General features: G+C 37.6%; 1 protein-coding gene across 1 annotated transcript; it reads right to left on the bottom strand.

Annotated features, from left to right (window-relative positions):
• Positions 1 to 38,327: 38,327 nt before the first annotated feature.
• Positions 38,328 to 139,730, bottom strand: VPS13C (vacuolar protein sorting 13 homolog C). Its single transcript, XM_059824112.1, has 85 exons — positions 139,631 to 139,730; positions 137,873 to 137,916; positions 134,789 to 134,831; positions 133,897 to 133,992; positions 133,022 to 133,123; positions 130,500 to 130,562; positions 128,312 to 128,377; positions 126,047 to 126,156; positions 125,137 to 125,196; positions 121,764 to 121,823; positions 120,974 to 121,054; positions 116,710 to 116,767; positions 116,253 to 116,380; positions 115,281 to 115,387; positions 114,428 to 114,599; positions 113,912 to 113,974; positions 112,591 to 112,726; positions 111,909 to 112,003; positions 109,897 to 110,039; positions 108,288 to 108,480; positions 108,027 to 108,141; positions 107,559 to 107,695; positions 106,717 to 106,843; positions 105,971 to 106,088; positions 105,487 to 105,616; positions 105,029 to 105,107; positions 103,897 to 104,036; positions 103,140 to 103,293; positions 102,635 to 102,711; positions 102,430 to 102,489; positions 100,573 to 100,736; positions 99,172 to 99,281; positions 97,712 to 97,815; positions 97,217 to 97,384; positions 96,339 to 96,643; positions 95,874 to 96,021; positions 94,956 to 95,064; positions 94,382 to 94,515; positions 92,182 to 92,338; positions 91,348 to 91,427; positions 90,400 to 90,459; positions 89,068 to 89,233; positions 87,951 to 88,067; positions 87,305 to 87,408; positions 86,680 to 86,847; positions 85,943 to 86,247; positions 85,411 to 85,555; positions 84,078 to 84,234; positions 83,088 to 83,179; positions 81,877 to 82,046; positions 81,053 to 81,291; positions 79,299 to 79,528; positions 78,424 to 78,516; positions 77,034 to 77,399; positions 75,670 to 75,759; positions 75,092 to 75,247; positions 73,773 to 74,037; positions 72,772 to 72,932; positions 72,136 to 72,257; positions 71,597 to 71,891; positions 69,254 to 69,643; positions 68,548 to 68,652; positions 67,616 to 67,780; positions 67,136 to 67,264; positions 65,608 to 65,741; positions 65,092 to 65,218; positions 63,407 to 63,642; positions 62,927 to 63,077; positions 61,764 to 61,904; positions 60,606 to 60,687; positions 60,435 to 60,504; positions 59,478 to 59,589; positions 58,377 to 58,490; positions 56,688 to 56,824; positions 56,354 to 56,435; positions 55,807 to 55,920; positions 55,479 to 55,554; positions 54,667 to 54,830; positions 53,362 to 53,407; positions 52,240 to 52,363; positions 51,411 to 51,525; positions 44,243 to 44,334; positions 42,791 to 42,914; positions 42,448 to 42,531; positions 38,328 to 40,013 (listed from the first exon to the last, which is right to left on the bottom strand). The coding sequence occupies exons 1-85, from the start codon at positions 139,728 to 139,730 to the stop codon at positions 39,912 to 39,914; spliced, it is 11,253 nt and encodes a 3,750-aa protein (XP_059680095.1). The 3' UTR covers positions 38,328 to 39,911.
• Positions 139,731 to 144,179: the final 4,449 nt, after the last annotated feature.

Below are 144,179 nucleotides of genomic sequence, written 5' to 3'. Positions count from 1 at the left end.
ACAGGGGTGCACTTTCATATGGACAAAACATTATAAATGCCCTAACATCTACCTGTGTAAGAAAGAGTATGTTATGCACATGAGCAGAAAACAGAATCCAGACACTATATATAGTAAAATCATGTTATCCAACTAGAAACATGGGGAATCAGTATTGTTAATTGTTTTACAGGAGAGTTCAAAGGCATCAGTGCTAATGAGCAGCTCTAGCAGTTCTAGACACTACACAAAAAATATTAATAGCTTCTGACCCCCAAAACTCACCACAAGTGCTAGTGAATAGATAAAGTGCGTAAATGTGGAAAGTGAGTTTTTCCAGAGCCAGGAAAATATTTGTGATGCAGCCTGGAAAAGGAACTTGTATCACCTGGAATATAGTCTAGGGCTGTAACCTTGGTTTATCATCAGCGATCTGTAACAATTGCTAACATCTCTCAAAAGCAAGCAAGATCTAAAATAATGCGATTTCTCTGACCATAAAGGCTTGTGTATCGACATGCATACATCTAGATGTATAAATATGCATTGTGCAGTGAAAGTTTTCTTCCTTGTTTTAAATAAAAGCTGAGGTTACTTTAACAGTAGCTGAAGGTTGACACCTTTATGGATTATTCCGTTTACCTCGCTTCTCAGTTTAAACAACATATCAGATAGAAAATAACTTGGAAGTTCACGTAGAACATTGTGCTGGGATGTCAGATGTTACAATGTGAGGGAAGTTTAATTGCTCCGCTTTTAAACCTAGCTCTGATAAAGGCCTAGCCAGCCTCTAAGTGTCCCATTCAGAAATGCTTTTGGATTGTTTATGTCTTCTTTCAACAAATTTGTATGAAGGACAATCTTGAGCCATCTGGTGCCTATTTAATTTTTAACCACCTCTCACTTGGAATATTTCTTTCTTTATACTTATTTTGTCTTAACAAATTGGCCATAAGCTAAACTGCACCATCTGTGACTTCCAGTAAATACAACTGTTGCTAATGAAATTACCCAGCTTCATCATTTTGATTTAAATGCATTGCCTGCTTTTTCTATGACCTTTCATTGCTTGCCATCAAATCACAGCTTTCACACATTTAGATACACACTCATGTAGGTCAGGCTTCAGGAATAAATCTTATCTGTGAATCTCAAGAAGCCTGGCCAAGCTTGCTCAGCAGGCTGGCATGAGCTACCACAGCCAGGGCCATGCTAAGAAATCATTACGGCATTTGTGACCATCCAGCTTAGGGGCTGAACTCAGCGTGTTTCATGCTCCAGGGCAGATCCCCCGCCATGTGACCAATTGGTCACTGTTTCTTGTTCTCTTGCCTCCCATTTGTTTGACTGACTGAATTAATGATTCTGGATGCACCAGCCCTGTCTTTTGGCTACCCTGTCTCTCATTCAATCACAAGACAAAGCTGACCAGATTGAACTGGAGGAAGAGACTGGGACTCTTACCTTAAAGAAAAATAGCAGGAAACCAAGGGAACTGATGGAAGATTAGTGGTGGAGGTGGGGTATATCATCACACCAATTATTTCTGTAGTATTTTAGGTATAAAAGTAACCTGGTGTGATTAATTTGAATCTAGAGGAATCCTTCCCTTGCCCTCATGTTAAACTGGTAGGTGCCAGGCATTTAGTAGCATGCAAAAGAACTGCACCTCAATTTGCATCAGAAGGAAAAGATAGAGGTGAAATTTCTTTAGTCAGAGTGTGATTTATTCAAGTAGGTATCCATCCAGTAGACATAGGTGATTTCAGTGGCCATTTACATGGCCCCTGCAGTATTTTTATTAGGAGCACAGTATGTCTGATACCAACAAAACCTCAATCCCTCAAGCAGAGAGATCTAGCCCTAGTGCGCTGGAAAAATGAGAAGCATCTATTTCACAGGTATAAGCATCTGTTTCGGAGGTCCCTTCGGTGCTCTGCTAAGGCTGTGGTTCAATACAGATTCCAAAGTACCATCCTGAAATTGCTGTCCTGGTGAGACATGGGTAAAGACAGACTTTCCAACCTCACATCCAGAGATACCAACAGTATTATGAAATCTGTTACTGAAAACACCAGCGGGTCAAGTGTAAGAACAGATCTGAGTACAGCATACACCTACCAGACCCTTCCCCAACCTTTTCTTTATAAAAACAATAACACATATCATAAAAATAATGTTCCATTATTTGGCAGTGTGGCAAGACCACAAAGAGGTAAAACATGAATGCTGGAAGGAGCGAGGATGAGCAGCCAGGTTCCTAGGTCACACAAAGTGGCCTGCTGTCAAGCCACGTATTTGCACCAGTTTGTGATCCCTCCACTATGGATGAGGAACTTGTAACCCAGGGGCATTCCACATTCTAAAATGAACCCTTATTTCCAGTTACCCGGAACTGTGGTGAATAACAAAGCAAATCAATTTAACATTTAAAATCAAAATATCAGACTGAATAGCTCAGACTAACTTCCCTTAAACAAGAAAGAGCAAAAGCCAACAGAAACATGCAAAGCTCAAAACAGAGTTTATATTTAATCATTTCTCAGAAATCTAACAACTAGTCAGCATTAGAAACACAATGTGATAAAGACACCAATCTCCTCTGTATATTGATGCTCCCCATAGCAGATGCTCGTCAGGATTATCACAATAGGCCAACGCAGGCATCGAGACAGCTTCGGATATGTAAACCCCTTTCCCCAAACCATCTATTCCACCCTTTCTAAATGGACTTCCTTCTGTTTGACTTCCACTCAATGCCTACTCAGCATGTCCTTCTAGCTGGAGTCATTAATTTAGCGAGGTCACAATCCAGTCTTGATCAAGCTGATGACAGGTTACATCATGTAAGTGCCACAATTCATGAGGCAGGCTAGAGGACTGATGAGTTAGTAGGTGGGTTATGTTTACACAGGGATATGTTGGTATCCAGATGGAAAAGGCAAACAGAATAAGAGCAGATGGCAATTACACTGGCATTTTTGATAAAATTTCAAAAGGTGGTACATTTTGTCAGAAAAAGACAGGGCTTTTGTAAATATGCTTGATACTTTCTTCCTGTCAAGGAAGGGGAATCACCTTTGCAAATCAGCTTACTAGTTTTATTTAAACTTCCAAGAAGCTTGGCAGCTTTAGCCAGTCTTTGCTGCTCCTTTTTCCTATTTTCAGCACAAAATACATTGTTCTATTGCTCCCAGAACTGCTGTCAGTGCAAACTACAGGTGAACACACTGTTTATTTGCTTACTCCACTAGCACAATCCCAATAGATGCTCATAAAAAGTTAGAAAGCTTAATAATTCATTAACCAAAAAGCACTTTCTGGTGTAGATTCAATACAGTACATTAAGGAGTCCAACAAAGGGAAGGCATTCATACTTTTGGACCTTTGCCCTTGGAGGACTATCAGAAGCACTGGAAAGAAAGGGTAATTTTTAAGTACACTGTGAAGAAAATGTATGTCTAGATTTAAGGATTTTGGCAGTGCAATAATCTTCATGATGTCTGGCAACATGAAAGTTTCTGTGATATCAAGCTGATACACAGAAACAAGACTATAAAAGGAAGCAGTATGAACAGCATTGTTCATCAGGGAAGACTTCCAGAAGCTGGCAGAAACTTTAGTGTACAGCCCACAGAAACTGTTAAAATCTCCAAAATACAAGGTGTCATATGGCTACCTGTAGATAAACTGACTTCCTATATATTTAAAGCAAGTAAGAACTGAGCTAAAAAAAAAAAAAAAAACATATGTGTACACTCCAGCCAAAACTCCATACAAACCAAATGTACTCAGCTTTAACGAGAGACAAGTTATTTAAAAAAAACCAACAAAACCACAGACACCAAAAAACCAGAGCCCAATGCTTAGTGCAAACACCAAGAGAAATAGTTCCTCATGCCTCCTTCTACAACTCCTTTCTGCATGCGGGTGCAGTACTCAAGGAACAATCACAGAAAGTCAAGCCAGAATTATAAACCAAGACTTTATAAAGGGAAATGGTACATTTCAGATGGGAAGGAACACAGCAAAAGGAATATACTGCCTCAATTGACTTCCTATGAACAGACACAAAGACAACTTGAACCCTAAACAGTTTGGGTTACACATGTTCTAATCTCTATCAGCGTGTCAACAACTGATAACAGAAAATCACAATGTAATTTGGTACTTTCTGTTTGATGGGACTGGGCTTAATGTAAGAGATAAGGTTCTGCAAACCCCTTCCCAGAGTCAAGGCACACATGCAGTTAAACCTGCCTGATACCAGTGACCCTGCAGCCAGGTACATCTCACAACATACCCATGTTATATGGCCAGAACAGGATGACATTTAAACTCACACAGCTTGCGGGTATTACAGCTACACAGATTTCTTCGGAACTATAATTTTTTTATGTTAGAAAAAATACTAATCTTGTTCAGTAACTCCTTAAGAGATTCAAAATTGTCTTGCCCTGCAGCCACAAGAGTGATATGCATCCAACTGAACAACAAAATACTGTGTAATCAATTGTATTTTATCTGCACATTTGAGTATCAAACCATTTATCATCAACCCCAAAGGAAAAAAAAGCAGCTCTCCAAAAACTCCCTCAAGTAAACTGGAATGATCCAAGAAGAATCAGAAACTCAAATAGCAATCTAAAAGCAATAATGAACAGCTATTTTTATGGCAAAAGTTACTTGATGAAAACCATTATGCAACTGTTATCACAGTTTATCAACTTCTGGTGCCTTTGTATGTTCAGACAAGGAAAGAAGACAGGCAGGCTAAGCGGAGAGAACTGGATCTAGAAGAATAATGTATGATAGGAAATGTTTTGTGTGTTTCGTAAGACACGCTTGTCCATTGTCAACAGTATCATTTCACGTACATCAGGATAACAGGGTGACCGGGCTATCTAGCCAGCCAGCACAGCTTCTCAGAGAAAAATTAACTCATTCTACAGAGGCAGTCAAAATAGAGCTATGAACATGTTTTATTCCAAGCAGGAGAAGGCAAGGTTGAATCTTGGTTGAATTCAGATGCAGAAAAATTCTGTATAATATTTTTAAGTGAAAAACAAGCTTAAGAAGAAAGTTTAGGGGAGGATTAAACTTCTGTTTTGTTATTTGAGGTATTCTTTGGAAAAAAAACCCTGAAGGCAGTTGACATATGGTCTCTCACACAGAGGTTTCTATGGAAGACAAGTTTATTTCTGGTTTTAATAGCACACACAAGACCAAATATTGGTTTGGCATCACTAAGATGACAGTTTTTAAACAGATTATGTATTTCATCCCCTGTCCTTTTCTATAACCTCCACTCTATGATAATAACGTGTATAGATAGGATAACTAATTATCCCTAAAAACATATTTGTTTAAGGCAACACAGACTTCAGGTCTAAGGTTAAGAAGTAGCTTTGCTAGTACCTTTCCCCTTTAACATTCACTCCTGTTAAAAGTACTAAATTAGGGAAATGGAAGTCTTCCTAACATGTATTTTCACCACGTAACAAAAGCTTGAAATTGTACAACAGTGGCAGAACTGGCATTTTAAAGGGCAAGTACTCTGACCTTCAATTCTGAAGGAAAATCTTTCTCTCAAAAAACTCAGAACATGCATTGTTCCATTAACATGAATTATTTCTAATAATTCACAAGGCTAATTTTAAAAGTTTGGTGTCCTGGTTTTATTAGCCTTCTAATTCCCATTTAAATTCATTAGCATTTTACATCTTACGTTACTTCTAATGTTGAAGTTTTCCTTCTTAACTCTTACTGCACAACCTTATGCCAGTGTATTCGTACAGTATAGATGCAATACAAAAGAGGTTTAAATCCACACTGCAAAGTTAAACCACTAAAACAAATCCATTTTGATTGAAACATCAACTCGGCATTTTGCTATTAACTCCATCCTCTGTTTTCTGGTTTTTAGCTGCACCTTCAAAAGACAAAGTTGGCTCAGAGTTTGTCAGTGCAGATCTCCAAAATACATTGGTATGATTATGTGTTAACTCTAGATACTTCACGATACTTTTAACACAGATTAGCAAAATCCTAGGAGAACAATTTCATGAAAGTCAGGATGAGAAGCATCAGATTAGCTTAGCTTCAATAGACCTAGGTGCAATTCAACAACATCTCAAGAGAGAGTTCCCCATGTAAGCCTTAATTATGAGTTTCTCTTTATCCTAATTGCTGTCCAGTAACAATGCGGTTTCTGAAATAAAGCTGTATTAAATAATTGTGTCAACAAAAAGGGTAGGCCTTCTTCCTCCGGGAGGCACAAATATCTGATTGCCAGTTTAGCTCAGCAGATGAGGAGAAAACCCCCACACGTTGTTAGTTCTGCCCATGAGCCTGATCTTATGAAGAATGTGAGTGAATTTGAAACTGATTTTATTTAGGATAATCATTTTTTCCACACTGTGAAACCATTCCAGTTCTTTTGCTGCATGAAGAATGCATGACAAACTCATCACATGCTCTTCGCAAGGTATGTGGATCCTTCTGCCCCCTTTGTAAAGGGTTACAAGTGAGATTTCCTAATGTACTTTCTCATGGAACAGGTGATTTCAAAAAGGAAGGGTTGCTCCACAGCACATGGTATTCTGAAGAGGAAGTCTGCCTCTGACAACATATACGCAGACAGGATCTGACATGCCTAAACTGTTAGTTACTCTCTCTACACTAGGAATTTCTTGCTAGAAATCCTCTCTAGGCTTATCACTTCCTTTGCAAATAAGATTGCAACTTAACTGCAAACCCTTAAACTCCCACCTTGAAAGAATGAATTGAAAAGAGAGTGAGAAAAGGGAGCATGTGCCTGCTAAAAAAAGCAAGAGAAACGGAAGAGAGAACAACTTTCATCTTATACACAAGGTTCTGCCAATCTACAAATGAGTAAGACAGGGCAGTGTGGAGAGTAAAATAGAAGAGGGGCACTCCTCCTGGCTGGATTTCAATCACTGTATCTACTCTCCATAGCGAAATGCCTGTATTTCACTGGGAAATGAAGAGAAGCACCAAAAGTAAATAACGTCCAACCCTTCCCAGCAAATAGCCTTTCCAAAGCTTGCCTGCACGTTTTTGTTACAACTTCCACCACTGCTAGCAGCTTAGGAAGTGATCACCAGTGTCACAGAGACTTTAATCAACCCTCAGCTTTCAAAACTAGATGCAACAAATCATGTTTTGTTTGGTTAGCAAACACCCTTTCAAGCCAGGTGACACAGCTCCACTGAAGAATTGCTGAGTGTCTCAATACATTCTGTTTGTAGAAGTGATTTAGTAAACAAAAATCATTTCATGGCTTTCTGAGTCATCAGCTCTGTACTTCATCTAACTTTTCCTTATCTGGGCAGTCACAGTTACACCAAAGAAGTATTATCTGCTTTGTTCCCTGAGACTAGACATCTCTTTGAGCCCTGAAAAGTCCCAACAAATGCAAGACCAGTAGCTTTTAAGATGCTTAGCAGATCCACTGTCCACGTTGTCTACATTCTGTATTTCTGCCAGCTAAAACGCAGAATGAGCATTATCATTCCCTCTTTGTTTCAAATGTTACTAAATAAACTCGCAGCTGTTCACAAAAAAAAAATATCTAAGGGAGACTTATGAAGAATATTTTCTCTTTTTATCAGTATTTACAGACAACATTGGAAGAAATAAGACTCAGTATCTGAAGTGAAGTATATCATAAAGGATTTACACATACATATATACACTTTGGCACCAGCTTTCAGATGAAACACTCTGTTGATATACATTTGACTCTTAGAAATACCTAAGATGTGATACCAAATTTTACTAAATTAATAGCCCTATTATCTGCTGAAAGGTTTAACTTCAGAAATATTAAGGGGTAGTATTAAGGAATATCCTTAATGCTAAGGAATTCTCAGGTTCTGTATCTGTAACGGCCTAAGGACAGTTACCTCAAAATCTAAGATATGCATACTGAATTAATATGTTAGGAAGGATATCAGGCCCTCAGAATTTGATGTCCTGATATTTTAACTTCCTGAGAAAGCCAAAAGCAATTTTTGATCTGTGGTCCTTAAAAGAAAATGGATTATGGGCTAGATGTAGTTTAATGTGGAAATTAATTGATACTGCTTGCTGAGTAAAAGTAGTGTTTTAAACGTTGTTTTTATTCTCACTTTCAGTGGTTTCCACAACATTTCCATAGTAAAAACTGTATTATCTGTCACCGCCTCATGGCATGAAGTTCAGGCAGGGTGCTAAAACATGACATAGCTTTTTTAGCCTTCCTTCTCCTTCCTGGGAAAAAAAAATAATCTGTGTTTATGTTTAAAAAATTATTTCTAATTGTAAATTATTTCAAATGAGCATATTAAAAATCTGTGATGAATTAATGACACGCACTTGCATTTCAACAGCTGAGCCTGAAAAAACAACTTTGTACATGCAATGGAAACATTTAAAATTTACTGCAGTTTTCCTTGCTCAGTTATTTTTAAAAGTTCAGGATTTTTTTTTTTTTATTATTTTAAGACCTGGTCATCATTTATGACTCTTCATTTATTGATTCTACAGTATAATAGTACAGAGAAAATTAACTTTGTCTTCCTAGAAAAAGTAGCATGTAGAAAAATAACATCTGAGATGTTCTCTCATGTCCATAGGTCTAAAACAGGCCTTTAACATCTAAGGAATCTGCAAGAGTTTACAGGTGCTTACATATGTAAGACAAGCATATTACTACACAGGAAATTAAATCCAGGTCATTACAGGAAACAAACTTATCCCTACAAATATAGCTTCAGAAAGAGGGAAGGAAGACACCATGTCACCTAACAGAACTACTAAAATGTTGCACGAGAGTGGTAGACACACCTTTGACTCTGCAATTTAACATGTTTATCAAAAATAAGCAAATGTGATCCTACTAACTTTCATGTACATACATGTAATTAATCAACTTCTTCACTATACGTCTTCCAGAGATTCACAGATACTGAATGATTTCCAGATCTTTTGCTTGGACCCTAAAGGCAAACTCATCTTTTCTTCCCCAGTTTGCTCTGCAAAAGATGGCTTTTTTTCTCCAGAGAAATTATTAAACAAACTGCAGTTACATCACAAATAAATTCACATACCCCCCCCTCAGTTTTACAACTGTTTCACATTCCTGGTAAATATTTCTGCCTTCAAAGAGAAGTAGGTCTGCAGGTAGAAGATACCTACAGCTAGCTATCTACTAGCTTAAGGTCACTGATCTACAGAGACTTCTTCAGGAACAACTTTTTCTTTTTTAAAGCTACTGTCTTTTAGATCTTCAAATTGCCATACAATATTGCTATTTTGGGAACACATATTTTTTCTTGTGATAGAGAGTTAGATCTAGTAAAGCACTATTTCTACTTAAAAAAAATATCACATAACAAAATCAGAAATATGTCTGGTGATGCTTTTTTAGAGCATCATTTACTCATTATTTTGTGTAGAACATGTGCTGGAAGACAGTTTGATGTTTAAGTGGGACTTGACTCAGCTTTCAGAAAAATAAGCTTACAGCACTTCATCAAGTCCTTTTAGGGATTAGTTTGTATCACGTATATCCTTATTTGCATTTCAAGTTACCTAAAAGGAACTGCTATCAGCGTTTCAAAGTGGATAAAGCTAGACACTTGGTTCTGAATCAAGGCATTTGATGGAGGGGAAAAAAATATCCATGTAATAAAAGAAAGGCACGGAGTCACAACAACAACAGAAAATTGCTGTGCTACAAGTTATTCTGTTGCACCATGGCACGATTCTTCTTACCTACTGAAGGAAGTGATAACAGGGAAGTCTCCATGGGACTGAAACCTAAAAAATGATATCGAAAGAGCATCAGATCCACAAAATTAAGTGCTCAAAGTGCCCAGGAAATATACTGAATAGCAGGAGGGAGAAAGCTGCTGTCCCCTTGGCCTGTCTTCCTTTCTGAGAGGATCTGGAAAGCTTGAGGAGAAAGATATCATAAGCAAAAGAACAGACTTCATGTCATGCTTTCTACTCTGGATTCTGCTGCTGGCTCTGTCCCCAGGAATCCGTGATGCTGTGCAAATCACATAAGGCAGAAGCTCTGTGGTTTCTGTTTAAGTCTTCATTTTATGGGGGTCCAGCTTGAGTAATTTGATTTGCAGAATCTGAGCACTGTTAATCGCTACAAGAGTTGTCGCTACTGTGAGAAAAACGCAACATTGGTAACCGAGGTTCTAGAAATGCCATCATTCAGTAGAGTGTGTATCAGACTTCCATCTGACCCAGCTGTCCATTCGTAAACTGGAAGGAATGCTTCTACCTTGTCTACAAGTGACATTCCAAAAATAATTTCTTAAATGTGAACGGTGACTGTCCTTACGGAAATAAGAATTTCCGTATTCAACACAGTGCGAGTACTGCATAGTAAACAGAACACGAGCCTAGCCTGTGCAATAAGGATAAAATGAATCACTGAAAATCTGCTAATTCGTTGAGTACAGAATATCCTGCATAGCGAATGAAATGAGGTCCTGCAGAAAAGGTATGTAATTACAGAATTAAAAATCACCTTGTAAGTGCATCTGCACATAAGGAGGCCAAACTGAGGCTGCATGGGAACACCTTAATTTTGACATTTTCTTATTTGAACATTTGCCTTTGCAATATTGGAGATGAAATTAACTCCACTGGTTTATATGAACTGCTTTCCACAGCTGAAAACCTGCAAGTTGCAGAATGCGGGCCCACTCACTGGTTAACACCAATAGCTTGATACCACTCAATCATTGGGCTGAGTCCACCAAAACAGAGCAAGCTGATGAAATTCACTTCCACCAAGCACTCAAAAAGTGAGTATCTAAGAAGTGAAGGGACTGTTTCTATCTGTTCAGCACTGCTGCAAAAAAAGTTTAGTTTCAAAAGAATTTATCTAGAAAAAGGGAAGTGGATCTGGCAAGAGTTTGACATTGCTTAAGGCATGCACAGGTGGATGGAACTGCAGGCCAGGTCAAAGGAAAGAAGAGATTTATGTTATGTGCAAAGAAAAGGGCAGAAGAAAAATAGCCGATCGGGCTGGGCTGCACTGAAGTGAATGAAACAGCTGTTCATACAGGGAAGGAATGGTCAGGTAAGACAGGTTGGAAATAATAATCATAGGGCCATCTGCTGCCCTGGGACTTTGCACCCTCAAGGTATGAAACAAATTTTGTCTTCTAGGAGCTCAAGCAGTGTAGCTGTTACAAGCCTGTCAAGTAAACAATGCCTGAACAGGGCATTAAAGTTACATGAGTTTAATCCAAAAGTTGTTCAACTAGTTTAACTCACAATAGTAAGTCAAAAGGAAACAGTGTCGTTTTAATTAGTTTTTCTATTTTAACCAAATGCTCTGTGAACACAAAAGAAATACACTAGATGAAGTGCCACTACCATTTCCAGATTACATGGACATTTGTCATCTCTGAAAAAGATCAGTTCCCATACTGATTCTAACTTTCCATTTTTACGAGGACTTTTTTTGAAGTACTTAGACAAAAAGTTTGAGATAGCTGGAATCTGTGGTGCAGGTATTTCCTTGACTTCCCATCAGTTTGTTTCAGGCTTCAGAATGCAGTACCAAAAGCTACACTATGAGATAAAAACATTTTCTGGATGAATTATTGCTTCCATCTAAATTATACAATATTTGCTACTGTCTTGAGAAGGAGAATGCATCCTTCCATCTCTGAAAATTTATGTAGCACTGTAAGCTGTTTTTGAGACCTCTGTTCATACCCACTTCACTGGTAAGCCTGTAGTCCACTGCAGAAAAAACACAGGAGATACTCCAGACCTGTCTTGGTATCTTGGATGGGTCACAACCCAGCCAACTGGTCTTCTGCAATAAAGCCTCTCCCAGGCTGGATGCCACAGAAGCCTGTTTTAGTCCCCTCTCTTGCTTAAGTGGTATACCAAAGCATCGGGAGGCTGAGTGACAGCCGACAGCCCACATGTCTACAGTTCCTAGTTTTACCTCTTTCTCATACTCTAATCAACTGGAGAGGTGAAGAGCATATCCCGCATCAGATTGAAATGGCAGACAGAAGAGAAAGGCTGAGAGGTAACTTGGTATCAACTTAAGGAGAGACAATAATTGAATGCATTGTCAGGGAAATGCCTCTCTTGCATGCCACTGTTCTAAAATCTAGATATGGTGCTATTTTTTGGCTTTTGGATGCTATTACTGCCATTATTAAAATGAGCCTGCTTCCATGTATTATTCCTCAAAACAAGCTGGAAGAGTATTTTAACATGGTACACAGCTGATCATAGCAGTTCAGGCACCTTGCAGGTTAATGTATGTGACCCATATGCCATGCCTTGCAACTTTTAACTACAACGCAAAGCTGCGTTTTAAGTTACTGTTGAACTTTTAAAGCAGAAATTCTTTGTGCCACTGCTACCCTGATGACTGCCCACTTGCTTGGACAGCACTGACCCAGATAATGACCCAACATTTTCTACCAAGAAGATACCTAATTTGTAACCCAGAAAGGTATTTAAGGAGTCTAACTTCAGCCAAGGGTGGCTAATCTACCTAACGCCACTTTTGTAATCAGTGCAGTTCCCTTCTGAGGCCAGCGGGTTACAATAGATACAGTTGGTCCAATTCAGTAGGACCAAGTAGCTGAAATCATATCTAGTTCTTCACCAGCTGTCAAAGGTCTACCTGCAGAGAGCCTGCTCCTTTTCACAGCTGCCCCTTCTGCCCCGAGCCCACCACTAGGCTGTGGGTCACTAGGCAGTCCTACCTCCCCAGGCTCAGAGCCTGTAGAACACAGCACACTCCAGCTCCAAAACCTTCCTGCAAGGATGCCACAGGTCCTGCCCAAGTCAGATGGTACTGAAAGACAACACATCCTTGAGGAACAGCTGCTTTCCTTCTTTACATCACTATCAGCTGGATCTCTTCATCAGCTATAGAAGAAGCCTAAGGAGACAGCTTCTTGAGCCTAAACAGCCTTTGTGAATACCTCCGCAAATATCTTTGCGTTGGCTCAAGAGAAACCATATTTGTTAGCCTGCAGAACACACTGCGACATGCACACCCAGTCTCCAGCATCACTAAAAGAAGCCTTTGGCTGGTATGCTTTAAGAGAATAGACTCCAGGATAGGGGCTTTTAAAAGAAAGGTAGGCAGATATGACCTTGCATTTGGATTCCCTGCTGTTTGCAGCCATCATTTAGAAATGGCACTTTTAAAATTACGTAGCATCATGGCACATTAAGTGCAGCTGAAAAGAAAAGACCATTTATTTAATTTAGTTTATTTATTTAAGTTGACCTGCTGAGGGATGCAGTGGGATGGGGAGAAATGAAAGAAGGAAATGGCGATGACCTTGCATTAATGAAGATCACACTCTACTGGAAAAATAGCCAGCATTAGTAGGGGTTTTGCTCTAAGGAAACCTGCAGCTGCTGAATCTCACCAATACTAATGACTATCATTATGCCCATTTGTGAATATAAGCCAAATTTTAGACAAACGAATGAAAGTAGTTGGGACAGAGATTTATGATGTAATCATAATATGCCAAAGTTAGGACACAATGTCACCTCAGTATCTCACTTAGCAACCACTGCTAAAATAGTAGGAAACACAGCTCAGAGGAAAAATTCCTCGGTTATTGTGATTAAAGGCAGATGCCAGATGACTCTACATAGCGGAATCCAACACAACAGCCCAGGTTAGGGGTTTTTTGGGGAGGGGGAGTTGGGTATTATTTTGGGGTTTTTTGTCAACGCCACTGGACAATACCTGCTAATTGAGCTTTCCAGATAATAAATTCTTACTCGAATTATCCATGTCAGTCTGCTGACACAGGGATAGATAAAATATCCCAAGTCAGAAATAACTATGCAAATGACACACCAGTCAGGCTGTGCATCCCTTATAGTTAAGTGTGCAGTCTCATTGATTGGGAAATCCATTTCAGCATTACTAGGAAAATTCACTGTTTGAGATAGTCACAAACAACTCAAGTTTTTAATAAGCCCAAACAGAGTGTATATAAATGTTTTAGCATTAATAAGGCATGGAAACCATGCTCCTTGAGTAACATCAGATTTTGGACAGTCTTCAAGCTAAAGGCTAAGCCAAAGGCAAATAAACTTGCTGTGGGCATTATTTAATACAGATTTACAGCTCTTCTTAAAACCAGAGTATAGCAGATATTTAATTCATTGCATCTGAAAATTCAGAATATATCTGGGAGAAAACTGTAGAGTAACTGTACAGGAGAGATGAGGAATGGGGTTGCCCTCTGTGTCAATGACTAGCTGGAGTGTATAGAGCTCTGCCTGGGGATGGATGAGAAGCCGACTGAGAGCTTATGGGTCAGGATTAAAAGGAGGGCATGGACAGGAGACATTACAGCGGGGGTCTGTAACAGACCACCCAACCAATAAGACCAATCGGATGAGGGCCTCTACACAGCCCTGGTCCTCGTGGGGGACTTCAACCACCCCGATATCTCTTGGAGGGACAACACAGCAGGGCATAAGCAATCTGGGAGGTTCCTGGAATGCACTGATGATAACTTCCTTCTCCAAGTGACAGAGGAGCTAACAAGGAGAGGTGCTGTGCTCTATCTTGTTCTCACTAACAAGGAAGGGCTGGTGAGGAATGTGAAGCTCAAGGGCAGCCTTGGCTGCAGTGATCATGAAATGGTGGAATTCAAGATCCTTAGGGCAGCGAGGAGGGTGTACAGCAAGCTCACTAACCTGGACTTCAGGAGAGCAGACTTTGGCCTCTTCAGGGATCTGCTTGGTGGAATACCATGGGATAAAGCCCTGGATGGAAGAGGGCCCCAAGAAAGCTGGTCAATATTCAAGGATCACCTCCTCCAAGCTCAGGACTGATGCATCCCAACAAAGAGGAAGTCAGGCAAAAACACCAGGAGGCCTGCATGGATGAACAAGGACCTACTGGACAAACTCAAACACAAAAAGGAAGTCTACAGAGGGTGGAAGCAAGGACAGGGAGCCTGGGAGGAATACAAAGAAATTGTCCATGCAGCCAGGGATCAGGCTAGGAAAGCTAAAGCCCTGATAGAATTAAATCTGGCCAGGGACATCAAAGGTAACAAGAAAAGCTTCTATAGGTATGTCGGAGATAAAAAGAAGACCAGGAAAAATGTGGGCCCTCTCTGGAAGGAAACGGGAGACCTGGTTATCCAGGACATGGAGAAGGCTGAGGCACTCAATGACATTTTTGCCTCAGTCTTCACCATCAAGTGCTCAAGCCACACCACCCAAGTCGCAGAAGGCAAAGGCAGGGACTGAGAGATAGACAAACTGCCCACTGTAGCAGAAGATCAGGTTCGAGACCATCTGGGGAACCTGACTGTACAAGTCCATGGGACCTGATGAGATGTATCCACAGGTCCTGAGGCAACTGGCAGATGAAGTTGCTAAGCCACTATCCATCATATTTGACAAGTTGTGGCAGTCTGGTGAAGTTCCCACTGACTGGAAAAGGGAAAACATAACCCCCATTTTTAAAAAGGGAGAAAAGGAAGACCCAGGGATCTAAAGGCCAGTCAGTCTCACTTCTGTGCATGGCAAGATATGGAAAACAAGGTGGTGATTGGTGACAGGCAACATAGCTTCACTAAGGGCAAATTGTGCCTGACAAACTCAGTGGCCTTCTACGATGGGGTTACAGTGTCAGTGGATAAGGGAAGAGCAACTGAAGTCATCTACCTGGACTTGTGCAAAGCATTTGACACTGTCCTGCACGACATCCATCTCTAAATTGGAGAGACATGGATTTGACAGATGGACCACTCGGTGAATAAGGAATTAGCTGGATGGATGCACTCAAAGAGTTGCGGTCAGCAGCTCGATGTCCAAGTGGCAACCAGTGACGAATGGCGTTCCTCAGGGGTCGGTATTGGGACCAGCGCTGTTTGACATCTTTATCAGTGACACGGACAGTAGGATTGAGCGTACCCTCAGCAAGTCTGCTGACAACACCAAGCTATGTGGTGCAGTCAACACGCTGGAGGGAAGGGATGCCATCCAGAGGGACCTTGGCAGGCTCGAGAGGTGGGCCCGTGTGAACCTCATGAAGTTCAACAAGGCCAAGTGCAAGGTCCAGCACATGGGTCAGGGCAATCCCAAATACAAATACAGCCTGGGCGGAGAATGGGTCCAGAGCAGCCCTGAGGAGAAGGACTTGGGGGTGTTGGTTGACGAGAAGCTCAACGTGAGCCGGCAGTGCGCGCTTGCAGCCCAGAAAGCCGACCCTATCCTGGGCTGCCTCAAAGCAAGCGTGACCAGCAGGTTGAGGGAGGTGATTCTCCCCCTCTACTCCGCTCTCGTGAGACCCCACCTGGAGTACTGCATCGAGCTCTGGGGCCCCCAGCATAAGAAGGACATGGCCCTGTTGGAGCGAGTCCAGAGGAGGGCCACAAAGAGGATCAGGGTGCTGGAGCACCTCTCCTATGAGGACGGGCTGAGAGGGTTGGGGTTTTCAGCCTGGAGAAGAGAAGGCTCTGAGGAGACCTTCTAGCAGCCTTCCAGTACCTGAAGGGGGCCTACAAGAAAGCCGGAAAGGGACTTTTTACAAGGGCACATAGTGATAGGACAAGGGGTAATGGCTTTAAACTGAAAGAGGGTAGATTTACATTAGATATTAGGAAGAAATTCTTCACCATGAGGGTGGTGAGGCACTGGAACAGGTTGCCCAGAGAAGCTGTGAATGCCCCATCCCTGGAAGTGTTCAAGACCAGGCTGGACGGGGCTTTGGGCGACCTGGTCTAGTGGAAGGTGTCCCTGCCCATGGTAGGGGGGTTGGAACTAGATGGTCTTTAAGGTCCCTTCCAACCCAAACGATTCTATGATTCTATAATGATTACAAAATAGTGACTGAAGTCCCAAAGAGTATTTTTACCTAAGATTCTCAATCATGAAGCATAAAGCTTGGGTAAGCTGTTTCCCTTTTCCATGCAATTTAATATACTGCCATCATACAATAGAGAAAAGGCTTCTAGGTATTCTACATGAAGAGACAACTGGTGAGATAAGAAATTAAAAGTCTTAAAACTCCTCATATATCCTGCATATTTCCACTTGTTAACACTATTTCTTGAGACAAACCAGTAATAACTCTTGCTCAGAAAGCTAGGCTACTTGCAAGTTAAAAATTTAAAGCCACACAGTCAATTAAAATTTTTTCCATTTTACTCCGTTTTTACAGAACTGGTCACTCACGTTAAAGAATGACATTTAAGATACTAATCCACTTTGGATCCGAGCTCAATTAATGCTTTTAAGAACTGTAATTATTAGAATTATAAAAATAATTGGTCAAGTGAGGACTGAAACTTGTTCAGTTTTGATATCTGATCATATTTTCATTCACTTTTAAAATATAAATACAGATTTATACAAAGCATTGTTGGTTTAACAAACACCCCAGAAATCCAAGTAATATATTAACTTATTAGATCAATATTAACTTATTAGATCAATTTTTAGATCTCAGTCTGAGATCTTTTCATAATGTAACATCCTGCAGTTAGTTTGCCCATGAAGAGATTCCTGTAATCAGGCCACAAGAATTTTCATTTAAATTAATAATAAAAAAGAAATAACAATATTGAGCATTGATTCATCTCAGCTCTGAATTACTGTTCTGGACTAGTGACCTTCCCTGAAAGTGGGGATGTTTGAGGACTTCTTAAAAAGTACTTTCTTGATTAATTCTCACTCATATCTTTTGCAACTACAATAGTGATAACATTTGACATACCTTATAAATAATTCTGAGCTCACAGATGGCCTGAGCCATCTCCTGTTTCTTGTTACTTCAGTGTACCAGACAAATAAGTCCCCTCAGTGGGTTCGCATGATACAAGTACACAGTAACTTCTGCTTGGGACAGTGTTTCTGTCAGTAGGAAAAGAGAACCCTCCCCAGGGCTCCTAGCAACACCTCCTGGATCAGTTGTACTACTGCAGCAAAAGCATCCTTACAGCTATCTGCCATATGACAAGAAATAGTAAGGAGCAACTCTGATGGTTTAGGGAAAAAAGTATGTCTCTAAATTCAAAACAGCAAAGGATAAGAATTTCGTATGATGCTCTACTTCTGGCATGCAATTTTGCAGTGCAAGTTAATTCTAGTGTGCATGAGAATGCAGCAAGTAGTATCACCTCATACTTTGGCTTTTAGTTTCATTGAATCACTGGTTCACCTGTGTATGAATTGTAGCATCCCTCACGGATAGCCAAGTCCACTTCAATATCCTTATCAGGCCAGTACAGTTCCTGAGAAGCTTTGCTTCTTTGCTTTTAAGACCAGCACAACTACAAGAGAATTCAGGCTGTAGGACACAGTGCTCTCATCCCTCATCCACTTCCAGAAACCATTTTTCTCCCTCCAGTTGTGCAATCAAAGTAAGAGATGTCTTTCAAGTTGTGTTTGGAAGAACACTGTATTAACAGTCACTAATAAATACTTCATTTACAACATCTTATTGTCTTCAAACATTATCTGGCTGGTCATAATAATTCATTGAACATATTTTAATATAAAAAGAATATACACGGCCATAGCACCACTATTTGTACCTGTTGATAGTGCATGCAGTCCTTACTGAATTGGATTCCTTTGCTCAAGGAAGTAGGATCATGTACATTATTTGTAAACACGTAAGGCCATATCAAAGAAATGTCTGATAGCATTGCTAATTTGTCTTGCTCATCAGAAACACAGAGACTGCATTTTGCCCAAATCCCCATCTAGGGAGAGAAAGAAGGGAAAGCATCACAAGACATACCTCAGATCTGCGCAAATAGCCTTCCCCTTGTATTCTACATCCCTGTTTCTTTTCAGAAAAGGGGACATTTTGTAAGGCTACATGGAGTGTGAATACAAGAACATGTCTATTCCTTCCACTGACCTCTCTGTATCCAAGTCTGCTTCCTTCATATACGTGCAGAGAAATAGAATTGAGTTTAGGCTCCAAACTAGGTTTTAAAGATTAGTTTGTGTGTGAGCACTAAGACACCAGGACAACTATTTTTACCAGCCTTTCTTGATTTTTCATGTAACTCCTATTAGCAGTAATCGAGAGTGCATGCACGCATGCTGACAACACGCTAAACCTCTGCGTGGCTAGTTAAGCTTTAATCTTGGTGTTGCCTGGTACATAAGATGGTATCATTTATTCCCAGTAAGACCATAAAATAGATTACCAGCTCTCTGCCACAGTAACATATTTGGTCTCACATTTTTAATACCTATTTTTATAAGGTTATTCTCGTAAGCGTTCTCTCCAAGGAGCTGTGCATAAAGCTTTGCATCACCTAATTTACGGGATATTAGCTGTGAAATAAGTCAATCCCTTCAATACCTTTTGGTAGGGGATGGTTGTTCCTTGTTCTTGTTTGTAACTGTCTCCAGTCATCATGACAAATTCATACCGTTCAGTATCCCTATGGGGTATCCCTGGGGGTGGATTAAGGTGGGGTGACTGAAACAGTACCTCTGCCACAGGTTCCTGTCACAGCAACAGTAACAAAATGAATTCTCATTTGGTAAAGCAGCGCTCACCAGCATCTCCCTGCTAGACTCAGAAAACGAATTGTGTCAGTTTGCTTGCTTTCTCACTAGTATCTAAACTACAGCACAACCAAGACAGCTGAAAGCAGCCCTTGTCAGCTCAACAGATATTTAGCATCTGACATATTACTATAAACCCCTATTAATGAAATAACTTTCGAACAGAGAAGGCAGAGGAGTGTTTACACTACATCTTCAGCAGCCTTTTTGGTGCGCATGGTGACAAGCAGAAAAGGAGCAGAGAGAACAACTGATGAGTAACTGCTACAGCCATCTGAGTTTGATTTGCTGCTGAACACAGACAAAAACTTCAGTCTTGCCTTTTCAGTAGATAGCCAAACATTAATTATGGCACAGATATGACCACAGTGCAAGTCAGGAAGGCTAAAAGTCACTGGGACCATACCATTGCATAACACCTTCACTACACGCATCAATTCTGCATACAAACAAATAGCTTCTCAAGAAGATGGAGTATGAGTTAAGTAACAGATTGCCACAGGTACAAATCATACTGTTTCCAAGTTATTCACCTGTCATCCTATCATTCTAATTTTAAAATATTTTTCAAATAGTATTTTTGTTTTAATCAGAGATCACACATGTCCTTGCCAGTTCCCACGTCAGAGTGTGCAAACCACTCCTAAAAATCATCTATGCCAAGTTTCCCACAAAAGATTGCATGTTGGACAGGCAATTGCCTGTGTTGCGACTGCAGCTGATTAGTCTTCATCCTATTGTAATCTTACGTCCCTCCATCCAGTCAACAGTTATATTATCTTCTGCCTTACTTTACAGACCAGTTAGGAGACGTTTAGCATTGGTGCTCTTCACCTTTGGTTTCTATTGGGTTTGAATTTATTTGATTTGTCAACACTGCTGAACATGATATTTATGGCATACTTCAAGCTTATGTAAAAAAATAACAATTTGGGGCAAGTTCTGCCTGTCTTATTATTTACCCTAATGCATGTTCATCTCAACTTGTACAGGAATGCATGAATTTTCAGGGGCAAAATTCTTATTTCTTTGCCACAAAACATGTAACATATTGCAAACTTTCACTGTGCAAAATGCAACATTTTTTTGTTGGTAGAAACATCATCATTTGGCTTCCCTGGTGTGTCTGTATCTACTAAAATACTTGCAGTTCATTGACTAGATCCTTCAGTTTCCAGACATATTTTTTTGGCTCTTTTCTCTGGCCTCTTGCTTTAATTAATTTTGGGGGTCTTGCAGCCTGTTCCCACTAGGAGAGAACAAGAGCAAATCTGGTATTTCTCTGACATCACTAACAAAGAATATATACAGTCCCTATATTCCTCCTAATCATGGCTTATTAGGAAAACAGCTCATCACATACCAGAGAGTACCTTTGTTCACAAAGCAAAACATTTTAATCAGTCTTGCTTAGATTAGGCTTCCAGATACCACCTTCATAGTCATACTGGCTAAAGGGGTTCCAACTGGCTGCTTGCTTCTGCCCTCAGGCTGCCCATTTGGTTGTGCTGATACAACTGTCTGCAAGGCCAGACTGTGAATCAGGTAAGAAAAATTGACCCAGGTTAAAAAGTACTTATTTCTTTTTAACATTTGCTTACTTTGTTCACAAGCATAGCTGCATAAACAGTGGTGCTGCCACAACCAAATGAATAATGTGGGAAAACATTCAGCTAGCATCAGCAGCAGGATGATTACTTACTGAAGCAATGGCCCTTTGCATAGCAGTGACTGGCACATTTGGTAATTGTCAGGTATCTGCTATCAATTGAGACTTTACTGCAATGCTGCTAGGGGTTTTTTTTTTAGTGTATCACTGCTTCTGACAACTAGCAACATAGCTAGCGGATACCAATGAAGCTGAGAATGAAGCAATGTCCAAGGAGGACAGTAGAAAGTAGAGAAGTGGCAAAAACTATGAACAGAAAGCAGAAGAAATGTGCAGCAAAAGCAGCCTGTAGGGACCAAGGAAAGATGATTCTTTATATCAAGTACAAAGCACACACTGACCCAACTCATACTGATCTGCTACTGATACTAAAGCTGCTGTGAATTTTGAAATTCAGGTTCTGGAAGGCCTCAACTGTAACAACACAATCAGATTCCAGTTTAAACATTATGCCTGACTTACGCCCTTCCTCTCTGCCATGAAAACACTAGCAGTGCAGTTGCAGATCTCGGACTTGGATGAGCTTATGGTAGCTCAAATGCCGGGGGACAGTGTGGTAAAAAAAAAGCATTTTCAAGGGCTTCAGCAGCACTGGGAGATGCTCAAGCTTAGTCAGCCATTGAGCATACAGCTACATATCCCTTCATAATTAAGATCATTCTGAAAACGGCATCAAAGCTGTAGCACCCCTTTTCACTTTTATCCAAACCCAAGACTATTTTTCACATCAAGTGTAAAACACATTGGGTGGAAGCACAACACGTCACAAACGTGGAACCTGGCATTTTAACGTCTCCCATACAAGTAGTCTGAAGGTACTCAAAACCAGTGAAAATCCTGACCATTTGCTTTTCTCAGCTGCAATACAGCAGAAAATTAAGAAGTTCTCTCCGAAACAGATTAAGCGACAGCTAATACCGAAATATATACTATCAGTATATCTTGATCACCAGAAACAGAGCAATTATTCACAAAGAAAAGTGCTTTTGAAGTTCACCTCCATTTTAAGCAATGGAGTCTCTAAACCAGTGCAGTGCTCCTATTATGCAAAATTCAGCTGCCATCACTGTCACAAAGAATGGTTTATAAGCCATTTTTGCAGAATTAGCTCTTGGAATAGGGAAATTCTTTAAGGGTTTTCAAAAGCTCATATTCATATGAGTCCAGACAGTATGTAGTCCTGCTTTCACAGATTTGCCATAAAATTAACTATTCATTTCACTGAGATCAAATTGTTACAGTCTACTAATTGGGCTTCGTGAAATAAACGTGAACTTTCAAAAAAAAGAAAACCCCACAGAGCTTAATTCATTAATTCCTGTAAATGGCACCTTATTGCTAGCTTCTCTCCTGAAGCTAACACAGGATCCAGCCTGGAAGATATTTTCTACAAACAGATCGTTCCATGTAGAACATTGTCTCCCTAAGACACTCAGCAGCACTCTTGCTGCTTATACTCAACCCAAACGCGGACCTTTACAAATAGCGCTGTATTTCACATCGCTTCACATAAAACGACCAGAAGTGTTTCTTAAACCAGCTATGTAGTGCTTTGCGTAAATTCAAAGTACCAGCCAACTGCACCACACTCATAGAATAATAGAGGATAAGGGATTTTACTGTAGCAAACTCAATACAAGCCACTCTCCTCAAAAGGTCTGTGTAAAGCACACAGCATCCCAAAATTTTCAGCAAGTGAGCTTGCATGAAAGCTATTGTTTCCGCTGTAGCAAAATGAAGGATGAATTAAGTACGCTGTGATGTGAAAGAGAAGCTCTATTAGCCATCTTCTCCAGATAAAATCCAGAACAGCCAAGTTAAAATATTTTTTCTAGAGAATTTTGCTATAAATGCACTAATGGAAAAAGAAAAAGAAGAGAAAAAAGTATTTATTATATATATAATATTATATATTAAGCTTTAAGTTGAGCACTAAAGTTAAATTCACATAAAGAAGCTTAGTCATGTTGCTCAGCTTGAAAGCTACTGGGCATCTCTCTCTCTGACATTACTACTAGACAACAAACTGCAGCAATTATTTACTGAACTAATAAGCAGTAATAAAAATAGGCCTCAGAGTCAGAAAGAGGGACATTTAAATATGCTCTACTTTATATTTGCCAAGAAAAGAAATGCAGAATGGCTACATAAGTATAGAGTACAACAGTAATACAGCAGTCCTAAAGAGTTTCCAGGAATTAATTCTCTAGAATTAAGATGGGAGTGTTTACTGTGTCTTCATTTGAAAACACAGCACGTGGCAGTGTCACTGACAGGTAGCATTGAGAAAATTTGTATTAGCAATAAAGCAGGAAAACTCTCCTTCAATCCAACATTTACCTAACCAGAATGTGGGCAATAGAGTTATATATCTATTCTTTATTTAAATGCCCTTACTTGAATTTTCACTAACAAAGAAGTCCTGACAAGAAAAGATTTTGTTCACTTTAAAGTGGATACTTGTTACAAAATAGACGGTATTCAGAAAAAGTCACAAACTATAGGGGCTCAATGACCAAACTGAAGGTGTTTTTTTTTTTTAATAGATACATACAGATAAAAAAACATCCCAGACATATGCACACAAAAACCTTTTGTTGGGCCTTTTTCGGGTGTTCCATGACCATTCACTGATTTAACCAACGTGTGCTCACCCACACACTTGAAATATCAGAAGCGTCACGTAACAATGCTCCGTTCCACCCCTGAAGGATCTATCATCGACTCAGTACAACGCTAGGTGAGGCTGGCAGCCTTTAGCCACGTCATTACAGCATTACTGATGACAAATGCTTCCTGCAGCATTCGTGAATGCAATGGACACACATAGGCCTCAATACAAGAAAGCAAGATTTCCTCTCCAAACAATTGTCAATGCTTGTATCTGCTTTTCGCACACTTTCTGACCCCTGGGCTCCAGAGCAGTTGAGCAGTTGCACACCTCCATCTCTGACAACTATGCCATTGCATTTACCCTGTTCGCTCTTTGAAACTATGCAGACTCAACCATTTTTGTATGCATTGTATTACTACCAGGTCTGTATACTATACAAACGCGTGTCATGCCCTTTGAAATTGCAGCATGCAATCTCCTCCCTCCTGAGACTCTGACTTCCAATGCATTAAAACTGGTCACTGGATTTAGTCAGTGTGTGACTTGAGCCACCATGTTAAAACAACTGATGTAAATCAGTTGCAGAGGAGGACTTTCCAAAGTACTCATTTTGACCAGCAGGCCAAAACTATACAACTGCATGTTAACATCCTCTTAGTCACAGAAATCTTTAGGATTTCAACTAGATGCTTAGAGAATAGTGCAAGAAATGGCAGGTTATAACAGCAATACAGATGCTGTAGGTATTGTTGTAACAATGTCAGTAGAAGTTCTACTTCCTCTTTTTCCACAAAGTCCACTAGCAGAGAAAGAGTTCATGTAACGGCAGATAAACAAGAGAGGAATGGAAGAAAAGCAGCTAAAATGGGGCTACTGCAAACAACCTTAAGGAATAGTCTATTTTTTTCATTACAGTCTGCAAACAATGTTTTCTATGAAAAAAAAAACAGCTGTATGTTAAACATAATCGTTATCCATCTCTTACTGCTTTGGGCTAGGCAGTTGGTGGGGTTTTGGTTTGGGTTTTTGGGTTTTTTTTTTGTGCGTGTGTTTTGGGATTTTTTTCCTTTCAGAAAACTACCCCAAACCTGCCATATTATATTGGTACCAATGATCTTGATCTAATTATTAGGCAGGAAAAGGAAAAAAGTGAGATTAAATTCAAAATTACAAGGCCAAACCCACATATAATTCAAAAAGACACATAAATTAAGGGTTTAAGAAACAAGTAGTGAACATCCTTTTCAGATGAGAAATGGAAGCTTCCAGGTATTGGCACACACCACTTATTTAATTCTATAGACTTAGAAACCTGGTTTTTAGTGATCTTAGAGGACACCTGATCTCAAACATTGATGTAAAACCACCTATGTGTTTGTTCCTCTGCTTAGTTGCTTTCTTCAAATACATAGAATTTACATTCTAAGGAACTTATTTTCTCATCAGACTCACTATGGCAAAAATAACTACTCAGCAGTTGCTTCTCTATGGTACTTAAATTTTAAATAAAGATATACCAGAAGGAAAGACAACTGTGTGCTTTCTCAATGTTTCTGGATTTCCTTAAAGGAGCCGCTGCCAAGACATTGTGGTCTAGAGTAGAATACAAATAGAATACAAGGATCTTGTGTGTAGGAATTTAACACCAAACCAAGGAAAACTTGTTTTTAAAGTAATTTTTTCATCAAGTATCATTAACAGTATCAGCCCCTCCCAAGGCTCGTTTTGGGTAAGAAGGTTTTTATTTCTTGCAAGGTAGTTACAACTTTACATCACAACTTCTTTCTTAGAACTGCCAGTGCTGATAGTTCCTAGATTCTAAACCACTGAAAAACACTTTTCTATGTGGTCAAAAAGAAAAATAAACACTGTGTACAAAATTAGCTTCAGCCCAAAGGAGAAGTGAACCCAGGACTAATTGTTCAGACTTTGCTGCACATATAACCTGTTTGGACAAACAAACAATGGCAACTGTCAGCTGCCATCGATCATTTACGTTATGTTTAGAGTGAATCTTAAATCATTGTCTCTTTGGAAAGACAGAGAAAATTGAGATAGATACTGAACTGTCAAAAGCAGAAAGCATTGTTATTGAGGGTCTTTCATGAAAGCCTTTGAACTTGAGTCAACCAGCGGCTATGCAAGCTATTGAGCTTTTAAACATCATGACAACTCACTAATGAGCATGTATCTGTAGAAATCCTACATGAGACAAATGCTTTAAGCTTCATCGCGAACCAGAAATAAGAGTCTTGGGAAATCTATGCCTAAGCAGACCAAAAGTCAATTTTCTTATAGCATATATGAAATAGATGCCTTAGAAAGTGAATTTCACAAGTAGAATCAGATTAGAGGTATGATAAACAGTGCTCACTGGTTCAGCACTGACAACAGTGAGGATAGAAAGAAGTAAAACACACAGATCAGCTAATTTTTGTTTTTCAAAGTTCAAGGCCTTTTTAAACTTTGTGTAAAATCTTTGAGGAATTTGCTTATTACCATAGAACTACGATTTTAACTGACTCGCTGTAGACTTCAGAACGCACAAAGTAAATACTTCTGAATTTAAATACAATGTAAAAATATTCACTGCTTTTATTTACAATCCTGCTAAAGTTCTTAGGAAAATTCTCCAGATAAGCATTGCATCTTTTTTAAAAAGGAACGGCCAGCCATCTGAATTTCCTCTCTAGATTAGGACTCTGGTTTAATTCTCAGACTGTTATAGAAATATCTCACAAAGAAGAAAACAAAGCTTAAGCAGTTTGCTGTCCCTACAGATGGCCAATTTAAATGCTCAAACACCCACACAGGAGACATATAGCTCTAACCTCTCCAGAATACTGATCTCTTGAGGAGAAGTCAGCATTGTCTTGCGTTCTCCCTTCCACAGTATCGTAAGAGTGATGTATTCAGCAAACAATTTTTTTCTAAGGCTTAACAGGACAACATAACAGAACCAAGTTGAATTTAAAATCCAGCTCAGATTCACAGCTATGAGAAAATCTCATTTCCTCTTCCACTAATACCTTTTTCACTTTTTCCTTCATCCCCCAATAGGGTAAAACCACTAAGTTCTGAAGGTTTCATGATACAGTCAAAGAGAGAAAAGTTTTATCAGCATATGGTTACCTGGAATGTGGGAGACTGGTGCTCTAACCACCATCTTACTATTCTTAGGCTGAGGGAAGTAGAGGGAGAAAAAAGTCTCATTTTGATTTCAGTTTTTAACTGAATCTGAGCAACTGTCCTTCAAGTCAGTATGTGCCAATATATTTATGCTTTTATTTAATCTGCTTTCCCTCCCATTAACAAAATATTCCATTTATGAAAATTCAACAATAACTCTCTTTCCTAAACTTTTCCATAACATTATTCTGAGGGCTAACAAGCCAGTGTGTTTAATTTGTGTGCTCTCTCAGAGAGTTTGGGCTCAATGCATTCATTCAATTTTGCAGGAAATTCTTAAGTTTTAAACATTTGTTTTCACTAGGATTGAAAACAGTCGTATTTCAAAAAACAACATTTCCAAGATTTGTGTACTGCCATAATAGGGAACTAGATCTCATCAAGCAATGAGTAGGAAGTCTGGATAGCAAAGGATCAGTCTGTCTTTAACCACATTTCTCATAAAAAAGAAAAAAAAATTAAGTTTGATATAATCAAGCGATTTTTAACATTTCAGTGAATCCATGGATTAAAATATTGTTCAGTGATTATTATTTTATTTTCCAGTGCCCCACAGGAACTCTCCAAGTCATTATTACCGAAGTGAAAGGCAAGGTGTACGAAAAGATAGATAGAATTTATCTGGCATGCTTTAGTTTACCAGCATCAGCCAAAAATCAATGTGTGTAAAGGGATTAATATTTTCTGATGTTTATAAAACATCAAAGAACTGCCAAATATCTATCATACTTTGTTACTGACATCCTTGCACTGTCAATGCATAGAATCACTTGAACAGAGAGTTAATGGTATTTACATAATTAAATCTGATTACCTGACAATTTTCAACATCAAATACCAGTCAGTTACAAAAGGACTGCAATCCTATTTGCCAGATGGGAAACTGGAGTGTTTAAGGGTGAGGTTTTAAAAAACACATAAGACCTCTGCTGCAAGACACACTAGAAGTCTGGGACAGTGTTAGTAACTGCAAAACAATCCCGAACTAGCATTGCAATCCCCAGCTCACACTTTCTCAGTGAAAAGCAAATGCCTCGGTGAACCAGCTGTGAAAGGAAACTGAATTATTTTGATCAGTGGCTACATATTGCTTATAAAGTAGCTAAGATACCTTTAAATGACCACTTCCATACGTTTTGTTGCAGAAGTCTGCTACTCTTACAGCGCTCCCATGTTCCCAGCAAAAAGTGCTTTTTATGCTCCACAATAGACTACTCTTGTCAGCACTTCTTTGGAGATCTCAGCTAACTCCTCTTGCAAGTCACTTAGCTTGTACAAGCTGATAGGATTGTAAAAGACATAAAAGTCTCTTAATTTCATATTCTAACACTATCACTACATTCTAATACAGACCACACAAAGTAGCACTCACTAGCATACAGCACCTTCGTCACTCACACAGATGATCTTTTAACATTTAGAAGTTTCAACATAAAAGTAATTTCCCCTATGATCCACCCTTACAACACTTATTGTAACTTTATTGAAGAAATGCAAGTCTGTATCGGGCTTTTTTTTTTTTTTTTGCCCCTGCCCTGTTTTAGTCCAGAGTGAATGCTAAGGGCAGGGTTTTTAATCATCTTAATTACGAAGGTTTTTACCAAATGGAAATGCATTCCCCCTGAAGACTTGATTTCCAAGTCCTTATCACCTGTAACAGAATAGGCCTGGTGGAACAGTTGAATAATATATTATGCATGCATTCGACTTATGCTATGATCTCCACCTGGGTGCTTAAAAAGAAGCATGTTTTCTTAAGAAAAACTGATAGTAGAAACATTCATTTGTGTTGAAAGGACAATGCTATTATTCTGCCCTCTATTGCTTTGTATCTCATGAACTGAATCTATTTCAGGTTCCACTGAAAATGCACAGTAAGTCTCTTGACTGAACTGCTAGAAATTCAGGTGGCCCCAGTTCAGACGCATGCTGTGCTCTCACACCATTTTCCTTGTATATTTATGAACTTGAAATGTTAAGAGGTCTTTTCTTCCAAAATGCCTTGGAAAGCACTATTATCTCGTGGCAAGTGGATAGCTACCCTGATCCCAAATGTGTAGGTATGCTCACACCTTTGGTGGACTTCATCCTGCAAAGCTTTTATTTCCATTTATCTTCACTGGGTACGCTGGTGGCTGGATCCTAAATCATGTCCTATTTATTGCACACTGGCATCTGTTTGACTCCTGTCATTGGAAGAATTTGGAGGTTTAATTGCTTACTTGGTGCTCATCTGGCATAGGCCTATGAAAACATCACACACATATGTATCTGTTGGTGGATTAATCAATTGCCTGCCTGCCTGCCTGCCAAGAGCCTCTCTGCTAGAGTTTCACACTCCCTTCTTTGCTTCTTGCCTCTGGTTTTGGGGCATTTTGTTGGCTCCACTCTGCCAATGTGAGCATTATTCATCTGCCCCAGAAACAGGTCACAGACCTCAGCACACAGAAAAGAACAGAGGCAATGAAGCCACCCAAACAGTAACAACTCATATCAGACAACACTAACACTTCAAAACCAGAGTATTTCAGCTTCCAGATGAAAATTTTTTTTAATTTCTTTTCTAGTACTCCATTCTTCAATGACAACAAAAATGGAAACACTGGAAAGCTGTCATCTTTCAATGAAAAGCTTAGTTCAGATGAAAATCCACATCTTGAGCATGCAGCTTCTATTGAAAAATTTCAACTAATTCTTCAGCACTGCTAACTTTTGGGATGAAGCTGAGCCAAACTAACAGCTTGCCATCATCCAAAGGGAACACTTACCCCCCTCCTCTCCCTTTTCTTTCCCTCTCTAGGTACTCAGCTGACTGTTAACCTGGCAGAAAATTAATCCAGCACAGGAAAAGTGAAATATGCCTTTACTAAACTCATCCACTCCGGATAATTTTGTTGATTGTGTTTAGGTGTTGGTATCACAGTACTTGCTATGTAGGCAGAGAATAATATTTAACATGTGTATTTCCCACCCTTCCCTTGTTTGTTCGATCTCAAAGTTATTAAGACAATTGGTACCACTTCAGTTTCTTCCCAACATTAAATCATGCCACTCATTTGAATTTACAAGCAGTCTGTATTTGAACAAACATCTACATTCTTACAGGTTAAAAGAAGCTGAAGAACAACTGAAGCACAAAAATCTTCCATAGCTGTCCTCTGATTAATCAAATATAGGCTGTGTCAAGCATACTAATGTCTACTGGATTGTGACCACACAGTGGTATACACTATACACATGTATCACTACACGATAAATGAATTTTGGTGCAACTTTTGCCAAGGTGAGAAACTAAGGCTGCCTTCTATTTTGGTGAACTGAAACAGAGAAAAGCAATCATTTGCTGCATAGATGCTTTGATTGCTGCAAATGATGAAAACAGAGGAGGAAGACTGTCGATGTATTGTTGACTTAACTACTGTATTGCAGTAGCCAAAATCCTAAGTATACGGATAATTGAGTAGTTTTCTCAAAAGATATAGCAGGATAGATAAATTGTGTATACCTTGTGCTTAAGAACAAAAATAACCTTTAAAAACTCCAAGTTCTTAGTATGATGTACATAAGCATGACACATCAGAAGAGCAAGCACAAACCAAGGGCTGCTTAGGCTAAGGCTGTGATTTGACGCTACAAATCATTTGGTGGCAATCTCACTACTACTTTCAACTGCTCAGTCCCACCACCGACAGGTTTCACTGCTGTTAAGCCACATGAGTTTCCTGATCTCATTTAGAGTTTGGTTCAACGGACAATCGGATTTACTCAACTGAGAGCACGGCACAAAAACAGGAATGAGTGGCTTGGACTGCCTTTGAACTCCACAGACCAATATTGTTGCTAAATGCTTCATATTGTCACACAACGGCCTGTTCCGTGTGCCATGGTCCACAGAAGGACCAAAACAAGGAGTGAGGCAGACCCATGATGAATATCAGTGTCTCCTTGCCAGAACTGCAGCACTGGTAAGACTGCCTGCCTAACTGGCTTTAATACCACTTTAGCCATATTGTTTAATGCTTATTATTTGCAAACATGGCCCTAAATATGCTTTCAGCTAAGTTATGTATTTCCCAGGTCTACAAGCTTGCTTAAGTCCTTAGATGAGGGAGGGCTCCTACATATGCCTCCATGTAGGAGGGCTTACAAGAGAATAGATGGATAGCTCTGGAAATGAAGTTTTGTGCTCACAAAAAAACCCAAAAACCAATCATGTTAGTAGACCTGAAAGTACTTCCATGTATTATTATATGTTATACCTATTTTCAAAGAGATGTGCATAGAATTATGACAACTTGAAACAGATAACCTACAACATCAAGAATATGTGCCCTATATGTAAGTGCAACTTATATTTAAAATTGCAAATGTGCAAATATAAAAGAAACAACTATTAGAGGCTGAACATGTTTTGAGACATCTACAAAGGAAACTTAAAGAAATCCTCCATGTACTCTTATCTATGACAAAAATTAGTATTATCTCAGTCTAAGAAAACTTTTAAAGACTTATTGAGTCAAATATAAATGTTACAACAGCTAAGTTACATTAGGGTTTTAAACTTTATGACTACAGATCACAGGGAGCAAGTACTAGAGTCAGAATATGATTCTCAAGTTTCCTGGCCTATCCAGGTTTCTCCATTCCACTTTTTATTCCCCATTCCTCCTTTTTTCTAAGCTCCTAAATCCTTTAAATACCTCTAGATTAGTCAGGCAGGTGCCACAGAAATTACTAGAAAGAAATGAGAGGCCATCCAGAATTTGTTACTCAGCATATCTAAAGTGTGCCAGTGCCACCATGGCCAGCTCAGTTTGCCCTTCACGCCCATGGAAGCCATCAAGCTTCCCCTGAAAAAGGTTAGATATTAACCCAGAACACAATGTCTAGCAGAATTCCAAGAATAAAAAGGCCAAACTGAGATTTAAAAAACTTGCTGGCTACCCAGGACATAATAGATGGGACACAGAAAGTCACAAGGTTCTTGTCTTCTGGATGACAGTAGCTAGACAAAGACTAGAAAAGGAATAAGGCAGCAATCTTGTTGCAAGTGCTGTCAGTAAGCAAGTACCTTCTCTCCATCTTTCCTTTCTTCTCCTCAGTTCTCAGCTCCTGCCTGCAAGCCCTAGATGCTACTGGATTAGGAAATTGCAAGGCATGTCAGGAGGAACGGAGTAGCCCTCAGAAGCTAGCACAGAGAGCACTATGTCTGATAATACTAGAAACAACCTGGTTTAAAATGTTTAATTCCCCTACAAAGAAGATTGTCTTTTCTCCCATATGCCCTCCCAGCAAGATTTTCTCTCATGAAATATTTTTTGCCAGTAAAAAGATAGGGCCAAAGCAGCCTTACCTACTTCCTGTTTTAGGTACTTCTTTCCATAGAATTGGAAAGAGAATCTTTAGAAAGTAGGACTTGGAAAGGATCCTAAAAGCAGACAAAGAAAAGGACACTTGCAACCAACAATACAGACACAAAAGGAGCAAATGGGCTAATACATCTCCAATTCTTGCACGCTCTAAAGGAACATACATGATATTCTGTACAGTCCTGGAAGCTCACAAGTGTAAGAATGGCTCCTACAACTGAACTATACAAGTTGAGTGAAGACTAGTTCTCTTTAGCAGCAGCTCGTAGAGGCAATCTCTGAAGTAAGAGGTGGCAGTCATGACCCAAATACAGAACAGTATTGCTTATTTTTTCATTTTCGCTTTGTTTGCAAGTATTAGTCTTTGGTACTTTTTAAGTACAATTTGAAATAGGTGTAATATCTACCATAAGTTAGTTATTAACTTTAGCTAAACGGTGCAAAGAAAAAGCACGCAACCCTGTTAAACAGTTCTGTGATGGCTTCTCGGGCTGCCTTAGATCTCTCTGAATTTATTAGATACGCAGAAGAAAAATAGGACATACCTTATACGACACTGTCTGTTACACAGCCATCTTCAGATCAATTTCTGCAATTCAACAGTAGCATTAGCAGAACGAGCACTTCAGTAGAAACCACACGGAAAGGCTTTCACTCTAAAACATTACCCGCTAAAGAAATCTGTACACATGGAAATCTGCACCAATTCCTGTAACACTATGTACAAGTAAGAAGTAACATGTGAATGATCGTTGTAGTGCATTTTTTCAACACTTAAAAACTCCAGGCTTGGATCTATAGTTTGTAAAGCTTCTGACAGCCTCTAATTTATAGCTCTATGCTCTGCATTGACCATATCAATTAGATGATTTTAACAGTACGGTATCCAGGCAGGAGGAGGGTGGGTGGGAAAGCTGTAAGGCAACAGCAGTACAATAGAAAGTTTCATTCCCCCACCTTGTGGGTAACTACTGAAACAACAATTTACAGTAGCATTTCATCATTTGTAACCTAGACACATATTCATCTATCAAGTTCTACACATCAACTTCTGCTATACCACAGTGAGTCAAACTTAAAAGAAAATCTTTGCAATTAACTCAAAGTTGATTTAAGTAATATGCTGATTTATTTTTTAAATTCCACAAAAACTTAGAGAACATATATTCTTTTGATGCTTATCAGCATCAGTAATCAACTACTCAAGGTTGGTGCGCTCTGTAAAAGCGTGAATAATGTCTTAACAGTGTACAGAAAAAAAAAAAACTAGCTAGCTGGCATTTAAATTTACAAGAAAAGTTTCTCCAGGACTGTTCCTGTGACAAGCCTACTGATAATTTTTTAATTTCAAAACAATTGTACAACTGCTCCCCAATATGTTTGTTAGAATGTCATTATACTAAAATTCCATTTTCTCTTGTTATTTGATCATCAAGACAGGATGAGGTCTAAAGCTGGGTTGCTTAAGTGTAAGTTACTGACTTCAAGATACTTTCTGTGCTGCTTTTACCAATAATTAACCTGCAACAATCCTATGATATCACTTGCAGAAGTCTTTCTGGACTCCTTAAGAGCATCTTAGCCCAATGTCATCGCTCTTTGAAAGTCAACAGCAAATTTCTTTCCAGCAGAGAAATGGAAAGCACAGCCAGAGATGAAGATGACAACACAAGAGAAAGCTTTATAAGCTCAATACAGTCCTCATACATCAACTAAGTCAAGGGCAGATTCAGGGCCACATTTACCAGAGCAGAGACTGGGACCTGCACAGCTCAGTGATTTACCTATAAAGCTTTGATTATGTATGAAAAGAACTTATGTCATACCTGATGGGGAAACATTTCAAACCCCTAGATGTAGGCTACATTATACAGTGCATAAGCACCTTCCCTATTTTTCAAGTGTCAGTTTTCAACAAACATTTTTCCGAATTATACATCCTTACTGTGCTTACCTTTGTTTCTAGACTCTGCAGTTTATCAGTGTGGACACACACACACAAGATGAACAGTGGAATTTGAGTGTTGTCATATTCCCAATAAAGAGGATTTTCAGGGTTCCATCTGCTGACTCCAGTAAAGTGTCTGGGAATGGCTCTGCTTCCCTGACTGAAATCCAAACAGAAATTTCTTTCCCTTGTTAAAATGCAACACAGTTATTGTTTTCAAGTAGCGGTTTGTCTTCGTAACTAGATGAGGTATGTTCCCAATTAGTGATGTAAAAGGAATTTGTAGCAGGATATCAATTACATCAAATTAGCTTTTCACCAATTTTTTACCTCTAAAGAGTTAACCATTTTACAGATTTATCACCATCCTGCTTTCACTTTCCTTCACTCTCAACCTACGATGCCAATATACGGGGTTCCTCCTGCCTCCCTTGCTCCCCCACCCCAATGCAATCTGAAGACTAGGTCAGGATAGACAATGAACATTCTCACTCTAAAATAAATAACAAAGAATATAAAATATTTTCAAAGTAGAGTTTACTTGCTGACCTGTAGGAAGGGTGAGGATGCAATGAAATGAATCAAGTTTTAAATTCACACATTCCTTTTGATAGGTCAACTCTTTCCTTTTTAGAGTTATTTCTCCTTTCATACTTAAGCTTTTCTCTTTCAGACAAGTCAGGTGACTAGATTAAGCTACCATCTTAGTTGCTGACAAACATCTTGAAAAACAGGAGCAAATTGCAGCACAGAGATAATAAATGCTAAAGTCAGGAGATCTGTATATTCGCATCATTGTTACTTAGCGATTATGCAAATGAGATCCATAATCCAAGGAAGGTAATTGCATTAGGATCATTAGTAAACTGAACAATATTCATATACTTGGAACAAATTTTATTTTACATCTAATAATTTGTTTTCCTTTGATCTGCCCTTCATGTGCTGCGTGGCATTGTATGTTTAACTGATAACTGCCCTCTCCCTCAAAAGCATACCTTTGTCCAGGAAATTTTAATAAACAGACTAAAGCTTTGATTTTTCCAATGGAACTTGAAGTTGTATACGTTGATTCTCAAATCCCTCCACTTGTTTCTTATATTAAGATTTCTCTTGAAGTGGTCAATCCACTGGCATCTATTTCAAATTAAGTCTTCACACTCAGGTTTGAATAAATGTGACTTTATAAGCTGTTGAAAGAATTATTTTGTCAAACAGATGCTAGCTAGTTTCAAAAGGTTTCACAAGTCAGTTTTCACTTTTAAAATTAAATCCTTTTTATTTTACTTTTCAATACTCAGTGACCCCGTACATAAATAATCCTTGTTGTCAACCAAAGACCAAGATTAGGATATACCTAGTGTAATCACTATGCTACTCTACTGCAATAAAAGCATATTTACTGCCAGCAATGAAATAAAATATTACCTTGATTGTTAAGCTGAATTACTTAATTTATCCCCTCCTTCTACTTCACAATTAATCCCCTCTAAAAACTACTTAATCTCTTACTACTAAAACACTCCCTATTCAGTGTCTGTAATAAACCAAACATTCTTCCAGACTCTGCTAGTGTTGAGAAAATGGTTATAAACATGATAGTGAAATGTGTAAAGTTGTTTCGATTGGTATAATTTAAATTAACCCAGGAAACACAGAACCTCACATCTTTGGAGTTTTTCTTTCTTTTTTCAGCAATGGGAGCTATTTCAGATTTCTTATTGCGAAAGAATCACAGAACAGCCGGGGCTGGAAGATCTCTCTTGAGATTGCAGTCCAACCACAGTCAGCTAGAGCAGATTGTCCAGGACCATGTAGACTCAGGTTGTTAGTACCTACAAGGATGGAGGTTCCACAATCTGAGTATTTATAAGAGTGTTGGGGTGTGTGTGTGTGTTGTTATTTGCTTCTTTTAAACATGCACTTAAGTAGTTTTAAGTGGTTGGCTTATTGTAATTCTGTAGAGAATGTCTGGTAGTAGTAAACTTAATGAATATACGGTCCTTTTAAGAGGAAAAAGTCTGAATGAAATCCAGTTAAAATTCCCATTGAAAGATATCCTAACATCCCTCTGATCGGTTAACGGCAAAACGGACCAAGCTCATGTAATAAATTAGTAGAGAAGCTGATTGTACTTTCAAAATACCACATTTCAGCATGTGAAGACTTACTAGTCTCCAGACTGGACAGGAATTCAATGAAAATTATCTAAGTAAAATACTGCCTAAAAAAGCCCACAATTAAGTGGAATTGATAGCACCACCCTGTCAAGAACCACATATACCTATTATCTATTCCATAAGTTCTCATGTCTTTCTCTTTTTTTTTTTAAAGCATTAGATGGTTCTAAAATCACAAGCAAAAGCATATTAACATGTTTATACATGAAACAGTTTGATTTTATTATAATTTTCTGTTACTGTCCTTTAAAACGGTTTCTAGGTTGAGACAGATTTACGCTGAGGAAGGACATACTGTTCTCTACCTAGGAAGCAACTGAGCATGGTAGGGGAGGGAAGGCATAACAGAAAGGACTAAGAAAGTCTCGGAAGGGAGGCTACAGCTCAAGCAAGAGACTGAGAAAACAGTTTTAAGGACCAAACACCCATCCAGGCCTTGTATAAAAAAAATAAATGCTTCTGAAGAGCCAGAGAAACCTATGATGAGCCAGAACGCAATGGAGTAACTGATGCAAAACAAGGACCCAGGACCAACCTAAATGCTTGAGTTCTAATTAACAAGCTAGTATTCCATGTCTTATATTCAGTAAAACTTGGCTTTTGAGACAGCAAAAACTTCTGGGAGCTCATTGTAAGGAAAGGTCTAGGAAGATCTCAACAGTTTGGTCAACTTGTGTGCTCAGTAATACTGAAACTCTACAGCTTCACAGAAACATGAACTCTTAAAGGTATCAGAAATCACTTTGATGCCAGTCAGTAAAAAAAATAAATAAGCCAAGTCTTTGAAAAAGCTCTTTCACTTTGCATTGCAGCACCTGGTTGAAATTCATCACTAAAGATTGTCTGAAAATGCACTCTACCCCACCAATACCTCATTCCCACAGATCATCTAAACAGGATTTAATTCTGGAAAAGATAGTTGCCAAAGTCAGAGAGCAAAGCCTAGGTACAGCCAACGGCATTTGCAGCTAGAGAGAATGCAGCAATGCAAAAGGCTGGGTAAAAAACAAGAGCAAAAGACAGGACACACGGTAAAATGGAATGGAACACCCGAGGAAAGCACAGGACAAGCACTGGAAACCTATCGGTCCCAAATACTTATCTTCATTTCAGCAAGAAATGGAATTCCTTAGCAAATGATCTGATGACATCTTGAATGCTTGATCAAAGTGCTAAAGAAGGTCATTCATTACTACTTCAGCTGCAATTTTTAGTGCCATCTACCAGTTCAAATTCAGCTAGCAACCCAAACTGCAAAGACATGCATTTCAAAATAAAAAATTGTTCTACAGAACCCTACTACTTCTTCAGACTATTTTAAATAGGAAGCTACTTCATTGTGCCTAATCGCATATAAAGTGAGAAAATAAAATTTATACTGTTTACAATTCAAGCCAGAAAGCTTACAAATAAAAATGAGGAAGTACAGAACTGAATCAAGCAGAAGACTGAAGTCAGGAACATGTCAGAGCTGTTTTAAGCTCCAATTCCCTACATCAAAGAAGGCATATGGTACTGTCTAAACATGCACTGAGAGTAGACAGAAGAGAAATCTATTTTCAACTACAAATTAAGAGACAGTACACATACAACTATCCCCTACATGCCAGACACCAAGCTGAAGGAAACACTGGGCTGTAGAAAGCTCTTCTGCAGTACACTAGTACTCCAATAATTTTTTCCATGTAGTGCCAGTGACACGCGGCAAACCAACAGCATATAACATATTTTAGAAGCAACAACATTTAAAATCACAGCACAAATAGTTGCATATAAAAATTTATTGTCTTTTTTTCTTCAACACGGGCTTGAAATACATACAAACCTAGACAGCTAATTTAGTTAATATTTGAGCAGAGCTTTCTAGAAAATAGGTGATATCACAGAATTAAAGGTTACACCACATTTTTTCCATCACAGCAAATCAGACTAACAGCCATGTGCACACAATAGCAATAAAACCACGTCTGCAGATGCTCTCTAAAAGTTCTGTGTTTAGCAGCTAACTTCCAAATAGGTACAGGTTAAGAGTACCTTTATTCAAACTACCAGCCCTTAAGTGTAAAGAGTTCAAAAAATCCAGGCCTAGTTCTCATGATTACTCTGCTTACTGAATATGCAAGAATACTGCCATTTCTATTCACTGAGTTCATATCTATAGCTACTATCTAGTACAAAATTAAATAAAAAACCCAGAAATCATTCTTTCCAAGTGAAGTAAGTTAGAAAGAGCAAATTTTCAAGAGTAAGTATTTGAAAGGACACTTTATATCTTATTCGAGAGCCAAAAGACTGACAGCAAGAGCTCTCAGTTTACTGATCACTGAACTAAAATCTGTTTGCTCATATAGTCCTTGACCCAGACAGTTACTTATATATGTGCCTAGTGTTAAGAATGGAACTTGACTCAATGAAGTTTGTGGGATTATTCATACCATTAAGAACTAGGCATATACTTTAAATGTGCTTAAATATTTTACTAAACTGAATGCTAACAGTCTTCAGGAAGAGAAACTGCAACAAAATATTCTATTAGAAGTGACTTTTCGTTTAATGAGATGGCACTCTTCCAGTGGAGTAACTATACACTGAAATACGGAAAGCTAATTAGTCTGATTTAAGCTTTTGACATACAATGCTGTCTAAAACCAGCATGCTGTTCCTCCTGAGGAAGTCTTTAAGCTACAGCAATACAACCAAAACCATACACTCGCACGACAGGTGAGTAATATTTTCCATTTTTGAAGTGCAGTGTTTCATTTACAGTATAAAAAAGTGACAACATTCCAAAGTAAGCATTTCCAGACAACAATAGCCTATTTCTTTCATACATACTCATTCTTACGTTGCTCCAGTGCTGTGTTTTCTAATACTAAACAGACAGGGATGAAATTATAGTAGCTAAATTGTGTACACTTCTTGCTTAATTTAAAGAGAATGCTGCCTAAAATACAAGGAGTTCCTAATTAGTTTCCACCAGTAACATAAGTACTTTATTTTGCAAAACACTAGAACCACAATTACTACAGCCTGTCTGTAAACCATAAACTTACAGCGCAAATCAGATAACCACTTCATTTTAGAATCCATTTACAAGAACTCCTGACTTGAAAAAGGGCAGAAAAGAAAATTTCAGTGGGAAAACTTCTCAGCAAAAGTTGTAATTTTTAAACTTAAACGCGTATATTAGAATAATGAAATCCACAGTTTTAGATACAGGCATAGCTTCTTAAAGTGTTTATGGCTGTTAACTTCGAAGGAAGACATCAGATATTTTATCTTTACTTTCTGCACAATGTTTCTATGCTGCTGCTAATCAATTTTAGGGATAAAATTGCATACCAAAGGTCAAACCCGACAAATCCTGTCATTATCAAGACAGCATTTGTGGTTTCCGCAACTGCAACAATGCTTGCTTCACCAACTTCTGTTGTTCTCTTGTTGCTTGGGCTTCCTGAATGGCACAACAAATCCTCTGTAAAGCAACATATTGAAAGAAAGAACATTAAAGCATGCCATCTGCAGTCTTCTTTCGTAAGATGCTACTAAAAATAGTAAAAGTTTAAATACCATAAGAATAAGGTTTTTTGAGGAAAATTTAGTATCATACCAAATTAAGAAATTTTTTCTCTTGTAAAATGGATAGAAAAATATTGAGAGCCTGCAACCACTAGATTCGGTCTGAGGTAAAAAGCCTCAGAAGAGAACTATGTTCAGGCCAAACTACCAAGAGGCTTGCATTATCATTACCTGGAAATATAAGAGAATCATTCATGATAATTAGAAGATGACAACAGACACTTTTGAAAATATTTACAATGAGAAAAGCACTCTCAAACCTGTTAGTTAGTTAAAATCCACAAAAGGATAAATTAAAATAGAACCTAACAATAATTGTAAAATTATAAACAACTTAACTGAACAAAGCAGTGCAACTAAATCAGTCATTTTTATTTAATTCCTGAATCCAAACAATCTAACAGTTAAAAAACCCCACGTCTCAACTGTCTAACATTAAACATATTGTACATTATGCATAAAATGTGTATACATAATACTAACATAGTGCTACATCTCTAGTCTGAGAAAATTAATGTCAATGTGATATGTGTAAATGCCTAGGGGAAAAACAAACAAAAAAACACCCCCAAAACCAAAACATACTGGGGTAGCTTGGATGGTCAGTCTGATTTTACCTGAGCAATTTCAGCATTTAGTGAAAGCTGAAGTGTTTGAAATGCTTGTGAGGGCTTTTTTCATCCGTGATGTCAGTAAAACTCATTTATACAACAATTAATATCAAAATAAAGATTAAATTAAGCTGGATGGACAAATAACATGCATCAGGTGTACCCGAAGTATTTCAAACATTTATGGATTTCTGATAACTCATGGAGGCTGGGGAATGATTCAGAGGACTAAAGAAGGGCAAACCTAAAACCCTGTTTGTTTTTTAGGAGAGACAAAGAACAAGGAAGCAACAGATAACCTTAACCCAATCTTAAAGATATTTGTTTCACGTGCATACAAAGGGCACCACAGAAATCTTCACAGAAGTGACAATTATTTGTGAAGTGTACTTTTTTTGTGTCTTCCTATCAAACTGGCATAGTTTTACAAGTGGGATCTATGCAAAGAAGAGAGATGCAAGATGAAGAGTAATACTGATAAAATGGAGAAACAGAAATCCACGGAAAGTAAGTAGGTAGTGTTGCACTTCAGGACAGAAGAAAATACTTTTAACGTATACATACCAGCATAAACACTAGCAAAGGAACATGTAGTTAGGCAGTAACAGGAAAAAAAAAATGTAATTAAACACAAAAAAAGTATCCTTCTAGTGTGGCCTGTGTGTTGTGTACAATGTTCCAGCTTTGGCCATGACACCAAGATACAGACAAATCAAAAGGATTTAAATTAGTTAACCAAAAGTGTGATTTGGAAGACATGCTATAAGAAAAAGTTGAAGGAACTTTTTATTTAGACACGAGACAGTGAAGAAATAATATAGACTCTTTCAGTAGATAAAAAAGTGCCTCAGAAGGATAGCTTTTTTTTTTCTTCCTGGTCTAACCCATTCTTTTAGAAGGCTTGATCAATTTAAGAGAAGCAATTTGGTCCCTATTCTGATTCTAGCTGCTGCCTTGCCATTTACTGGAGCTACAATTTCAAGTGTGTTTCCAAGATGCTGTGGGTCTAACTGATTTCACTTTTATTATCAGGGAGAACTCCTCCTCTCTCATTATCTGATACAAAACTACAGTAAAACACATGGTTTCCTAGGTAGATTTTTCTATTGTTCAAGTACCCTGGAATTTATACAAATTGTGAGTTCAGCTTGTGTGTTAGCTATGAGACCCGACCATTCACAGAACAGAAGCTCCCAAAATAAATCAGCCTCTCCAGCATCAATATGAACAAGTATTTATAGATATATGGTAGAAAACCTAGGTGCGGGAAGGGTGGGACATGGGAGGGGGGAGGAATTTAAGTAAGGCTTTTCACACAAGGTACACTTATTGGGTTAGTTCAGTGATCTTGAAATAATGAGGAGGTAGCAGAATTCAGAAGTATGTTGAATTCTAGAGACTATAATGAACTTAACCTGGTACTTGAGGTATTTGAATTAGTTTCCTTTAATGAGTTTTAAAATACAAAACATAAGACTATGCAACTTCAACCTTAAATTATTATTGCATATATGTCTTGAATGCTTTAGACTATCTTGACTCATCTTTCTCCTGGTTAAACTCATTTTTCAACATGAAAGTATGGTAAACCATCCTCAGGCACAGCAGCCTATTTTATAACGGGTCTCTGAAGGTTACCATCTTTTTTTACATGCTGCGTTTCAACAACTGTTAACAACATCATAAGGAAAGAAGATGAAAGAAAAAAAAAGAATATACCCTTGCTGTAGTTTCATCCTGAAGCTGAACTGTCTTTACACATTCATGACCTGTGCTGTCCTTCCTTTGGAACATCCTTTGATCCTGTTGCAGAGGGGAATAAAAATGTACTTCAGGTGACTCACAAAACAAGAATGCACAATCTGATACTTAAATGGCTTGAAAGTCAACTTCAGGTTAGATTTCAATGTGGCCTCTGTCCAACCCAAATCATACTTTCAAGAAATCTTAAGTAAATCCTGTCTCATAGTCCCATGTTAGCAGCTAGAACCATAAATAAGTTAAGAGCATGTTTGGACCTCTAAGTAGTGTTAAATGAAAAAAATTTACACACTTTTCTTACCAAAACAGTTATTTTTAAAGCATTTGCTTCATAGGAGGGATAGCATGTAAAGTCTTCAAATAAGTAATCCCACTCTGTTGTTAAATGGCCTAAGATTTCCACTTCTTTGACATATATCACTCTCCTGTTCAGAAGAAAAAAGTTAATACTTAATGTCTCCCTGGGACTAGAACTTTGTCAGAAAAACAAAACCAAAAGTACAAAACCAAAAATAAAAATGCACACAAAAAAATATACAAGAAGAAATTTATTTGAGAAGGCATTTTATATGTGAATTAAAAGTATCCACTCAGTCACAATGGACCACATTTCTTTAATATATATTCTGAAATAATCACTTCGTCCTTAAGACTCATAGATGATTGCATAGTATGCGCAGGCCAACCTAATCAAAACCAACCCAGCCCTCCAAATCCAAACATTTTACTAAAATTGGATACTAAAGGGTCATCAGTTAATTTAAACCAGTTCCTCAAAGCCAGCCTCTACCAGATGAAGGTAGTCAAACAGCTACATACTAGCTACACAATGACATAATTGCTACTAGACTGACAGATGATCAGTGATCAGTTGCTAGCTAGCTGCCCCTTAATTACTTCAAAGCTCCAATGTCAGCTAGCACGCTAAGACAAAAACAGGTGGCAGTTTTGAATGGAGGTAAACCAGAACTTTTATGCATGTGGAGAGGAACAGGGGATAAGGAGAGAAGTGCACATTTATCTGAAGCTGCAAAAAAATCACCTAACTATTATTAAAGGACTTAGTCAGTATCTTGAAAAACCTTGTCCAGCTGCAGCATGAATTTTGAGGTGTGCCAGTCGTTATAAAACAGAACATGGTGGGGCACCTCCCGGAGTCTCATTATGGATGAGACTCTCTCATACATTCAGGCAAGGTGGATACTGGTGGTATTTGGGATGTGGGGATCATAATCCATGGGTTCCTTTTCATTACCTAAATGTATTTAGGAAGTTTTGAGTCCTCAAACTGCGTATCCAAGACTAGTAAAATCTTGCATTCTAAAAACTGTCTGATGAGTTTAATATTAATATTCATACTCGTACAAAAACTTAAAACTGCATTTAGAATATCCTTTAACTAACAAGATTGTAAACATTATCAAAACATTGGCTTGACTGCAAACACTTACCACAAGCTAACTGGAAAAATAATAAAAAAGAGGAAAAAAGAGTATTTGCTCCCAGTATGATGAAAGGGTCACTGACCTCAGAGTAAACTGTCTTCCTAAATTACCATCTAGTATTGACATCATTACCATATGACATTTTCCATAAAGGAAACAAAATAAATTATTAAAAAAAAAAATCAAGAAAAAATGGACAAGGAAAGTACATATGCAGAGAACAGCAATCATTTTAAAAACTTAGCCAGATGTCTAATCCCCAAGTCAGAATCAAGACAAGCCCTTAGAAAGCCTTCAAAACTTAATACCTATTGGTAACAATAAGGTTTGCTCTTCTGCCTCTTGGAAGTGCACAGTGGAATTGATAGCTCTCTTTTTCCAGTTTTCTGATGTGCAATTTCTGAAAAAGAAATAGAAAATATTTCTGGGCTGTAAAAAGAAAACTCAAAGCAGTGTTTTCAATTCAAAAGCCTTTTTAAAAGTTACCTCGTTGAACTGGTTCTTTAAAGGCAGGGTCTCAATGTTCTCACTCCTGAAGCTGAGTCACTGAAAGGTCTGATCCGTTCCACTCAAAAGGTGGAACATTGACACTGTAGTATCAGACTATTTCTTCAGCTTTAATTTCCTTTCTGTGCTAGGTATTTTTTAGTAATATTCATTCTGTTACACCCCATGCTGCAGACTTGATTCAAGAGTGAAAATCCTGCAACAGTACCTTTAAAGGCGGCAGCACATAACCCAGACCCTTAGAAATAAACTATCAAGTTACAAATACTCAATGCACCTCAAGGTCAGGCTTCCAAAGCGTTTAACAGACATGCCTATTCAACATCCAAAGTAAGGTGTTATATGAAGTGTAGATCAAATTACTCATCACATTTCTTTTAGACAACTAGAACTCAAATAACAAACTATGAATACAGAGGTTAAAGAACAAGTTTTGAAATAAAGTACTGAGGTGCTTCCTAGCTTTTTTTTTTTTCTCTTCAGTTCTTCATTAATTTTTTAGGTAACATTTTTCAGATTTCCTATTCTGTACATGCTGTTTAGCTGAAGTATAATATTTTCTAGAGCATGTCACCAGATTTCCATCAACTCCAAAGAGCAGCACAGAAGACAGTCTCACAGTCATCCCTAAATTAAGCTCACAATAACACTGGCTTAAAGGCAACAAGATTCACGAAGTGACACATCAATGTATTTGTAGGAAATGGATACACATCAAAACATCATGTAGAAAAAGATAAAACTGTGAAATGAATAATGTACTACCAATGGGAACCCAACCTGGAACCGGGCATGAGAAATAAATTTGTGCCAATTACTGGTTCTCCTGCTATGAATTTGTTTCAAAGCATGCCATCTGTTTCTGTCCACCTTACTTTGCCGCCTGCTTGATTAACTAATGCAACACATTAACTATGTGTTACAGGTAAATGTACTCGGGTTACTAGTTTGAATGAATGTCAGTTTTCAGGACAGAGTGGTCTACTAGATTTAAATACATGTTTTCTTTTATTATCCTGTATATATTTAGTAGCTATAAGGTTGCTAGAATTCACATTCCAACTGTAATTGTCATGTACATGGTAAATATGTAATTGTTATGGAAGAACCTTATTTGTACACAGGTTGCATTAAATGCAGAGATCATGAATTCTCTGGGTAGCAAACCTACCATACTAACAGCATCGTATCACACACATCTGATCTAAAACCAACTACCAGCAGAACACTCCAATGGGAAGCCCCCAAAATACCCATGCTTACCCTTCTCTTTGGGAAAGCCATACATTGTTACATTGAAAGATGAGAACTCTAGCATGAAAACACCCAAGGAATATACACATCAGGTTTAAAGCTAGTTCTGCATTAATTTTGGACTGCAAAGTTAAGTATGGCTGTAATATGCAATACATACATTCCTATACTTCAATCATCTCATGCCTCTGAACCTGCAAATCGAAGTGCCGCTCATATTGGAATTCCGTAAAGTTATTCATAAGCAACTACGTAATGTTTAGAAGCCAGCAATATTGGTAATAGCAGAGCAGTTGGATTATATAGTCTCAGCCTTGGAGTCAAGTGTTGGAAAGAGGATGTGCATACCCAGGACTTTGCCTTAAGACTCTAGCCAGCAAAAGCATCTGGATCCCATTTATACTCAAGAAGCTTCTAACACACAGGGCTCCAGCACAGTAGTTGCAAAAGCCTGGTATGGGTCACTAACCTAGTTAATGTTCTCTGACAACCATGAGCTCTCTATGTTTAAAAATTACAATGGTCATCAATAAAGGATTTTACAGACACTCCAATTACTGCAGACTTCCTAGATCACAAAATAAAACTTACCATTTATTGCTAAGATCAAGAGCTTTCAACTATCACCACAGAGGAGTCAACTTAGATGCTGAAATTTAACCTACGGTACATGCTTCTCAAACATCTACTCTACCCTTTACCACTAAGGAAGTTAATTCAGTGCAAAAAGTCTTTACAAAATACACTTTCCACTTGTAAATAATGTTTAATTAGTAAAAATGAACAAAGACAGTTAAATAGGCATAATGTCAATGCATGTGAGCTTTGTATGCTCTAAGCCAATACCACTGCCTTTTTTATCATACAAGCTGTTTTAATGGAAAATGTGCAACTCCTCCGTAGGAAAGTGAGGAAACATAAGGAAGAATGAAGGCCATACATGCTCTGCCTAGATGAAGAAAGCATGAACCTCAGGTCAACATTTAGCAAATGCCTGCAACTGGATGCCCCAAAATTGGTTTCATGTTCTTCATAGCCAAATAAGATGACCTTTAATTCATTTTACAGCTGTTAGTGTGGAATTCTGCCTCTGTATAGCAGTAAATTTCTGAAGTTGTTTCTGACAAACTAGTGAGAACAAATTAAGGAGGGAGGACTAAAAATTCAGTAGGTTTTTAGTTATTCCTTGAAAGTATATATTTCCTTCTATATTTCTATAGCTGGATCTATAAAACTGGTAAGATGACAACAGAAGCTGAACTTGACACCACATGTATCTGTCTATGATCAACTGTCCAGGCTAAGAACTACATATAGTTTAAGTAACCAAAATGGAAAGATCTTTTGTCAACTCATCTTACATCAGAATCAATTAAAAGAAGCTTCAACATTTGTTTATATTTGCATTTTATTTTCATATATTTAAAAGTTCAACAAATGTCTTAAAGCATCATCATACATTGCAGCTGACCCCAAAAATCCTTTAAGCTCAAAAGTGGATTAACATTCAAGAGTTTAAATCAACAGCATAGTGTTTTCCTGTATTTGCTCCCTAGTGATGTGACGTTTTGAAAAACATTTTAATTCAGCATTTTCCAGCAACCAAAAATATAGGGTCCACATCTTCTATAAAAAAATATCACTTTCTGACCATCTTAAAAATTTCTGAAACTGTAAAATGTACATGAAAGAAAAATGCCAGAAAGACTGTTTGTCTCAAAGTCTCTTCAAAAAAAAAAAAAAAAAAAAAAAAAAAAAAATCAGAAAAAACATGGCAGCATAGAACTTAAATCAATATGAACTCACATTTTATACCTGAACCATAGCTATTTTAAAAACAAGTTAAAATTAAAGAAATACAAAATCCACCACCATGTAAGACTACAATTCAAAGGCTGCAATCCATATTTTGGATCCTTTTGCTGGATATGCAGAAATGAGATGTGCCACATATTTAAACAGATTTATTCATGAGCATGTTCCTCTATTTAAACTCAAAGCTTTGGATAGAAAGCCTGTTCCTCATAACTTCAGAAACAATTCCAATAGCATTTTTAGATTTTACATGCAATATGTTACTAAATTAAGAGTTCTCACTGAGCTCTGTGCCTAAGAGATGCAATATTATTGAGAGCTATTCTCAATACACCTGATAGACGCCAGCACAATGGTGGTGGCATTATGTAAAAAGGGGGTTGCACTTGATGTAAATCACTCCATAATCTACACACTCTTAAAAAATTCAGGCAGCTTTATTAAAAGCTTTTATTTTTACGAGACTACTAGAGCACTTCAAAGTTCAACTCATTCTTATTTTACATGGAAATGAAAGAACCAGTGCAAATTTACATAGCAGAACAGTGACTCAACCAAAAATAGAATCTGCAGTTTCTTGAAACCTAGCATAGTATTCTCTCTGCCACACGCCGTCTCACCACCATGTCTCAATTATTCATGAAGCGTTCTGCATTCTTTATAAAGCCCCATGCTTTAACTGGGAAATGAAACAAAGTAATGCCATAGACACTGAATAATGTATGAATTGCATCATGTCAGACCCCAAGTGCTGGGGTTAGAAGAGAGTCTCCTCTCCGGAGCAGGCAGCAATACCTGCATATTAAAAGGCAAAGACTACAGAAGCCAAAAGGCATTCATTACCTGTTCTAGCAAATCTCATCAATGACAAACACTCTTCATACAAAGATTAAAACTCATGAGAGCTTACTCCTTGGAAAACCATTCTCTTAGAGTTGTCCTATTTGTTCTTTAATTTCTCTAGCTATACATACTGTGCATTTATGTTTAATAAAACGCATTCTGTACTACTAAGCCTTACTGCATGAGCTAGAAACACGGCCTGCAAGGTGTCAAATCTGACTTTCCAGGTTTTGAATTGACTGAGCAGATCCCTATATAGCCCATATACATTCAATGCAGCACTTCTGGGAAAGTGCCCTGCGTAAACAAATTTACACAAGTGAACTGATCTACTCCATCTGGCTACTGTCCTCATTCTGCACAAAAAACCCCTTCTGAGTGGAAAAAAGCAACTTGTCTTTTAAGACCTACACATATGCTCCTCCTAAGATGAGCTCTAATGTCTACCAGTATCTGTATTTCACACATGAGTGAGTATTTAAGTGAAACATTGTTTTGCCCAACCACTGGATAGTATTGAGGCATCCATTCCTTAAGGTAACCTTACAAGATTTCAACCTTGTAAGCATGTATTTGTTTTAAAGGGACATATGCGTTCTAGTTAGTTAAAATAGATGAGAGGGTGGGGATTCTGGTTAAACTACTTGTAATGCTGGGTGAAAACTGGATCCAAAAATAAACAGCACTAGGACCTATAAGTTGAGTTATTTGCAATTAAATTTGTAAATGCATATAAATCTGACTTTGACTCCTCTTTCTTGTTAAATATCCTATTTCCTCTAACAACACTGTCCCCCTCTTGCTTGTAATTTACACGAGAAAACAAACCCTTCCCAACACAAACCTCTAGCATAATAATCAAAATCAGTTAATTAAAAAAACCGAAACACCCAAAAAGCCCTGTATTCATTTAACTGACTTCTGAAAGGAAGAAACTGTATTTAGCGAACTATACAGAGGATTCATTCTTGGTTGGTATACAGTTCCAATCCACACCATTTCGATCTAAGAAAAATACAAATATTAGATGTGCAGGAACTACGTAATATCCAGTTTTCAGTGTTAATTGTGCTACCTTTTCCTTTTTGATAGATGGAAAAAATACAGTGCAAAAAATAAAAATAAAAGAAGTCTCACTACATGAAGAAATTTGATTTGCTTAGTGTATCACAACTTAATTTCACTTCATTACCTAAAATAAAATACTAAATTTTTTTAAACCATTTTAAATTAAATAAGTGCTATTAAGCACTACATTCTAAAAAGGCATTAGCAGCAGAGAGATGTCTCTGCTCAATACTTTTTTCATGTGTGAGGGGCAAACAATTTGCTCTGAGAACAGCTTGTGAAGCTTAGCTTGTTAATTTATGAGATGTTGTATTAAAAATGAAATTTATGGCATCACTTATTTTAGAAATATATATATATTTCTTTACATATATATATATATGTAAATTCATGTTAACAGCTGAAAGTTTACATTTAAGTAAGTTGAACAGCAAAGCCCCAGAAGATTCTGTGAATGAAACCAGAGTCAACTGAGCTGGCTGTATTTTTTAATTGATAAAATTTCATCAAGTAGTAGTAGTAACTTGAAGTGATAGTGTTTCATCAGATGTATTAATGACAGGCCCATGGCATATTACAGAAACCACAAATACAAGTTTTCTTAGCATTTATATGGAAACAGTGTTTCTGTATCATGAAATTATAAGCATTTTCACAGAAGAAAATTCCATTTAATATCCCTATTTTAAATTATCGAAGTGAAGTATCAAAATGTTGCTTTCTCACTTCATCCACAGGCCTAGCTCTAAGAGAACGCTAACAAATGAATGAACACAGCATCTACCCTACCATGATTTATTTTCTAAGTGCCTTCTGTTGTTGCCATTCATAAGAAGCTAAGCATCCTTAGAAAAACAAATATACAGGAAACAAACCCACCCTGTCTCTGTCATCTTAGTCACTCATCTAATCTTACTGAAGATGGTTATTCAAGTTTGTTTGTTTGTTTTCTTAGCCTGGACAACATGAAAAACTTTTATTCAACTGCTACACAGAAAAGATACGAATGAAGGGAAGAGGACATGTTAAATGCTATTACGCCCTTAATCTAAATACTTAAGGTAGGTAAAAGACCAATGACAGAAATAGAGAAGAAATATGGAAAATGTTTACTCCATTATTCCAGTTCTTGCTGCGTATGCCAGGAGAGAAAGAGAAAGAAGAGAAACATTAGAAATAGAATAGGAAATAAGGATTAAAAGAACATCTAGATCTAGAAGGAGTAGTAAATATCCAAGTTTTGGTCTTAAAATGTTACCGTAGACAGTTATTTTACTCTAACTTTTTAGCAGTAAAATAAGCATTTTAAAATAAGTTTTAAGATCACGAAGGCTGAAATACAAATTAACTGGATTCCAATTGTCTACGACTTGAAAACAACTGTTATACATCCTCCATATGTTAGCCACATCCAGCTGTAGAAGCAGGCTAAATGTCCGCACAATGCCTGTAGCTATGACACACTGCTGTTACGAACAACATAACGAAATTCCAAAAGGTGGTATTTTGAGAGTTTGTGCAGTTTTTTCACCTGCTGATAGCACCAAAAAACCAATTTCAGTAGTTGTATTATATGCCGAACAATTCAAGCTCCATTCATCCTATTTAAAAGTTCATTAATTTGTAAACCAGCCTCAGCTTTGTTATGAAGCAAAACATTAGAAAGGAGTATCAAAATGTTTTTCTTGTTTCCACATATTCAAATCTTAATCCTACAAATTCTTAATCCTACTACCTCCTTCCAGAGCATGAGATAAGCAATTACAGCAAATAACATGCAGAATACCATTTAACAGCAATGCTGCAGTTTCTTTGACACATTCAGCCTACTACAAGCACTGGGTCTTGTCTGCTATACAGGCTTGCCTTATGAAATTTTTACTAGAGATAAAAACTGCCACAGATCCCTGGCAGCTTTTTTGTAACATAGTGCTTTATGGAAACCTGCAGGTTAGAGAATTTCAACTGTATTTACAATGCAAGTCATACCTCAAATAAATCGTAACCCTCAGCTTCCACCCTATCGTATGGCCGGATGATGCCATCTTCATGAATGAAACGTGGAGGACGGAGATTAGATACTTCTTCGGTTGATTCTGCCACCCTGCCATAGACAATGGAACAGTGTTGTGGTAAGCTTACTACAGTTCTGAGTTTCACCAATATATCTTTAGAAAGTCACCCCTTCACTTGCCGCATATCCCACTTACACTTCCTGGGTACCCCACAGATGGAAATAGTCAAGACACACCGCTAGTAACAAATCCAACATTAGCCAATAAGACAGCTACAGAATAACTTGGAGAAGTTTACTCCCAACCATGGATAATTTACTAAGGGTTCTCATGTTTATTAACACACTTTCCAAAGGTCCCCTTAAAACACAGGAAGCCCCTCATGTGCACTGCTACCCAAATTTCAAACTGGCAAGTTTTTCTCCAAAAATTTCTGTGGTCTATTTCTTACAGTAAGTTTAAATAACATTTAGATATTTGCCTTCAGCAGTACACCAACATACCTCAGAAGTAAAATTTACATGTAATCTTTTAATTACTTTCTGATCAGGGGAGGAGTGAAGGGAGAAAAAGGACTAGTTATCATCTACCTGAACTACAACACTACAAGATTAATTCTGAAGCAGCAATTTCCAGAGATCATAAAATGCATTCATTACAGGCTACTAGACATCTCTCAACCCCCTACACATCCTACTGCATATTGTATTTAACACAAATAAGTGTATGTCACTACTGGATCACTTCACCACCTGGTACCCAACATATGGAAAGTACTTCAAAACTTCCTCTTGACATTTTACCTTTGAATTCCCTGGAAGGTACTGCTTGCCATATCCACGATGCCACCTGTTGGGCGGGCTACCACTCCTACAAGCCCCTTTCCAATTCCTTTAAAGAAGCCGGCTGCACCTTCTTTTTTAGCCCCTTTAAAAGAAAGGGAACAGAAAAAGAAATAGTTTTAATGACCTACTTGAAGGCATTAACCACAGAATTAAACCATTACTGCTCCAGGTTGCACTAGAATTGTTTTGTATTGGAAACAGCGCACAGCAATTGATTATGTACAAGCCACTTACAAAAAAAGCCCTCTGTGAAAAGGCACACATTGCTTCATTGTCTGTTCAAACATGTTGCTGTTCGCTTAACACCTTACGAGCCTCCAAAGCCAGCATAACTGAGATGTTAACTAGATTCTCCTTCTCACACTTTCAGTCTGGACTGTAGGCCAATATATACCAGTTTTTATAGGTTGATAGTAATAACAAAATAATCTGAAGACTCTAAGATTTACAAGTATAATGGAAGGTAACTATTTCTGTCTCAAAATTACATGTTTCTGGTAATAATAACTATGGAAGAGCCAAGACAGTGTGTAAAAAGCATGCGTGTTCATCCACCAATGAGAGAAGGACTACACCTCAAAGTACCTGCCAATAACCTACAAAATACAACAAAATAACTATCAACTTTCAACATTTAAATCACTTTGACATGGATTTTAGTAAGGAGCATTTTATCTTGGATTTTTTCATCGTCTATCATACTGACATAGTGAGTCGTCACAAAAACAAATACCAATTTCAGGCGCAAAATGAAATTTGTTTATTAAGACTTCTCCCACCTTTGGAGTCCCAAAAATACTTTTTCAATTGGTGCTTTTTAATTGGGTACTACAGCAGGCCTAACAAAACATGTCACAAAGACAACCATTCCTTAATTCATACAAAGGCTGAAAAGGTGGTAAGCCAGTAACAACTATAAATGTATTTGAGTATATCGTACAAGGTCACATTTGGTTTAGAAATATTATCTTGCTATGCCTTAGCATCACCACACTTAGACTGCTATTTCTTAAAACTACAAAATAAATATTCAAGTATTTGGAAGCCATTTAAGCAGTGCAGTGCAACCTTAGTGCTTACCTTCTACAGGTTTAGTAATTATGCCTGTGACACCTCCAACAACACCCTAAAACAAAGAAGATAATTAAGTTCCTACCTAGAAAAAGGAGTGCTATAGTCCAATTGGGCAACCGGTTGTGTCTCATCCTTTATTTTAAAACTTTATATTGAAGTTCAATATCGGAAACATTGTTTGGCTTGGGTTTTTTGGGGGGTTTTGGGTCTTTTTTTTTTTTACTTTAAATTTTTAAGAAAATTGTAACTGAAGGAAAGAAAAGAGAGGGAAACTAAAAAGGCTGAAGAAACATTTATGCTGGCAAGAAAGACTAACAAATCTTTTGTACAGTCATCAGTCTTCTAATAAGTCGCTGTTTTACTTTCACTACTAACAGGAAGCTACCACAGTTCCCAGTCATGAGTGAGTGATATCGAATATTCAAGATGAATTAACATCAAATAACTCTCTGGAAGACTTTAAAGGTCAAGTAGTTTAATGACACTAAGGCAGAAGAATAAAAATCCGCTGAGGCAACTTCCAAATTTTCAGCAAGCAGTATCAGAAAGAACTCCACAATGTTTATTACTTATAATTACTAAGAAATAAGTTGACTATTTTTGTTTTGAATGGGAAGTGATAGAAGACTTAATCTGCATTCAGGTAATACAGATCTCTCAGTAATTGTTTACATGAGGTTTGTCTCATACTTAACATTTTAACTAGAAATAGACATGATCTTTCAGCAACCAGAAAATGTTCCCGATTTTAGATCATAAAAAATACAGCAGTTGCACAGCTTTTATTTCAGAAAAATCTCTCCAACCTAACGTAGTACTTACTTTTACACACATTCTACTTGCTTTATGTTCACGTTCTTTTAAGTCAAGGAAACCTAGCAGTTTTTATAAGACCTCAGCATATAGAAAGCCCTTTCTACTATGCAGCACATGCCCAGAGCTCATAATTCACAGCCAACTGACTTTAATGACAGAATTGACTACAAGGTAAAATAAGGGCCCGGTTACTTTAATTTGGTAACACATTTGTTGAACATAGGTAACTATTTTTTTATATAACTCACAGGAGAAATTGGTGTTACTTCCTACACTTTCTGAGATACTACCTTCAATTCCTCAGATTGGCCAAAACCACGACCTCAGACACTAAAGCTGATAGATTATACTGAGTCTCCTATAAACCAACTGCCTGTTTCTCTCATCTGTTTAGTTCATGAACTGATAAAGACAACACTATCAAACTTGCTTGCATATAATTTTCAAGCATGGATTAAGAGTTGGCACATCATACCCTGAACTTCAAATTCATACCCGTAACAAGCCTTTTCCTCCTTTGGCCAGGCTGTCACCAAAGTCTTTTGGCTGCCGACCCATTTCCTCTCTCCGTTTCTGCTGAAATTCTTTATCCATAGTTATAGCAGCCAAGCCTTTTCCAACAGAACCAGTGATCCTAGACACCACCCCTGCTGCACCACCTGATGGAAGTGGGCAGAAAGCAAAAGTTACTGTTCTTGCACAGTTTAACAGTAGACAACACACACAAAGCCACAAGTTTCATAGCAATTTCCCTTCGTATTCAGTTTAGATATTACAAATTTATACACAGTGACTACAACATGTTGTCCATGACAAGACTCCAGAATCTGGCCTGAAATCCATAAATACAGCAAAAGGTAACCCTTAAGTCCCTTCAGTACATGTTATACAGCATATTGGATGGAATCCTATTTTCTCTAATTACTATAACACATCGCTAAATAAAAATTTAAGGTAACTGTAACAACAGCTGGTCATAAGAACACTTCTCAGGCTTCTCCAGACATTTTAGGACCATTACAATTATTTTCCTTATTCATCCACAGCACGTTACAAATTCAGTTACACATGCAATGTTTCTCAGTTTGCTTGCTCAGTCCACAAAACAGACATTTAGATGGTCTCAATAAGTTAGGTACGAATGACCTGTATCACGAATACTGGTAACAGTATCTGACAAATTTAAATACTTGTCAAACAATTACCATGTAGATATTTTAAAAACTTTCCCTTCAAACTAAGAAAAAAGTCTAAATGCAATCCAGAGTTAACCTAATTTATCAAAACAGTAACAATATGACACATACCCACTGTGTGTCCAAGAAGACTTTTGACACCAATTACAAAGCCTTCAGCAAATTCTTCAGGTCCCTGAACAGCACCCTAAAAATTAAGCTTATTATGAACAGCAGAAAACTATACATTTATGCATCTGTTTTAAGGAAAACTAGCAATTCCTTTACACTGATGAAAGTAAGGCCATTTGAATATGTTATTTCTGTAAAGTTAACAGAAAAAATTACTGTTTCCTTAACTGTTCAGGGTGTAGACTACAGTGACAACAGAACTACAACCCTACCAGTATATTCAGTCAGCCTACTATTCATACATAGTTGAAGAATCTGGTAGTCATACCTGGAACGGCTCATAGAAGAAAGCTTCAACTCCCTCAGACAAGCCTCTGATTAAGCCAAATGGATTTCCAAGAACATCTAACCCAAGTACAAGAACATACATCTGTTTCAGGAGCTAAATAATGGCGGGGGGGGAAGCAAGAACAAGAGCAGTGTTACTAGCTGTTGTTACACATAGTTCCATGTTAGAACCTAAGGCAGGTGAATCTTTTCATTTACTACTTAAGTAATGTGTTAGAGTACTCAACTAAGTACTCATACTAGAATGAAGACAGGCTTCGGCAAAAGATGCAGTGTATGCATGAATAACTATTAGAATACTTGGTGACAAAAAAAACCAAAGAAGAGATGCAATTAATTAAAATCCTTAAACACATTTTCAGGACACTTTTGTATATGCATTTTCATAATCTGCCACCAGATTCCTACTTCAGTACCATGAAATAAAAAATTAGTAGCTTTTAGAGGTATTCGCCTTTCCTTTCCTATTTTCTGCATTCTGTAAGATACTTAAAATTTTACACAGAGGCTTGACTAAATAAACTTACTTGTTCGCTGTAATGTCTAACAACTCTCTTCATCAGTTGGTCTCTCTTGTAGAACTGATATTTAATTTCAAAGAAAGCAAGTCTGAAAGACAAGTCATCACACATTAATTATAGATACTCTTCCTCCTTCTGAGTAGTTCTCTTTTTCCTTCAGATAATCCTGAAGCCCTGTTCTCTTAAAAAGGAGCCCAAACCCCATCTTCCCTCCACCCCTCCCTTTCCCCAAATGCTGTATACATTTATACTAGTCAAAGTTTACCATGAACCCAATTATTAAATTTATAGCAGCTTTACTCAAAATATTTAAGAAAACAGAAATTCTTTATTAGCTTACTTGAAAATAAGATCATCCACATCTGTTAGAGTAGCTCCAATACTTTTCAACAGCAAATTCAGAGAATGGATGGCTATCATTTCTTCCCCCTTATCTGATGCTTCTCCACCAGAAGCCAGAGACAGACTCAAATGCAACTGTCAAGAAAGAAATAGCAAGAAAAGACCAATCAAGGCAAAGACACACACCAGACAGGTTTTGTGCTGCTTGTGTAAACAAACCAGTGGTTAAACAGTGGTAAGTGTATTTTTACTCACTTTGAGGAAATGTACAATTTCAGCAAACATGCTTGAACTTACAATGGTATTACTTTTGTAACGTATGTATGTATTTGTATTTCTATACAGAGAAGTGTCAAATTGCCCTAGAAGTTTAACTTTTGTTATGTTTACAACTGTAAACTTCTGTTTACATGAGCGAAATAATTTGTTAAACAGGTGGCACTTAATTCCCAGTATAAGTTTAAATTTAAAGTTCTAATTTACTTAACTAGCTCATGTGTATTTTTGCAACTAGTCACTCTTTTGGGAAAATGCAAGAACTTTAGAGAACTGTGTTTAACACTATAAAATGGAATTGTTTAGTGCCAATAAGACACTTTAAATAAAGGAAATCTACACACTTTTCTTAAGGGTGGAGAGGGGAAGAGAAAATTATTTTCCTTTTCCCTTGTTCATCACCATAATCAATACTGCTTCCTTCTACTCCCTTAAAAGAGAGCATAGCAGTTAACCTGTATGATTTGACTTTTTCAAGATTCCCTTTCTTTTTTTTTCAGAAGGCCACACAGCTGTTTTCACAGTCTTCCCACTATCCAGTGGTAAGGAATATTGAGATGTGTCACTGAATTAAGGGGAAAAAACAGGAAAGAAGCCCCTTCCTATACTTAACAGGCAGCACGTCCAGACTTTTAAAATAAAGATGCAAAAGAGGCTTAAAATTATAACTGTTTCTTCAACAAATTTAACCAGACTACATAGAGGATAACATTAAAATATCACAATAGTGTCTTGTTCCTCTAGGGTTTTCCCTGGCTCCACATTCTTATAAGTTTATAAGCACAACCACATTAGAAAAAATATCAGAGAATCTAAGTGTACAGATACATAGTGAAATAAGTAAAAAGTTGAAAATAGTGCCAGAAGTTCATCATCTGTATTGGGGTTTATGTCTGTTTTTCATATGTTCAGTCAAAAGAAAAAGAAGGTAAGTAATTTTTTTTTTTTCCTTTAAATTCTTGTTCAGTCTGATAGCCTTAGGGAAGCATTCTGTGGATCAGAATAATATATAATTACTGATTATCTTTCTTCCCTCACTCTGAAAAATCTAACCAGTTCAAGAGAGAATGTTTTCAACATGTAAACAAGGCCATGAAAGCATATTTTATTACAATTTATCATACATTACTTGGATACCTTCAGGCCAGCATTTTATCTAGCTTTCATCATTATTATACCCATTGACTCTTCCCACTTAGCAATGGTTAAGGGTCTGTTTGTAATCATGGGCAACTAAGAAAGTTTTCCAACTAAGTTCTAAGCTCTAGAGAACATAAAAAAGCCCCATTAGGAAGACAGCATGAAGACCTCAAGTACCCAGAATGTTTATCTGAGGATGTATTTACTGTAAGGAATTAAGAGATCATTGATATCAGGTGTTTTATTAACCAAAATTATCTCTGTTACATACCTTAATTGGAGAAATATGGAAATGCTCAAAGAAGCTGAGCATTGACAGGTCTGTTAGGGAAGACTCCATTAGCTCAGTGTTAAGTGCATCTACATCTTGCTGAATTAATTTAGACTGATTTTATTAAAAAAAAAAAAGAACAGAAGTTTATCTCATCAATATATAAACCAGCATAATTTATATATGTGTGTGTAATATAATTAACAATATTATCTATATGTAAAATACACATACATATAAATCAATAGCAAAAAAAATAATCCTAGTCAAATGTAATGAAACAGTTAACTAAGTAGTTAAGTAGCCAACACCTCCAAAACTGGAAATAGACTAATTACTTTTGTATACCAGATTATAACTGTACTAATACTTTTCTTTAATTCAGGATAAAACAAACAAAAAAAACCCCACAACAATTTCTGGGTGGCTTTTCCAATTTATACTGTATCACTTGATAGTCCCTTAAATTCTTCAATCGCTGAAGTTATCACTTCTAAATTAACTTAGAAATATTAGTAAAATAACTAACTTCCTGAGATTCTTTGCATTTTTGTACTTCCTCAGGAAATCAGAATTTTTATACAGTACATCTGAAGACGTAATTTCTAAGAAAAAGAAACTTGTAAGAATGACTCTCCTATGCACACAAACCAAATGTTTCCTTTCTGAATACTCTCCACCTATATAAGACCTAATTTAGAGCCATTAATATCTGTTCCTTCTACTCTCTAAAGATAAAAGACACTGTAGACTAACAATTAGAAGCCCACTCTATAAACCCTAACCTTATTCCAGCTACCACCCTTAACACTTTGTAGCCACAGTTGAAACAACTGTGTCATCTATTAATGAAACACTAAAAGAGCAGAAAACAGTTACACATACCCAAGTATCAGTTACTTAAACTTGTCAATTAGTAATGTTCACAGACAATGTTTAACAGAAATCCCAATGCTTCACTGAACATTATCTTACCACGTCCATTTATTCACTGTTGTCAAATGCAATATTCACTCATTTAAACTGAAATATTCGGAAAATCACAACACCGTAACCATAAAGACCCTGTTCTGGCAAAAATTGGTTTCTCTCATACGTTACCCTTTGCCTTTCAGCTTCTGGGTCTGTAGATGGAGTGAAAAGTTCACTAAGTGCTCCTAAAAATCCTTGATCAATTTTCAGTGCCATTTCCTGGATAAGAACCATGAAGTATCTAAAACGGGAAAAACCAAACAGTGTATATTTGTAGAAGTCTAACTTACATATCACATGCTTACCATACGTAATTGAAGTTTTGTTACGCAATGTTGCATATTAAGACTTAAAATCTACAATACCGTCTATTTATAGTTAGAAGGGCTTACCAGCCTCACAAAACTATACATTACTGTAGATTAATCTCTTAACACTTTCAAAATTTACCTAAAAATATTAGCCATCACCAAATACTTGTTATATTCATACATTATGATTCCATGTGCTCCATGGATAACATCACCTAAACAACGTATTTCTTCCTCTTATCCAGCTGCCTCTCCCCAAAAGTTGTATTACTGAATATTTATTTTGTTAAAATACACCATCCTCAAATCTTATATCCACACTAGTCGGGTACAGATATTTGCATTAAAAACCATCAGTATAATGTTTTTATCTCATTTTTAGTACAAAAACTCAAGACACAGACATATTAACAAAAGAACATACATTTCACAATAGAACACACTGTACTGGGCTACATTAGAGACTGTATGAGCTGTCTGTTGTTAGAGCACCAAATAAACTCAGCACTGTACAGCAAACAGGCAGACATGCAACTCTGATACTGTAGTACAAGAGGGAAATAACTCTGATTACTAAAGAACTTGCGTAAGAGTCCCTTCACGTGGTCAGTCCTTACTTTCTAAAAGTACATTTCTTTTAGAATGATGTTTTCACTGGAGATGTTTAAAAACTCAATCCAGAGTTGTTTGGTTGGATAGGTATAACTTGAACAAGGTTCCCTTCTAAAATGCATTAGACTTCTAAAATTGTATTACAGCGCACTGTTAAACTCACTTGAATTGCAGTACTTTGCTGTATTCGTTGAACCTAGTGATGACGCTGATGTCAATGAAGGGTTTTGGTTCTAAATAGAAGGAAAAAAATCTAAGTGCATGTAAAAAATAAACTGCCAAGTTACTACTTCAAGGCTGAATAAATCTGATATTACTAAAGGCTTTCTCTTACCTGAATCCAGAGCAATCGACTTGGGAGGGGCTACAGGGTGAAATGCAACAGAAAACATCGATCCTGGTAGTTGATTATCAACCTAAAAATTATTGCATAGTTACAGGAATATTTTAATGACACAATAATCAAAGACCATTTCCATTTTAGAAGGCTTGAGAAACTTGTTATATATATTGTGTTCAAGAAGGTCATTCTTATTTGGGGGGAAGGAGAAAAGAGGAAGAAGATTACGTTGATATTATTTTGGAGTGTTATCTATTTAGTTATAAAAGGCCAGATGGTTGGAAGTGTTGCACAAGGGATACTTCCACAGGTTTGCATTCACAAAGATTCTTTTAGAGGGTCTGCAGCTGATGGCATACATTGACTGTAATAGTGAAAACTACCTTCAGGGAAAAATAAAAATGCAAAAGGTAAAAGGAAACTCTTTCCCACTAGCTGGTCAGGAAAAGCATCAATAGGGTCCTCAACGAGTGCCCTCCCCTAGGGGACTCTGAAGTGCAAACGGAGAGGAAGACAACAATGATGATGATTTCTCACCATTATTTTCCTCCAGTACTAAACACTTCTCACTAGTACCTGCTCAAGCACTCTATTGGTTATTTTAGCAACACTATTAGTACAGACTGCAGTATGCTAATTGGGTGCAAATGTTGCACATTACTTCACTGTTAAGCTTACATGCAGATACATTATTGCATACTGGTTTTGAGTATTTAAATGTCTATTACCTACTTTCCATTAGACAGGTAGTTTTTGTACTTAAGATCTCCGAACCTCTAGATAAGCTCTCTAGAATAATATGTTACATGACTATATATAAACTATGGTAAACAAATTTTGAAAAAGGTTGAGGTTTGTGTTTGTTTGTTTTAAAACACTAAAACACCTCTCTCCAGAAATAAACTTTTCATCACAGCACCCTGCTTTACACTAACCTACATTTTTGTGGAATTTTTTCTATACTACTTGCAAAATCCTGGGATGGCAGTTCTGCAGTACTCTTCCATCAATGGAGCATTCATAGCACCTCTTCTACTCTGACCTAGTGAGCAGAGCACCACTCTGCAAGATCTGGAGATTCTTCATATAAATGATTAAAATAAAAGCCTTAAAGTGTCTGTTTAGTTTATAGAACATGATGAAAGATGGTACCTGCAGCCAATACAATTGAGCCCGTAAGCTTCTTTGGTGAGGCGACTGTTTGAATTCAACCTGAATTCCTGACAGGAAGTTGCGTCGGATGCTGCATCTGACTGGGAGACGCATTTCCATTGGAACCTTACTAAAATTCACCTGGAAATATAAGAAAGCAGAGCTAACACAGTTTAATTAGAGAAATAATATGATGTTATGTTACTAGTAAACAGACTGGCAAATAAAACCTGCATTTTTCCTTATTTCATGATCACATGGCTACTGACTTACTCAATCCAATTATCTGCGTGGAAAGTAACGAAAACCACAAGTTAGTCTGATAAGCACATTACATTGCAACTTTAGTTGCCCCAAGCCTGTGTCATCTTAGTAACTATTTCTTTATGAATTATATATTACACTGGCATAATTAAAGATATTTACATGCAGCTGACTACTTTCACCCTGATCCTGAAACATTTAAATTATGAGAAGCATAAGGAAAAAGCTCTCCTTTATGCCTAGTCAAGTGTGACAACTTACAGATACAAGTTTTTGATACCACACAGTTTAAATGCACTACTGCCATGTACAAAACCTAAGTATTCATACAGATAAGGGTACATATGTTTTTCAAAATGAAAGGAGAATATAGAAAACAAGCCTGGTTATGGTAGTATGAAATTCCTGTATTTTACTTAGCCTTTTCAACACATTAATTCTACGTGGAATACAGGTATGTATAATTAATGTCTGAAAAAGCTCAGTTAAGTGAATTAATTTCAAGACTCTTTGAACGCTATAGGCTTCTTTATCATATCAAGTCATGGGAACTGCAGCTTATTAAGAAGCTAAAACCAAGAATTTAAGTTACATCAACGACAATTTAAGTTCATAACTAAGATGCGGATACCAAACAATCTTTTCTACCACACAAAAGCAAAATTCTTTGAGATTCTTACTTCATAATACGAGTCTGGAAAATACCTCAATGCTGCCTCAGTATTACCTCAATAAAAAAATATTCTACTGTATAAAATGTGAAAATATTAAAAAAAAAGCTTGCTTTTTGTTTGTGTTTCTCTTAACATAGCATCTATCCTTTCTTAGCAAAACAGAAGTCTGTTTTAACTGTTGCACATGTTTTGCAGTCATTTAAACACTGAAACCTCAAAACATACCTCAGTATTGCTGTCTAGTTTATGCCAACCTGGAGCTTGGAAAGCACTCTTACAAAGATACTTTTGATAGGCTTGTTCCAAAAGGTTTATTTGCTTTTGATTAAATGGTTTCCACTTTTGCCTCTGTTTCAGTTCCCAAACAACACCAGAACTGCAAGACAAATAACAAGGTTAACAGTTTAAAAGTACTTAAACCTTTCTTATGCATGCAAACCATGTAAAAAGATATCCTGATTTTTCAGGCTCAGAAAAACTGTTTACTTTTTTTTAAATAGAAGCTAAGAAAGGAGGCAGTTAAATACTATTTATTCAAATTGCACAATAAGAATAAAGGCAGAACTTAATTTCACTTAATAAGGTTTCACTTATATTAATTTCATTTGAAAGACATCCCCTTCAATTCAACTGTATTGCTAAAATTATAACATGCTATCAAATTTTGATTATTCAAAGGAATATTTAGGTTTCCATGTGCAGTACCTAGTAATTCCAATATAAGAGATTTCTTTTTTATTTTCGTTGTTAACAAGAGAAAGTCCAAGACTATGGATTGACAAGCTTATTTCTTGATCAGGTTGCTCCAGCTCCTCTGCTTGTCGTGCTTTAGAAACTAATGCAACATCATCTGTGAAAAGTAGCACTCGTTGGCGTCCATCCAGGAAAGACACCCAGTGTATCTGAGTATTTGCATTGTAAGGGAATTGGCCACATTCATCCTGTATTGGGGGAGGGGAAAAAAGTATATTACAGGAGTAAATCCATGATGTTGCTGTACGTTCATAAGCAAGCAAGTTTACTGGTACACATACAAACCAGAACCCAGTATTTTTCTTGTTTGTTCAGTTTACTGCATCACACTGATTCGGTGGCATCTTGTATTCTGACACTGGAAAAAAGTTGGGGGTTGGGATTTTTTTGTTTTTTCTTTTGAAAAGTAGGCATTCCAGCAATATTTGTGGATGGGAATAATATTGGAAATTATTAGGAAACAAAGGTCTTCACAGCAAAAGAAAAGACTTAGAATCATAGGTGATGGGGGAAGTAGGCATGAAATCATATAGCAGGAAACAGTAAAACCAGACAATGATTAAGATCACTGCTCTTCAAATGCAGATATTCCTTATTTGTTAATTTGTGAGGCAAAACTGGGATAGTTAAAGGCCTTTTCTCAAAAGCCCAAAATAATCATTAATGTAACCATAATTACATACTAAGGAAATCAGTTTCAAACTAAAAACATTTTTAAATGTTAAAAATTTGACCTAAGAAAGTGCTTACACAGTAAAGCACACTGTAATTGGTTAACTGTCAGAGTTCAGCTGTGAGAAACTAAATCCATTCCCAGTATAACTGAAACACAAACTTGCTTTCCTGCCCCTACTTTTAGATACTAATATTTTCGGTTTTCTTATCTTAACTCTGTGCCTAGTCAACTGAAAAACCAAGCCACCTCTGAAGAATTCGGAGTTTAATAAAAGGTGCAAGAGGGCTGCTATTCAGAGACAGACATAGAACTTCATTTAGCCTACATTCCAGTTAAATGAGAAAAATCTTTCTCCATCAATGCTTGCAGCCCCATTCTTTAGCAAAATACTTGCCCAGTCTTATCCTGGACTTAGCTCTGCTTCTAGTTATAGTTTCCCTCTTTTCCCCACTCATTTTCCATCTTGATCATTGTTATTCTGCCCCCACTTCACACATTTTCCTATTATAATATTGCATGAGTTACAAACACTGAAATAGCTTTTAGCGAGCAACTCAGAATTTTCTGCTCCATGCAAGCATTTCCCCATAGGAAGCAAGAGTCACAACAGTCAGGGGTTTTGTCCATCTTTAGGGAGATACTTAAGCTGAATGCAGCACTGCTAGAAAATTGGTGAATTATTCATCCTCTGTACTATTTAGGTACATCCACAGCTCATACACTTTATCCTTCTTTCATACCCAAGAAAACCACAGAGAACATGCAGGTTGGAGTTTGTGTTCAATCCTCCAACTATATTAAATCTAAACATCTAAAATCTTGCTACTTGAGGGTAAGCTCAAAAGTCTCTTACAAGACAAGACAGATGCAAAGTTACTAAAGAAGCTTTCTCCCAGATAATTTTAACCTTTTTACAGTCCTGGATTGGTTCAGCATTTCCTTCTCCCCTTCTGAAATTTACCTTAAGTAGGTCATGTTCACCAAAATTTTGGGAGTAGCCCCAAGTCAATTTTCTTGTTTTAGTTGGATCTGTCCATGCGAACAGGCATACTTGCTTTGGTTTCAGCTCCATTTCCTCTTGTAATCCACTGCAGGTTAAAAGAAAATGAGTAAAATGACTGCATTCTTTGATTAAGACCACTGATTGAAGTGGTGCAAGCAGATCACCATGCTATATACTTGGCCCCTCCAGCCTCCTGGGGTGAAGCATGAAGGGCCTAGGCTATCCACACCAAACAAGTCCAGCTTGTCACCAGGCTCCTGGTGAACTAGGTCTATACGCCCACTTTATTGTCTCCACTTTCTCAAACTACGAAGGCTGCTTAAAAGTAGACACAAGATTTCATTAACAGAAAATGATACAGAAAAGGGGTTTTCTTCTATTTTTCAAGGTACCTATGGTAAAAAGAGAACCACTTTCTTCACAAAGCATACCCCCTGGTTAAACAACCAATGGTGAATTGTTTCTTTCACATACCTCTGTTTATATCTGAGCGAATCCCATGAAGTATGGTTAACAATAAGAGCTGGAGCAGCTCCCTCATGGTAATCAGAGAAGCTTATGAGAGTAGAATGCTCAGAAACGTTCACATCTACCAGTAAGCCCCCATTCTGGAGAGAAAGTTTGACAGAATATTTGTTCCATGCATAAATTCAAGTTAGAACAGACTAAATTGTTATTTTTAGATCAGTCTTTCACTGGCCTCTTACAAATGAAAAAAGGAAAATGTACTCTACATTACCTATTAACAGTAAGCTCAGACACAGTGGTCACTGGCTTAAGGCAGACATCAGTAACATCCACAAACTATTTGCTGATTTAACTTAATTGAAAAATTATATTCAAATCATAACATTTTTAAGAATTCCTCTATTTGGTTAAGTTTAGTGAAAAGTATAGGCAAGCATTCCCTTCACTTTCTGTTACAAACCTTAAAGTTACATTTAAAAACCGCAGTTTCCTGCATACTCCTTGAAAATCTGAAAGGCTATTCTAGACAAACACACTAAAGATTTAAAGGCATGACAAATATAGCAATAGTGTATTAAGAAACGGATCACTGAGCAGAAAAGTTTGTTGATTAAACTTCTAAACAAATCATCTTAAGTCAGTCTTCTAATGGCTTTCAAGATCCTGCTTTCTTCCAATATACTTGCAAGGTATTTCTGAGACACGTACAGAACAATTTTTCTCATTTGCTTATACAAAGGAGGTACTTCATACTTTCCCTTTTGGATAGTCTCTTCAGATAGCTTTCTCAAGTGCTTGTCTAGCAAGGTAAATTGTTGGTTTTGCTATGCTGTAAGGTCTGGAGGAGAGGTGGGAGGGGACACATCTACCTTTAAGTGCATCAACAGAACACCAGATCATTGATGACATCTTGTTCCAAAAACATTGTTTCCAAGTGCTTCAGCAAACTTGGAGGGCTAGATTATCCTCACAGTCACTTGTATTTCAGCTAATTATGACAAGCATTATCTCCAAAGACTTATCTGAACATCGTCATATATATATATACACATTCCCTAATGCTAGGCTAGGGTGAGTTCCAAAATAATTAAGTTTCTACTACTTGAATCATAAATTATTTTAGCCATGAATGGTGTGTCTCCAACATGTATTAGCTTATCAAGAAAACAAAAAATACATTCTATTTTAGGATAACCATTCAAACAAACTGAAGGCACCTAAGAAATACCCTCTACAAAAGAACAGATGTAGAGGTGTAGTATACCATTTTTAATTTAATAGCAATAGAGCTGTTGAGCTTCCTATAAGCTTGTCAAAACTAGATCAACCTGACTACTTCACACAGCTATGAAACCATTAACAATATTGCAAATTGGATTCACAACTGTTTTATGCAACAGAACCAAAGTTCAGTGCACCAACACCTTAAGGCATAAGGTTTCAATCTTGATGATCTTGGGCAGTCAAGCTTTCCTAAGTTCAGTACCATAAGGCTAAAGTAATGGAGCAGCAGACCACACAAAGTCAGTCTCACCAATTCTTCCAGCCTCAGCAGAGTACCATTATCCTGGGCTTTAAACAGGAATGGTTTGGATGAGCTTTCACAGCCAACTACTCTTACACAAAGTTCACCAGATGAGTTTTCAGGCCAAAATGGAAGACACTGTAAAACAAGAAATATGCATGACTTTAACAGTTCATATATGTTCAATATAGTAAGCCAGCAGTAAAGCTAACAGTCTTGTGTGACTAAAACTATTCCAAATGCCTTAGTTCTTACCCCAGTATCTACTGATGAACATCTCATCTAATTTACTAAATTACCTAAACTGAAGGACTTCATTAATTTACCAACATATGCAAACTGTGCTGTTCAAGTTGCCCTGAGATGTGAAGTATGCACATCAGGCCATCAGAAGTGACAGAGCTTCTATAAGAGAACTGCTTTTTCCTTAAGTGACAGCTAGAGACCAGTTGTTTGTCTACAGTAGCATCCAAAGGAAAAAAACATTACCTCTGAAGTCGAGATATAATTCCATTTATTAGTTGGAAAAGAGCCATTAGGACCAATTTCTCCAACTTCTAGTTCCAGAGAAGATTTGTTTGCTATTGTGTAGAATGGAGTGAAGGTAACTATCCTGGTAAGGTTAAAACTGCTCATTTTGATGCTAACTCCAACCTGTTGAATAATGACAATTTGAGCAAACAATCAACAAGCTTAAGAGAAAAGTCAGGATGGAAAAAAGAAATGCCAACATTACTGTAATTACAAAGGCTAGCACACAACACTCCTGTTCTGAACACCTGTAGTAAGAGAACCAAACAGCATGCAGTAAAATCAGCGAATCTATGCAACACAATAAACACAACGGTAAAGAGACAGTTTTAGCTGTAGCATTTTGTAGCTGTAGGATTTGTGGGGAAAATCCAACAGGAATCCCTCTACATAAAGTAAATCAAGACAACCCAAAACGATCGTATCAGAGATCAGTTAAAGAGTATATGGAAACACAACTCCCCACATAGCTGCATATTATTATAAAGTGTATTCTTTATTATGCTTAGTTGTGGAAATGTAGTCTTAGACAAGGCTGTTGAGTGAAGATCTAAACACTTGCAAACACTCAGGAATTTTGAGTGTGAACTCTTATCTCCACTATGCGAGTTCACCACTGTATTTTCAAACAGCCTAGTACTACTCATTTGTTATATAAACCACATGTTTATAAATTACACTGCAACTTCTATTGGTGAAACTACTTGTTGCCAGGTGCAGACCTGAATAGCTGAGGCATAAAAATTATTACACTAGATGTTAAGTATTTCCATGGTTTAAAAGCAGTGTAAGAGCAGTGTAAGTAGTCAAACGAAGGCCTTAAGGAGAAAAAGAAGTCAAGACAAAAAGAACCCCAAGAGAACTGCGTAAAACACAGAAACCTAGCTTACCAGATAGTCCATGTTATTCGCTGAACACCTGACACATCCATAGCTTCCTACAGTATCAAGGGAAAAGCTACTGGACCAAGTGCTAGTTGAAATACGTAACTGGATCTACACACAAAAAAACAACATGGGAAGTACTTCAATAAATTTATTTTAATTTTATAGTTCATGCATTATGAAGTGCAATTATAACACATGTAGCAATACAAAGATGACACTTAAGTGCTTTTAAAACCTTCTATAAGTTAAGATAAGCTTAAGCATATAATATCACTACTCATATTCTGATTTATTAGTCTGTGCCTGAGTTCTGGGAAAGATGTTACCGTAAAAGGTAGAAAAATAGAGAGGGCCTCATTGACTCTTATGTTCATGACAGCACACACATAGACGAGGAAACAGCTACAATTTGCTAAAATTTGCACTCTATACCACCAGCCAGCTTCTGACCAGGACGAAAGTTAGCAAATGGGATGCAGTGCAAAACCTGGAAAAAGTTACAATAGATTTTTTGCCTACCTGCCTTCCCTTCTACTTAGTCCAAAAAGTATAATTAGTAAGAAGAAAGCAGCAGCCAAATAAAAGCCTATAGATTCAAATACTACCAAGAAAATTCCTTAGACATGATGTGTGTGCATGTGTGTGTTTCTCCCCCTCAGAGCAGGATTTTAAACACCACCACCACAAGCACCGCCTAAAATAAGCATACCTTATTTTTACTAAAAATATTTTTCTTTTTAAAGGAGAACAAAACAATATCTCTGTAGTCTGCTGGATGCTTCACATGAGTGTCTTCAGCTCGATACTGGAGAATACGGGAAGTCTTGTTGATTATCCAGTAAGGACTGAATACAGACAAGATCATACGGCTTCCAATCCGCCTAGAATGTATGTAAATATCCACTGTCATCACTGTCGCAGAATGGGATGTGAAACACACAGAAAAAAATTCAGGCATCCCATCACAAATTTTAAGATGGCCATTCCAGTCTTTGCCTTGATATTTTATCAACACAAGCTCCATTATTTCTCCATTGATTCTTGAATGAAAAACATCTGCAGCACTCCCTTCTGTCAATTCACGGGCTTCTGCTGTTCCCTGTAGCAAAATTAAAAGGAGCAAATTAAGTTTTTAGTGTATAAGATTTAGGTATTCAAAAAACAGCATTTTATTCTTCTCTTGCAGGATGCACTTGTTTCAGTTATCTCAGTACCACCTGTTGTGCTGGGTTTGGCTGGGGTAGAGTTAACTTTCTTCATAGCAGCTAGTATGGGGCTGTGTTTTGGATTTGTGCTGAAAACAGTGTTGATAATACAGGAATGTTTTAGTTACTGCTGAGCAGTGCTTACACAGAGTCAAGGCCTTTTCTGCTTCTCATCACCAGCGAGTAGGCTGGGGGTGCACAAGAAGTTGGGAGGGGACACAGCCGGGACAGCTGACCACAACTGACCAAAGGGATATTCCATACCATATGATGTCATGCTCAGCGTATAAAGCTGGGGGAAGAAGGAGGAAGAGGGGGGCATTTGGAGTGATGGTGTTTGTCTTCCCAAGTAACCGTTACACATGATGGAGCCCTGCTTTCCTGGAGATGGCTGAACACCTGCCTGCCGATGGGAAGTGGTGAACGAATTCCTTGTTTTGCTTTGCTTGCGTGTGCGGCTTTTGCTTTACCTATTAAACTGTCTTTATCTCAACCCACGAGCTTTCTCACTTTTACTCTTCCGATTCTCTCCCCCATCCCACCTGGGGGGAGTGAGCGAGTGGCTGTGTGGTGCTTAGTTGCCAGCTGGGCTTAAACCACGACACATGTCCCAGTTTCCAATCACTTTAATTTGAGCCTGATCCTATGAATAATTTGACATCAAAAGCATTTTTCTTGCAGGAAAGTAAAGACTGCTTAATTCTGGATTTCAGGAAGGCAAACTAGTTTCAATGTATCCCCTGTCTCTGTTCGTTCCCCCCTCCTCCATGATTTCCAACGGCAATGAGTTCTTATTCATATACTTACATTACTGGGTGCAACACTGAATTAGACTGTGCTGAAGAGGTACAGCCAGGACTTTTCACGTTAAAGAACAGCCAAGGCAGAAAGCAGGCAGCTGTGACATACTGTTTGGTAGCACAGCTTTCCTTAGGCAGTAGCATCCCACAACAACAGCTTTCCTAGTTTTTACTGAGAATCGGTATATTTTACTGTATTGAACAGTGGCCAGCCTTGATCGGTTGAGGGATGTGAAGACAATAAGCACATACCCATCTACAGGTACAGTGACTTCAGAAATAGATTTGAATTACTAGTTTCTAGCTCCTCAATCAAGGCAATGGCACTCTGTTCTACATTCTGTGACTCTGAGTATTGAAGTGCAGTGAAGGTAAGGAAAACTGGAAATAGTGCCATTAGGATGTTGGACAGAAGTGAAAGAAAGATATAAATGAATGCCACAGCCAGTTATGCGGGTAGGACAAACCAGAACAAACTAGGATGATAGTTCTAAATCCTCACACCTTTTCTATTTACTAAAATCACTCAGCTTTCATGAAGAAATACTAGATACTGGAAATACTGAAAGATGATGAAAAAAGTCTGCGTAGCATCCCACAAAGAAATCTTCCAATTTGTGCAAGGGAGGCCTCACAATAGTCCTCAGTAAAGAATCAGTGTCAGAATGGAAAGAAGTTGTGTTTTCTACGTAGAAGAAAAGCTCCAGAAATTTAAGATGCTTTTTCTTATGCCTCTCCCTGTGAAAGAAAAGACACCTTGCAAAACACAAAAAGGATCTCAGAAGAACGTAAAAGAGAAAGACCCATCCAGTACAGGATTTATATTTAAGGAGAAAGGCAGAACTGGACAGGTCCACCCAAATTAAAAACAATTAATCCCCAAAACTCCCAGCATGAATCTATCAGCCAACTAACTAATTTGTAATAGAAAACACAAAAACCAACACTGGTTATCTTCCACAGTACCTTCACCTCCACTTCTAAGTAAATATAGTCTTCCTTAAAACCAAGTAAAGGATTTACAAATAAAACCATGAAATAACTTACCTCAAGTAAATATCTCAAGGAGTATGGTAAAAGATTCCTCACAGTCAATGTAGGGTAAAGGTGGATAATGTAGGCAGGATCCCACTCCCCTCCAGAAGTTGAAATAAAATTTAGTTCATCAGGTACAGCTGTTGAGCTGATGATTAGAGGCAAGAAATTTGTCTCCATGGCTGGGCACTGTAACAAGCACTTTACTTCATTGCTCCTATGTAGCTCTTCCCTCCATGCAATGTAAGTTGTGGACTCTTTAAACTGACCCTCTAACATTCCTGTTGGTCGAACATACAGATGACACCTATGGGAAGAAGACAGGTAATGGAACACAAGCTTTCCATTGACAGCTAACTTCAGCCATTTTAAAAGTAATTGCTAACATTCTGAAGGGCTTTTGCAGCACACTAATTACCCAATAAAGGTAGCATTTTGGTTTTTTAGCCCAGTAAGGCAGAGTTCCAAGTGCAAATTTTAGCTTCCACACTAATGCTGTATTTGTGCATCAGTCTCACAAAGATTAGCCCTACAGAAGAGAAAAAGCGTACCTGTATGAATGTAAAGGAACATGAAATTCCTCTTCTGGCTTGGATATACCAACTGGCTCCAGCAGCTTGGAGTCTCTAGCCAGTTTATAGATTATAAATGGGATTGAGAAATGGTTCTTGATCTAGGATCAAAATGCATAATTTTCATTACACATCTATGGTACAAATTTCTAAAGGAAAAAGTATGAATAGCAACAAGGAAAAACAACATTAGCAGATTTAATTAAACTCCTCTGGAAAACAGACTTCTATGCATCTTAGTAAGAAATACAATTCTGAAGGAGAACAATATGCAAGTGTATGAGAAAACTATGCTACTTTTAAGTTCCATGAATTGAAAAACATACTTAAAATGCCAAGTCACATAAAAAGTACATTTTCCAACCTCAGTGATGACGGTATTAGAAAGTCAAAAGTTAGAAGTAAAAACCAAACTTGTCATTTATCAAGACGACACACACATATGGAATACAGATAAAAATGCATGTAACAAATAGAGTAAAATATTAATAATTTGCCTTTAAGTAACTTTTTGGAAAAGTATGATCTCAAGAAAAACGCATTATGGAAGAAAAGCAAAGTCACTCAGAAGAGCACTGCTTTCAGGCTTTTGGTTTGTTTGGTTGCTTTTTTTACCTGCAGAGGAGATCGTACAGTAATAGCCTTATTTCCTTCTGTAGCATCTATCTGTACAATGATCGACTCTGAACGATCAACAAGAGGGTTTCTTACGTTGTACAGTCGTCGACCTGGTTTGGCTATGGGAATGTTTACCACTTCTTTATATCCTTGAAGTTCTAACCCATAAAAATATACAAAAGTCTTAATTAGGCAAAACAAATCACATCATTACCATTTTCTATTTGAACAATACTTGAGCTTCTCTAAACTCAGCAACAACCAGGATCAAAGCACTCTCTGGTAAAAGCACCTTGAAATGGTATTTGAGCACCACTGAAGAAAAGCTTTAAGGTCAGGATACTCTTGAAGACCGTAACTTTAGATTATGATTTATACATAGCACGATAAATACACCAAAAACAGTAAACAAAGGTATTCATTGGGTGAATTAACAAAATGCAACACAGAACATGACCTTTATGTCATGGCCAAGTACCTTTGTATGGGATGGGATGGAAAGGAAAAAAAAAAACCAAGAAGATTATGTATTAGTAGCTATTATATTCTATTCTCTTAGCAGTTCTTTCTGGCAAAGCTAAAAACACAGAAAAATCGTAACTGCTCTCAATTAACTGGGTAACTACAGAAAGCCAAATGGTAGTAGGGATATGAGAAATGAAGATCCTGTTTAACAGGAGTTGGAACCCACAGGCCTATGTCCCAGGGGTCTGTAAGATGGTCTATCAATGACTCCACTAGAATGTCTTCCATTTCTTCCAAAGGGGGAGAAAAAAAATATCGTACTTTTCACTCTCTGAAAAACTGGAGAGAAGGAATTTTACGTAAGTCCAGCAGCTGGTTTTATTTTTTTTTTCCTGATTGCCATCAGGATTCAGAAGTAGTTTCAACACAATCTACCTCACCTGAATTTTCATCACATTGAATTTAACCATGTTGACTCCCCCATCTTTCCATTCTCAACATGTCATAACACATCGTGTTCACTAGCGTAATACCTAAATTTAAAGAGAAGGCAGAGCTTTCTTGTCGGTACAATGCAGACAACTTTCCTCGTTGGGGCACTTCAAAAACAGAGTATTCCAGTTCCATGTTCTGACCAATTTCTACCTCATTCACGTTTTCTTTTTCAACTGAACCAACTATCCGAAAATTGGAGCTAGGAAGCACTTTGAGAGGAACACCTAGGGCATTTTTCAATATGAAAGGTGCTGTCTCTTTAAAGGAATAGTCAAACGTGGGTGCAGTCCCTTCTGAAAACGCCTGCAATTAACAACATATAAAATAAGTCATAAACAACGACAATAACATATATATAAAAGCTTTAAAAAGACAGTTCCCACCAACTACCATTTTAAAGAAAAATAAAACATATCTAGATATACAGCAATACCTATGCTTTGTATAGTAGTATTTCAGGAAAGTAAAGGTTACTTCCTGAAAACTTCATTATTGTTCTGTGATTTGCAGCAAATGCTGATGCTACAATAAGCATTCATGCTCCTCATCGGGAATTTTTTACAGTTGTTGGGTTGTAAGAGAAAAATAAGATCTGGGACACAAAAGTCCCAAGCACATTCACCATGTACATACTTCATATTCAACCACAACTTACGCTTACAAACATTTGTTTGATTACACAAAAGCCATGATAACTGACTGCCAATACAGACTTACAGTATAAGCAAGTAGTAACAGAGAACTGCTGTTCACTTAGAATTAAAAATTAAATAGACATAAGTCACATTCTGTAAAAATAGCTTGATTTAGTAAGGAAAATTTCTTCCCCTATAAAAAGGGGAAAAGCAGCCTAGGACATTCATAAGCACACATACTATCATGAGAAAAATAGGAAATAAAGTATTTTTAACACACTGGACATTCTGCCTCTACAGTTTGAAGGCCAATCCCAAAATGCACACTTTTCTCAGCGTTCTATTAAGGAGAAAATACGGAAGGGAAGTAAATTTCTCTTCTAGTATTTCAGAAAAAGGATTGCAGGAAACATTTGAGTTTATTGGAGGGTTTTATTTTCATTCAGCCTGCTTGTAGGGCTGTTCCTTAAGTCCTGCATAAGCACATTTGTTGTTCTAACACAGAAATTGCTTCTTTCAAAAGCGAGCATCACCTTTTTGTTAACCCTAAAGGACTAATCGGAGTAAAACTCCTCAGCCCTGCTAGATAGTATTTGCCAGGGCTGCAGAACAGCCATTGGCTTATGACTGGCAGCACAGAAAGTTCTTAAAAAAAAAAAAAAAAAAAATCACAACTTCCTACAGACCCACATAATTCGACACCTTCTGCCTGTTAGGATTACCTTGGCTAAATTACTGAAAACAGCAAGACAACATTTGGATACTGTTATATTCATTGTATCCTTCGAAGAGATATTAACTGCAGTTTGTGGCTCAGGAAGAACAATGAAATCATCCCCAGGCATCAAACTTCTCTCTTGGACAGGGTTAGTCTTCATCTGAAACAAAAATTTCATTAGGTAATTATGAACACATAGATTACTTTCTCTAATGTTAAAACAGGAAAAGACTTGACCTACACTTGACAATTTCGCCAAGCAAAGGAAAACCTACTTTACCTTGTAAATCTCAGACACCTTACACAAACACGGAAATTTTATACCAACATTGAAGGCAAGCAAGTTATTTTCTTTCCTCTATATATGTGCGGTCACATGCTATGTTTTGCACATGCATTGGACAATGAACATTATTCAGAAAAACCTTTAAGTGTCTAAAGACAGGTTTTTTTTTTTCCAAGTGAAATTGCACAACTCCCTCAAAGCAACAGCATTCAAAACGTCAACATTCTGTCACATAAAACTTAAGAAATAGCTGTCTATTCAAACTGTTTCAGATAGTTACAAGTAAGTTGACATACTTCCAGCTTTAAACTCCACTGCTTCCTTCCTCCTTCAATTCGTTCAATAAGCGGCTCCCATACTGCATAGGTTTCATTGTAATAATGAATCTAAAGAAAGAATCAAATTAAATCAGGCATCTAAAAATAAAGGACTGAGTTCCTTCCAATAGCATTTAGTACAAAAAACATTACTAAGAAAACAATCAATCTTAATTTCACATTTTGGAGGTCTGGTATTTACTTTTAATGGCTTCAAAAATTAATATACAGAAGTGTAATATAGCATACATTTTCCATAAGCAACATCAGTTTTGAAGAAATGACTACCTGGCTTGTTTTTAGAGCAACCAGACAGCCTGGTAACTCCACATCTTTTTAACACCTTCACTTAATATAATGCACTCTCTGCCCTCTCCTACACTGTTTGAGAGAATGACTTTGAGATCAACTTCAACTCCACAAGTACTTCACTGTACTATGAAATAACAATTAGTCTGAGCAAACTTTAATCTGTACCTGGTCCACTGGAACAATTCATTTAAATTATAGCCTACACCAAGTTTTTACTTCCCTTCAGCCACTGCAAATCCGAATAGAAGTTGTGGACCAAATAGTTCCAGACACTCCCTTTCAGCTATCTTCCTCATCCCTCCCCTCTCCTGGAACCACAGTGCCTTCCCCCAGTTGGATATGATTAGGCATGCATCTTCCATACTCTATTATGATATGCACATTTAGCGATGCAAGAAGGCTACTTGTGTATTCAGTACAGAATGGATTATGAGGCACATTTGGTAAACTAACAAAATATAACTAAGACGATAGTTAACCTATTGCACAGAGCAGCTGCACATCTGGTTGTATGACATTTGAACACGGTGCCTCTGTAAGAGACTTATACCATCTCAGAATTTACCGTATCTTGGGGAAAAGTGTTGCAATAGCTGACAAAACAAATATGGTGTGATTACAATCCAAGAAGTAGAGAAGATTTTGAGAAAAGAATGTAACTTCTATCTTACCAATACACACAATGCTAGAGAAAAAAAGAAGGTGGGCAATAAGAGTTAAATACCCATATTCAACTAATCCAAGCTCATTGTTCATACAGCAAAAAGTGAATATGCAAAACTAACAGAAAAACAGAGAGGACTACATTATTCTGCAGTAGCAATTGCCATTGAAATCTACTATCGATGGCAAAGTTTCTGTAAAAACCACATTATCCTTAGTTATACTTGCCTGACTACTAAAGAACTCTTAAGAGCATTACAATTTAAACCTATTACTGATTTAGCACACAGAAAGTGTACTGAAAACTACTTTAACATTATGAAATGTGCAAAAGTGTTTTAAACTGTTAACAATTTGATTCTACATACCTCCAGTGACATATCAGCAGTGACCTCCATCAGTGAGGACCAGTTTTTAAGGACACCCGAAAACACAGATTCTACTAACAATAAAGGGACAGTACGATGTCCCAGACCACATTCCAAGGTCATCTGAACTGATTTCACTACAATGTCAAATTTCTCTTGCTTCAGTGTATGTTCACAGTCCTTGAAAGTTTCTGTTGCTTCTGTGGCTACATCAACACCAAGAAACCAAGCACTGCACTCATCTATAGGCTTCACTTGCCACAGATTCTCAGAAACTTCAGTTGTTCCTCTAGAATCCTCCTCTGTTGTTTTGGGTCTTATGGCAGCCATAATGGTCATCACAGTATTCAGAATTATTGGTGATATCTTGAACAAAAAAAAAGTCCTTTATAGCTCAAAACATTTTAAAACCTGATTAACGTACAAAGTATGTGATAAATGGAAATGGCAAATAACTCTCGGGTTCTCCATTACAGGTGCACAGCATTACAGGCCCTTATAAAGAGACACAACTTAAATTCCAGGGTAAAGAAACAGAATCCATTCATGTCCATTCATGGACCTCCTCTTATTTTCCTTTCCTACAAAATTTCCCAATTCCTACCTCACAATCCCACAGGCTCAAGAACAAAATTCTCAGACTGGAATTTCACTTTTACTGATATGTGGTATTCCCATAACAGCAGTCAGTATCAACCTACTCCCTACTACACTGTAAAACGTGAATTTATTTCTAAGATCTTTGAGGTGTTCAAAAAAGCATGTTTGCAGAGTTATGTACACCATTTCAATTAGCAGTACAGTACATATGTCAAAAGCTTTATGCTTTAGGAACAATGTACTACTGATTAGAGTTTAAGACTTCACCACTGACCCCCTTTTCAGATTACAAATGCAATTTTGTGAACTTTTTATAGGAAAATTAGCCAATTACATTCAGAAAGACCTTTACTATAGACACAATTACTTATTTACCTATTAAGAACAAGGTATTTCACGTTGTGTATCATTCTGGAAATCATGTTAAGAGCCTTAAATTTACATTCATTTGTGTGCGTGCTCCTGCTTATAAGTCTCTCTGAAGAGAAAAATAGTGGTGGTGGAGGCAAGGGGATGGGTCATTTCATAAATTTGGAAGAAACTGGTAGGAGGAATCCTAGTATCTGAACTATTTAAATTAGTCCTTTTTTGCCAAGAGATTGCCAAAACAAGGAACATGTAATGATTTTTTCCAACACAGAGCAGCTCTAAAAAGGATAAATGCCTATTGCTGGAATCAAACTAATAGGGAAAATGGAAGTTTTAAATAGCGATACATAAACTTGAAAAACCCCAAGCTACAATTTGAGAAACACACCTGTTCTTCTAAAGACAGTTGTAATAATCTTACCTTTATAGTAAGTTCTTCTACTGTTACAACCACAGTTTGTAACCCTGAGACATGCATCATATTTTCCATGACCAAAGAACATGGCTGTAACACCTGAGTGAAAAATATAACTTGATTATTAAGGTAACTCCTGGAATCTAACCTTTTCAAATGGTCTTGTATTTTTTAATCCCATAGGCCAAAGGGATGCTGGTCCCATAAAACAACAACACGTTTCAGAGTAACAGCATTCTTTCCATACCACTGCTGTGCTTCATTCCAGCATCCAAATTTGCACAAGAGCAATTTTGTACTGGAAGGTTAAAAGTTAGTGAAATAAAACCTTTTGACATAAGACTTAAAACCAGACAAAACAAAAACCCAACACACAGATAGACTGATGGTATAGTCAAAAAACACCTGAATCCTTAAGAAAACTAAATGCATAAGGAAAGATCCCATTTGTGAGATGAACCACACAGGCCACCTTTGTGGCTCAATGCTCCCTGCCAGGAATGAGTAGATTAAGTTCCAGGCAACATACTGATCAGCATACTCTACTGCAGCAAGTGAACTGACAGGCAGTAAAAGCTGCAGAGAGGTATCTTAGTCTTCAAAACACCTTATACAATTTCTTTGCTAAGAAACTTTTAATTTAATTTTCAAAAACACTACACAGATTTTCGACAGAGCTCTGTGTGATGAAGTCTTGCACATACTGATTAAAAGATTCACCTTTAAATGGCATACCACAGATGCACAGTCCCTTCCTATCTTCATAATAATCAACGATACAAAAACTGAATTTTCTGAGTGCTATGGATATGCCAACTTAAGGACATGCCTGCCAACAGTTCTCATAACTTGTTTTTCATTATGAAAAAAAGTCTTCTTACCGAAGTAACACTCTTGTCTTGTTTTTCTTTGAGAAAGGCACAGGCCAACACTTTGAAGCCCTTCACTTGAGCAGTCATCCTTTGTGCGAGCTTTCCAGATGTCAGAGAAAAGTCACATTGGAAGGAAACTTTTAAGGCAGGGGCATCAGCATTGGTCAAATTAGCAACAAATACAATTTCTGGATCCATGATCACAGCTTTCACTGTCATATTTGGCCATGCAGATATTTCTGTGAAAATAAGTAAAAAACCCCTTGAATATAAAAGGTTTGAAAGCATTATTATGTACATAATACCTAAAATATGCATAAAAATTGCTACATAACTTTAGAGGTATGAATTTAACAAATAATGTCTCAATTTTTACAGGAATACTTTGCTGAAACTCAGTATCACACAGTGTCCAGAAATCAGCAGCAAACTAGTCAGAAATTTTGTTTTGAAGAAACAGTTTGTTTCAATTTTGCAAAAAGACAGTATTAGCTTTATACACTGTAGTCAACCTAAGCACTGGCTCTATAAAGCCAAGTTGGAAATAGTTATCTTCTGGCTAAATACGTGCAGTAACTAACTTCTTTAGAGGGAAGATTTACTATTTGAAACCAAATTAGCAACATACAATTTCTTGTCCGAATATCCACTCAGTCTCCACACAGAAGGAGAGAATCATATCGTATCTATCTCAGTTAAAAGCAGGACTCTCTAACCTAGTCACTTTGGTTCTCAATGATAGGCAATGTAGTGGCATGTGACCCTCCTACACCCTAGGACTCGTTATATGGGTTACTCGTGCCTAACACTTGCTGGTAACATTGGAGTATCACATCTATGCAGTGGAACAGGTGCCAAGCTGAGGCTTGGTGCACTACAGGAAAATCGAAGAAAGCTAGGCATCATGGGTGCAGCCAGCAACACATTTGAGTAGTCCTGAGTAGCCCCTGCAAGTGCCTTTTTTCTGAGTGCGTACCATCCCTCCCTTATCACAGGACTTGGGCATATCTCCAACAAGGGAAGGGAGAAGAAGTGAACTGCTGACATCACTGGAGCAATTCATAAACCTAAGGCTTACTCCTAGCACTCTGCCAATTCCCCAAAAGAAAGGCAGGGCTCTCGGGAACCAGCTAGACAACACAACCCACAGATTCAGTCTGACCAAAACTCAGGCAAGCTTAGCAATCACTTAAAACCAAACAAGGGAAAAAAAACACAACACCAAACCACACCACTCAGAAGTGGTCTTTCTCACCCGTGTTTCATCATGCTTTACCTTTAGTCTTCAACCAAAAAGAGGAAAGCTGTTCATCAAAAAATTAGTTTTCCATAACTGAACTGAAATAATAACCTACAGTTTCAAAATACACAACTTGCAGAAGAAAGGGTAAAACATTCTTCGCCACTCACTTTTAAAGAGTAAGTCGTGCTTTTTACTTCTTTAACTACTATCTACGTGGTGCTTTTTACCCTAAGGATGCTTCCTTTGCGATATTACATGGGTAAAAATCCTGTTTAGCATGAGGGATTTTCACTATTTAGCTCTGCTGGAGAGCACAGCTCCACTACTTAACACAGCAGCTTTAGAACTACTACTGCTTACAACAGTCTATGGTATCAGTAGCCAATTTACACATTGTGAAAAACAAACTCATTCTGTAAGTCTGATAGCAGGATAGCATCTTGAAAACTTTTGGATTATTTTATTTTCAGTATGAAGTCCCTGAAGGAGGGGAATGGGGGTAGAAATTAGTTTTACAGACCTGTTTCTGGCTTGGATTTCCCAGAAGCAACATGCTTTAATTGGAACTGTGCAGATCTTTCAGTTGAGGATGCCGGCATTGAGTTAATGAAAAAATCTGCTACTGCCAACAAAAACTCCATACTGGCACATACGTACAGCTTGTCAAGGACAGCAACGACTTCAGTTCCATCTTTATCCTGCTTGTAGCTTATATCTATCATAGAACTGTCATTTGTGTCATCTTTCTTGTCTATCATTCTGGAAAACAAGTTTAATAAGAAATATTTCAAACATCATAACATAGATCTAGAAAGACAAGGATGCCTAAGTGGTGTAATTTTTTCTCCGTGCCCTTTATAAGTAAGAATTACAACATAAGCAATCAGTCTTTCCTCCAGAAACAAGAGGGTATCTCTAACAGAAGTGTAATTTCAATTTAAAATTAAATTTAAATTCAATTTAAAAATTGTGCGCTACAGTTTTGGAACTACTTATGCGGCACGTAACAGTCAGACAAAAGTTTCAGTGCATAGAACTCACTAACTGAGGCTGGTTGCTCTCTACTCAGCTGTTCTACACAGTTTACTATAATACTCAAGCCCCCCAGGTTTTTTTTTTTGTTGTTGTTTTGGATAACCTGGAAAATCAACATATAAAAGAAGAAACTTGCTTAACATTATTAAAATTACATCATTCATTACTTCAGTGCACAGTATGACAGGTAACAACTGACAGCCCTATTAAATTTAATCAAATCCCATGTGAAGCAAAGTATAGAACAAAGAAACAGTCTTCGTCACAAGTGGCATGGAGTTTTTTCATTTCTGATGCACTCAAACTTACCTTGCAGTCACATTCTGAATTCCTTCTCTAAGATCATCCAGGGTACATGCCTTGAGTTTAACATTAATATCCATTGAGCCATCTGAAAACATCTTTCCCGACGATGCCATAAGATGCAGTCGGAGTTCACCAAGGCACAGTTTGTCACTATGCAGCAAAAGCAGAGACTCCTATAGAATGAGAAATAGTAGGACTAGTTACCACAAAACAAAGTAATAAGCACGCTTCCCTTCCTGCTAGTCACTTGCGTTTTGATCCATGAATTGAAGGATCTGATTAGCCTGTGGCTGTCATCAGTCCTCCAATCATACAAATTAGTCCAAGAAACTCACTGAGAAAACAGAAGAGACAAGTTGGGTTGTAGTTAAGTTGTTTCTTCACCGCATTTCTAGTAGTTGTTCAGAATGTGTGACCATCTCAACTCTGAATCTCCTACCAGAGCATCCCTCTGCTCCCATCACACTAACTCATGTACAACCAGGACCTCAGCAATAAGCGGAAACGATATGATGAAGAAATTAAAATAAAATCCCAGAGTGTTTCTTCCCGTGCTCATTTCACAAGAACTTTTTAAAATTGTACACCCCTCATACACAAAGCACCACAAATTCCTACATTATAGTTATTTTAAATGCAAAGCTACCACACGTTCACTACATGCCGAGACTTACAAAGCAAGCACTTTCACATCTAGACAAAGCATAAGTCATGAAAACAAGGCAACATTGCACATCTCCTTGTTTTCAGCATAGGAAGGATATTCATTATTGCTCACACTCAGGGATATCTAATAGGGAAGGATGGGTCAATGACACCTTGGATCTGCTTACTAACTATATAGGCACCATGCATAGAACTAGCATCATCTGGGCTACCAATTCCTGCTTTTCAAATTTTCATTTTTATTTTGCATAACCGGAATCAAGGCTTGAATGACCAAATCAAATGGGGGGTGGTTTTGGTTGGTTGGTTTATTTTTATTTTTTTTTTAAGTGTGATTTTTTACAAATGCAATTACATCCTTCAAATTAAGGACATTCTCTGCCCATAAAAACCTCAAAGTTCCAGGATGAATTGCATAAGCTCCATAAGACAAGCATTACAAAGCCAACACAACCAACGAAACTCTTTGTTTTCCTATCCTGAGTTCTGTCCATGTGAGAAGCCTAAGTTCCACACCCCATCTGTATAGTAAGAGCTTTGTCACAAACCTGATTGGTATCCCTAGTGTAGAGAGTTACTGAAAGCGACTCAAAATTAAAGTCAAATTTAAGCGCTGTATAACACTCTGCAGAACACTGAACTGTAGAAACATTTTTTTGTCCAAAAGCAGGAAAAGGACCTGTCAATGAAAAGAAAATATTTTTACATTTCTTTAGAACACTGGGCTTGGGGGTCGTTTTCTGGGTTCGGGATTGGTTTTTTTGGGGTTTGGGTTTTGTGTTATTTGTTTGTTTTTAATTAAGATCAGAAAGTCACAAAAAGAGGAAAAGCTCTAAATCCGGAAGACTACTCAGAACAGCTTGCACTTTTATTTACTCAATATCACTTTGTTCTATTTAATGCGTGCTAGAATTACGAAGCACAGAGTGGTTTAAGAACCTTAAAAAAAGCTGTCATTAAATTTACTGCAGTTCTTCGTTCGTTTTAATGAAGAACTACAGGAAGTACCAAGACTGCTCAAGCAGTTTGCACGACTCTTCCTTCCACTTTCTTCTCATAGTATAGCAATTCAGCTATTGGTTGAACAGTAGGTTTTTGACACTGAAAATAACAAAAAGTTATTTTGGTGAAGTGTTAACAGTATTTCATCCAGAGACATACACCGTTTACATTAACACATTATTTGAATATTAATATTATCCTCAACTGTTACAATTGTGCATTAACATTCTGGGGTACTTGGTTTGGCTTTTTTCTTTTTTAAAACACCTGCAACTTGTAAGAGTTATTGATATAGACTGAAGAATACCATCTTATAAAAGATGAATTGCAAAAAACACGCTACAAAAACTTTTGATCATCAGCAGCTCATACTCCATGTATGTGCATACATTCTTATTTATAACTTTTCACGTACACATGTGTAACAATTAAGAAAAATAATTTATTTACACATATTTAAGTGCTTCAGATAAATACAATGTGAATTTGCAAACAGCCCTCTGCCTAAACACATTCAGCTTTTGAATTGAACATACCCTCACGGAAATCAGATTCATTTGCAACTTTCCCTTTTTTTAGTATCTGCGTATTTTCAATATTCTCTTGCACAGTATTTGTCTCGGAAGATGCCCCTCCAAGGTTTTCAAGTAAAATTTTCATGACAACAGTCAGATCATCTTCACTGAGTGCAATCTGTAAAGTGATAAACCCACAACTTCATTTTTTGGTGACAATATTTCTTTCCAATACAGAACCCTATCTTTATCAATAGTATGCAAACATTGAGAAGAAACAACACGCTGCTCCCACCATAAACAAGCTGTCTAGTCAAAATGATCCTGGCCAAACCACCCTAAATAATTTGCCCATTTTTCCTAAGATACAATTTTTTACTTGTTATGAACAGGAGTTACAACAAGAACTAACACTCCACACAACAAACACTTTTTAGTCTTGTAAAGGCTCTTTGCCTGCTAGAAGTGTGAGTAATTGACGATCATTAGCACTTCTTAACAAGTCAGTAAATCAGAAACATAACCAGATAACATAAAAGCCAAGATTTACATTGTGTATACTAAAACAACTTGTCATTCAGTAGGCCTTTAAAGAGTTAATGAATCTGAATCCAGTTATAACATGATCATGAAAAAAATAAGCAGTAATAAGTGACAAAACGCAGTCACTTAGCCCATAATACATCATGTTACAATATTTTTTCTACATTTAATTTTTTTTTACTGGTAGTCCTTCAATATCTTATTCCTCTGTGCTTCACCACTGCTACATTTGGCCACAGCACAGATACAGCAAGGAAATATGACTCATGAACAACTAAAAGGCCCCCCAGTCTGTTTTTACCCACTTAAATCCTTATAGTTTATTTTATAGTCAATGTAAGAAAAGAGAAAGTAAAGTCATCCCTCTGCAAAGATATCAATCATAATTTTCAACTATTGTATATTAGAGATCCACATTTACCCTTTTAATTTCTAATAAATCTACTAAAGCACTCAGATAACCTGAAAATTACAGATTAAACAATTTAAAATCTTAAATCTAGATTTTAAATGCTAACTCAACGGATAACCTCAATGACTTTACCGACTGCCGAGTCAAAGTATAGCTCCAACAGAATGCCAGAAAAATAAAAATAGGTTTTACTCCATTTTTATGCAGCTACACCAAAACTATTCATTATACGATATCAAAACTCTAACAGATCTATAAACTGGACGCTCAAGCTGGAAGTCTGAAGAATACAAATGTAAAGAATACAAATTGCAATGAGTTTACAAGCTCCTTAACTAGACTAAGTACTATTCTGAGAACATACATGACTTTTGATGTAGGTCTAATTTGCCATATTACCTGCATTGGTTTTAGGTCTCCTTTGATACCAATTGTTGGGGCTTTATGATACCAACTTGCTGCTAAATTTCTCTGGACCAGTAAAGTCAAACTCAGAGGATGCAGAATTTCAGAATCTCTTTGAGAATCTGTGGATATAATGCACCTGCAAAAGACAATGGAAGCAGCAGAGAAAAATACTTAGTAGTTGCAGAATCCCAAATAATATCATACTAATCTAGCAGAATTATGGGTATACGTATTTTTAAATTAGTGTGCTTACATGCACTTATGCCCAGGTATGCACTTAAGATGCAGTCAGTTACTGTCCTATCATTCCTTTCCCTCCAAGAAGTCTTAGAGATTGTGGACATGTGTCCCTATCAAAAAGCACTCCTAAACTTAGTTGGGGGGTGTGGCGGGGGTGTTTTGTTTGGTTTTAGTATGTTTTCATCGCCTATCATCTTTAAATAATAGAACAATGCTGCATACAGAACATGGACCCATTTTCTTTACGAACACTTTTCAACTCAGAGGAAAACTCCATGCATACCTTGATAATTTCAAATGAGTTAGCTGCACATCCATGTTGTCAATGACAGGAGGAAGAGAAGATTCATCTGAAGACACCAGCTTGAATTCATTCTGAACTCTGATTAAGCCAAGATCAGCTACCAAAGCATTATATGAAGTTGAAGATTCAGGAACAACTATAACTGGAGCTTTCAAGTTGACATCCATTAAAAGGCGGAAGCTCTTTTTAGCAAAGTCTTTCATGCTGGAAGCAGCCATTTCTGCTGCCTGGACAGTGACTGCAGTCAGGGCTTCTTGTGCCATTTGGAAATTGTTTAGGAAGTTCTATTGATAGGTAGTGAAAAAAGTAAGAGCTCTATGAGAGCAAATAAGCCTGGCAAAAAAAGGCAAGCCCCTGGCAAAATCTAAACTTAAGAAAAATAGTACAGCTGTGGCAGAAACATGAAACTTCCAATTCAACCATGCAAGTTTCAAAAGAGAAAAATGTTAAAATCATGCACAAGCTAAGACACTGCTTACCTATTTAATTTTTAAGATCTTATTAAAGTTATCAACTCATTACTTGTTTTGTCATCCTTCTCCTTATTTGTCACTCTTCTATAAAGCAGTTCAACCTAAGTGACGCTTCTTCAGCAAAATACTTCTATATGCTTGCACATCAGCTCACCGCAAGGTACACATCACAAAAAGCTGATTACATTTTATTTTATTAAAAAACTTTCCATGTCAAGAAAAGAACTGAAACTAATGTCTTACCAAGAGAGACATGAAGAATTTATGTAGGTAAATTATTTGGATGCAGCCCACTTTCAGAGACATTTTACCATCCACCCTTGACATATCAGCGTAGGCTTCCCCTGCAGTAGCATCTGGATAAAGTGACATGTGAAATCTAAACACTTCATCTCCCATTATGGAGACAGCCTACAAGATTAAGACCATACAGTTAATACTCCCAGGCAGTAATCTGTGATAGAATTATTGCTTCAGTTATCAAACAAGAAATATTTCCACAAAAAGATCAACTGCAACTTATCAGCAATACTTGGACCCATATATGCCAGGTACAAAAGGAAACTGAATCAGCTATTTTATGGTATGTCTCTTCTCACTTGGTTATCTATAGTCCATTTTATATTTAACCCATGCTACTCAGAATTAAACACATCAATGCAAACATGGTTAAAAAGAATTAAATATTGAATGGAAGCATGTTTTGCTTCCCCGAGATAAAAGAAATTAACCAATGAACTTTTGCTTAATATTTGGTACATTACATTGTACTTAGTATTATACAGCACAGCAAATCAACTACAGTGCTGTCACTAAATAGCTTAAAGAACTAGGTGTTTGTTTGTTCACAATGTGCACAACACATCACCTTTTTATGGATTGTTTTTGGATCAACATTTATAATTACAATGTCCTCAAGTCTGGAGAACACTTTAATCTTTTTCGTTTTCATAGCTACAGATGCATCCATTCCTGATTTGAGACAAAAAGGAAGAAGATATCAATTTGTTGAAGTGCATTTATTAAGTAAACACTTTTTTAAAAAGAAACATTATTTATTACTGAATATTAAGAATAGCTTAGAATCCAGCATTCAACTACGGAACAACCAATGTTAAGCCCAAGACAGAAGTCATGACATTACTACACATGACAAATTTGCCAACATAAATTGACTCAAAGACTAGAGTAAAAATTCCCAACACTATCTAGGATCTAGCTATTAAAAGATGGAAGCTTGTGTTATTTGTAACGTAGTGCCTTCATTTCTTTTAATTTTACTCCACTTGGAAAAAGGCGGCAATTAATTTCTAAGTCAAACATTTTCTTCCCTCACAGGCATTTTGGCTATTAAAATACTTAACCACAATCATATCATACAATCAAAATGTATTCAAACACGTTAGAAACATCTACAGTGCACACGCTAGCCTTTCATAAGTGAATGAATGGAGGGGAATAACCTATTTCTTGCTACAACCAACTAATCTAATATTTAAATAAAACCCCCTTACCTTGTATTCTAATGTCTGCAATTCTACAGGTCTGATCACACACTGCAATACCAAATGCGTTTAGCTTTGCAGTTAGTTTTAATTCACAGATATCATCATGGGCTGCATTACCAGACACTGGATAGGGAACACAAGAGACATACAAGGACTTCATTATAAGTCATTTTTTTAAAACAGATGTTATATTATTTGTTTCATACATATATGAACTATTCAAAAAGCTACGTGCAGCTATTCCCTAAAAGTTACTGCTAACTATTAGTTAGTATGTGAAGTAAGATTTTTACTAACACAGTTTTCTTCTGGCACAAGAACAGTCATCGACTAACACAGGCAAACAGCAATCAATGTGATGTTTTTTCTTCTCATTAATCTCTAGTTTTCATGCAACAGTATGCTGAATATAGTGTACGTTTCATTATTTGAAAACACTGTCTCACATGAGAAATGTTTCTAGCAAGGCCAATTTAGGTGAAAAAAGTTTCTGCAGCAAAATTGAAGGTGCCTGCAGAACACAAAATCTAACAGCTAGCCACTGTAAACTCAATTCCAATAGATTCAGGATTAGAAAACCTTGACTTTCCCAAACAACTCTACAAACACAAGAAGCAACCACACAGGACCTGACAAAACATTCCTAAGGAGCTTGCATGCAAAAAAACTCATACTATATTTCAAGGTTACAGATACCAATTATTAAAATAAGCACAAGACCCTTCAGTTCAGAACTTCTCTTTCCATCCCCAGGGCTCAAGAATGTTTATTTTCAGCAATGTAAGCACTCTTTAGAGCCTTCAGATTGGAAAGCAACAAAGTTGTGACACTGATGCTTGGGAAAGGCTTTGGTGCTGTTCACTGCAACATGATTTATTTGACTTTTATTATACAAGTCAGACCACCACCTAGGAAAAAGTTATACTGAGTAAGGACAATTTGTAAAATTAAGCAACAGCATAATTATCTGGCTTTTTTTTAAATGAGATGATTTTCTCCCCATGTACAGCCTTGGTTTTCGACCAAATAGACTACAATGCTGTCACCTGAAGTAGTATCCTTTAAAACCAAAGGCTAGATGCTGTTAAGCAACTGAAGTAGGGCCTTTCTAATACCGCATTACCTGGTCTAAGAGTACTTCTTTTTTCTTGTTCTTTTATTTGAGGCTTGTGGTCTGATGCTTTATCAGTACTGGGAAGACCACCTGATGGCACACTGAATGTGAGAAAACTCATTATGGAAAGCAAAGCCTCTGTGTGAAGTACTATATCCAAACATGAAAAGATGACCTAAAATGAGGGCAAGGAGACAAAGTAACATTGTTATTTAGTAGCAGTCTATTACATAACAACTCAGAGTTACTGTCACAGAATTGAAAAAAAAGCGTCTTGCTCAATTTCAAAAGAATCTCGCCCTTCTCCCTCCTTCAAGTTAACACCACACAAGCTCCAGAACAGATGGAGCTATGGAAGGGAAGCTTAAAACAGTTACAGTAGAACTGTGCCAATCTAAAAATTGACGCTTCATGTGGTTATGCTTTTTTCAATAAGCTCTCTTAATTCTGTTGCATTTCATGGTGGACTATAGAGCACTTTGGTTGGTATCTTCAGAACCATGTATAGAGATACTTTAGTAGGCATGATACAATAAAACAACAATATTCAAAATTTGCAGTCAGAACAAAAAGTATGTGAATAGCAACTACTCTATCCAATATTACTTAGTGAAACCTATTATCAGCTAGCCGACTTTTCCTAGCCCAAAGCAACTCTTGGTAAATGCTAGTTTTACTGATAAGTTACGGGATGTCAGCTTTCTTGACTCTAAAGTAGTCTAGCCACTTCAAATTTCACATATGGCTGTCAAGAAGCAAGCTCCACCCACCAGTACTACTTTAAAGCAAACATTTTAAAAGCAAAACGACCTGCTTACTTAAGAAGTCACTGAAGCCATGGAAAACTACACATGAATAGTTGCTTTCAGGAGAAGTAAAAAAAAAGGACTTATTGAACACAAGACCTCTGAGAATGCTTGTTTGACATTTCACCTCACATTTCAACTTCACCGTTACTTTCAAGCTCTGAAACACAAGGCCTTCGTTTCACACACTGCTAAGTTTATCACCCCAGAAATAAAACACATCCTATAGGCCTCAGTTAAAATTTATAAGCATGTATTTCTAACTAGCTGAAAATGTCAGCTTCTAGTTAAAAAATTTAATACACTAAATACTTCTGTAAAGGAAAAAATTCACCCTTTTTCCTCCTGGATTTCTCTTTCAAGCAGCTAAATATAAAGCAGTAAGCTTTAATGATGAGAGAGTCAGGGTTTTGTTTTTTGTTTTTGAGGTTTTTTTAATCTCTTGAATGAGAAGAGAAAAAGTGGGCAACTAACAAGTTTACATAGCTGTTAGTACTTGACAAGCTTAAAAAAATTAAATACATACAATACTTACATTGATGTTTTGCTTGGTGCTTCTGTAAGTAGTAACAAAATCTGGTCCATCAGCATCAGCCTAAAGGAAGAAAAAAAAGCCCAAGCACACAGTCTGTCTCTATTGAATTCAGTCAATTCCTTAACTGAGCTAACTGAATTAATTCAATTTAACACACACACAAAAAAGGATTATTCCCATTACAAAAGAACACAAAGGAAAGTGATGAAGCCTGAAGAAACAAGTTCTCTAAATAAAGCACACAATCAGGGCAACCAGAATGGGGTTCTCCCAATGCTCTACTCAGTCATCTTTTACAGCACATATTTTGTGAAAGTTCAACTGGCCAGTTACAGAACTTTCTCTTACCTAGGATCTATTTAAACTGGATCAATTTATGCTTAGTACTTTGTCAGAACAAATTAACTTGGTTTTCTCTATAAAAATTATGTCATTACAGATAAGAGTATGAGTAATCCACTGATTCTACAGCCTATCAGATTCCCAAGTATTCGTGCAGTTTTTGAAGGGTGTTTGTTTGGGTTTGTTTTTTTTTTTAAAATAAAAGCTCAAGAACTCTAGCTACCAACAAATAACTCCTCAAATGCTAGTTTTACCACCTCTAAGAGAGCCACCTATCACTTACATAGGCAAAGATTATCTCACCTATTAAGTTTCACAAAGGTACTAATCTGTATTGTTCACAGAGAAGAATGCATACAAACATTTGGCTTCACCAGTGATTTCAGTAATTTTGTTGACTTATGAAGCAAGCACGATATGGAAGCAGTGGAGAGTGAAATGAACTGGTAAGTTGAAAAATAGGTATTTGGGCGAAGAGCTAGGTAAGTTTTAGACAAATCCTACAGGTTTTAAAGCAAGCAACAAGAACAACAACAATCTAACACAGGCTAAGTATGGAAGCCTTATTTTATTCCTCATATAATCTTAGTTAAAAGGTATTGAAACCTTAACGTATTCCATTTTCAGAAGATGTTCATCTGTCTCACTTGAAGAATTAATAATGCAAAGAGGATCTCCTTTTGAGTCTGCAAATAAAGAAATAAAACTGTAAAGTATTTCCACTCACAAGCTTTACTCTGCCTATGGAATGCCTCCATGCTAATTCTCAATTACATACTAGTTACATACTAGTCTTGCTGAAATAGTGAAGGTAAGCATCTCTTTTCACTGAGAAGCTGCAGATCAAGCATTACCTTGTGAAATGCTGTTATTCACTTTGTTTTTAATTAAACTAGTCCAAATTAACTTATCTTGGTCCTGAAAGATTCAAAATTGGAATGTTATTTGCATTCCTATAATTAGTCTTGCATTCCTATCTTTAGGTTTTTATATTTAAAACCATGCTTTTTTACTTTGAATACATGGCTATTTCAGTTATTACTTCAGTATCACTTTGAATTGTTACCTGACAAGGAAGCACGCTGGATTTCCAGTGCTGCCAGAACTGGTCATAAAGCACAGATTCAGAAGTTCATCAAAACACTCTGAACAGATAAAATACTTCTCAGGAATGACCATTCCTACTCAAAGTAGGCAACTAACTCAAATTAAGTCAGGCTAACTCTAGCAACAGGAGTAAAACTTGGTATCAGGTAAAACAGATTAATTCAATCTAAATTGACAGGACAGGGTCATTAAGTGCATTTGGCATGTAACCCCCTGCCTTATTTTTTTTTCCCCCCTGCTAATCATTATCATTTTTGACCGTGCTACCCTCTTGCTACTAAAGTTGATTTTACACACTGTACTGACTGCATACCAGTTTTCTAGAAGACTTACCATTTATTTCAGTGCATCTCATAATAATTTTTTTCAGATACGCTGCTGCAGTCAATTCATGATTTCTAACTTTGGTTTCAGTTCCAAGCTGTAGCACAGTTAGAATATGTAATGGATATCTCTCCTTCTGAACCTGCTTCATCAAGGTTACTACAACCTTGAATATGGAAATGGAAATAAGTTCACTATTTCAGTAAAGCTGTCCACATATTATGGCATACAGTTATAACTGGGTGTGATCTCCACAGCTAAGCTTCAAAAGTAGTATTAACCTAGACATTTTGCCCTTTTACAAAAAGAACCTACAACACCAGTTTGTTAAAGATTTCTCCCCCCTCCCCACTCTGTTACTCTTTGCCAAGCAACCAATCACTTAGCTCCTTCAACAAAAAAACAAAAATTCCAAGTCTATTAATTTGGCTAGAAATTAATTTTGTTGGCCTAGCATTATATCTTTACCTTGCCAAACTATGCTTTAGTTTTGTAATCAGACACTACATAGTGCTACATACAGAGTCTGAATATTGATAAAGGAGTTACTACAAATCATACTGGTCTGGAAGGAAAGGCAGTAGAGAATAGATAGCAACGTGAATCAATCTTTGAACATCTGATGCTAGGCAAACAATAATTAAGGACACAAATGTTTCAACATTACAATTCTTCATTTATAAAAGATTTTAAGCATTACACTGATTAGAATGTTGAAAATGAGAAAAAACTTGTGTTTCTAAATGTAGCTGAAAATCAAAGTAGAAAAACTAGATATAGTTATTAATGAACAATGTTAATTTCAATGCAGTTATTTCATGAGGCGATTATCTTCCATCCTTGGGAACTAAAAATAGTGCCTCAACCTAACAATTTACCACACAAGGAATTTAAAGAATTCAAGTTTGTCAATACTTTGTCTGCATCGTTATGTGGCATACTCTTTGTACGCTAACAAATTAGCATTTTGGCATTAATTACCCAACATATACAGTCCACAGACAATGTGGGCCCTACCTTAGTAAAAATTTCCATGTGAAGCATGTGTAAACCCATATTAAACGTGACAGGATTGATCATAAGATATTAAATAAGACAACATGGAGCACTACAAGCTAGCCTGCAATATGCCTCAGTCCTACAAAATTCTTCATAGCCAAGACAGCAAATCTGAAAGTTAGAAGCTGCCAAAGGCACTAGTGATAAGCGTTGGATAACTACGTGCTGTTCGTTGACATGTACCTCATCAGCCAATTGCAACTGTAATTCTGCAAAAACTGAGAAAGCCCACAACCTGAGATGGTATCAACTTGCTATTTGCCTACACTTCAGCTGTGGGACAAATATTTCTAACGTCCTTAAAACTAAGTTTTCTTACATGATTTCATATCCATCACACAGAATATGTTTCCCTGGTGGCTGAGGATAGGAGGAAGTTTCTAGCCTTTGAATGCAACTCTCACTTGGCAATAGAATAGTTTTTGGCTTGAAGGTTTGGTTTTTTGTCTTGTCTAAAAAATAGGAACCCAGATTTTGTATGGACAAAAACATCCACAGAGATTTAGCGAGGGGGGGGTGGGGGTGAAATCACACACCAAAAAAATAAAAATAACCAAACAAACCCCACAGCTACTTAAAGTAACCTGCATACCTAAGCTGTTTGGTCTGACTCTTGAAAAAAATGAAAGGCCATGCTGAGCTCTTCACATTTAAGTATCACAGACATCTTCAGAGAAAAAAACATGCTTGGACAATTTCTTATGCGTAGGTATCTTTGTTAATTGATTGCTTGTGCATTTTCTCAGTACTTCACCTATAATCTAACCTTCAGACTTAGCATCTCTAAGGGAAAAATACTAGTTCTAGCTTAACTATTTCAGCTGCTTTGTTACTAAGAGAATCATATGCAGCATTATGAAGGATTAAGGCTAGGTGAGTGCGGAACATCTAAAAGAAGTCTGGTTTTCCCTGTTAGATGTATTGCGTATGTTAAATATTCTATAAATACAAATCTCACATAATACAGACAAAAGAAAACAGCTAAAGAAATAGCTGAAGAATCTGGGTTCTGGATTTTTTTTTGTTTTCTTTTTGTTGGTATGTACAGTCTTCTTTAAACAGTTAAAATAGACTTTATAGTCCACTACTTCTAAAAAACAGACTTGAGTACTGGATTCAGTCACAATAAATTTTAGAGATTGATACATACCTCTTTGATTTCAAAATTAAGTTGCACATTGATTACATCTTCATTTAATATTCTTTTTTGCTTCTCAGACAGCATTCCTTCTGCAACACTCTTATCCTGCGTCAAAACCAGTTTCTCCAGTTCTTTGGTTTTACCTGAAGCATTCAATAGACTGGGTAACTTTTGAAATTGCCACCGTTTGTTTAGCTCAAGAACATATCCAATTCTTTTATTCATTTAGATGGCTTACATTCACCTAAGATAAGCTAGCAACATTTCCACAAGCAGAGCCTTTAACTTCAGAGCAAAGGAAATAGAAACATGTTCTGGCAACAAAACTACTCTGACATCTCAATACCTTGCTGGTTCTGTGACAATTTAGCTAACAACTGCCAAATTTTGTCTTGTAATGTTTCCACTTTTTTTAAGTATTAAAGTACGAACAGTGTCCTTGCAAAATTAGTAAGAGAAGAGTTTATATCGCATACACATCATACTCTCAGATCTAAGCTTGCTTTCCAGATAACAAATGCTTTTCATTATTCCTGAAAGCTAACACACTTAATATTCACGACAAACAAATTCGATCTCTGACCTTCCTTTTGCGGTACTGATTTTGCATGAGTTTGTTTTTCTTCTGCTTCACCGAGGTTTTCCGTCAACACTTTGAGAAAGACATTCAAATCCTCTTGACTTAACACAACCTACAAAATTGCAGATCACAGTTCTCAGGAAAAACACATTGTTCTTTAAACTTATCACTAACTAGCAAAGCAGAACTATGTTTCATGGCAAGAAGAATGCTTATTTACAGGTTTTTATTTTGTCAGCAGCATTGTCCCTTAAATAACACAATGAAATTCTTTTAATTGCTTATTGTTAAAGGATTAGGAGATTAAAGAAGGTTATGACTTCTAAAGCTATGTCAATATACATTGCAGCATTCAGTTCGCATATCTATGCTTTTAATACTATCCTATAAATGACATGCTACTTGGTGATATTTTAATTCCAGCTTCACCCAAGATGTACCTGGTATTTTCTTTCACAGTATATAAACTGCCACAAAAAACAACTATCTTGAGGTCATTCAAGGGAGATAGGAAGTTATGAAGCTGGAGTTACTATGGCAAATATTTGCATAAATTTAAATTTCTCTCAAGAAGAGTCTGTTTTAAAAAAAAAGAAAAAAGCACTGAAAAAAGACTCTCCAAGAACTGGTCACAAAAAACATTTCATAAACAATACTCCTTGACATCCCTTTCGGTTTCCTCTTTTCTTTCTCTCAGTTTAATATATGTACACAGCAGTTCAGGTGGTTTATATGACACTTTCAAACCTTTACATTCACACAGGGAGGTTAAACCCTGTAGACATCCCTGAAACTCACTCCACAGCTACTAAACATTTGCAGCTTGTTGCACCTTTGTGTCCCAAAATAACATAAAGGTTAGTCTTACATTAAGTTATTATTATCACAAGCTTCTCACCACCGTCTTTTCACAAGACTTACGTTCATTGTATCCAGATACCCCGTGATCTCCAATACAGGTAATTTGTGAAACCAAGCTGCAGACAGATTTCGTCTCACAGACAGCCTTAAATTAATAGGGTGAAGTATCTGAATGTCTGGATGCGACAAACCTGTCTCCATAGTGGTCCTTAAAACAAAGCGGGGGAGGGGGGAACAAAAAAAACACATGGTGGGGAACTTATAGGTTAAGTCATATGTTACATTTTCAAAGTAACATCTTCAAATCTCTAATGTAGTATCTCTTTAGACTTCAACAGCCTCCTGAGCAGAACAGTATCTTATTTTACTACTGATATATTTGCCCTTAAAGGTAACAGGTTCGTATTTCAACACCAAATATTTGACACTGTCACCAACCATGATTTCTAAGCAAATAGATTAATATCCTATAGAATATTAATATTATCAATTAGCTAAAGCATTACTTAGTAAAGTGCACTTTACCTAGACAGTTTCAGCTTTGTCAGCTGCACATCCATTTTGTCAATGACTGGAGGGAGCAAACTGCCTTCTGGAGACACCAGGCTGAACTGGTTCTGAACCTGAATCAAGCCAAGATCTATTACTATAGCACTGGAAGAAACTGAGGACTCAGGAACGACTATAACTGGTGCTTTCAAGTGAATGTCCATTGCAAGTCGAAAACTCCTTTGAGCCAGGTCTTTTACACTGGTAGCAGCCTTTTCTGCAGCTTGGACTGTAGCAGCAGTCAGAGCCTCCTTAGCTGTCTGAAAGTTGTTCAAGAAGGTCTAGAATAAGCAGTTGAAGAGAAAGGAGAAACGTCTGTAAACAGTTTTTTAATGTAAATTACTCTCTCATGTTACAACATCAACCACAACCAACATCAACCACCGATTACGCTGCCTACTGTGTTAAATTTTCCCTGGGAAAGGCAACTGAGTGCCTTCTGTCATGACCTCTAATAGAGGGCCAAAAACATACTAAGCAGTACAATCCACTCATTTTAAACCCATGTCTTTTTTCTTCCTTCGTTTCTTCCTTTTCTTTCCTTCTTCGTTAGCTACAAGATTCCTTTACCTCATTAGCCTTTGGGGACACAAAATCCCCAAAATACCTTAATAGCACCAAGCTTTTCTCTATTTCCAAAGCAGAGGGTGGGAAGTGACCCACTTGCACTGTGTTAGTTTTTTGAAATTCAAACCAGTTAAAGCTTACTTATCAAAATTTTTAGCAGTACATGTGAAAAATTAAGCTTATCCTTTCTCTTTCAGAAACTTAAGTTACCACTTGTACTGAGGACACAAACAAGGCAGACTAATTTGAGAACACAGCAGAAACATACGAAGGAGAAAAAGACTTACCAGAAGAGACATGAGAAATTTGTGAAGGTATACTATTTGAATACAGCCTACTTTCAAAGATACGGTACCATCCACTTTTGACATGTCTGTGTAGGCTTCTCCCTCAGTAGCATATGGATCTAATGTCAGATTGAAACTGAAAACTTCATTTCCTACTATAGACACAGCCTAGAAAGAGAGAAACAGCACTTACCAGCCATCAGCAGCTTCTAAAAAGGCACTTAACACAAAGAAGAACTAAATATATCATCAGCCTATCAGATCTACAAGTTAAGAGTTTTAGTCTGGGGCGGGGAGGGGGGCTTAAATATTTTTGGACATCCATTCTTCTAATATGAACACTATCCTTTACCATGTATCTTATTTTAGAAGAGGTATTCATGACAGATCAAATATTTTAAAAAGAGTGGAATAATAATATGTATTACATTTCACTTTTATTCACTCAAAACTAACCAAGAATCAAGTAAAACTTAAAATCTTGTAGTTGAGTACTTTTTTATGAAGGGTCCTTGAATCAACATCTGTGACAACTATATCTTCAAGTCGGGCAAAGAATACAGTGTGACTTGGCTGAAGGAGAAGAGATGAGTCAAGACCTGTAAAGTATAAAGAGAGAAACAGCAGTATCGCATAACAGAAGCAAACACTCATTTTCAAGGTGGGGACACACGACACCAATAGAGGAGGTGAGAAAAATTACAGAAGTTATAGACTGCAACACACAATATTTTTGTTAATAGCTTGCTAAATTCAAAGATTTTAAAAAAACAAAACAAACACACACAAAAAAAAATACCTAAACACACTTGATTCTCTCCTCTGTTTCCAAATTAACTAAGTCAGTTACCACATCCCTTGCTGAAGGGACTGTAAATAGAGGAACTCTATTTGATCCAAGGCATTTTAGTCTCCCTTTATCCAAATCAGAATAATTAGAATTAATTCCACAACTACCGTAACTCCTCCAAGACAAAAAAAGTAGTGTAAGTTCTGGAAATACAGACTTTTGGCATTTTATCAGTCAGACATAGAAGATAAATATATTGTCTAGAGGTCAAACCCAAGTCCATATACTATGCTGCCTGTTATTAAGGTTTGAGAATGTGACCATACTACAGCTTTGAACAAAATAGAAAAATTTCTAATGCAGATACTGTCTCAATATCAATCATCTCTGGAAAGAAATGAGCTACTAGCCACAGAAGAATACTCAAACAATAATCCATCTCTTAATAACCAAACTACTGAGTTAGTTTACCGGGATTGTCTATCAAAAAAGATGTTACTATACCGTATTTGAATACAACACTTTTGCACACAAAATCTTGTGTGAACACAACATATGATTTAGAGATGGGCACAAGCAAGAGACTATTTATGAACTGTATTACATCTTCTTGTATACCACACATTCTTAAATATTCATAATAAGATAAAGTTTTGGCAGCTATTAGGATGGCAGCTATAGCCAAACTTGGAAGTGAAACTTGCCCCCTCTCTCTCTCTCACACACACACACAGAATTACTGATAGCCCCTCTGACAGGTAAAAAAGAGTCAAGAAAACAAAACCAGAACAAGTAACCTAAACAAACCCTAAGAGTTCAAAACCAAAGAAACCAGTTTTAAGGGGTTTTTTATCCTAAATAATTTAGGTATAGCAGAAAAATATCCAAAGCTCAGTACAACATGAAATGCCACCCATAATTGAACTCCTTCAAAACATGAACCTAATTACCTGAAAGGTAGGACATCATGCTTATCTAGCTGGAGGCCAAAACATTATGACTGACTTTGAAAGCAATACCACAAGTCATGTTTGAACAGATAACATTAAAAAAAAAAAAAATCAGATGCCGAGAATTTACACCTTAAATATCTTTTGGTCCAATTATTAGCAGTTGCTTTGAAACTAAACTACTAGATCAGTTGCTACTAACAAGAATTTAATACCTTGTATCTTGATCTCTGCAATATTCTTTTTTTCATCACAAATATTTAAACAGAAGGCATCCAGCTTGGCAAAAAGCTTGAAGTCAAAAACATCCTTATCCTTGGAAGGTCTAGCCACTAGAAACGAGAGAAGGGAAGATTTTCAAGGTACCTATAATCCATATTTTCACTTAAACTCCTGAAAGTATTTGAGGGTTGTTTTGGTCTAGGGGTTTTTTGGCATTCAGACGACTTAGGTTTTTTTCCCTATAGCTTCTTTAGTCACCACCACCATAATTAAGTCTGTAACATCCATCTTAAAGCAACAAGTCTTCCTCTGAAAGTAACTCTACTGCTAAGAGTAAAACATGTTGGCATTTGCTTGTAATTCTATGTCTGATATTACTCCCATCTAGTGATGACTCTCTTCTGGAACGATTGTACTTTTACATGAAGGGTAATTGCTGGATTAAGAGGAAATAAATTGCACAGTATACTTATTTTTAATATTAAGTCAATAACTCAGTAAGTTCACAGTAGTGGGTTTTTTTCAGGTTATCTAATATTTCCTATTCCGAGATCCTGATGTAGGAAGTTTTCTCTTAAACTTCAAGTTTATAAGAAATGGTAAACCTTGGAAGCCTATTTCAGGCAGCCAACACCCAGGTTTTACAAGAGTAAATGTTAAGGCTAAGGAGAATAAGGTGAAGCCACATACAAGTGTCAAAAACTATCTTGGAGGAAGACCAGAAGCCATCAGACCTCACTGATGATCTGCACCTTCACTAACCAAGAGTAGCAAAGTGTTAAACCAAGAACTCAAATACTTATGGGCTTTGTTAAACTGTACACAGCAGTAGCTTCTTTTTTACCCAGGCCATTTAAAATTCTAAGTGATTCTGAACATTCTTCACTAGACACCTCATTTCCAGCTTGAGTTTTGCACTTAGTATTAAAGACAGTGCAGCTGCTCCCCTCTGAGCCTCTTTTGTTTCAGTGCTACAGGAATAGCAAAATTTTCATTAAACTAGCAAAGGACTCTTTGAAAGTATATTTAAATTGCCTAGATCAATAACATAACATAATCAAAGTACTATTTATCTCCTTTATTTTACCATCAACGCTAAGATCGTGATGCTGTTTGAGTCCTCCAAGCTCACAGAAATCTCATTTACTCAAATTCAGGTCTATCTGTTAAATGGCAGTGAAACACAAGAATAGAAAGCTCACCTGAAGGCACCTTTTATGATTATAGTTATTGTTTCATTTATTGTTTTTCTGAAATCAGTCCTCCAGCCTGGTGAGCCACAGTCACATGAGCTTTGATCTTCACCCCACACTACAAAGCTAATCACATTTCTCTGGATTTGATAGTTTTGCCAGCATACAACACATCCTTTCAGAACCATCATTTTGACTAACACAACTGTACCTTTCTTCAATCTAGTGTCATCTTCTTGCTTTTCATCTTTAGTTGGTGTGGCTCCACTACTTTCATTGCCTGATGGACTAACAGCTGTTAGAAAACTGACAGCAGACATAAGGGCCTCTGTATGCAGTAGAAGGTTCAATGATGAAAAAGCTACCTGTTGAAAACATGAGACTCCATATGACAAAAAAATTACTTACAAGTATAAGAGCTGGACTGAGGTGCAAAAGCACCCAATGAAATATAACAAATTCTTAGAAACAGAAAAGCTGCATGTGTTACCAGCAACAGATCATAAAGGAAAAGAGCTTTCTGTAAAACAGAAAAGTAGTAAGCTTAGAACATACGAAAACCTAACAACCCAACAGCTGTAACTGTTAACCTACAACCTCCTCAGTACTAAAGCAAAGTGATACAAAATTAATTTAGAAGCATTAAATGACTGAAAAACTCATTGCAGGAAACTGCATTAAGTAAGCTGAAAACTTCATTAGATAACTAAGAGAGATACACCTGGAGTAAGGTAGTATAACCTAAATCAGGATTCAGTCTTCTCAAGTAGTATGTTCTGTCAAACACAGACTTGCTCTTGAATGCTCATGCAATAACACAGGACTACATGAACAGTGGCAGGTGGCTGCCATGCAGATACTTAGTATAAAGGTATTTCTCAACAAATCTACAAAGGGAGTCCAAAAGGTAAGTGCGTGCCTTGTAGCTTAGTAAAAGTTATACACCTGAATGAGCTTGAAATTGGAAAAAGAGCCCAAATACAATTCTTCCAGACACAGAAGTCCCATTGAAGAGTTGCAAGGCAACACCTGATGATGTATAGAAAGTTGAGTTCTCTTAACATCAGCAGTATCCCATAGTGTGAAGTCAGTCAACTCAGTATTTATATCCATCCCAGTAGCATTGGAGTAGAACTGTCATTCCCTGCTGTGGCTTCAAGAACCTTTTCTTGGCAAAAAGATTCCAGTATTACCTAGCCTTCCCTGATTAAATCTATAGATACTCTAAAACTATTAGGTGGCAAGTGAAATATTTCAGTCTTCACACCAAAAAATGGCAGGCAAAATAATACCATAAAGTTATAAAGGGAGGGAAGTACCTATCACAGAAAACTGACAGCCCTTTGTAGTTTCTTTCCAGCATTCCTCAAGACACTGTTTTTCCCTTGCTTGAAATCTCCAACTCAAAAATACACCATTAATACAGTCAGAATTTAAGTTAGGTACTTGCTGTCGAAAAGCATTTCCCTATATTGCAATAATTTTTAAGAGATCAAATTCTCATTCTAGACTCTATGACAAAAGTGTTGGAGAGGAAAATGCAGTATCACAAGAAGCTCCCGAGCCATATTTCAGAGTGAAGAATTAGAACATGCTCACCTCCACCTCGCCAAAAAAAAAAAAAAAAAAAAATCACTCATAAATGGATTTAGACTTCTTAGTAAATTTAGCCAGAGTGCCGATTACATGGAACTCAAAATACAAACAGCTTATTTGACAGGAAAGGGAAAGGCTTCTAGACCCCACTACATTCTCCCATACTGGACATTTGAACTTCATGATCTCATATGCATGAGAAGATGTATTCTTAACGTTATTTTGTATTTTATCCGCATGAGCTAGCTAGACAGTTTTTCATCATACTTAAGAAACAGACTAACATACTGCTCTTATATTAAGTTGTATAAAAACTTTCAAGTATGTTTTAACTCTTTAAATCTCCCAGCTGCAAGGCTGGGGAGAGGGGGGAAAACAGGAAAGCCAAAACCCCTTACTGATTCCTCCCTTCTAAGCAAGCAAACCAAAAGGAAGTAAGCAATAAAATATGCAAGCACTCACTTGAATCATCTGTTCAGTGTTGTCAAAAATTGTCTGAAAGTGTGGCCCATTCCTGTCAGCCTGAAAATAATGATTTGCATGAAGGTTAATACCAATTCCAACCAGTCACTGTGCTCTTCAAAAGATAGAAAACAATCCACTAGTTCTGAACAGTAGGTTTAAGACTTTATAAACATGCTTTAAAAATAAAAAGCTTTATGTATACCTTGATGTATTCCACCTTCAGAAGGTCCAAGCCAGGTTTATCTGAGGAACTAATTAGATGAATCGGTGCTTTTTTACCTGTAACATACCACGTGAAATACACAAGAATTAGGGTAATTTCTGTTCTTTCAGAGAACCAAAGAATTAGTGCCTTGAAGATAGGGATTAACTTTCAATACAGTTTGTTAAAACACATTGCACCACCAAACATGAATCACTGGTTTCTCTTCATTAAGTCCAAAATGGCAAGTCTGTACCCCCTCTCCATCCAAAGATTGAGCACTAAGCTATTTATTTGTTTAGTAAGCATTATGGTGGGAGTCCAGAGCTCATCATCTGTACCAATGGGACAAGCACTGCCAATGGACAATTGCATACTGAGTATTGTAACTGGAAAACTAGAACATTTGGATTTCAGTAAGCATAAAAGACAGGAGAGCCACAGTTTCAGACTAACTGCTATATATATATACACACACGTATATTTCTCTTCCATTGCTTATTACCTCCAATTTCATAGTAATCCAAGCTTATTTTCTTTAAATAAGATGTAGCTGCTAAATTATAGGTTCTGACAGTAGCTGCTGTCCCAAGATGCATTACATCAAATACAAGTACCGTTTCCTCAGTTTTCCTTTGTCTGGTGAGTTCTACTAAAACCTGGATGAGCAAGAAGTACACAGTTATATCCTCTTTTCACATGTAGTATTCTCACCATTCAAACCAACAACGGAAAAAAGCACAAAATTAATGCCTTGCCTGCTTTACTGGAAGTATTATTTTTATTACAAAGTTAAAGTGTAAAAATAAAAAAAAAAAATTATTGTTTGATGGTCAGAGATATAAATATCATAGAAATATTTTGGGATTTGCTCTTTGCAAGTGACCTGCCTCGTTATTTACTTTGTTCTTCCAGTGCAAGTTTCCCACACCATACCCCCAAATTATGACTTGGTACTATTATTTTCTACCAAAAATACTCCAAAATAAGGGGCTTTTTTGCTGATTTTTTTAATACATACACACAGATGAACTATGTATATGTGTTTTACTTATATACATTCCATATATTAAAAAAAACATATGCATACCATATATCAGTAACTCATACATAGAAATATGTACGTATATACATGTGTGGATTTTGTTTGGAAGGTATGTTTTCGCATACACTAAATCTGGACAACACTGGTAATAGAATATTGGAAATTTTTTTTAAATATTCTTCATGTAGAAGGTAAAAGTATAATCAAAGAGACATACCTCTTTGATTTCAAACTTCAACTGAAGATCTGTCAGTTCCTCTTTAGCAGGCTCCTTATTTCTTATTTCTTCTCCTTTAATTAGTGACCTGTCAGTTGGTTCAGAACTTTCCTCAAAATCAAAATATTCTTCTTCAGAGTCTACAGAAGAGAAGTAACTTCCTCCTTAGTAAACTTCTTCCAGAAACAGGGGTAAATATCCCACCCCCTCTTTCCCATTCCAATGGGATTTTGAACTATGAGCAGTTTCAACCTAATCTGACAAAGTATACTTTTTAGATCTATACTGCTTCCTTACTCATTGGATGAAAAGTGAAGAAAATTAAAGCCCTATTAAGGAAAGCACTAGAGTTTAGCTGTATTATTAGACATTCAAGAACACATACAAGGAAAACCAGTTATAAAGTAAGCTCCAGAAAACAAGTTTCCCAGGTTCCACTATAGGAAAGTTCTTCTCTTGAACAGCCACAGAAATAAATGCTCAAATCCACAGTGTCAGTACAGTAATTTGCTGTTTGTTATTCTAGTTCTGCACTTTCAGAAAAAGGAGAGCTTTGCTAATGCAAAACACTCAGGACAGTACACACGTGATGTTTGTAACAGTCTATTTTTGCCACATGTTGGCTGCTTAATACAAGTGTACACATGCTCTAGACATGGTACTCACCTGTTTTGTACCCACCCCAAAGTATGTGTCCTGAAGTGGCAGCAGCAGCAGATTAGTATTTGGCTAAATCGGGTTTTAGATTTAAGTCAATTCAGAAATAACAGATTCCTCAATACTCTCTGCCAAAAAGATGTCTCATGACATCTGAATAATTAAATTGGTTTGCTAATGACATCTTAATACAGTTGTTATTAATAGCTCACTTACATTAGAAGAGGTTGCTTATGCACAATATTAATTAATCCCAAAAAAAGGTTATTTTCCTCTTTAAAAAAAGCAAGTTTATTATTTTGAGGTAACATCAGCATCTTAATTGGATCTTCTTATGCACTTGAAGTTAGAGATGATCAATCATGCTCATCTCTACTGTCCTTATAACATGTTTTAACCTCAATAGCAGCCTGAAAATGTTAGGTATACCGTTACAACCTTCTACTTTTACAAAGGTGTATCTGTAGCTTCTTACCTGATGCTATTTCTGCTAACAACTGCGGTGTATTAAGTAACCCTTTACGAACAATAGGAATTGTGGGAATAGCCGGTACCTAGAGGGAGGGGGGCGGTGGGTGGGGGGAAGAAAATCACTATTTTAAAGTTTGTAGAACTTGGTATGTTCAGTCATATTTTCTACTGATGATGCATGTTTCACCTTGCCTCCCCCATTACTTAGAAAGGTCAGTGTTGCCAATACTTATATTGAAACCAGCAGGACAATGACAAAGGCTAAGCTAGCCTTGTTTGAGTAAGCCCAGCATGTTCTGATGCTAAGTCATAACAAAGACACTTTGCCTAACTCAGCTTGGCAACAGATCTCTTATTTCACGTGAAAAAGATTACAGACTTTAGCAGGAATTCACACTTACAATGATCACTTTAGTGATGTCATTTTTTTAATTTCAGTTTTCTTAGTTATAGTCAGCTTACCTTCGTGCTTGGAATTAACACAGATGACATCTGAGGGAATGGAATGCTATCAATCAGATCAAAAATTGCCTTGATTTTCTGGTCAGAGAGTCTGACATGCACCAAAGGAAGTCCTCCTGACACTTTAAACCTTTTTTAAAAAAAATTTGATTGAACTCTGAGACAAAAAAGTACATACCAATTCTTGATTTAAATCTTACCAATATCTATACTCATATATAAAGATCACATCACAGTAAAGCTAGTGATTCTGCATTAAAAACAGGTCTTGGACTCAGTTTAAACACTATAGTTAGTAACCAGTGAAGGTGACCAGGGAACTAGTAGCCAAAAAAGGTTTTGTAAAAAGTAGCAAGCTACTTCTATTTCTTAAGTTAATACCTTCAAATTATAAAGTGTAACTGAACCTTTGGGGGAAAAACAGTTTTCTTTTCTGTAAATACACAGTAATTAAAAAGAAGTCCTTTCAACATTAATATATTACTTTGCCATCCTGGTATCTCTTCCCACCATCGATTTTGCCAACTGTACATGAATATCCATAGGCTGCAATATGTGCAAAGTTGATGGATGTTGAAAACGAGCCTTCTTCCAGTCTTCACCTGCAAACGTTCAGTAAATTTAGATGAAAAAACATTGCGTGTTAATTGCTTTAATTAAGGTATCATTAAAGTAATCACTAAGAACGGATAAAGAACCCACTCGCAAACTAGAGAAACTTAAAACTATATTGCCTTATAGTCTTATTCTTATATTCTTAAAACTATATTGCCTTAGCAGCCATAAGCCCGATTCTACACTAATAGATGTATCCGAACATAGAACGCTAAAAAAAAAAAATAGATAGATACCATGGATAGATAAATACAAAACAGCAACCCAGCACTCTGTTGACTGCACGAACTAAAGCCCAAATACAGTATTAAGGCCAATTTTAGCTGTATTTTCCTGCATATGACAGAAAACATAATAGTTCTATGCATTTATGTTGCTTGCTGGCATCAAAGTATAGAGGTGATACACAAGTCCAAACAAAAAGCAAGCAGCTGTTTCAAGAGAAACAAATGAATTTTTTTCCACAGTTTAATACCAGACATGTGTATTATAATCAATCTTTTATTTAACTACTGGTTTTATTTTCCCTTTTTTCTTTAAAAAAACATTTATTTGTTACAGGCAGGTAGCCTTCATCAACCTTTTGAGTAAACAGTAACCATGTTGTTTTGTTACCTGTTCTTCCAAAAAGAAGTTGCACATTTTTTATTTCCACATCAAACTTGTCATAAGCTTTGTCCATAATCTCCTCTAAAGATGAAAAGCTAGAAGCTTGACTACTGCCTTGATTTATGCTGTTCAGCTAAACACATAAAGGACAAGACAAAGTTAAGTCTAAAACTTACATACACCTGCTATTAATTCTAGTGACGATGAAAAAGATGATTCATAGGAGTTTGATTGACATCTGAACTCTTACAGAGGAGAGATCTTAATTCATTCCACACTTCATTTACCAAGAATATGTAGTTTGGGTCTTTTTTGGTTACTCCTACCAATCCACTTAATTCTAGTTATGCAAAAAGAATTTTTTTTTATTAGTTTACAAGTTCACTGCTGGAGTACAACTAAAATAAATATTTAATCAGTCAGCTAAAAACAAGTTAAATTATTGTAATCTTTCCATTTTATAGGAACAAGGGAATCCACCTTCAAACCTCAAGAGAAAAATTATATTCTCTTTTATTAATAAAGCGCTATTGTTTTACAAAAAAGGAAACAAAAGTTAATATGTTTTGCTGAAGAAATTATTAAATAATAAGCTATTACGACAACAAAATGAGAATGTTTCCTGGAGAAATTAACTAGTACAACTATGTCAAAGACAACTTAAGAGCTCTGAACATGGATCAAACTGCTGACCCAAGTTTATTTGGTAATAAATACAGTAAGTTAAAACACATTCACATGGACGATCAACTTTGCCTTCTGAAAACAAGCTAGTTTCAGATGACAGCTATGTTAAGAGAAAAGAATATTGTCTTCCTCTGAGCTTGTAAGAGAGGTCATTTACATACCTGAAACGTACCAAAGTCCACAATCAGCAAATCTGATTTGTCATGGTAGAAACCCGTCTGTGGAACCACAAGGTAGGAAGGCTTCAGATTAATCTTCAAGTCAAGGACCTTCCGCATTTCAATAATATGAACTAATCCTTAAATAAAAACGAAGGGACATTGAAATTGAAATGCTATTCACAAGTGAAACATTTGTGCAAGTCAACATATAAAGAGATGTGTTATCCTTCAGATAGATAGCATCTTGAGTAAAGACTTACTTTTGTAACATTCTACTGATTTCTCACTGAACTCAGTGCTCCTCCCCACAAAACATCCACTAATCCTCCAAGTCAAAAACTCAAGGAAAAAACCCAATCATACTATTTGGCCAGCAATTAAAACATAAGCAAAGTGTTTAGAAAATCATATTGAAACATTTTAAGACATTCAAGGGTTCACCTCAGGTGAGATTTGTTATTATCTTACCTGTAGCAGTTCTTTCCTTGATTTCTTCCAGCTTCATTAACGTGGCTGATGTTAATCTTTCAAGATCCATTCCCTTACTTGTCTGAAAGAACTCTACCATTGCATTTATTGTTCTCTTAAAAAAAAAAAGACAGACAAGAATTATCAATATACATAAAAGTCACTCAGTAAAAACCTCAAAAATAGCTCTTGACAGAGCAAAGAGAATAACAGGAGAGAAAGGAGAATAACAAAAAGAGGTAAGTTTTGATTACTACTCACTGCATCATATTTTATTTCCACAGGCTGTGATTCAACAGTAAGACTCTGGTCAGCAGTACTATCCTCTGGGTTAACATTAAACTCTATCTTAAGTAGAGAAGACTTGCTATCCCCTATGGAAGCCACAAGAGATGGTACAGTATTTTCTTGTCTCAGGCCTGTAACGTACCAGTTTTCAAGCTTTGCTTCAACCCTAAAGATGAATAGTTAAATATTCTTAATTAGAGCTCCATCTAGGAAAGACAAGCCAGATGAGAAAGCCTTTGATAGAGCCAAACATGACTAGCTTCACAGGACTAACATACCACATGATTAAGAAACTGTTACATTAATAAAGTGGAAAAATAAATAGGAAGCAAGTTGTTCACAGCAACACAAGGGTGATATTTTCTTTTTAACTTTTGTTATCTGCAAGGTGAACTGAATGTAACTTTCAGATCGTGTTTATTAAGAGGATCAGTTGCAGGACAGAACAGCTGCAGAGTATTTATGCTACAGGTGAAAAAGAGTAGGAATGTTAACTGTTACATATTGATTTCAAAATCCGTTACAGACTTCTTTTGGGACAAATGGGTATTCTTTACTGACAGCTTCCCTGACAATAGCATTAAGTGCAGTCAGTAGAAAAAAGTGTCTGAAAGAAAGCCATGTGAATACCACCAAACCTCACAAACTTCATTTGTCCTTAGAAGTACCTATTAGATATGAAACTGATTTTTGGGTCCTGGGTCTCCACTATTGGAATCCCTGACTTTGAGAGGCAACACAGTTTGGGCATAATCAGTGTCACAAGCTGGCTCCATTGAGATAACCTAATTACATTTTTCCAGAAACTTAAAATCAACAGAAGTATCTGTTATACTTTCAGTTTTGCCAATTAAATTATATGGCATGCATTTGTGTAAAATTTTCTCAAAGCACTTTTTATTTTTGTGCAGCATTCAGGCTGCACCTTCAATATTCCCCAAAATGGTTTTTAACAAAAACAGTTCAAGAGTCAACGAGCTCAGTTGGTTATCTTATGCATAATGTCGCAAGATGAAGAAACTGCAAATGAAAGCATGGAAAGTGCACAGACCCATTTTCCAGACACCAAAAATCTTATTCATTGACTATATAATCCAATAACTTGTGTTCAATATTTCTGGTGTGCCTTCCCTCAAAACACACGAAGGACTCTGTTTCCTACATGCTGGTTAATCTCCTACCCACAACACACAGCTGTAATTTTTTCGGTTCTGTAGGGCGTAAGCAACACATTCAGTAGCTTGGCTGGAGTGTGTTAGCCAGACCATTTCACACTGCTTAGGTATCGCTTCCCAAAAGTAATATTCAGCACTTCAACATTTGGATTTAAGAAAGAGCTTACTATTGTTTATTAAAACTAACAAATAGTATTCCTTTCTTCATTCCATCCTATGTTATTCACCAAATTATGTGATCGTAACTTTTCAGAGTCCAACTGCAGAATGCCCATAAATTGAAAAGTCAATGTACAACATAATGCATTACCAAAGAAAAGATGTAAAAAGTCGGGGGTGGGTGGTGTGGTACACACAGGGAAGGGGAAGAAGATGTTTCTACAAAAAGAAAATACCAATCCAATTACTTAATGGCTTGTGCTCCTGGGCGCTGTGATATTTTGGTACTCAGATCAATTATCTGTACTTTAAGAGTTTCTGCCACATTCTTGTCTTCTTTAATTGTAAGAGAAGTGCTTAACAGCTTCAGTGTCACAACGTGGGCAACATACTAGTGACAAGGACAGAGAAAATTGAAATTAGTCATAATGATATGAATATTTTTTCAGAACTCCTAATTTCAATAAATCTAACAAAATGCGGCATTTAAAGCTATTCCAGTCGACTAAGGTAAGAAACATGTCCCTATGTACAAAGTGAATTATAGGGTCTTTCTTTCAACCCTTATCAGTCATTTCTTTAATATAAAACAGTGTATTTCAACAAATGCAGAGCAGATGTAAGTCTGTATCTCTTTTCAGGACTCAGGGAAGTTTTTTTTAAACTGTGAAAGCAAGCATAGCTAAACTACACTCAGCAGAGAGCTAGCAAGATCAACAAACAAAATCATCATAATCCCATCAAATAGCTACATTTTAGAAGACATTGCATATATGCCTTGGTTGCTCTTGCTGCTGAATGTCATCTCTCGACCTTGTCAAGAAAGGATTTTGGCTTCCTGACACATGTACAATCTTATGACTGTGTCAATCAGCAACTTAAGAATCAAATAAAACTTCCTATCTGAATTTGAAGACTGCACCTTTTTTCAGGGTACTGAGAGAGATGAAAGCACCTTTGCACTTAATTTGTCCAAATTAAAAATAGAAGTTTTTCTAAACAGGTAAGCAAGGAAAGCATGAAACAGAAAGAAAAAAAAAAGCACCAACTGGGCACTGTTTGGGCTGTATCTCTTCTTTGTTGATAAGAGATGCATGCTGCTGCTCTCTCTTTTCAATTTGACAGGAACACAAGTTCATAAAATAGCACACAGGCCTCCATGTCGCCACTCAAACAATTCTGAACTTCCCTGTGTGAGGCACATGTAACCTTATAACAAATAAATTTAACAAAAATATACAAGGTTGGAAAGTTGGAGCATTGGGTTGGGGAGTAAGGAGGCCTGTTGGGAGAAGAGACAACATCCTCCTTGAAGGAAATAGTCTTAATGTACGAAGTGCTTCTGTAAGTGATGAGCAAGTTAAAGCAAAACACCAGTCATGCTAGGATTTAAAACAACAATGTAATAGCACTCACAGAAAATAAGCATACTGAGAGAAAGCTTACTATTTCATGTTTCCTTAGTTGCCTACTTAGTTGTCTACAGCTTTCTTCCTGTAAGCCCTCTCAAGAATACTATACCTGTAAAGTTTTACCTTTTATTCCTTTGCTTAACAAACCATAAAGTATGTCACAAAAATGGAGTTTTTTTTAAATTTATTTTATGCTTTCCTTTGTGTAGTAGGAAAAAAAAAAAGTACTACAACTGAAATCTCCTAGTATTAATCATTAGGACAAACATTTTAATAGAAGCATAACATGATCCTTCTAACAAAAGCATCCCTGAAAGTTATAAACATTGGGTCAAACAGGAAATAATCACATGCTAATGTTCACCCTTATATAAACAACAACTATTCAATTATGAGAATCAAACTGACTTTGGATTTAAAAAAAACCCCACACCCCACCACACACTAAAAGAACATACAGACTAGTTTAGTTTTCACCACAACAGGTAGCAAGAAATAGATGCAGTGAAAAAGCTACCATGGAATCTTTTTTCATTTACAGCTAGCTTTCTTTATTCTCTTCCAAGTTGCAAATAGCTACCTATCATCCAGTTTCTGTTACTTCTAAATCACTCCCGATTAGGGCTGTGCACAAGGCAGAAGAACACCAAAGAAAACATTAGCCATTCTTTGTGTTTTTCAAATAAAATTCTTTTTATTGTCTTTGTACATTCAACATAGATTTGACTTGCACTGACATTCTACTGCTTAGATAAAGGCTAACATGCATCAGAAAGGTTTTTTAGTTTTTGTGGTTTTTGGTTTTGTTTTTGTTTTTTTTTAAATCATCCCCAAAAGAAGTTGCTTACCTGCTTTGGTAAGGAAAGGTGATGGGAGCTGTCACTATACCCAATAGCAGTAAAAAGCTTAGCTTTCTCCTCTGGTGTCATCAGTTCATCAATGGCTAAAAAAAACAAAAACCCACAAAAACTTGCACTTTAATTAGTAACAATAAGCATTTTTCCTCCCATTTGTTTTCCACTGTACTTAAGATCTGCTGACACATTTATCTGATTCTTCATATTGCACTGTGTTCCATACTGTAAAATAATTTACGCAGAAGTAGTCTTCATATACGGTGTTACATACGTAGCATATAAATCAATATAATTTATATTACAAGAGTACCCATAATTCCCATTGATGAAAATAGCTTTGAGGAGTACTATCAGACAAATCTCTGGTCCAGACAGTATATCACCAGAATACAGTATTCCAGTTGTCACCTATTACACTACAACTATAAGCTCGATACTCTTCTCCTTACAAAGGTTCTGAAATGCTTATGGCCATTTCAGAAGTATGCCTTATTTGCCAGCTCAATATTCATTAACAGTAATACTATAAAATGGATCAATACTGCATTGCACTGTTTATGCCACACTCTCTCCTTCCTCATAATAGGAAGCAAAACGTACTCTAATTTTCTTCTTTATTTATATGAAAACTTAAAGTCTCTATAGAAGTTAGTGCATTACAGTCTACACCTACTTTCAGGAACAAGTGATTCTTCATCTTCTTTTTTCCTAGATTCTCTTTTACCCCAGAAACCACCAAACCATCCTCCACTCTTTTTTTCTACTTCAGTGGTTTTCTTCTTCAGTAGTTTTTGTCCTGATCTTATTGTCTACAAATCAGACATTAAAATACATAATTAAGAGAATTACTATATATTTTGTTTTTCTGTAAATAATGCATGTACATATGCATGTTGAACAGACACTTAACTGATGGATAGCAACACCACCCTGCAAAGGTTTAAGAGCACTTTGACTCACCAGACAGAAGCAAAAAGAAGATCAGGGGTGTGGGGGCGTGTGTGTGTGTGTACGCACACAAGCGTGTGGAAACAAGTATATATCACTTTGACTTTCGATGGCCTTTTTCTACATATTTCACTAGCATTTAGACTACAAAAAGGCAGGAATCACGTCAAAAGACAGTATACAAGAAGCAACTACATTCCTTAAAATTAGCAGTAACAAACCTGAAGACTGATCCTATACCATTACATGTATATACAGCTTTAAATTTGTACTTAAGCTTTCACTCTGCAGTTTAAAAATCAAGGTCTGAGAACAAACATCTCAAAAATAAGAAACATTATTTTTTCACCTTCATTTTACATACATTCTGGATGTGTAGACAAACACTGAGGCTACACTGGCATGAACAGTAATTTATGATGCAACTAGAGAGGTTTATTTTCGTTTTGGGGAAATAGCTACCAGCAGCATGCTTCTCACAAGACAACTATTCTGAGCTTGCTCTCAGTGTGCTAGGTGGTTTTGATCTTAACTGCAGACACAACCCTTCTCATAATGTTATAACATGCAACTCCTTGTTAAGTGTCACAAATGATTTCCAAAATAAAATGCAGCTAGAGACTTCATCTACCTGTTAACAATTCTCTGAGTTGTGTTATAATTAGATTGGCTGTCCCCTAAAAAGTGAGTAGCTAAAGGTGTAGGTAGGATGGGAACAGCTGTAAACATTTGATCTTGAACAGCTGCAGAACCAGTCTTGAAATAACAGAAGTCCAAGGAAGACAAGAATCATTAAATCATCACCCTTCAACAATTGCCTGAATGGTACAAAGTGGGTAGCAATAACACTGTGCACTCACACTGGGTTTTGGAACTGGTTTCCAGTTTGGAAATTGAAATAGTCTTGTCCTGGAAGGACAGGAAACTTGCCTTCCCACCTCCCTATCCTATCATACTCATCAGCATAATTTTTTTCAAGATAACATCATGACAAAACCATCCTATTTGAAGTGTTACAGTATTACTGAACAAAAATTATTTCTTACCTCAACTTGTGCTTGTTGTCTTGCTAAGATTATATTGAAGACATCAAGCTTTCTTTCTAGGTCCTGTAAAAATGTACAACGAAATCATTTGCCTGAAACACGTTTAGGAAAGGCTCACCCCTACAAATTCTCTACCAGCTCCTTCCTACTTACACTCCAATTTCTTTCTAGACCTGCTCCTTTCTTTCAAGGGTATACCCCCTCAGAAGTTCACTAGAAGATGAAACCTGATGCCAGGCAGTATAATTTTTTTTTTTTAAAAATAGATTAACCTTGCACTTCATTAAATGCATCCAAGTTCATTAATCCGCAATCAAAAAGGATTTATTTAAATGGCACTTCACTAGTATTTTCTTTCTTTCCACAACAGGTTGCACTGAACTTCAGATTAAAATGGTATTTCCACAGAACTCTTGTGCTCTTGTAAAACCATCAATCTCGATCCCTGTCATGTATATTTAAAAAATTATTTAAAGGGACCAAAACATACTTTATCCAAAGAAAAAACACACATACCTGAATTTGCCTCTGTGTTTCTTCTGACAGTTTACTCTGTGTCAGCTTGTTCTTGTACATATTTTTGTAACTCTTCAGAAGCTGCCTATGTTGTTTTATGTTACTCCATGACCACATTCGAGTATGTCTTTTGATGTGAACTTCAAGAACACTGTTACCTGCATATTTCCACCTACAATAATTCCACACTTGTGAGCAACTTTCCCTTTCATTTGTGCATTACAACTTAAAAGTTGCAGAGGTAGGTTATTAATATGCAAACGCTTTGTTTACTAATTGTGATTTGAGTAACTTGGTTTATAAACATTTTAATGGTTTCAACATCATTTTTGATAAATGGACTGACGGCTTCTATTTAATGCCTGAAGAACTATAAATCTGCATTCTCTATTGACTTCTGCATGTTTGCAAATTTGGGCTGTAACAGCACTGAGTACATTTAAGCACTTTAGATAATCAGCATCAGTTAGTGCTTTGAAAAAATCCACAAAAATGTGTATCAGCTCAAAAACTTTAAAAACCACAGCTGACATACATGTTTCCCTAGTAATACATTTGCTAATTTTTTTCTTTAGTCTTTCCAAAATTATATTCTAACCTCTAGAGAGAGCATCGTAATTTTGTTCAGAGATTTTGGGGACCAAGGGTAGCTTTACAAGTCAGGTTTTCATCACTTGGTTCTTTCATGCGTTCTCTTCTGCAAGCCTTTTCTACCTGGCTAAGCAAAGCTCTGTGAAAGTCATTATGATATACGCAATCTAGTTTTAAAACTACGTTTAACCACAAAGGAGAATGAAGAGACTGAGGAGGACTCCAGCACCTCCCAAAGAATGCATGAACGTACACAGCTTACCATTGTGTGGCATTCTTATGGAGAGATACATTTGGCCTAAATCTTCTGTACGGTACATTGCGAACCATGTAATCTATGGACTCCAGAAGGTCTATCATGCTGAGGTACTAAACACAGAAAAACAGGTTTCTTAGCAGATGTTCAGATTTTGTTGCACGCAGTGCTTAAAATACATGTATACCATTGTCTTCAGTATTCCCCAAACTATACAGAAATTTAAGCCAATGCATTTTCATTAGTATGTAGAAGCGGACCAACTATATACCCATTGCTCCCAAAGGACACCACCGTATGAACTTCTGGTTTCCTTGAAGAACAAAACCAATTTGTATTTCTGTTAGCCTGCTCAGCACAAAGTCTCAGGCTTTCTCAAACCAGCCGTATTCTCTTCATCTGTCAATCCAGTTTCCCCAGTTTTAGAACTACCTTTGCATTAGTTAACCTTATTGGTACTGATTACACTCTGACATCAATAAGAGCTAAAAAGCTATCTAGCAAACTAACCTATCACTGAACAAATGAAAACACTAACATTACTGGGGAGCTATCTAAATTAGTTCCTTGATACTTCAGCAGGCTTTGTTGCCAAAGCCAGTATACTCCATTCATTCTCACCCTTGCTCATATCTTGGCATCCCTGCAGCTATAATGCTGGCTTACAGCCTTGTTACGTAAGGGCTACTCATAAGAATGATACCATTCTCAATGTGAAAGGAATGCTATTGGAAGGGCTAAATACAGATCAGAGGGTCCACAGATAACAGCGTCAGAAAGTCAGGATCTCACACCAGGAAGTGACTACTACACAAAGGGAAAGTGATTCTACACTTTTCCCACAGTTACTGCTAAACAGTTTGGACAGTCTATTTACATATAAGCAGAAAATTCCCAAAGAAGGTTTTCCAACAAAAGAAATCCTACAGTTCATCACAAACTCTGAAATAGGTGATAAGGGATACCAAGCCAACTTACCTGTGGCTTAGTGAATTCAATGACAATTCTCTGTACTTCTACATTACAATCAAGCTTGGGAGTTTTTAGTTCTACTTCTGCATATGGGTTGATATACAGTCTTGCAGAGGCTGATACTGGTCTAAAAACTTATAGATTAAAAAAAAAGAGATTAATTTTATGTTTACAATTAAAGTATGGGAAGCGATCCTTAAGTACTTATTTCCACTGCCTGATATATCAACCACTTCGTAGTGATGATGTGTATGCTCAAGACCCACAGAATCAGTAGGCAATTCTTAAAAAAATTATGATAGCCCAGCAGTAGTCAAAAAGCATACAAGTTCTAATATGTTCTGTTATATTTAGCTTTTTGTAAAATAAAAGTTAGTATGGGCATGCCTGCATGATCAGGTCAGGTTGTTGTATACTAACATGCTCAAAACAGTTTATATTCACTCATTCCTAGCTTACTTACTATACTGGTAGTCTTGAGGCTGGTTACCACTACATGGAATTCCTCTTTTCAGCTGATCCTGTAAAGGAATATGAAACTGTCTAGCAACTGAAGAGCATTACTTGTCAACAGTTTTCTAAGCTTTGAGTAGACCAACTTAAGTTCACGTGTATTTTGCAAAGGCCTCCTCCCCCTAAATGGGAAAGCTAATATAGCACAAACACTTAAGAGCAAAGGGTTTAAACACACCAGATTAAAAAGAAATCTAAGTTTCTCATATCAAGTGGAAGGTTAGTACAGTTTTTATTCAACTTCTGTCTAAATCTTGCAATAACAACTAATGTGTGTTAATTTAGAAACATATAGCTCGTGTACATCCAAACATGTAGCATAATAGATCAAGCATTTTTTTTTAAACTCCTTGAAGGTACCAGGAGTATCTGTTCACGTTCTATCGTTCCTCATTTTTAGTACATAAGGAGGCCACTTGAGCCTTCTGGTATTCTGCAGGTACGAGAGGAATTAAAGACAGAAAGAAGTCAGGAAAATAACAGAACAGCCCAAGAGGCCTGAGAAATATCATGCTAGAACCAAGTCTTAATTCAAAATGAGGTCTGTCTGATGCCATAATTCTTCAGCAGTTTACTGAGAATGCTATATTTGTGCCCAAACATTTTATCTAGTTCCAGAACTGCAATGGCACAATCGGTTAAAGCAGGAGGCCTGCTTTTAGGAAGATGTACATGTTGGCTATTACAAGAAGGCAGATGAAGTTCTTGTTCCCATTATATTTTATAAAGACTATCAATATTAAGAGTTGTTTTTACAAGGAAAATATTTTGTAACTATAAGTTTCTTCAATCTAATCCTTCTCCCAGTTCCTTACTCAAAAACTGGTTTGTATTTTATAAATGGCATATTTTCTCATTAAGAATATTTTTATTTCAACCTATTTCCTGTCTGCTGCTTTATATTAATAACAGTTACATTTCAGTGAGATTAAGTATAAAACAGCTTATTTCACAACCAGCCGTATACTCATATTATTTTAATATGAAGACTGTTGTACAAAAGTAACAGATTGCTACAGATTATATAGCTTATTCTTACTACAACATAGACCAATTAGCTACTACAATAAATCTGATTTCCTGATAATGCTGCTTAAAATTAAGACCAAAACAGCCTGTCTGGATGGAAGATCTAGCTTTCCAGGAAAAAAGCTACACTAAAAATTACATATGAAATGTATTCAGGTATTTAATACAGATAATGTTACTGAACAAGACATGTTATTCGCTACTTGTTCAGTTCCTGCATTGGTTTTAAAATTCTGAAGCACAGAGGACTTAACAAGTGGGAGAGAAGATTTACAAAAGTAATCTTATGCCCATGATGAATTCCATTCTTCCCCTGCGCTGCTTCAAATCTTAGATGTGTTCTGAGCTTATTCCTGCTCTCCCTCTCTTCCCCTTTTAGGCACAAGGACACAAAGACAACTAATCACAATTGACAAATTTAAACTAATAGAAGTCATAAAACAGTCAAAAGATGCAAAAAATCCAAATAACAGAGATGATGCCAGTAAGAACTGGAAAAACTGCAAGTGGTGAGATGCTTCCAGTCAATACGTGGTCAGAATACTGGATAGTATTTGCTACACTGGAATTGCACTGCCTCAGCACTCGAAAAGTTTGCATGCAGGACATGCCACAGGCTTTGGAAACAGGCAACTCCATTTTACAGTAATGGAGGACAAAATTCCCAATTATCTCAGAAAGAACCTGTTAGAAACTTGCTTGATGATGGAATAGAAAGTGGTACTTCCTGATACATAAAACTTAATTTAAACAAAACCACACCAGCATCTTCACTTGCAGGTTAATCAATAGTAAGTTGAAGTCTCCTTGAAAAGGACCGAGATCTAAGCTGCCAGCGAGTGTCAGGTAAGCCCACCAAGACATCTGTCCACAAGCACGTCGAGGACTGATTCACAAAGAATCTTTCTGACAGTGCTGGAATGACACATTTGAAGCGCTAAGACTCTTCCTGCTGTCAATTCAAACTGTGTATTGGTTTGCATTTATGTTTCACTTCAGACTGAGATAAAACAGAGAAAACATCCACAGACGGGTAATTCTGAAGACTCCCGTAGCTAAACTAAGTTGGCTATTACTAAAAATATGTAAGCATTTCTGCTAAACTAAAAAAGCAGAAGTGGAAGTGTGCTGAGGAATTTAGCTCTTTAAAGAACAAAGCAAGAGACTGTAGACAGGAAGAAAAATCAACATATTCATAATATCTTCTACATACAGTGCATTTACACCCCAATTTTGAGACAATAAGCAGTGCCCTACAAGGACAACCAGAACAAAAATAAAAGGACTTAGGTTTCAAGTTTCATGTAACAGACAAGGTTCAAAGAACATTAAACGACTGGCTTGTTTTAAACACTTCACAGTTTTGATTCAACCTTCCATACCAGTACCAAGCTCACCAGGTTAAGGGTACACTTTGTTAAGGAGAGAATAAAACAAAAATAAAGATACCTGTAAAAAGATGAGCACAAAAGAAAAAGGGAAACAAGTAGTATTGCACAAGGACACGCAGAGCACCTGTATAACATTTATAAACATAATGGGTCAAAAATGTACCAATTTTGCACAGAGAGCACTTATTCACACCAGAAATAGAATGCAGATATACAGACAGCATACACTGCACATCTGATCTTCTCCACAGCAAAATGAAACAAGATTCAGACAAATTAACGACAGTAATCGGACATCTGCTATTCCAAGCAGAGTGACTTGTTTTCATAATCCGTTCTAAAGTTTACCCTCAGAACCTAAGATATTCAGTAATGTACTACCCAAAAGCTCACTAGAATAACTAACTGTTTCTCATTACTTAAAAATGAGCTCTTTTAACCACATGAATGAACTGGCTGTCTGAAACAAGCTTAACTGTAATGGTACTTTTGCAACTCAGAAGTCCTCAGCTGTTGTACAGAAAGAGCATGTGTGCACTCAGCTACAATTTATGTCTATGTAACTGCCCTAATCATACTGCCAAAGTTCCCAGTTCCTCCTCTGGGAAAGTTAGACTTGGAGGATAACACAGCAATGAAAGAAACAAGCACTTCACACACTTAGAATATTACAAGTTGCAGTATTCCACTACTCCTCTAGCTAACAGCGACTCAAAACATGAATGAATCGGACAAAACTAGGCGTAGCCTCCAGGAAGCCCCCCCCCCCCCAAATATTCTTTCCCTGTAATTACCATTTTAAGATACCTGCCTCCCTCTCTGTCTTGATTTACCCTTACTGCCCTCATTCTGCCTCTCATCTTCTGCACTGGAGCACCATCATCTATTTCTCTAGTCTCTACACCACCTCAGTTAGCTTTACCAAGTTGGAAAAAAGTATTTCCAGCATCATCTTTTCCATACAGTCTACCTTAATTATGTTCCACCCAACCACATTTTCAAAAGTCTTCATTGTTCAGTCCTACTGTACATTCCACATTGAAAGCTGTGACCCTCTTCTGTCTGTCAAGCATAGCATACTCATTCACCCATCCATATAACTTATTCTATTAAAGGTCTTCAAAATTTTGCCAAAGCTACTTCCCATAATAAGGGTTGCTATCTTAAAGAACTACTACATTAGCCCCTCTGCAATTTCTTGATTTTTTGTTTAGGTCTGACAATGGATACCTACCTACCTAAGTTTTGGTTTATTAAAAAGCAAAAAAAAAAAAAAAAAAAACACCACAACCTTCTTGTTTTAACAGCTTGTTCTTCTATCTTCACTCTATTGGTTAATTTCAGACACACAGTTTAGATAATCTGGATAACATGTGATATAAGTTCCTGTTCTGATAAAGATCTAATACTCTGAATTTTTATTAATTCTATGCTCGTTTACCATCTTAACATTGCCTTTTTCATTACAGTAACTATGTAATAGCTCATATAGCCTAGATATTTAGAAGACAGTACCGGGTAAACAACATGAAGTCGAGATGACTATGCCAATAGAACATGATTTTACAGATGCAGCTTCTGACCATTTCTAAAACCTATAGCGGTTGAAAACATATGAAGTTCACAAAAAAATATTAGCTATCAATAGTGCAATGGATTAACATATGACCCTGGTATCAGAATACAGTTGACCATTAAGTGCAATGAGTGGGGTGGAAATTAGTATGGTGTAGTTTTGAATTCTACAACAGCTACAGAATATAGAACTGTTTAATGCATTTTCTTCTACGTTACCAGTATTTGTTCACGGGAGCCATGATAATATATTTTGCTGTGTACGTTCCAATAAGCACTGAGGCTGTCCAGGCACAAAAGCTGCACAAGAAAGAAAACATTCAACAGATTCCATACTCGGTATTCAATCCATTCTATGAACTTAGCTTTCCATTTGTGAAAACAGAAAACAAATAAAAGCAGACTAGACAGCAAATCCACCGTTAGCACTGAGATGTGTTTAATCTTACAATACTATTTTTGAAGTGAAAATTGAATTGCTAAAAAGCAAGTTCTTAAAGCACACAAGTTCATGCACATCTGTTAAATACGACTCTGGATTGCAGGGGCAAGGGTGCACAAAACCAACATTTGGCCTAATAAAGAAGCCAGGACTATTAAACCCTTCTTATATTGTTCCTATGATTTCTTAGATCTTTGCATACTCCTTTAAGCATGGGGTTGGGGGGCAGAGAGAACAGAGAGACTCCATAGCTACCAGAATCCCAATTACGTTAGGCATACCAACTAGAGTAGGAAATAGCAATTTGACAATCTATCCGACATCATAGTTACCATGCAGACTTGCTGTATAATGCATTTAATGAGGGAATCTTAAGGGAAATTATTTAAACCATGGAGTTGTAAGTTCTGCCTTACATAAAGCCAGTTATTTGTGCTCTACTTCTGTTTAAACAGACAGCAAAATTAAGAAAAACAGGAGAATTAGCAAAACAAACTGTTTTTCCAATTTTCCAGATTATTTCTCCCCAAGATCAGTTGCTCTCTCGTGTAGAAAAAAGCACATTACCTTGTATATTATTTTTGCAGCTTCATTCAGAATAGAAGGTGTCCAGTTCTCATTTGTTGTCTAGAAGTTCAAAGTGATAAAAGTCATTCTGTGCATCTTATTTAACACATTTGCAGTTTTATCCTATACTTTCAAGCACAGAATGCATCATTTTGGTGCTACCTGATTACAGAAGCCAGTTTCTCTAGACTGCATATGCACAAGTCACAATCCAATGTAAAATTTGACAATTGATTTTGATTTTCAACTCCTTATCCTACCCATAAAATAACACCTAAGGAAAACAGGGATTAGTTGAAATTTTCTCCTCCCATTTCTCAAAAGGCCTAGCAAAATACGACACTCTTTATCATCATGATGTAATGTTTGCCCTGTACATCAAGGAGTGCTTTGATTGTATGGAGCTCAATGATTGTCACGAAGGGGTTGAATGCTTATGGGTAAGGATGAGGGGGAAGGCCAACAAGGCGGATATCCTGCTGGGGGTCTGTTATAGACCACCCAACCAGGACGAAGAAGCCAATGAAGCGTTCTACAAGCGACTGGCAGAAGTCTCACAGTCGCAAGCCCTTGTTCTTGTGGGGGACTTCAACGTACCGGATGTCTGCTGGAAGTATAACGCAGCCAAGAGAAAACAGTCCCAGAGGTTCCTCGAGTGTGTGGAAGATAACTTCCTGATGCAGCTGGTAAGCGAGCCTACCAGGGAAGGTGCCCTGCTTGACCTACTGTTTACGAACACTGAGGGTCTGGTGGGAGAAGTGAAGGTCGGAGGCCGTCTTGGGCTTAGCGACCATGAAATGATAGAGTTTTCAATTTTTAGCCAAGTAAGGAGGGAGGTCAGCAAAACTGCTACCATGGACTTCCAGAGGGCAGACTTTGGCCTGTTCAGGACACTGGTTGAGAGGGTCCCTTGGGAGACAGTCCTGAAAGGCAAAGGGGCCCAGGAAGGCTGGACCTTCTTCAAGAAGGAAATCTTGAAGGTGCAGGAGCAGGCAGTCCCCATGTGCTGTAAGAAGAGCCTGCAGGGAAGACGACCGGCCTGGCTGAACAAGGAGCTTTTGCTGAGACTCGGGGAGAAAAAAAAGAGAATTTACCACCTCTGGAAGAAGGGGCAGGCAAGTGAAGAAGAATACAAGGACCTCGTTAGGTCATGCAGAGAGGGAATTAGGAAGGCAAAAGCTAAGCTAGAGCTCAACCTGGCCACGGTCATGAGGGACAACAAAAAATGCTTCTATAAATATATTAACAACAAAAAAAGAGTCAAGGAGAATCTCCACCCTTTACTGGATGTGGCGGGGAACATTGTCACGAAGGATGAGGAAAAGGCTGAGGTACTTAATGCCTTCTTTGCCTCAGTCTTTACTAGCCAGACCAGGTATCCTCAGGGTATCCATCTCCCTGTGCTGGAAGACAGGGATGGAAAGCAAAATAGGCTCCCCATGATCCAGGAGGAAGCAGTTAACGACCTGCTATGCCACCTGGACACTCATAAGTCTATGGGGCCTGATGGCATCCACCCAAGGGTGCTGAGGGAGCTGGCGGAGGAGCTTGCCAAGCCGCTCTCCATCATTTATCAGCAGTCCTGGTTAACGGGGGAGGTCCCGGATGACTGGAGGCTTGCCAACGTGATGCCCATCTACAAGAAGGGTCGGAAGAAGGATCCGGGGAACTACAGGCCTGTCAGCCTGACCTCGGTGCCGGGGAAGATTATGGAGAGGCTCATCTTGAGGGCACTCACAGGGCACGTGCAGGATAACCAAGGGATCAGGCCCAGCCAGCACGGGTTCATGAAAGGCAGGTCCTGCTTGACCAACCTGATCTCTTTCTATGACCAGGTGACCCGCCTAGGGGATGAGGGGAAGGCTGTTGATGTTGTCTACCTGGACTTCAGCAAAGCCTTTGACACTGTCTCCCACAGTATTCTCCTGGAGAAGCTGGCGACTCGTGGTTTAGACAGGTGCACTCTTCGCTGGGTTAAAAACTGGCCGGATGGCCGAGCCCAGAGAGTTGTAGTGAATGGGGTGAAATCCAGCTGGCGGCCGGTCACAAGCAGAGTCCCCCAGGGCTCAGTTTTGGGGCCGGTCTTGTTTAATGTCTTCATTGATGATCTGGATGAGGGGATAGAGTGCTCCCTCAGCAAGTTTGCAGACGACACCAAGTTGGGTGGGAGTGTTGATCTGCTTGAGGGTAGGAAGGCTCTGCAGAGGGATCTGGACAGGCTGGGTCGATGGGCTGAGGCCAACTGTATGAGATTCAACAAGGCCAAGTGCCGGGTTCTACACTTCGGCCACAACAACCCCAGGCAACGCTACAGGCTTGGGGACGAGTGGCTGGAAAGCTCCCCCGCAGAAAAGGCCCTGGGGGTGCTGGTTGACAGCCGGCTGAATGAGTCAGCAGTGTGCCCAGGTGGCCAAGAAGGCCAATGGCATCCTGGCCTGTATCAGAAATAGTGTGGCCAGCAGGAGTAGGGAGGTGATTGTGCCCCTGTACTCGGCGCTGGTGAGGCCGCACCTCGAGTACTGTGTTTAGTTTTGGGCCCCTCACTACAAGAAGGACATTGAGGTGCTGGAGCGTGTCCAGAGAAGGGCGACGAAGCTGGTGAGGGGTCTGGAACACAAGACTTATGAGGAGCGGCTGAGGGAGCTGGGGTTGTTTAGCCTGGAGAAGAGGAGGCTGAGGGGAGACCTTATTGCTCTCTACAACTACCTGAAAGGAGGTTGCAGAGAAGTGGGTGTTGGCCTCTTCTCCCAAGTGACTAGTGACAGGACTAGAGGAAATGGCCTCAAGTTGTGCCAGGGGAGGTTCAGGCTGGATATTAGGAAAAAGTTCTTCACTGAGAGAGTGGTGAAACATTGGAACAGGCTGCCCAGGGAGGTGGTAGAGTCACCCTCTCTGGAGGTATTCAAGGAGCATGTGGATGTGGCATTGTGGGATGTGGCTTGATGGGCATGGTGCTGTGTGGTGTGGGTGGGTTGTTTTGGTGTGGGTTGTGGTGTATTTTGTGGGTGGGTGTGTTGTGGTTTTTTTTTTATGGTTGGACTTGATGATCTTACAGGTCTTTTCCAACCTTAGTGATTCTGTGATTTATTTATTAGGCCTGGAAATAACCTGCCCTATGAAAGTAAACATTCAGTTTTAAAGATCACTTGGATCAGAAGAACAAATCACTAGTCTCAGAAAGTGCGATGTTCCTGAATCATCTTCCCTTCCGCTTACACAAACTTCATATAATATTTGCATGAATAAAAGATTGTCTTCGCTTCCAGCTGTATGCATACTTTCATTATATCATCTTAATACGTTACTGTTCCCTTCTGCTACTCCAAACACAAGTAAATCGAAAACAAAGAACATGCATGCACACACACATTACCAGTAAACTAAGCTCGCCCAGTGTCATTCCCAAGGAAACTGGACACTGTGGATCTGTGATCTACAAAAATAGAAAAATAACAGCTATTTATTTCTCTTGCTGCAAACAGAGATGTAAATTTTAAAATTGATTGAAATCCCGAGCTCTTTTGAGGATCTTCCTGTGCTTAATTATTCTAGCTGAAGCATTCTCAGAACCCCCTAAGTTGGGACAAAACTAATATGGTTGTAGTGTAAAGACTTAGGACTTCAATTCAAGCTGAAAATTTCCTTTTGGCTCCTAAAAATCTCCATACAGGAAAGAACTAAGAGCTACAGAGTTCATCTCTGTCAGCTATATTATTTTATGCCTTGAATTCCTCCCATATTTTTAAATTTAGTGTCTCTGAAAATAGTGCCAAAATAGGTTTCAGAAATACTCTATATCCAATGCTTTTCATTTACATTCAATTACCTCATCACAAACTGCTTAATCATTTTCCTGACGGAAGCTGGAAGCAGGTTAGAATAATACCAGTTTGGTTCATATAAACATTCTCATTTATCAAGTATTTTCAACTATTTGCCTTCTGACTCATCTGTAACCCCACCAGTTTCTGCCATTCTGGCCTTTACCCAGGACACTGAAAAATTCTGTACATCAACTGTACACACTAACATAGGACGAACAGCCACCATCCACATTTAGTGAGCAAGGCACCACTGGAAAAGGCAAAAGAGAGAATATCTATTTCACATATACGAAATAGATGTCTTTCAGTTGCATCTGGGGTATCTTATTTGAAGAGGTGCAGAAGAAACCACAGGAACTTCTTCAAAGTGGCAGATAACAGTTTCTTTCTACGGACTAGACAATCATGACTGCACTGGAGTCCAATTTAAAATGAAGAGAATATGTTCCAGATACTTACATCATCTTCGTATTTAACATGAATGTCTGTGATTTTGACTTGCACATTTTTTATAACTTGAGTCGCAAGCTTTTCTAAGAAAGTATCTTTCTTCTCCTCCTTTGGTTTGTCTAAAACAGTAATTCAAAAAAAGTCAGCATTCAGTGTAGTAGTTGCATCTTGAGTTTAACCACACCAACAGCTCTACTAATGTAAATTTAATGTTTACTCTAACGTGAATACTTAACATATAAGTTTTCATTTATTTAAATTACATTTGCATTTTTTTTCTTTTCTGTACCTCCATATTCTGAAGATGTGATGTTAGCTGTGTGTGCACAACACAACCATAAGAAAATTTATGTCTAAGTTTCAGTCAAAACAGTTTAGCTTACAGCAAGTTCTTGTTTAATATACTTCTCCCCACTCCTTCCAAGGTAAAAGGTTCTCTTTTAAGAGTCCCTCAGCAATTAACTAGGGGTTTCAACAAGCAAATAGGTAGGACAGTGTAATTTAGCACAAAATACACCTGAAAAACCAGGTCAGGATGATACTTGCACAACAACAGACCACTGCATTAGAGCCTTTCACACAACACTGCCTGAGAAAGTTAAAAAGTTGGCACACCATAAGTGAAAACGAACGGTTACTCTGAAACTTTCCATTTCTTCCATACTGGACTTACAATGTGATCATTTAAGCTAGGTCCGTATCAGACTTTGCTATGCTACGTAGTGATACTTGAACTTCTGCTGAACAAGATAAGGTAGCAGAAGTTGCAAACCCCTAGAAGTTCTGCATTCCACCCAAGACAAATGCGCACATGCTGAGGCAGGGGGGGAATATTTACAAACCCTCATTATTTAATGACATAACTCCAAAAATATTATCTCAGGCTGAGCATCTTAACATTTTACGTAAAATATGGCTAGATGAGCTCCTTGTTTCTCTAGCTATCTTTACAGGCTACCTTGTTTTGTTCAGTATTCACCTTACAAAGTGGCTATCCCAGTGAATGCCACTAATGAGCCTACCAAGCTTGTACATTTTTGTTAGAAATGCTACAGACAGCTCAAGTTGAAGAAACAGTCATGGCTATCCAAGTAGAGAGAAATAAAGACTACAAGTTTTGACTAAGTTTAGGGTTGCACTCCAAGTTTGAGTTCTCAGCTTACTTTAACCGTTTGTAACTTTAAGCATGCAATGCACGCTGAATGCCACAGATACGTAACTTTGTACATCTTGCTATAAAAAGTAGGATAATTTTTTAAGCTCTAAGAAAGGTTCAGGAGATGCCTTTAAAAATGAAAAGACTTCACTATTGAATGTGTTATACAACTATTTTAGTCAAGAGAGCATTTGACTTCAAGTAAAAAAAATTAGTCAGGATCTCAGAAGAAACCGAAACATTATACCACTTTTACATGCAGCTCACATTTCCTCCTATTAATCATTTCTTCACAACTCCTACTCCCTAAAAGAAACCAACACAACACCGATAAAGGAAAAAAAAGGGCAAAAGTGCTTATCAAAGCTTCATGACCTTCAAGTGCAAGCAAGCAACCCATTAACATTTTTCCAGCCGGATGCAGCTACCAGCAGGATTAAAATTTTGATACCTTACAAAGCTTATCTAGGGTCCCTACAAAGTTTTTACTCCAATTACAAGTCTATGCTGCAGCTTCCACCAAGATCAAATACATAACAATACACATGGGATACAGCAACCCATTCTTAGTCACATGCTAATACTGAAGGCCTGAATGGTCATCCTCTTGGGGAAAAACATCCATTTCATTGCTGTCAAAATATCAGTCTAACACTACACTAGATATTTAGAACAGAAACTATAAGGTGCTGACAAAGATTATTTACTGTTATATCATCAGTAGAGTATCAGATTTACTTTAAATAGCTGCTACTGGAATATTACAAAGATTAGCTGAACAGGTATCTCTTCCACATACAGTTTTTCCAACAGTCACAGTGAAGTGCCACTTATCAGCCTACCAAACTTGTACGTTTTTGATGTACGTGCTACAGATAGCTCAAGTTGAAGAAACAGGCACAGCTATCCAAGTACAGAAAAACAAGGACTCTCTTCAGTCTTATGGGATCCAGAGAATGGATAAACAGCAAAAAAGAGCTCTCTCCTCAATTTACATTCTCTCTTTCGAACAGGAGAAAAAAGGTATCAGTGAATGTATACCAAAGACTAAAAAAAACCTAATCCAAACAGAAAGAAAAAAAAACTTTAAAAAGTTAAAAGCCATAACTTTTACCCACCTTTTGAGCGATCATGACTTTTAAAGGGTCTCTTAAAATGCTTTTTATACTTTTTACGCTTACGTCCTTTTTCAATGCAAGCAAGTTTTTGGGAAAAGGATAAAACTCAAGTTAGTAAAGCGGAAATTTAAGAAAGCATAAGAAAAGATAGAACAAAGTTCAGCTTCTCTTAAGCAGAATGCCTTAGTAAGGTCTCATTAAAAGCTTTTAAAGAATTTCAGATCTATTACGGAAGTAATCAGCTACTTCTCATAGCAGAGAGACTTATTTACTGTCAGGGAAGCAACTGAAGCCCTGACTTTTTTTTTGCCTTTTTTTTTTTTTTTTTGAAGTCATTGACATTCAAAGCCCAAGTAAGTTAGGCAGCCAGTAAAAACTTCAGATTAAGTATTCAAATTTCTACTGGATCAATGGTCCTGCCACTGTAAGGTCAAGGCATTTAATCTAAGTTTTATGTAGTCCTTATGTAACATGTCAAGAGTTTGAGGAATTATAAATAATCACCAGGCTTCTCAGCAAACACATACCCAGACCTTTCCATGAGTGCACTGAATAATATAATTACAGATCACTTATGTATGAAAGAGAACTAAAAACAGAGACATGACTGCTTATTAGAAACCCTGGTGAATAAGTTTTTCTGTAATCCAAGTGTTTGGTTTTTATTTAATGACCTCAGGCAAAGGTATAATTGTCACAACTGAACAGTTAGTAATATACACTTGTGGGGGGAAAAAAACCCATGGAAGTTTAAATCCAGAAGAGGCCTCTACCATATAAGGGCATAACTTCCAGTTAAGGTAAGAAACCCAAAGAGCACTTTTCAACATGATTCTCATGCTAATCAACAGTATGCTATGAAAGCAATCTGAAAGAACAATAGCAGTAACTGCAAAAAAGGCATACAAAAATGGTGACTCTTTAAAAGCTTTATATGAAATTAAATCATATTATTTATACACAAATTATGACCCACACAGTCACAACCATTGCATGATTTAAATGAATGGTCATATTTTTCCACATTTCTAAAGAAAACCAGCTTGGCAAGTTGCATTTTTTTCTTTCCTCTCTCTGGCCACATGGGGGAAAATAACTTAGCAATAGGGCTGGCTGTGCTTAACTTTTAAGATGTTGTAGCATGAGCAGGGTGTATCCCACTCAAGCAAGAAGGAAGTAAGTGCAACAGTGCATTTAACTCTGGGGAACAACTTTATTTTTATGTAATTTGCATGCTTGTTCAAACAGAGGAGCAGAAACTGCCTGCCAAGATTTCAACCTGTCTTGCAGGTAAGGTGATCACTCTACAAATAACAAAAAGGAAAAACTATGCCAAATAGAAACAACATTTTCTTTCGGCTAGTTCCTTTCAACAGCACAAGTCATGCTCTATAAATTATATTTTAAAAAGGCAGCTTCCTTCACTTACTATTGAATTTGTAGTTCTCAGGCTTTCACTCCCACATATGACAAAACTAAGGCAACATGATTTTACTCTTGATTACCTGCACCCATTACTATGGAGAAACTAAATGCATTATTTTAATCTCATTCTAAACATGCGCTCAGATAAAAGTCCACTAAGTAATTTTGGCTAAGAATAAATTTCTGAAAATCTGGTTCAAGACGACAAAAATACAGCAGGTACAACATAATAAACAGTTCCTCTGAATTTCAATGGAAACTGTTTCCTTGCCTAACTTGAGAGTAATCCAAATAAACAGAACCAGGGAAAAGCACCCAAATGCCTTCAATCTGCTATTATGGTTCGTTTTGCCTGACCACGTTTTCAAGACAGCCTGAACTTCCAGTATCTTAAGCCCAAACACTTTAAGTAAGGGTAATTACCCTCTATTCTCAAAACACCTAAAAATAATGTTTTAAAACTACAGTAGAATGTTGTCAGCTTTTGTAACATTCTTGAGCTCGACAGGGCTGACGGAAATCTTTCTAAATGATCTCTCACTCTTCTTGAGCAGCCACTCAATTAAGACAGGACTAGTCACTGCAAGTTTCCACTTGAATCCACAGTCATCAAAATCTTATTTCTAGAACCACCAATATGTGGATGCTTACCAAACAAGTATTGTTTTCTCATTTCTACATTTGGCTGCTTGGGGGGATGTTGTTTTTAAAAATAAGCTGCATACCCACCATGCACGTGCAAAATGTAACCATGCATACCCACCGGGCTTGGTGTCCTTGTAAATAAGACTCTCCAACCCATACAAGAATTCTTGTGAATGAGTGCCTTGGTCCACATGGCAGCAAATAACCAAAAAAATGCATTTTGTTTAAAAGAAGGAAATCAGCTCCTGATTTATAAAGTTTATAAAACACATATGACATGTTACTATTTCCATTACAGTATCTGACAGCCAGAGTCACTTCAGAGTATCTAGTTTCCAAAGATTGTCTACATAGGCAAATTATGCAATTTTCATTTTACTTATAACCAGCAAAAGACAAGAGCTGCAAGCTTTGGTCTCCATATATGGGTTTTGGTAGTGACAGATTTTAATAGTTTAGAAAACAGAAAATAATGTTTTGTTGGCTTGTGTCAGCAGAGCTTGTTATCACTTCCCCATCATACTACACTAATCATACAGTGCCATGACCATTTTGCTCAACATTTGAACAGCATGTCTAAAGAAAAGACCCCCAGGACTGTTGACACTAAGAGACTTTTAAATAAATGCAAATACTGAATCAAGATTCTAAACACATTAAGGTAAGTTGGGTACTAACCAGAAAAGCAAATACAGCTGAGCATTCACGGACCCTGATAACTTTCTATTCAGTATATTTTCTAGATTTTCACCAGCTATTGTGTGCTCTTAAAAGCCTACAGAAAGAGCTGAATTTCTTAGAAGTTGATGGTGCTGTAGAGCAACTTGGGCCCTAAGACTTCTGTATCTAGCAAAAGCAAGGGAACTGCTCATGCAAGAACTACACCAAGTCCTCCTGAGTACAATCTTCTAGTACATCAGAAACACAAATACCTACCACTGAGGTGTATGATCATAGAATATCTCAAGGTGGAAGGAACCCATAAGGATCATGCTGCAGTATGACTGAGAGGATAACTACAGTTTAAAATAATCCAATGTGAATGTTCCTCTAGCTTTTCCTTCACAAAGCTGAAAGTTTAAAACTGCAAAACATGACTAAATGTAATTGTAGTTCTTTATATAAGGAGTTGAGCTACTGAAGTACCAATTGTATTTTTTTTCCCCAAAAAGCTTTAAAATGCTGGATATAGTAAGTTTCTTTCAAAAAGTATGACTGTCATGGGTGCACAGACTCACTCTTAATTATATGAAGTTCCAGAATTGGAATTCCTCAAGCAGTGCCCATTAGGTTAAATTCTTCTTGTTATATTATCCCTTCATCCCATTGCTACTGGTGCAAAGAATAATGGCTGAAACACTGCTGCTTTACAGTATCCAAGTCCTACATAACCAAGGTTAAACCTCTATGAACATTCCTTTGCCCCAGTATGAAGTAATGACTGCAAAATTCATTCACGGAAGTTGTCTTAACTCTCATACAGTTTCTGGCATATTAAAGACAAGAAACAAAGCAAAGCTTCTTTCCTCACTGTATACGGATTGCCAGACTGCTCTTTGAAGGAAACTGCAAATGTACATCTCAAACTAGCAAAACAGGAACAAGGCAGTAGAGAGTGCTGCTACTGGAAAATTAAATAAGCAAAGAGATTACAATCAAACTATCTTTTCCCAAGTGTTCTAAGCATCATTTCATTTTCAGTACCTTTTCCAAGGCATATGACTTGCAGCATTACAGGTATCCTAGAGATGCATCTTAAGAACCATTATACCACCCAACAAACAGGTCTCACTTCAGACAAAAACTTCAGTAATAACTTTTTCCTCTACCACATGTAGCTACTGGTCATCAGTTCTGAGTTTGGTTTCTGTCCAAACAAGCCTAATTTGTACCATAATTTTGTTAAAGATATTTGTTATTACAAGAAAACAAACAAAAAACCCAAAACCACAAATCAGGTTAACTGGACCAAAATGCTCAATTATTTTAACCTATAATTGTAAGTTTAAAAAATTTTTATTAACCTAGATCAAAAGTTTAAATTAAGTTTCCTATGTTCACATTCACTTGTTTTCTTGGGTTATGAATTATTTCCTGCTCAAGAGAGTCTCATTTCTCAAACCAGTCAAAACACAGTACATCAGAAGGACGGCAGAAACTGAAACAAAAGCATTGCTGTTGAAGTAAAAATTTACAAAAAACTTACCACTCTCCTTAAAGTTTCCTTTAAGCAAAGAGCAACCTATCACATGCACCTCTAAAACACATTATTAAACATCTATTACCGAAGCAATAAAGCAAGGTAACAACATTAGCCTCATGCAATGCAGTTTCTATCTTTGGTCCTGTTCCCTTAAAGCTTTAAGGGGGGAAAAAAAAAAAAAAAAAGATGACAACAACATACCAGATCATCAATTCCCACTTCCAATGTAAGCTGACTGGATAAATGAATGGTAAACAAAAAAAATAACATTTCTTTCAAGCTTTAGAGGAAAAAGGCTTTTCAAAGCACTGTAGTACAATTAGCTAGACACTTGAAAAAACAGAAGTTATTAAGTCAATCACAACACAGAACTTCTCTTGCATAGCACAGTCTAAGTCCTCAAATTCCAGCGGAGATTTGTATTATTAACTCAGTACCTTTTTCTGCCGCTTTCTGCAAGGCTTCCTCAATCCTTGCCAGTTCCTTTTGTTTATTATCCTGCAAGTATTTTTCTTCCTTCTCTGCATCATATTTAATGCCTGTAAGCCAAGTTGGGACAGCTTTAATCCTACATTTCAAGTTATATAAAGGCATAATCAAACAATACACACCATATTCAATATTACATTGCAAAACACCTTGTTTGAGATAAACACTATTCTAGGTTTAATTGCTGAAAGCTGCACCCAGCCTCTGAAATTGTTATTTTTACGCAGTAAGACACAAAAGGATCATACCAACGTTTAAGCATTACTTCACAGGAGAAGCCTTCCATGAAAATTCAGACCCTTAAGCGCGGTCTGCGCAATATAATGCAGGTTTCTAAGTTCTACTACACATATTTGACGCTCTAGAAACTTGCAAGTTTTCTTAACATACCAGAGGTTCTGATTTCAGAGAAAACTATTCAAGTTCTCTGATCCTCTTTGCTCTCCCTAAAAACAGTTCTAATGGAATTACTACTTTCAACTGTTGTCAGTTAGAAGCGGATGAACTATAGCATGCAACAGCCAAAAGATCTAAACCATGCCAGAAAAGTGGATTCAGAATAAGCACACTTCAGAGGAAACCTGGCTGTTGAATTGAACTTGGAATGGCTACAACCAAGGATTTCCATAAAAGCAACAGGTGCTGTTTTCTCCCACCCTTCTTCCACTAACTTGCCACCATTTGTCTAGAAATTTCCCTGACGGAACCGAATGTAAAAATGGCAGCTTATGTTAAGTACTTGCTATTACATCCTCAATTACATGGTACCCTTAGATATTTTTCTCTTCCGTTATTTAACTGTGTTGTTGAAGAGTTTACATACTTGCTCCAGGAACTACTAGAAGATACAAGCCTTCTAGAGTTGCAACAACTGCCTCGCCATAGAGATTCTTCCAAGGAATCTTCAGACTAAGTTTATCTAAACAAAGCAGATACAGTTACATCAAAACAAAAATCTACATTGTGCTTAGTCCAAACAACATCTCAGGCATTGAAGAGCATTAGCCCTATATCTTAACGTCCTAAACACCTCAGAAGGTAAGGAGAAACCATATGGGTCTAAACATTTTATAAAGCCCTTGAAGTGATAAAATAAATACACGCAGAGAAAATATAAGCCATAGATTTAGGCAAGAAGATGCAGTTTGAGTCAGAAGACTTCAGATCAAAACCTGAGATCATGACTGGAGTTCAATTCACTGGGATGAACATGATTTTCCCAGGGAAGCAGAACAACGAATACAACACACATTCATCTCCAACAGATGTTTCATGTGAAAAATCAATGCTGACCACCAGGGAACAGAATTTAAAGAGAAAAAAAACAAAATATATCTCAGAGTTCCTAAACCCTTGACATGTTTACCAGTTTCAGGAATCTTACTTAAATTCTTCATATTCCTAATCTGTCCTTTGAAAAGACACACACATTCTGCCTATACTAAACAGCTCCCTTGATCATCCATGTATCTGGAAACAACCTCTCAGACATGTTTTGCATACCAGCCTGTAAAGTTACACAAACAGGGTTTGCCAGATAACATTTTATGATTTATCCAGGGCAGTCACATTAGACTTCCATGCTAGTTTCAACAGCAAGTACAATTCCAGAGATCACTTAAGAAAGCTTGGTAAAAGAAATTCAGAGGCAGGACTGACTTTAAGGCCTGTACTAAAATTTCCATTTCAATATTTACACCGAAACAAAACCTTACCTATCTGACCAACTTTTATTCTAAAAGGTACATCCAATTCACTCTGTAAAGAAAAAAAAAGAAAGTATTAAACACATCCATGTATTTTAAAGATGAACTGGTTTATACAGCAAAATTATTATCTTCTGTTAAAACTATTTCCCCAGAACTGAAGTTCCAGAACAGAAACAGTTCTCCATATGACAGAGATTTAATTATGTAGCAATAGTCATGCGAACTCAGGAATCTGTATATAGGGTTAGGCTTGTAGAAAGCCTTAAAACAAAGCATTTACACATTTCTCACAATTCTCTCCTACAAGTATGATAATGCCTCACTCCAAAGGTTATAAGAAGTTAAATTTTATCTATGTACAAGAATTTAATTTTACATTTTTATTCATTTGCCACACAGGTCTTTTTAATAGCACTTACTATTTACAAACATATCAAAAGTCTCACTAACAGTCTGAGAAGTTCTTTGCAAAATGCCTGTCAAACATCAAGAACAAGACAGGCTCATAAGGATGAGGAACATGTGACAAGTGAACAATCATTACCATCAATTAATTAAAACCTCACAAAGTATCTCTCCTATATAGGGTACAGCAAAAACAGGAATATAACCACAGGAATATCAAGAACATAAAAGAGAAACAAAGTAAAGAGGAAGTAGGAGAAAATAAATAAATAAATAAAAGGAAAGATAAAAAAATAAGTTAAAACATCAAGATTCTATGATGAAGGAAAAGCTAGAAATTTAAGGTGTTTTAAAGTTGCTGAGTAAAGACAACAGATGAACATAAATTAAAAATGGTGAGAACACTGGATTTTGATGTTAACGTGAAAAAAGACAATTTACTGAAACTACTTCATGACTGTAATTGAGAAGGAACAGGCAATATTAGCTTTGAAGATTAAGAGCTGTGACCAACTGGATACAAATTCACAAGTAAAGAAGCTCAGAGTTCAAGGGTTTTGATGGTAATGACTCTAATAATATAAGCCGAGAAACATGTAACAGGCTGCTAAAGAGCTTAGAGGTCATAGTTTGTCATCAGTCATTTTTCATTACGATTGAAAAATGGGATAAAGCTGTAGCAATCCATTGGAAAGAATTCATTACTATCACTACCACAAGTTTTTAACAAAGTAAAAGAGGAACATTAATAGCAATTGCCCCACTGTATTTCTGTATTTTTATAACTGAAGTCACACAAAACAAAAGCCTCAAAAGATCTAAGTACGTATTTCACAGAACAATACTTCAGCACTTAGTGTCAGCAAACTCTTTCTCTAAAATATTTTGGGAAAAAAATGGTTATATTTTCAGGTTGCTTAAGAATTCATTTGTAAAATTATTTTGTACAATTTTATTTTAGAAATCTAACACTAATTTTCTTAAGTTGATTTTGCACGAGCTGAGGCCTAAATTTTGACTGAGATCTGACGAACTTCCACTTTAATGCTCTTTTACTATGACTAAGGAAAAAAAATAGACTCGGCAAACATAACACTAAAAGTAACTATTTTCTCGTCTCCCTTTTCCTAAGGGCTTACATTTGAAAGGTACTGTATCTATATACAGAAATTAAAAGCTAGTTATTTTCTGGTGGAAAACCTTAAGAGGAAAACAAAAACAATCCAGACAGCAGCAGACAGGCAAACTAGAAAAGAAAAAGCTGGACCATTCCTTTAATCCCTTCTTTTTCAAGAAGGCATAGTCTAATTCTCTAAAAATGCTGTTCAATATTGACCTTCCTTTAATTACTTTTGCACAGAAATCTAACATAATGCAACCGTAAAGCAGTCAGAAACATCCCTCATTTTAATTCTTGAATTTGTCTTAGCTCTTTCAGCTCTGGTAAGTCACATACATGACTATGCATTTTTAAAGTCAGAACTGCTGGAACCGTAACCAACCTTGCTATCATCATAAGAAGGAAAGCCGTGTACGAAGTAGATAACACTTTCTTCCTTCCTTTTTTAACTACCAGATTACAAAGATATTCATATCAAGAGTACAATGAAGTTATCAGGAATGGATGACATAGGCAGGTAAAATATGAAACTTCAGAATGATGAAGAGAAACCAATTATTAGGTCATACAAAGATCCAACATGTTTTCAATTCACAGAAGAGTAACAGTTCTCTTCAGTGAAGTCTGAAGCACACTAAAAATGGCAGTAAGAGTCTCTCAGTAGTGCAGGTGTGCATTAGCTCAATTAAAGAACTTAGAAATCAGCCAAGGTTTTTTTCAGAAGAATATGGGTAATTAATGCAAGTTATTTCTTGTTTTTCCTTCACTCTGTCATTCCTATTTTCAAAGGAACAGAATGGAGCATTTGAATAACCATATTTACTTTCAGAAACTAGACATCTTAAAAATGTCTTCCCTGCCAGTTTTAAATAAGCACCGATTTCCAGAGAAAGTCATAAACATAAGCTTCAATCCCATCAACTGATGTAGAAGGATGAACTTCTTTCCCCTTTATCCCCACACCAACAACTGAGAAATGAACCACTGTCTTTCAGAAGACTTCAATGAGATCAATCAATTTGCAAGAGTCAGGCTTTGAAAAATCCATTTATTCAACCAAAGCTAAAAAAAAAAAAAAAATACATAGGCCTATGCAAACCCATTATACATAGTAAATAATTCAGAAAGACACAAACATCTATCACGTGGGCATACAAGTGAGAAAAAACCCTGACTTAACAGAAGTATGATGATACAGTAGCAGTCCCAGCAGAAGTTAAATCCTTTAGGTTGTACTGGATGACCAAAATGGTAACAGAAACGCACCAACATCAAAGTTTTATCATTTCAAGCCTCAAACACTAGGACAGATTGCATATGCATGTATGTGTAAAACACTGAGAAACTTAGTTTAAAACCCTACTGCTAACTTCTCAGAAGTTATTTTTCTCTTCTGAAGGAGAGCACTTACCTTTTCACCAATAGCTTCTCTTCTTTCTGTTCCACTAACATGAGCAAAATTAGTTAACCAATAACCCACAAAGAAGGCATACTATGTAACATGAGACTACATGACTTAGCCTTTAGGCCCATAAAAACAATTTTAAAATTATTAGAATACTTACTAATGCATTCTCCTTTATCTGTAAATTGTCAAGTGCCACATTACCTATTTAGAAGAAGAGAAGTACAGAACAAGTGACTTCATCTATTATGTAAGCTGGAACAAAGAACACAACTACAACCCTCCCAAGTACACACGTATTAAATCTGTAAACCTTACTCCAGTTACAGAATAGCACAATAAATGTCTAATTTGTAAGAGTCATTAAACACGGATTATTCAGACAAAATTTTATGGTGGAAGATATTAGAGAAGTATCACCAACTTAGACATCTGCATGTTTCTACTCTATTAAATACACCTACAATAATAGGAAGTCTTTCTTCTTATTCACTTTGTTGTGAATGATAATTATAGTTCTATCAAGGTAGGGTAGACAAGGAAAATTGTATCTTGTTTTTGATGATTTTACGTAACAGGAAAATCATGAATCAGAGCCACAAAAACACATGCCTATTTTTACAAACACATTAACTTTTCCTGACACAAGCAACATAATAGGATTTCCAAAGGGAACGCCAGCACACAGAATTACACCGAGGAATATACGTCTTAGTGCTTTATTGTCAGATGCCTTAGGGCTATATTCCATTTTTGATATAGGTATTAATAATTTATAAGTGTTAAAATACTTACTACCACAGCAAATTAAGATGACAAGAACAGTCTCGTCCCTAACGTATGGAAGGCATGTAAAATAGCCAGCCTTCTCCAGACAGTACTTCAACTGGGTTTTTTGCATGCCTACAGGGTAGCAAACTGAAACGTTTGATATATTCACTGAGAATAGCAACTACACGTTATTGCACTATCACGTCTGCCTAATACACGTTATTTACACCAATAAGTTAGCAGGTGAAAGACATAGCTCCTCAAGCACCCCATTAGCTGTATCGCAACCAAGGCCTCCCCGCCTCCTCGGGCCACCGTGCATGAGCCACCCCCCGCTCCACTGCACCGCAGACAGACCCGACAGCACACTCGTGCTTCCACCCAGTGTACTCTCAAGGAAGGAAAAAAAATGGGTTTTCTTTTCCTTGCCCACGGCCTCCTGCCTCAGAGCACTCCGAGGCCAGCGACGTGCGCCCACGTCTCGCCTCAGCCTCTGGAGCAACTGCCGCAGCTGCTCAGGTACCCGCGCCCAGGCCCCGGTCTCATACGCAGGGAGACCCTAACTTTGCTCTTCTTCCCCCCGTAACCTGCTGTTTTATCACTGCTCCCCTCACAGGCAGGCCCTCGCCTCACAGCGGCGCAACAGCCGCAGCCCCCGCCCGCCGCCGGGGAGAGCCCTCCGCAGGCGCCGCAGCCCCACAGACCGACCCAATCGACCGACCGCCCCTCACGAGGAAGGCGGGAGGGAGGAAGGGGGAGAGGGCCACAGCCACGGGCAGAGAACGACCGACGGTCCATCGCTGGGGGCGGCGGGGGGGGCGCCGCGGCCACCGACTGACTGACCGCCCGCCCCTCACGGCGAAAAAGGGGAAGCGGGTAGGTCCCCGGCCACAGACTGACCGACCGACCGCCCCTCACAGAGCGCCGCGGCTCCGCAGCTCGCCCTCTCCTCACAGGCGGCCGCAACCCCACGGGCCGACCGCCCCTCAGAGGGAACGACGGTCCTACAGCCCGCCAGCCCCTCACGGGGGACCGCAGCCAACGAGACCCGCTCCCCGCCGCGGCGCGAGGAAGCGCCCGTTCGCGGTGACAGCGGCGGCTCCGCAGCGCCGCAGAGACGGGGCGGGAGAGGGAAGGGGTTCCTTACCCCCCCATATGCCCAGCTTGAGCTGAGACTTGTTCAGGTTCTCCACATAGTCGCCCAGGAAGCGGTTCAGCAGATCCGCCACCACCGACTCCAGCACCATGGCGGAGGCGGGCCTCACCGCCCGCCAGCCGCGGCCCACTGACAGGGGAGGGCTGAGGAGAGGAGGGGGCGGCGGAGCGCGGCGTAAACCAGCGCCGGGCGCGTCCCCGGCAGTCACGTGACGGGGCGGGGCGCGGCCCAGCGCCTGACGGGCTGGCGGAGCCGCGCCGGGGTGCGCGTCCCCCGGTGCGGGGCTCGCGCTGGGACTGGGAAGGGCTCGCAGCGGCTGCGCCGCAGTCCCCGGCCACGGACTGACCCGTGGGCGCCTTTCCCGAGGCCAGGCGCCGGGGTAGGAGGGCCCCGGACCGGGAGAGCCCCGCGCTGGTCCAGCCGCTGGGGCCTCAGAGCCGCGGTGGCAGACGGGCACGTGGCAGCGGCGGAGGGGGGGAGTGGCCGGCGCTTCGGCGAGCGGCGCCCCCGCGCGGCGCGGCGCCTACGCCGGAGCGCGGCCGCAGCCGGGGTTCCCCCGGCTTCTCGGGGGGCGGAGCGGCCGCCGCGCGCTAAGCGCGGCCAAGGCAGCGTTGCTGCCTCTCTCTGGCGCCCCCATCTCGCCCCCTCGCCAGCCGCGGGAAAGGCACGCGGCTTCGACTGGAGGCTGGCGCGCGGCGGGTGGAAGGCGCCCGGCCTGGTCCCCCCTCAGGCGATTCCCGCCGAAAGCTGTGTTCGCAGCTGAGGTGCAGCCGCTAGGCTCCACTGCGAGAGCGCGGTCCTTCGGACTCAGCTCTTCACTGAGGGTACACGCGGGTGCTGAACGCAGCCTCCAGGACGAACGCCTGCTTGTGCCGGTTCGGCTGCGCTTGGACAGAACCCGGCCTGCCTTGTGGTTCGTAAGAAGACTATCGTTTCTGTCACTCCAGCCGTTCGCGTGAGGTGAAAACTCACAGGCAGAGGGAACACGAGTAAGAATGTGGATCATAAACCCCAGAGTTTTGAGAGTTAATAGCACTGCAGACAAGGTAGGTAAGAGCATGCTGCTCTGTGTGGTGAACCTGCAGGTAGCGAGGTCAACAGGGGAACAAGCTTTTAAATCTCAAACCGGCTATGTGAAGTTGCTCTGAACTCATAGGAGCTCCATTTTTCATGGAAGAACAGCACTTTGAAACTCAAAATTACACCTTCAGTCTAAAAATGTGTTTCAGAGAAAGGAAATTAATATTAGCAATAGGATTCACCCTCAAAAATACATGAAAATATGTCAAGGCCACATGAACATGACCAGACTTAACAGGGTGAGACAAATACTGCCTTAAGAAGCATACAAATACATTGTAGAGCTTAGTGCAAGATACTACAAAACTACAAATAGTTTGAGGAAAAGATTTAAGTAAACCAATAAGGGAAAGGTCCAGCAGCGACTGTTACCCCTCTGATGCTGTTATAGCCTGTGTTTCAGGCTTGAAAGCTCCTTCTTGCTGTAGTTGAGCTAAATCCAAAGAGCTCTGCTTGGATCTCTTTTGACTTTATTTGAATAGCGGACGCATACATGAGATCACCCTCATCCAAATAATGATGTGTCAAATGCTTTTTCAGTTTGTTAAACATAAACAGTAGAGTCCAGTCCAGAGCGTGCAAGCAGCACAAGAAGATTTATTATTTAGCACCTTTTTTCACGTTGTAAGAGACAAATGCTACACCTGTACCCTGTTACTACACATGTATATGCCTACCTTTCCTGCAAGGATTTTTAACATCAAAGATTCAATGGTTAAGTCAGACCCTTATGCCACAAGGACCACAGTTCAGGCCTGCAGCAACTGTTAAATACAATGGTCCGGATGCAGGTTTGACTGGGGAAGTCATATTACTGAATGCTGGAGAAGCACAGAAATGCTAGGGGGGTTCATCAGTGGAAAGTCTCTCCCTGCGCTCTTCCATAAGCAGCCGCTAGTAATGGCTATGATGTATCGATGTACGCTGGAAGCCTTTTCCCTCCCACGTACCATGGCCGTTCTTGTGCAAGCACTGTCAGATGCTTTATTAATAGTCAAAGTATTGCTCAAAATCATCAAAGCATGGCGCATTCTAGCCCTTCTGCAAAACTGGTCTGTGCCTGTATGTGGATAAATTTTTGGTTTTATGTTGAGTTATTAGTGCCAGTTTTGTTCTTTAGGAGAACTGTAGCTGTGGCAACCCAGAGGCGATTTCAAGGACTGTCTCTGTACCTTCAAACTAAACACATTGTGATTCTGACACGATTACTTTAACAGATGAGATTATACTACAGGTTTTTTATTTGTAGATGGCATTAAAATAATCTAAAACTATGGAAGAACGAGGCATGCTTTAAATAATTTTAAACAAAGCTATATAAAAAACCAGCATTGACTAGAGCCTCTCTAATAGTCATTAAGTTAGGGAGGGAAGGGGTAGAAGGGAAATGTGAATGCCAGGTACCAACCCACACAACTTCTGTCTGACTGCAGAATTCAGCATACCAAGGAGTAATGCCAGGTTGTTTCCTGGAAGACAGGAGTTGTTTATTGCCAGTGGAGTACACTTTTGCCCCACTAAGTGGGAATAAGAAGAGACCAGCTATTATGAAACAATTTTACGGTTTTAAGTCAGAGCTGAAAACCAAAATCATCAACCCAAAACTCTTTTATTTCTCATCTTGCAATAAGAACTGTCAGCCCCTAAAGACTAGTACAATTATGTGTACTTCTACAGCTAAGGTCTCTACATATCCAACTGTATGCTATATATATTCTACCCAGTGACTTAGCAGAAATGTTTGTCACAGGTACAAACTTATATTGGAAGGTTTGTTTCTTTCCATAATAAGAAGAGGTTGCACTGACTCCTAGAATAAAGCAACTCTCTTACAGAAGTGTTTCCTGCAATACCTGAGCAACATAGCGTTAATTTTATTGAACAAGTGGTTTCATGCCATTTTTTCTTGTATTCCAAAGTCAAATTATTTCCTGACAATTTTTTTAACCTTAAGTAACGTGTTAATACAACTTATCTTCCATACTGCCTTAAAAGTTCTTCACCGCTTAATTGATTTCTGCATATCCTAGTGTTTGAAGTAGAGGAGAGAGTTTTAGTAAAAAAATTACTGAATTCTCATGTCATTTATATAGAGAGCATTTTATGGTCTATTTAGCTTCAGATAGGAAGACAAATTGCTACTTAGGTAAACTATAGAAAATGGCATTTGTTTTCTTTTGTTTCCTTTTTTTGTGCAGTCTTGGCTGTTCAAAGCCATTCCTTTTATAGGGAAGTGGCAATGCAAGAAAACACGACAGGAAATTCTGAACAGAGCTCCCGCTGCCATACTGTTAGGTAACAAACTCATTTGTGATTTTTTTTAATGACGTTTTAAAAGACTTTAGCTTATTATGCTTTTGTATATACAAGCCGCAGCTGAATAACTAAGGTTTGAGCAAAAGTACTGGGTAATCACTGGTAGCTCATGTTATTAGTGTATGTAAATATAAGAACAATCATGCAAATCAATGGCATTAAATGTTCCCTATAACAATTATACAATTTATATTTGATATATCCATTTTCTACCTCACTTTTCATAATGGTCATAACGATTTCTGCACAGCAAAACACAAAGAAAAATTAATCACAACTATAAAGGGTGTTGAAAACCATAAGAAAATGGCTTGCATGTGGTTAAATAATTTCCTAATTGACGAAAGTGTTTACGTAAAGAACTTGAAGAACTCTGTGAATTTTTAAAATCATCTTGTTAAAGCATATATTTGAGTAAATGAAATTTCTACTGCTCTTTACAAACATGCTTTCCTAACAAACATAAATATATGACCTAGTGGATCAAAAAATTGCTCCTGAAGTAATGTGATTTCAGCTGGAAAAGAAACCGAGCAAGCCACGTCTGTGTCATATATCCTGTTTCAGTAAAACCTACATAGATCTTAAAAAATAAAAGGAAAATGGAACAGAATTAAGAATGGAAAAACTGTGAAGGTGGCAGTTTTAATAGATATTTTATCAACCAAATGTGTGGTTACTTTAAGTACTGAGATATTACTTGAAAATAAAGATATATATTTTTGCACCTCTATTACCAAACAATCCTTTGCTAGTCTGAGCCTCCCTTGCAGACAGGATGCCACTTAAAATTTACTTTAACACAGCTCTGTCTGTTGGTAGGTACCATTCCTCGTGTGTTCTCAATGAAAAAGGTAAACAGTCCAAAATGAGGAGGGGGAAAAAAAAAACCAACCCACAAAAAAACGTTATACGTGGTTACATGACGTATGAGTTCTGTATCTAGAAGAACAGATAGAGGACAAACAGGAATTTTGGTATTTGCTTACCATTCATTGAATACGCAGATAATGTTCATTCGCCTCAGGAAAAACCCATGCATTCTGCCCATTTTTTCTAAATACCAACATTGAATAGAGATGACTGGTTTGATAAATATGAATGGAATCAGTAGTTTCACTCAGCTGAAAGTCATCAAAAACAA

Source organism: Gavia stellata, chromosome 13, assembly GCF_030936135.1.
Source record: "Gavia stellata isolate bGavSte3 chromosome 13, bGavSte3.hap2, whole genome shotgun sequence".
Lineage (NCBI taxonomy): Eukaryota > Metazoa > Chordata > Aves > Gaviiformes > Gaviidae > Gavia > Gavia stellata.
Note: the sequence above shows the minus strand (reverse complement) of the source record. Positions and strands in the feature narration are given on the sequence as shown.

Bases quoted from the DNA above. Each gene is read 5' to 3' on its own strand.
- VPS13C (XM_059824112.1), bottom strand. From the start codon at position 139,730: ATGGTGCTGGAGTCGGTGGTGGCGGATCTGCTGAACCGCTTCCTGGGC. The intron at 102,712-103,139 runs GTAATAAGCAAT...GGTATGTTACAG, and splicing joins GGATTACTATGAAATTGGAG to GTAAAAAAGCACCGATTCAT. The intron at 65,219-65,607 runs GTATGTGAAAGA...TTTAACCTGCAG, and splicing joins TCGCTCAGATATAAACAGAG to TGGATTACAAGAGGAAATGG.